Source organism: Haliotis asinina, chromosome 2, assembly GCF_037392515.1.
Source record: "Haliotis asinina isolate JCU_RB_2024 chromosome 2, JCU_Hal_asi_v2, whole genome shotgun sequence".
Lineage (NCBI taxonomy): Eukaryota > Metazoa > Mollusca > Gastropoda > Lepetellida > Haliotidae > Haliotis > Haliotis asinina.
In genome coordinates, this window is record NC_090281.1 from 15,746,460 (window position 1) to 15,886,668 (window position 140,209).

The window sequence follows — 140,209 nt, forward strand, 5'->3', positions numbered from 1 at the left end:
TTTTGGACACGTTTTGCATAAACGATGTAACCTGAATTTTCAGTTACGCAAGAAAGTGGTTGTCATGCTTCATAACTCTGAACGTTATGATTCTCACTTGATACTGGAAGTAGCACAACACTTTGGTGACGGAGACATTACGGTGATCCCTCACAACTCAGAACAGTTTCTATCGTTTACAGTAGATAACAATTTGGTCTTTTTGGATAGTTACACATTTCTGCAAAGTTCCTTAGATGCACTGACTCGAAACCAAATGAACAAAGGCGTGGATTCATTTGTCTATTTGAAAGAACACTTCCCCCATCATGGAAACATGGTAACAAGGAAACTTCCCTTTCCTTATGAATAATGTACGACAGGGGAAAACTGAATGAGACTTGTTTACCTTCTCAAGCATCCTTCTTCAGTTCTTTGTCTGATGAAAATATTAGTCAGGAAGACTATACATTTGTTCATGAATTATGGAAGGAGTTTGACTGTGAAACCATGAGCGACTTTGTCCGGTTGTATGTGAGTGTTGATGTGCTGCTGTTAACCGACATCATAGAGACCTTCAGAACAGGGTGTTTGAGAGACTATGGTCTTGACATTTGTCATAATTACTCCATGCCAGCTGCAGGTTTTTGTCTGGATGCTGCTATGAAAATCACAGATGCCAAACGTGATCTGTTCACTAATGTCGACACTTACAATTTCATTAAAAATTCCATTCGTGGCGGGGTGTCTATGATTAGCAAGAAATATGCAGTTGCTAACAGTTATCACCTATCGGGTGAAAGACACCTCCTTTCTTCTCTACTTTGATGTTAACTCTCTCTATGCAACAGTCATGCTACAACCGCTCCCCACTGGAAACTATCCCTTCATCAGTTCTGAAGAGTATGACAGCATTGACTGGACAACTTTCGATACAAAAGGAGATACAGGTTACATCCTTGACGTCGATTTGTTGTATCCCAAACAGTTACACAAAGCGCATGCTGCTTTCCCATGGCTCCTACTCATGATGACATTCCCTATGATGCGTTTCCCTACCTGCTCACCAGAAACTGTTAACTGATTTCAACCCTCTCAAAAAATCGTTGCGTAAAGGTTCAAAGAAATCATCCGGTAAAAAACGCTTCACTACTCTAAAAGATGGTTCCCACTACGTGGTTCACTTCAAAACATTACAGCTGTACCTGAGGCATGGGTTGATATGTACAAAAATACACAGAGTGTTAAAATTTAGACAGGAGCATGGTTGAAACCTTACATCGATCTTAATTTGAGTAACCGCAAAAATGCCAAGGATGACTGTGATAAAGATCGCTATAAACTCATGACCAACTGTGTGTTTGGACGGTTCTGCATGAATAAACGAAAGCATAAAACAGTTCAGTTGGTGACACAGTGATATAAACTTCGAAAATGTGCAGCTAAAAGTAACTTCAAGCAGGTCAAAATTGTTTCAGAAGACGTGACTGCAGTAGAGTTGGAGAAATTATCTGTACATTTAGATCAACCCATTGCTGTTGGCTTCACCATTTTGGATTTAGCCAAATATGAAATTTACACTTTCTATTATGTCATGCAAAGGCAGTATGGGCCAGAAAGACTTGACCTTATGATGACGGACAAGGACAGTTTGTTCATGCATGTACATGCCCCTTCACATGAACCCCTTTTGGATCCCTATGTGTTCATGAAATACAATCAATATTTGTTTGAGACTTCCAACTATGCATCCGATGATCCAAAAGGGTTATACTCGGATGGAAATCGCAAGGTAACTGGTAAAATGAAGGGTGAAGCAGGCGGGGGCATCATATTAGAGTTCCGCAGTGACTCATGGAGCAGGGTGTGATCCCTGCTAACACTGTATATCCTGTGGAAGTGTGTGAAATTAACACCACAAGGCGGTCTCTTGAGCGTGCACGTGACTTGAGACACCATCGCCAAATGTTCGAGTCTATTCTTGAAACGCTCTACCTGAATAAACTCCAGACAAAAATCACCAAATTGTGTGAAGACAATTGCTATGGATGTGAAATTGGCCATCCGTCTCAAATCCATCACCAGTGTGTGATGATGAATAGTGATGAAAAGGTGGAGCACTATTTTGAGGAAGCTCTGAGTGGAATATCTCATCAAAACATGCTAGAAAGTGCACGGCATCAATGTACAGAACTCAGACTGGACTTCCGTGATAGATACACTGTTATGAAAACATTGACAATTTGAACGCTGCTTTGCTTTCCAGCACAGGAAAAGAGAAACTGGTGATGCTGACAGCTGGTCATTTAGTAATCCATTTCTTATTTCTTGTACATAATATGTATAGAAGAATGGATGTACATTAAAATGGTTCGATTGTTTTCCTTATGTTTGCCACACCAGGCACACCATAAGACGCTTTGCGTTTTAGACATAAAGTTTTTACAGTCTTCTTCTTTTTGTCTTTCTTTTGTCTGCTTTTCATGAGATGTTTTAACGTGTAAATGTCTCAAACGTTTATAAAACTCTCTATATCCCACTGGTCGGTGACTCTTAGCACCTGCAATCATGATGAGAAAGCGGAGCAAGTCCACTGTATTTGAACCATGTAATACCTCGCCATTAGGTAACACAAGATCTTCTGTTAGTCCTATTTGACCATTCAGAATATTTTCTTTCACAAATATCCACAAGCTCATTAACTTCCCAATGGTCTTTGTAGATGAAATACCTCTAATGATCTGCTCGGGGACACGAAGCATAAAGTCCATGTTATGTTCCATGACAGATGCAACCGCTTCATCACTAGAACCCTTATTATGATTCATCATCTTCAGATCTGTCTCTTCAGAGGATTCTGATTCAGTATCTGAATCGCTGTCTGAGGAAGAATCTGTTCTTCTTGATTGTTCATCAACCTCTGGTAGGTCTCTCTTGTCAGAAGAACCATAGGCTTGCTCATTGTAAATCGATGAGAGGTATACTTGAAAGGATTTATGCAAATGGGTAGAACCGAATGATGTGTCAGAATCAGTTCACGTTTCTCGCAACTACTAACTGTCTTGCTGGCTAAAGATCGAATGCACTTCTTGTAGCATGAGAGACGTATTTTATCACTGTCTGGTAAGGGTATGATTCCTCTCAAAATGTTAAATATAAGAGTAATCACTGATGTAAGCTGTTCACGTGAGGCATGTATTAACAAAGCCTTTCTTTGTCTGACACTAGCTTGTTCCAACATCATAAGAAAAGCTGAATGTTTTTGGAGCAGACCACTCATGTTGATGCTGTAGGGTAGCTGTTCCACTTTCAAATGAAGACACACATCTTTGGTTATTGTTATTTATCTAGAAACACAAAATCGCATCTTCTTTGTTGTCATCTTCTTTTCACTGACTACAATCATGAGGAGGATCTCTTTGCCAACTTTCCAACAAATCTTCACCCTTAACAAACACAGTGGTACTGTGTTTTGAGTCTACATAATCTTGTATAGACATAGCCTTTCGAATAATATTGTTAGCAACCACTCGCTCGTTTTCACTATAGAAACATTCGTAGTCTACCCTTCCATCTATCCATATGTCTTCATCTAATATGTTTGGGACACAGTCTGTTATTCCACAAGAAGTCTTTAATGACTTCAGTCCATGAGTCATAGTGATGTTCTGTTTGTAAAGCAGCGTAATCGTCTCCCCACACTGACACTGTAAACAACATTCGAGAAGCTGTTACTTTCAATGTTGCATCATTCTTTCTGTGTTTTTCGATAATGTTGATCAGACAATTCCTTTCTTTCACTGCATACATTGAGGGAGAGCTGACTGTACAATGGCTGAAGTGACGTGAATTGGTTGTTATATAGAAGGTTGTCAGTTTGAAAAACTATGGTGATTCATATTTATTCAAGGTTGTTCACGTCTAACCTTTCTTGGTATCCATGGGTTCAGACACCATGTGCAGACAGTCTGAAGTGTTCAGTCATGGGATCATCATCGGGTATCCATTGATGTACACGAAGCCTACATTTGAAGCAGTAGACTTTATCATATTGTCCTGTGTAAATAAATCCTGCTTCAGCCATGGCTTTTGACGACTGTTTCATTTGAACAGGCCAGTTGTTGAACGACTTCAGTCTGTCACAAAACTTATGACCATACTCATCAGTGTAATGCTGTTTCAACACAGTCTGCGAGCATATCATTGAACCGTCCACACATCCATGGTTCTGTTCAACTTCAGTGATGAGTGTCAAATGATGAAAACACTCATAGAGAGACGAATATATCATTTTAGTCCTACTTCTGTGACTGCTGTAGGTAGACTGTACATACTTCATCATCAGGAAATATGTTTGTGCGTAAACGCCCATATTGTTCATCAGCATGGGGCGATTCATCCAAAACAAGATACCCATATTGTTTTCTCCCAACTGAATCTTGGAAGGATTCCATAAAGTAATTAATTTGACCTGGAAATATTTGCGATGCCAAAATTCTGTATTCATGTGCTGAACGCGGGTTAGACAAGAGAACAAAGTAATGGGTGTTTAGAGACATGGTTCTGTTACATTCGCCTTTAGGAAAGGCTGACTGTTGAATGTTAATGACAGTAATTGCCAGATAATGAGAGAGTGTGGTATAAAGATGAAAAAACAGAAGGTTCTTACAAATGTCTTGCATGAAGTCATCTACTACCAGTACACACCGTTTATCGGATTCCGAAGAAAATGATTTTAACTCCTCTTCTGTAGGTAGTGCATCTTTAAATCGAATGCTGGGAATCATCCTCTCAAGTTCACTGTAGACATCCTGCCACACAGCATAGCAATACACAATCAGGTTGGGTGGTGGATTGAACAAACAGCTAGCTTGTTTTAAGAGCTGTGCAACCCAAAAGGTTTTCCCACTTGAAGATCCTCCAACAACCAATATTGTAGTAGGAGTTTGAAATGGTAAAACACATTCTCCCATGATGTATTCAGACCGCTCTTTAGCACAGAACTGCACTGCTAGGCTTGATACCATGATATTTATACACAACACAAACCTAATCTCATCTACACTAATTTTATTGATTTTTTCATACATAGATATAACATCAATTACAATCTAGACAAGAAGCAGAGCAGTATTTAAAAAAATTACAAATATATTCATATACAAAGGCGTCATTCCACATGAAGTTGTGTACATCAAACTGATGAAGTATATGGTTTAGACTATGGCGTGCTTTAAATTTACATAAGACATAGTACAAACAATAGAACCCGCACACACACTTGAATTCACAGATTGTAACCGGTGATTACTGCGTAAGTAAGAACCAGCATAAGTCTTAAATAGCGATCAAATGTAACATCAACAGGATCTGCTAAACTATCAAAGAGATCTGCTGTATTGTTTTTAAAGTACATAGCAACCCGGTGACGACCACTGTTCTGACTGGTCTCAGTATTCACAACAAGTCCTACACCTTGTCTTTGCATGAAAGGTGCGATTATAGGAAGCGTATCTCTGGCATACACCCCCAAGACATGAGTCTGCAAGGTTGAATCACACTGAAGGGCGCTTCAACTGTGAAGCTTTCATCTCTGTGTTTACTTGATGAAGACATTTCGCGCTTGATCGATTTCGATGATGGAGTTTCTTTCACTGAGAATGATGCAGCTCAGGGTTTTGGTTAGTGCAGCTTTGAACTCGATTTCCAACCGCACAATTCCAGTCTTCACCAGATTGAGGGACTCGGATTCTCCACACACTTCTTCCAGTTCAAAGACAAACAGTGCATTTCCTAACATAAATTCTCCCCTGGATATGAAATTTCCTCGATTTTCTCTCCAAAACCCCATACCATCAAACATATTTACGTAGCTGTTCACATCATCAGCTCGAGTTGGACGTGCAGGTACACTAACACCATTCACATAGAGACTGACAGTTTTGAGCATGCTGGATTGAAAGTAAGTTGAAAGGATTCTTGTCATATGATCCATTCAAACTCTTGCTTTCCACAAAGCTGATGATGTAACGATTAGCAATGGGGTTGGACACACTATCAGTGGTATGCGTCAGTTGAGAAACAGGGATGCTGTTGACCTTGACCTCAGACTTGGTGAAAGGGTAGAGTGCATTGGAATTATTTTTGGAACAGGGTGTTGTGAGCTAGAATCAGCGCCGAGTTGACTTTGAGTTTGCATACTTGGAGATAAGCGTCGAGTAGCTCAATGGTATACTCTTGGTTGGCTTTATCGCTCATCAAACAGAAAGTGGGTGATGATCTGTACAATTTCAAAGTCAAATCTACTCCATTGATTAAATGTCTTTTCATGGTAAACACATCTTCATACAAAGGTCCAGACATGGTCAGTTCATTGCTCTTCTTGATGTAGGTACCACGTGCAATCAAACCGTAACTGGATCCAGTGACACAATCAGTTGTTTCAATGGCATCATTATCTTCACCCTCATCTTTGCAAAACAGCTGCGATGTTATTTGAGAGCTTTTCACATCAGCTCCATAGTTTAGCAAGGGCTTCATCATGCTCTTTTAAGCATATTGATTGTTGGTCGAAGACACCAACTGGTTCTGCATGCACACTGAAATTTGAGAAAACAGTGTCTGCAAAAGCAAATTGACAGGTGCCACGTGTTCGTCTGCATCCAATACCGATCCATCCGCATGGGTGACTTTGAGTTTTACGTGCAGTTTTGTTCACTTCAAATTAATGTAATCACTACCCGAATTGGATATGTGAAATTCCAATGGAGAAGAGTCATTAATCTGACTGAGCGGGCGTACATCTACAAAATAGTGTTGCTGGACACTGGTCTGATATGGAGGTAATGTAAATAGGTTGAGGGAATCCTGTACCAACTCCTCAAAATTTTTGCTATTCAATAAAGACATGATGCTGAACTGAAGATGTCGTTTTCTTTCACAGGAGTACACTTAAGTACTTTAGCTGTCTTGGAGGCGATGTTACTTGTCTTACGTATCTTCTTGGTTGTGGCAATCTGTTCACCTGCAGCTCTTTTTAAAGACCTATGACGCTTCTCTTTGGCATCCGCTCTCTCCACAACACTTTGTTGTTCTGAAGTCATCTGCAGTTCGATTTTGGGTTCTTCCGGTTGAGAAACAGATCGGTGAGATGGAATAACTTTAGGGAGAGCTTTTCCATTCACAACACGAGAAGAACCTGTCATGTGTTTCTTGAAGTAATTCTGCCATTTGCTATAATCTGGGATATACAGAGGGAGGGAATCCATGTTCAGTCAGCAAAGGGATAACGTCTCAAGTGAAGTATTGCATAGGTCTGCTCTTTCAAGAATGACAATGGTGTTCCACTGCTCGCTTTTATACAGATTTCAATGTCAGGTGACTCTTTGACCATCACATGGATATTGTATTCATTAGCAAAGGAAAAGTTGGGTCCATTCCTCAGATCAATGCGTCTTAACAGTGGTAACTGGGTATTACCCACCAGTGAACTATCGCACAGGTTACACAGTATATCTACATCAGGATCGTTCACATGAGTGAGGTCCATCTTTTCAAAGTTTAACTCGGATAAAGACACGACCCAAAATCCATCAAACACCAGTCTTTGATTGAGCTTAATGCGAAAATGATAAGGACTGTTATCCTTGAAATAAGAATTTTTTGTGTCAGAACTCTTGAGAAACACATATTTCTCCGTCATAGGTTTTTCAGTTGATTTCTTTCACATATGAATCAAAAGAACTAGGCCAACCTAACCAAAGAACCAAAACATACGTTTTTCCTCTCATGCGTTTCTTCTTTAAGATCTTTTCCACTTGCCACTCAATATCGTCTCCTTTGTTAGCCTTTTGCAGTTCGGCAGTGTAAAAACTCCCTTTAATAAGTTCACCGTGAAAGTCTCTAATTCTGTACAGAGGTATGTCTTGTTTTTTTAAACGTTCTGTTACTTTGAAAAGTTCTTCCGTCCACTTCAGATCAAGTTCTTTTGCTGAACGATTTCCTCAGGTATGGGATGCGAACAAGATCACCAACTTTATATCTGTATTTCTTTATCACTTGACCTTTGTTTTCCTTTGACTTCAACAAAGGTTTGACATACAAGTGTTTCATTTCATTGCTTTTGCTGACTTGAGCTGGTGATAGAGCAGGGGTAAAGACGAATGTGGGGTGTTATTGTAGTTGTACACCAAATCAGGTAGAACACTGAAATAATGCTTGGTGTTCTTACGAGTCATGTAACGTGTGATCAACGACTTCAGTGTTCTGTTGAAGCGTTCCACATAATTACTTTTAATGTTTTCGTTGCGTGCAATAGTAATGGTAATATTTTGTTTTTCCAAAAAGCATTTGAACACTCCCGTAAACTCACTACCACCATCTACGCGTACGTTTCTTGGTTTAGTTTCTTGAACTATTTTTAACGGCTTTCAACACTGACTCTGGCCTTTTATTTTCCAAAGGAAGGACAAAAGTAAAACTACTCAGTATGTCAATCACAACAAGCAAATACCGGATACCCTCATTTTCTTTGCTGCAGCGTGAAAGATCAGCAAAGTCCACATCCCACATCCCTGAGCTTGACATCAGGTTGAGATGTTGTCTTCAATACCAGTAGGAGTTTGGACGGACCATAGTAGGCTCCTTGATTGTGAGGGTCATAATAATACTTTTCTAATGCCTTTTCGTGCCTCTCTGACAATACCCTGTTCATCTTTTGTGAACTAACACATGCACTGAATGAAACCAGTTGTAACAGGCAATATATATATAACATGAAGGTACGAATAGGAAGGAACGTATGATTTAATTAAGAGAATTCATTCATTCATATATACATTCACAATTATTGAAAGCGATTCTCTAACAACGGCATCTTAACCACACGTTGCTTCAGATCCTGATGCCACTCTGATGTTTTAAAATGAGTGTCCCGATAGTCTTTGCAGCGGTATGAAACTATGTTCACGTAATTCAGAGATGAGTCATCAATAAACACTTCCAGCCATTTATCAATCACGTGTTCATTTATTTCACTCATGGCCGTGATGAAAAGACCATCAACGTGATCCTGTTCTACCATGTCCTTACACGTATGCACCGGTTCTCCCTCAGGTTCAAACATACATCCAAAACACAAATCACAGGATAACCGTCTAAGAATCTTAGTTCCAAAGTGTAACACAAAGTGAGAAGATTTTCTGCATGCTTTATGTGATTTACACTGTCAACTTCGTCGACACACAAGAACAGTTTTCTTGTCTTCTTGATGATGATTCTTTTCGTTGACCTAGGATCATCTTGAAATTTTCTCTTAGCATCCTTGACACATTCACTGCGATCTTGAAACTATTCGTTAGATTGCATGAAAACTGTTTCGTCCAAGCTGTGTGATGATTGTAGAACTTGCTTCCAGGAATAGAAAGCTGCTTTACCATTCAGTTGACTGTAAACAAGAATTTAACCCTTCTCACTCTCAACAACTTTGTCCATAAGCTCTTGCCTGGCCTCCATCAAAGCTTTTCCCTACCAGCTTTGTCCCTTCCAGTTGGATGGATTTAATAGCTTGGGATCATGAAGAGAGAGTCCAACACTCCACCGTCTATCACATGGACTGACTTCAGCTAATATTTTTGTGGAGGTGTTCATTAATGCATGTGGAAGACTGACTAAACTTAGCCAGGGTAACTTTCTGCACAACATGGTAGCTCACTACATCCCATTTGTGTTTTCCACACATCTTCCTAATCTCTTCTGCATAACAGCAGAAGAGGCTCTTAAAATGTGTTGAGCTATAACCACATCGCCAAACGTCATTGCCGTCATGTACATATAATACTGCTCAGCACAGTTGAAGATTTTACCATCAACTTCACTCCTAACAGGATAGTGCTGGCTAAATGGTGAAGATTGTTATAAAAGAATACGAACCGATCTGTAAATCTCGTTCCCATGATGTCTGTTCAGCAAAGGCACACCTTGTCTGTTGCTTGTACTCAGTTGGAATAACATTTCTGTAAGCAGTGATGGATGCGAGCATGCGCACACCTATTGGTGAATTCAAACTATGTGACTGGACAACACACAATAATCATCATCGCTCATTGGTAGATTTATAAACGTACTGGAACGTGTGTTTTTAAAAAAAAATGTGAAAGGGATGACTACTCATGACATGGCACTATTGAAAGGTTTAAGTTTCATCATCCAGTCATGCTACCCCTGGTTTGTTGGTTCTATATATAGAGTACACCGTGCACTTGGTATCAACCGGTCATGTCACCTCGGAGTGACTGTTCTGTATAAACAGCTCATTTGAACAGACAGCATTCCAATCGTTTTGTAACAAATAACTATCAACTATAGCGTGAAACATCCATTGATATTTTCTCATTAAAATCATTAACTTCTTTTCATCATGGTGATATTATGTATCACTAGGCTTAATGAAGCTGATATGATTAGACAATGACTGTTACGTGTGGCTATTTTTGGGATGAAATGTGGGTCAAATGAGGAATGAGGGATGAGGGATAAATGAGGGATGAGGGATTTACGGTCACTGGTTTCATTGTCTTTGCTAATTGGAGCACGAAATGAGGGATGATGGATGTGGGTCATGAGCTATTGTTTTAGTTAATTACTGCGTTGTTTTACCATTGTTTTAACATAGTTTCCATTGTCTGTGCTGTAGAATGAAATTTGTATCTACTGCGGGCAATGAAATTTTGCATAGAGTACATCTGTGTGAAATTTTTTAACACTGTATCAACTTAATGGGTTGTCAATTTAAGTGTGTTTAGTTTTACGCCGCTTTTAGCAATGTTCCATCAATATCACAGCGGCTAATACCAGAAACGGGCTTCACACTGTACATTTAAGACTACTTAAGAATACATGTCTTTTACATAACAGAAGTTTGTGGTTACTTCACTTAAATTTGCCTGGGAAACCAAAATGAATAGCACAAGAGTCCACTTTTAGTTCTTCATTGAGTTCAAGAATAATTCCACACTCAACCAGAATTCTTTGATATAATCACATTCTAGAAATAAACATGCAATAAGCTCTCAGTTTTACACATTGAAGTTTTCGATCCATTTGCTAATATGGGGTTATAATATGTTAACGATAACATGGAATCTAAGAGCCAGAGGGATGTATATATCGAGAAAAGCCAAAGGTTTGAACATGTGTTCTTTCGAAACAAGTCAAAGTTGTGGGCCGGGTAATCATAATTGTTCTCCAACAACACATGCTTGTCATGGAATGTGGGGGGTCAGGTTGTTGATCAATGGATTGTCTGATCCAAACTCGACTGTTTCCAGATTGCCGCCATATACAGTCCCCTTGAGACAAAATGATACCGATGAATTGCACTGTGACACAAAACCAAATATACATAAAAGAATCAAACCATCCCGAAGTGCAGTAAAAACAACAGACCAACTCTAGATACATATGTGCCAGATGCAAATGTGTTACCGCAACAGTGGATGAGGGGTTGTGTAAAAATCCTGATGTGAAATAAATAGACTGGAACAACTACAATACAATGTGGTTTTGAATTTATGAATGTGCGCCGTTGATACATCTTTGTGTTCGTTAAAATTAAACAGGACAGACGGCATTCTCTCAGAAATGTTTTATTAAATAAAGCTTCGCAAGAACTGATTATAAAAGACTAAAATGGCGACATGATATCGGACCAAATCCTCTCAGAGCGGGAGTCTGTCCATATTTCACTCAATACCACTGCTCTCTGAGTCCGCTTTTAGTATAACTAGTTTTAAGGTCTAGGCCACTTTGTGACCAGCAATGGTTCTCTACCTGACTCTCCACTTTCTTTACGCATTTTTACAGAGATTTTTATGGGCCCCTTGTAGGGGCAGCCTAGTGGTGAAAGCATTTGCTCGTCACGCCGAAGACTCGGGTTCGACTCCCCACATGAATACAATTTGTGTCCTCTGTCGTGATCTTGTTGGAACATTGCTAAAAGCGGCATAAATCCATACTTACTCACTAGAATGGGATGGTACGGTCTAGAGAAATACAGATTCAAAATGGCTGTACCATCCAAAACTGACTTACTAGTGGCAGTGTCTGGGGCGGAATGTGGTTTATCAAATCCCACCTCGATCACATGTCGAATTACCATTTACACTCAACTTTAATTGACATATGTATTCTCATTCATGCCGTGAAGGTTTCCTGTTTTGTTCAATATTTTTATACAGGCAGCAATAACTTTGACACAATAACAACATTAACCGCTGTTATCCATAAAGTTTCAGCGTCCGAGTCCTCAACACTGTGATAGGAAGCGTTGTCCATTGTCACTGAGAATTTTGTAGGTAGGGCCGGAACCAATCGGTTTTGTACCTATTCTAAGAATACCTCACCATTCATTTCCGTATGGCGGTCTATACTTACCTTAGATTTTGCTTAGAAAACTAGAGAACAACCAGGTAAGAGCCTGACACTTTTGCACCCTGTATGTAGTACAATGTGTCTCTCCCCATTACCTACGTTTTCTATCACACTTGTCAGTGTTGTCTAGATCGATCATCGAGGAAAACATCATGTCTTTTTTTCTGACTGTTCGCAAGTAGGTGTTCCTCATTCGGATCGTTCACAAACTAAAAAATTGTTAAGGTGTGTGTTATGAAAATATGACATATCGCCGATCTGTTCTGATCCGCCATTGAAATGTTACAAGCCGCTGTTTGGATGTTCCTATTAATACATCTTTCACATACACCTCTAATTCTTACGAAGGGAATATACTATCAGGTGAAATGTGTGTGTTTGCAAGTCATAGCGATAGTTTCATAATCTAAAAAAGAATGTTATGGTGTATTGAGGTGTGTGAAATATATGACATATCGCCGATCTGTTATGATGCGCCATTGAATGCTACACGCCGCTGTTAGAGTGTTTCTAATTATACGCCTCAGAAACATCTGTCACATACACCTTTCATTCTTATGAGGGGAATATACTATCAGGTGAAATGTGTTTGCAAGTAATAGTGATAGCTTCATAATCTATAAAAATGTTAGGGTGTATGGTATGAGTGTGAAAAATATGATCCGCCATTGATGTTTGTGATGCTTGAGGGTTATAGCTCCATAACTTCTTTCTTTCTTTTTGATCTTATTGTATGACAAAACTGGAAAGGTGTTTACAATGCTTTGTTTTACACTTTCTGCTTTTGAGGGATGCATGCCAGTGTCAGTTAGCATTTTGTTAATATCCATGCCATTCAACACATGCAATAAGATATCAGAATTAATTATTAATGTCAATAAAAATGTCTCAAAGATGTTTTGAGACAGCTGATGTTAACACATATGTTCTCGCGACACTTCTGCATTCTTTAACATGTTTTGGGACGGAAGGCCGCGGTGTATCATACATTCTTTCATTCATCCACATATGTACTTCTTTCTTTTATTCTTATTTTTTCATTCATTCACGTGTAATTCTTGCTCTTAATTCCTACTATAATTCATTCAGTCAGTGATTGTAAAATGCCGACTGATACAATAAACTGGCTGAAGTTCTGTTAAACACAGCTGAAGTTGCGTTGGGAACGAGCCAGGTCACCGTGTGCGTTGGAGCATGACGAGGCACGAGGCAATTAGTGCAAATGGTAAAGAAAGCGAATGACCTATCCCTGTTGTGGAGAATCCCTGGTGCAAAGACTTATTATCATTGTTGATAATGTTCAAAACATTGGATTGCTGAATTTCTGATCGGGTTTGGTGAGCCCCTAAGCAAGTAAGGACAGAAATAAACAACGGTGACTCGGCATTAACTGTTACAAAAACTGGCATTTGGTTGTTGTGATATTAGGTATCTTGCTGCTACATATTACATAGTGGGCGTTTATTGCGTCATTTCCGGTGAACAGCACTCTCCTACCCAGAGTTCCATGCGGCGAGCCAGCATGGTATCTCTGCCATAGGCCAGAAAGATGTGACGATTCCTCACATCCCACACAGTCCATTTAATATCATGTATAATAACTGCATGGTGTGGCTGTTTGTCCATGCAGTGGACTAATCTTGAGCAAAATAATCACCCCTTTTGGGACCGACAACCAAGTGTTACTCTCAATGAATTCTTTGACTTGGCTGATCGGTGGCTCGTTACTCTGTGTAACAGTATCATGGTGTCATGTCGACATTGCTTGTCTGAGATTCTGAATTTTTTCCATCTGAAAGTTTGGAAGTCGCCTATGGCATTCCCAGTTCAGTGCTTCCAGTTTAATGATCATCTTGAGATCTGACGAGTCCTCCAATCGCAAACCGACCGGCAACAGGAATGACCTAAAACAGGCCATTGCCCTGCTCACCCGCAGTCTAAACCTCAACAACAGCTCCATTTGTCATGCAATCAGCACCCTGAATACCAATAACAATTCAGATGCAAATAAAAATTCGGAAACTTACCAGCAGAGTTTTGTTGTTAATCTGTCTGATTATCAACTACCAACCGGAATTGAGCCTCTTATAGTCTGGTTCATAATTATTGAGAATTTTTCTTCTTACTTTGAGCTATCCTAACACCTCAACTGATTCACTGATACTTAAAACTAAGTAATGGTATAAGGGAGATAACTCATCTTGGCCTACTGAGTATAGTACAATTAGAGTTACCTCCCCTGAATTTGTAGCAGACGTCATTTTCCTCAACACTGTCAACAATGTCTGCTGAAGATAAAAGAAGGTTGATTTTTGAGTTGTGTAATCAAGGAATTGATGATGTAAATACATTGGCAGAGAGAACAGGAACTTCTCTTTCTACTGTGTATAGGATTAGGAAGAATTTTAAAGAGGGAAAGGAATTTGGGCACCAGAAAGGAGCAGGGAGACCCAGAAAATTGGACTTCTCAGATCGCGTCCGGCTGGGAATTTTAGCGTCTAAAAAGCAAAGGGCAAGCATCTCCAACATCAGGTATGAAATGATAGAAAGGGGATCAACAGTTGTATCAAAATCTACAGTTAGAAGAAATTTGATTGATTTTGGATGGGAGAAAAAGACTGGAATTCCTTCTCCTCTCATGAAACAAGAACATAAAGACAGGCGTGTTGAGTGGTGTTTGGCACATGAAAACTTTGACTGGGAAAATGTGATTTTTACTGATGAAAGCTCAATATGGGTATATCCCAATAATGTGAAAATATGGACAAAGTCTGCGTCAGCACCGTTGTATCGACGGCCTAAATACAGCCCAAAGTTTCATGTATGGGGAGGGATAGCCTTATTAGGAACGACCCCGCTGTGTGTGTTTGAGGGAAATCTGACAAGTCAACGCTACACTAACATATTAGATCATTTTCTCCTTCCAAGTGCACATGTGTTTTATGGAAATGACTTGATTTTGCAGCAAGATAATGATCCTAAACACACCGCAAAACATGCCAAGCAGTGGTTTCAGGAGAAAAATGTGACTGCATTACCATTTCCTGCATATAGTCCTGACTTAAATCCCATTGAGAACATTTAGGGGATGATGAAGGAATGTGTGAATCAAAAGGGGTTGACAAAAATTGAAGACATGAAGAGAGAAGTAGTCCGATACTGGGACAGCATAACTCACGAGACACTAACCTCTCTGATAGGAAGTATGCCTACCCGTCTTAGACTGTGCCGTGAAGCTCAACGAGACTTGATAAAATATTAAATTGTTACCTACACAACATGAAAAGGTCAGTTCACTTTCACAATACATTCAGGTTTATCTGATTTGTTCTCGTTTAATAATATGAAATGCTTTAGCTATTCTCAATAATTTTGAACCATACTGTATCTAAAGGCTTAACATTCAGCCCTACCCCCCACGTGCACCAATAAAATCAATCATTCACTGATCTAAAAGCATTTTTTTAGAAAGTTGAAACTCACTCGCTACTTCAGTGACGTAGGAGAGACCACTAACGTCTCACCCCTTGATAAAAAGTTTGGGCCAAAACGCAATTAGAACCCACCATATAGCAATGACCACAGCTTGGAATCATTCTTCAGATTAGTCACCAATGATTTCTTCAAACTGAAGGACACAAAATTCAAACATCACAGCCTTACTCATAATGAAATGGCCACACTCGCTGCTCTCAAATATAATAATGAAATCGTTATTAAAAAGGCAGACACTACATAAAGGAATCATTACGACAACTTTCGGACGATAAATTCTACTGCAAACTAGATGACGATCCCACAGAAAAGTTCTCAACCCAAATCACTAGAGATTTAACAAATCTCTATGACAAAGAGGAAATAGCACAAAAAAATGTTTCTAGACCTCGTACCCAATCACTGTAAAGCATTCAGATTTTACGCAATCCCTAAAATCCACAAATGCTTCACACCTGGCAAAATCCCGGGCCGCCCTTTTAAAAGCGGCAGCAATACTCCCACTGAAAGAGTCAGTAGCTTTGAGGACGAACACATAAAGGAGTTCGTCACGCAATACCCCAGCTACGTCTGGGACACCACTCGCTTTATACAAAGATTGGAATCACTGTCTATTCCAATTGACCAGGACGTCCTCCCAGTCACACTAGACGTCACATCACTCTACACCAACATCCCTAACCAAGAGGGTCTGTTAGCTGTCGCCAGAGCAATTCGTAGACACAAACCCGACTGTCAAATCAGTACCGCCGGTATTCTGGGCCTTCTCAAAACTGCACTTCCCCAAAACAATTTCGTTTTCAACGGCCAACACTACCCTCAGGTAGGAGGCACGGTTATGGGCACTAAACGTGCACCATCATATGCCAATATATTCATGGAGGAATTAGAAACTAAACTCCCCTCACTACATGCGTTTCACTGACGACATTTTCCTGATATGGACACTAGGCCTGTCATGCCTATAAGCCTTCATTAAATTCCTTAATGAAGCTCATTCCACTATAAAATTCATGCCTGAATTTCCACGGAATAAGATAGCTTTTCTAGACACATGGGTTAGTCTAGACAAAGAGAACAAGAAGTTGTGTTTTTCTCTATATTGCAAGCCCACCAACACACACTATTACATGTTGTACATGCCATGCCTCCCCAGACATATCAAAACTAAGGGCCCATACAGTCAGTTCCTTAGACTCAAATGTATCTGCTCCTCGACTGTGGAGTACGAAAAACACAGCCTCAACCTCATAAATTTCTACCTCAAACAAGGATACCCTAAGAGACAGATACAACAGAACAAACATAAGGCTGACGGCAAGGACAGGAAGACCCTCCTGACCACCACTAGAAGATCGTCTAAGACCAAACAAAAAGCCATGGTCTTTCTATGCGATTTCAACCCTATGACCATGGAGCTCAACGCCATCATCCGGAAGCAATGGCTATCCGGATCAGAAAAATGCCAAAAAGTGCTCAACTCACCCCACATTGCAGCCTAAAGGAGGAATAAAACCCTGAAGGACCATCTAGTACGAGCCTCATTAGAATCCCCCAAAACTTCGCCACAGATCAGTGGTAGTCACAGGCCAGGTAATCACATTCATCATCGAGTCGGGTGATAAACACAACTGCAACATCTGCATCGTAATAAACCGATCAGACACTTTCCACAGTACAGTGTCCGGTGTGAAATAAAGCAAACGACAATACAGATGCACCAACAAAAATTTGGTTTATCTGTTCATCTGCAAAAAATTCAAAAACCAATATGAATTGTAAACTAAAAGATGCTTCGAAACGAGGTGGAATGAACACTTCGCTGAGATCACCCACAACACAGTCAAATCTGTTGCAATTCACTTCAATTCAGAAAAGCATGGCAAATCAGATCTCACCTGTGAGATCATTGAACAACTTAGAGAGGACCCTGAACTTGTTAGCACCACCTAAAAGCGATCACTCGAACTTAGGTGAATATTCAGACCCCACACGTTCACACCGCAAGGCCTCAACGACAAAATAGTTGGCTAAGGTATCCCCCTAGTCTTCCCCATTCATTCTGTGGTTGATGTCTTGGTAATTTGACTGGAATAAATAGAGTGTCTTGCCACATATACTCATACCAATTTGGTTTTGTTATATCAAAAGTCATGATAGTGTAAGAAATGTTTGGGCAAAATTGCAAGCATGTGATAGACATGAGGTCAAAGTAAAAACAAGAGAACCAGATAGTAGAATGCTGAACAAACTTTATGGATAACAACGTCTTTATTTCATGAGTGCCATATTTCAACACAGACTCTTGGTCAAAAATCAGTTTTTAGGATTATGTGGTTAATTTGTTGCCTCTTTACATAGTGAACAAAACAGGAAACCTTTACAGCCTGAAGAAGAATACATATGGTTATTAAAGCTATGTGTCAGTGGTAATACATATGTTTACTAAAGTTATGTGTCAATGGTAATACGTATGGTTATTAAAGTTATGTGTGTCAGTGGTAATACATATGGTTATAAAGGTTATGTGTCAGAGGTAATACATATGGGTATTAAAGTTATGTGTGTCAGTGGCAATACATATGTTAATTAAAGTTATGTGTCAGAGGTAATACATATGGTTATTAAAGTTATGTGTCAGTGGTAATACATATGGTTATTAAAGTTATGTGTGTCAGTGGTAATACATATGGTTACTAAAGTTATGTGTCACTGGTAGTACATATGGTTATTAAGGTTGTGTGTGTCAGTGGTAACACATATGGTTATTAAAATTATGTGTCAGTGGTAATACATATGGTTATTAAAGTGTCAATGGTAAAACATTTGGCCAAGTTGGCATTTTGACACACCACTGACACCACAGGGGCTTGTATTGCTGAAAATACTACGTCCTGGGTCCAACAAGCCTACACTGATATCCATATACATATATAGAAGGAAGGGGATGTAACATGCACAAAGTTGTCAAACACCCGAACCTCGATTATGGGCAAATTCTGAGTGGGAAATTTTAGAATATACAGCCGCAATCCTTACGGAAATAAAGCCACATAAATTCCCTTTTGAATAAATCCAAAATTATCAAAATCAGTGCACTATGTACCGAGTAACTTCGCTTGGAACTTGAGAAAAGACAACTTTTTCATTTGTACGCCAAATACCTGCCTACGAATCTGTGTTTACTTACACTGTACAATCCCATTCTAGTGAGTGAGTATGGTTTTATGTCAATATCATGGCAGAAACACAGAAATTTGGCATGACAAGTAAATGCTTTGGCCACTAGGATACCCAACCCATCCTTACTACCTGGCAAATGGTTTGTGACTATTTATTACCCTTCAGATTTTTCAAGTGCCAAATACTAATAAATGTCACTATACAGTTATTCTTAAATTGAAAAGACAATCCATCTTGCACTTTGCTATGATTTATTCACAATGGCTGGACGTAAGCATGTCATGACTATGAAAGTTATACATAAATACAGACACACTTCAATGCTACATGCACCAGGAGACTATGACAAATAAAAATATGCAAAATTAATGCAATCCATAAAAATAAGTACATTTGACAAAGTTCATATGCACTCAGGGACCAGTAAAACTTGTAATATGGCTGTGTACTTCTGGAAAAGGCTAGTTCTTCTGACATCAAGGTTTTGGTGAGAAGAGCAATTCTTGAAGACTGAGAATATATTCCTCAGATGCCACACTTGGTTCCTGGTTCCCTAATCCAAAGTCTGGCCACATTAGGTCTTCCTGAAACTCATAAATATACCTGGCAACATTACGTCACGTTGAAACACAGATAAATACCCTTAAACAATAACCAGCACTACATTGTCCCTTCACATATGGAAAGTATTTGAATTACTGGCAATGGATAACACTGTCAATATGTTACACCCTTGGTAGGCTAGTCTGTCAACACACCATCTCATCAATAGGTTCCACATTCAATACGTTACACCCTTGATAGGCTAGTCTGTCAACACATCATCTCATCAATAGGTTACACATTCAACACAGTACAATATCAAAGTAGTAAGTACACATTCAAAATAAATGTTACACTGAAAATCGAGCATGATTTCATAATGTTACACTATCAATAGAGCACACATTCAAAATGTTACACTGTCCATACCTTGTACATTCAAAATGTTACACTGTCCATATCTTGTACATTCAAAATGTTACACTGTCCATATCTTGTACATTTAAAATGTTACACTGTCCATATGTTACACATTCAAATTGTTACACTTGTCAATAGAGTCTGGATTCAATGTTACCCTGTCAAGAGAGTATACACTTAACATATTAAACTGTCACAAAGTCACAAAAATGTGTTTGTACCAATAGGTATGTGTATTGGAACTAGTTCAGTACATGAATTCATACTGCTGTTCATGAGTTTTTCGTTTGTTGGTTAACACTGCACTCAGCTATATTCCAGTAGTACAATAGTAGTACATCCTTAAACAATTCGGAGCCAAATAATCCGGTTATTGATATTGTGAGAAACAAGAGTCATCAAAAGATGACATATCCCAACGGCCCCCACATATTTGAAAGGACAAATCATTTAACAGTTACTTGATGTTTTCTTAGATTAAGTTTGAATCGTTTCCATGGAAGTCATGAAAAATATAAATGCTACATATCTGTAAACAGCAAAAGGTACCACTTCAAGATCTGTCTCATATATCTGCCAAGATCTGTTGAAAGATATCAAATGGTTTTCAAGTTGTGCTCTGGAAACGAAGCCTATCCCTCCACTTTGATACTAAGTCAGAATTGTTTCCATGGAAACCAGAAAAAATAAAAATGCCAAAACATTGTTAATAGCAAAAGGCACCACTTTGTGGTCTGCTTCAAATATCTGCCAAGTTTTGCTGTAAGATATTGAATAGTTTTCAAGTTGTGCTCTGGAAACAAAGCCCAACCCTCCATTTTGAGGTGAAGTCCAAAACATGTCCATGGAAACTGAGAAAATAATAAATAACAAAAAGCTGTAAAGAGCAAAAGGCACCACTTTGGGATCTTCCACACATATCTAACAACTTTTGCTGACAGATGTTACAAAGTTCTTAAGATGTGTTCGAAACACACCTCTCACTTGTGAGACTATGAATGAAACATTTCCATCGAAACCGAGAAAATAATAAATCACAAAAACCTGTAAAGAGCAAAAGGCACCACTTCAGGTTCTGATTGATATATCTACCAAGTTTTGCATAAAAATATAGAACGTTTTTTTAATTCTGCTATGGAAACGGGACACACCTCTCACTTTTCCGACTATGTCCAAAACGTTTCCATGGAAACCAAGAAAATAATAAATCACAAAAACCTGTAAAGAGCAAAAGGCACCACTTCAGGTTCTGAAGGGTGAGTGAGTGAGTGTAGTTTCATGCCATCCTCAGCAAATATTCCAGCTATATGGTGGTCAACCTGTAAATAATTGAGTTTGGACCAGACAATCCAGTGATCAACGGCACGAGCATTGATATATGGCACTGGGATACGATGACATGCATATGTCAACTGAGTCAGCGAGTCTGACCACCTAATCTAATTAGTCACCTCTTACGACAAGTATGGAATTACTGAAGATCAATATTCTAAAACAGATCTTCACAGATGTACAATCTGAAGAAAAGGGACCAAATCTAAACTGGAATAAGTGAGTCATAGCGACATTACAGTGGGATCACCAGCAACAGGTTTCACACATTGTACCCATGATGGGAATTCATGGTATTGGACAAGGTGAACAAATGTTTTATACACTAGATTACCCCAATGCCCCCATGGAGTCACAACATCACACTTACCACATCACAGGAACTTGGTTTTTGTTCCAGCATAACTCCCAACAAGCGAGTCACATCCAAAACCTCTCCATAGACCTAAATAATAACACACCAACTATCACTAATTATCGGAAGCCTGAGAAAGAGATATCGGGTTTACATCACATTGGACAGATGCAGTGCAAAATTCTTTGAAGCGGCAATTAGAAGCTGGTAAGATAAGAGGAACACTTCTCCTGGACAGACAAGTTCTTTGTTGCAATCATGTGATGTTTCTTCTCTACTGCAATGACGTGATGTTTCTGTGTAGATCCTAACATCATCATCATTTGCTTGTTAGGATCTACACCAAACTGTGGCATCTATGGCAATAAAGACATTGGGTATCAAGAAAAAGTGATCCTCTTCAGGTGTAGAGCAGAATGCAAGTTTCACAATGAGTGAGTGAGAGAGTGAGTTTAGTTTTACTCTGCACTCAGCAATTTTCCAGCCATAAGGCGGCGGTCTGTAAGTAATTGAGTCTGGACCAGACAATCCAGTGATCAACAGCAAGAGCATCGATCTGCGCAGTTGAGAACCGATGACATGTGTCAACCAAGTCAGCGAGCCTGACCACCCGATCCCGTTAGTTGCCTCTTGTGACAAGCATAGTCACCTTTTATGGCAAGCATGGGTCGCCGAAGGCCTATTCTACCCCAGGACCGTCACAGGTCCAAGTTTCACAATGGAACATGGCCTAAAGCAATGAAGGTAAAATGTTTACCATTTCACTGGAAGCATGAACATTTGCCTTTGTCTTTTGACAACCAAGGAACATAATCGGGATAAAAAAACCACAGGAAATTCCATACCCAGTTCATATAACATGGGCAAAGTAAAGCTGTCTATATTTTTTCTTCATTTCGTACTCACACTTGCCCTGAATATTCCTTTTTTATCTAAATTTTCCCTGTTGGTAAATAAACTTTGTCCCAGAGCACACATTTATAAACCTCATCAACTGGACAATTCTAGGTACACCTGTATTAAAAATTCACAAAGCAAAGCAAAGCAAAATTATCTGTGTCAAGAATTAATTCAAAGAGTCTTATAAAACATGTCACATAGTAAGTGAAAAAAGAAGTTTTCATAAAATGTTGTGTCATTTATTTCTGAGAAACACGGATGGAATGATAATCGCCTGAATATGTAGATGAATCAATCATGGCTGTCTCCTATTGTAACATCAGCAGTCATGTTATGTTAGTGTATAAATAGACAACAAATATCGTAAACATACCATCTGTAGGTGTTGAAACTGTTTATAATCTGTTTGGCTGTTGCTATGGTAACACATTAGACGCCTTGCAACATAGTCATCAATGCAGGAAACATGAGCCAACTGAAATTGTAGAGGAAACAATCCTTAACCCAGCATGCATGCGCTTATATAATAGATTATCTGTTTGTATTGTTCAACAAGCCCCATCATGAGGCACTTGCTGGCAGTAGGGCCCACATCTGTATCTCCATCCTTCACTCTCTCACACCACCAGGTGTCTGTTGGGAATGTTTAACAAGCCCTACCTTGACGCACGTCCTGACACCAGGGGCCAACACCTGTGTCTCCACCCTACATTCTCATGGAGCATCAGGTGTTTTGACTGTTTAACAAGCCCTACCTTGATGCACTTCCTGACAGTTGGGACCCACATCTGTATCTCCACCCTACTCTCACACTCCACCAGGTGTCTTGACTGTTTAACAAGCCCTACCTTTGTGTACTTCCTGGCAATACAGGTCAATACCTGTATCTCCAGCCTACACTCTCACACACCACAAGGTGTCTGTCTGGACTGTTTAACAAGACCCACCTTGATGCACTTCCTGACACCAGGGGCCAACACCTGTATCTCTACCCTCCACTCTCACACACCACCAGGTGTCTGGACTGTTTAACAAGCCCTACCTTAATGTACTTCCTGACACCAGGGGCCCACATCTGTATCTCCACCCTAAGACTTTCACACAATAAGAGTTCCCTGCTTGGAATCACAACAAGCCTGAAAGTAAAAATAAAAAGTATATCAATATATTGCAATACCTGGGTATATTATCAGTATGTAACAGTCAAAACTTATAATCTGATCCAATACAACTGAGACTATGAGAAGTAGTCCCACGTAACAAGCATGGTCTAATTCATAGGTGCCTTTGGACAAAATGTACAGTTGTTTGACAAAAAGAAATTTCATATTCCAGAGAAGACATTGTGCAGAATTGCAAGACGGACACTGAGAAGTGTGAACATAGGTTTGAAGCTTCATACAATAGGGATATGATGCGTTACATCCCAATATCAAATTTTCAAGATTAACCTCATGGTGACGAATCACATTACTGACCAATGCCTGTTCGTCTCCCCTTGCCACCATCTTTGATGATATTTACGCCATTTCGGGATGCTATGGCTGCCGTTTTCGGATGCCGTGACTGCCATTTTGGTCGCTCAGCAAGCGTTCTTGGGAGCTGTTGTAGCTAATTAGCCAGTTTTGTTTCCATTTCAAATAATTAGTTTGTTTCAGTTTTAGAGGATACTTTTGCAGTTTTGGTGATTTTTGTTCTGTTTTGGTGAGCTCAGTTTTGATGATTTGTCCACCATTTGTATGCTAGGCCTGACTCACCTCATAGCCAGATCTAATTTGTGGTACAGCTTCCAGACTAGTGCTGTGATCTTGTTAAATTCTGTGACACAGGACACCCGGTCAGGACAAGCAGACAGAATTACAGTCTGGAAATATACAGAATACAGGTGGTGACATTTGTAAGCTACATGGCACCTAAACCCATATGGTTACTACTATATACATATTGATAAGCATTATACAGAGGGTGGACATTGCATTAAAGTGTAAATAAATAGGTCACTTAAGACAAATGGACCACACTCCATGCACAAAAAACTAGACTCCCTGATGTTCCCTACTCCCTGCGTTATTCATTACTCGTCATGCTGAGGTGGTGGGGTAGCCTAGTGGTTAAAGCGTTTACTCATAAGGCTGTAGGACTAGGTTCAATTTCCCCTATGGGTGCAATGTGTGAAGCCCATTTCTGGTGTCCCTTGTAAAACCATACTGACTCACTTCATGCTCCACACAATCCTCAATATACAGAATGCAATACATTCCTTTATATCAAAGGAACATTAGTGTTGAGTGGTATGGAGTGTCTTCTGTGGAACATGGAGCATTAGTGTTTAGTGGTGTGGAGCATCTTGTGTGGAGCATCTTGTGTGGTGGTGTGCACACCACTTAACACTAATGCTCCATGTTCCATGCACCACACAAGATGCTCCACACCATTCAACACTGATGCTCCATGCTCTCCTGACACAACACATCACACCAAAGATACAACTTGTTCCAACCACTCCGAAATAAATAGGTCACAGAATGATTTGTAAACCAGTTCAGAGACAAAGATGTACAAAGCACATGACATATAAGAACATAAAACATTGTCTTTGAGGAGACATATTCCAGCACCACAAATTATCAAAATAAACTTAAAAAGTAATGAAATGAAGGTAGTAGTTATAGATGAAGTTAAATGCGATTTCCCAAGATGAAGCTTGGTGATGAATAGGAAAATCCGGTGACCAGTTCTTGAGATATCATGTTGACAAGCTTAACATGCAGCTAACATGCTGAAACCTTCAACATGTCAGCATGTCTTTGAAAACTAAGTGAAAGTCACCAAAATCGACTGCATCCTGGGCCCTCCCAAGAATAGGCTTGGTGTGGAATATGAAGAAAATTCTGGGAATGGTTCTTGAGATATATCGCTGACAAGGGTAAAAGGTTATAGTCCCCTTGTGACCTTGAAATGAAGGTGAAGGTCACCAAACCTGACTGAGACCTGTCACTTACTATGATGAACCTAGGTACCACATTTGGAAAGAATCTAGTGAATGTTTCATGTGATATTAGAGTACACTTGTTTGAATACACATCATATCTATGGAATTCATCTAGAAATGTCTCTATGAGAATCATGAGATTATTTTAACATCATTACCTTCATTACCATATATATTACCTTCATTGACTGTGTGACGCCAAACAATCCCGGCAAATCAAGCTCACCCTCTGCAAAGTGATTTTAACATTGATTTCAATACTAATACAAGCATATAATGTGAAATAATACACCAACAAAGCATCATACACAGTAACTGAATGCTGTGTAGTTTTGCAAGGGCAATTTACAATAATTATTCACAAAAATAATTTAAAACAATAAACTCCACCCACACACAACCATGAAACTCTACAGTTCCTTAAAGCAACATAACTTCACAATGCTGGCCCCTGTGGGAAAAACAGTTAAGGGATCTCTCAACAAGGTGGCCAGTATACATCACGTGTTGACAGGTTATGTAACTTGCTCACTGAGTGTCACTGTACCCACAAACGTGCTGACATGATTGGTTGTTTGGTTGCTTGGTTGAGTTTAGTTTTACCCCACTTTTAGCAATATTTCAACAATACCATGTCAAGGGAAACCAGAAATGGGCTTTACACATTATACCCAGGGAATCGAACCTGGATCTTTGGCATGACAAGCCAATGCTTTAACCACTTGGCTACCACAGCACCCTCTGATAGCATTAATGCCAGCATTTAACAAGGATGGTCCTACCTGGTATGTACTGTCTTCCGACTGCAAACTGTCTGTACGGGAGACATGATGTCTGCACCACAGTTTTCGCCAGGTAACCTGAGAAAGCACACATTGTTTCACATGTAACAACATGTTTAATATTTTCTCATATTTTAAGAAGTATATATTTCATCAAAACATTTTAGGTTTTTTTTGTTTTTTTATGCCTCACTAAGCAATATGGCCGGAGGTCTGTAAATAATTTAGTGTGCATCAGACAATCCGATGATCAACAACAAAATCATCAGTCTAGACAATTGAGATATGATATGATGTCAACCAATGCAGGGCGTCTGACCTTCCGATCATGAAAGTGACCCCTTATGACAAGCATAACCAACTGTTAACCAAATCTTTAAGGGGCTTATCTAAACCTCTACTCCAGAGCATTTTACATAATCATATATGATTAAATTTTAAAAAGCCATTCCTATCCATCTGATATCTGAATACCGACTCCTGGATATAGGCTTTCCATAAGCTCAGATAAATTAGGGCTGGTGGAGTAGCTCAGTGTATATCACATTAATTCCATGAAGTTTTAACGCATTATCCCGGGTACTCTGTGCAGATCCAGCTGAGAATTTTGCTTCAGCAACTGAGAATGAGATGGTCACACCTGCTGATGCATGTCATCGTATTGCAGTTACATGAATCTATGCTCATTATGCCAGTCAGATGATTGACAGTTTACGATATGATCATTTGCAGACCATATTACACAGTGAATGAGTGAGAGAGTTTAGTTTTGCAGTCTGTAAATAATCAAATCTGGAACAGACAATCCAGTGATCACCAGCATGAGCATGAGCAAGTTAGCATTCACATCACTTTTAGGACTGTTCCAGCAATATCACGACAGGGACACCAGAAATGTGTTTCACTCATAGTGCCCAAGAGACGAATTGAACCATGAGCCTTCATCATGCTGAGTGAATGCTTTAACCACTCGGCTACTCCACCATCCATCAACAGCATGAGCATGTATCTACACTAATGGGATACAAAGACATCTGACAATCAATCAGCAAGGATGACCACCTGATCCCATTAGACACCTCTTACGACAAACATGGGTTGCCGAAGATCAGTTCTAACATGGATCTTTACGATGTCCATCACAGAATTGATATCACATCATGTCACACATAACTTTTATGACATCATAGAATTAACATAACAGGGCTATCAATCCATCGTGGAAATATTATGTAATCCTTACTTAAGTTTACACAGCATTACAAGAATATACCACATCCTGGCATTTTTGTTTTGTTAACTGGCTAAAAATAAAGAGAAAAAAGCACCCCAAAACATAATTTGTGGAAAGCAGACAAGTAGTCATGGGTTCAGGCGTGCTACCAACCAGCAAAAGACAAGAGTGATGTCCCCTGGATGTGCATGAAGTCATCCAGTCTCAGGCTGTCAGAGGTGTCATGGCCATACTTGTCAAGTAGACTGTAAATCTGTGGACAAAGACATCTTCAGGAATAGCATCACCCACAATGATAAAAACTCTTTGGCAGCTGTCAAAATTTTCTTGCTGAGACAATAAAGAGAAAACTGATTGCTTGAATTATTAACAAAACTAGATGTTTAATAGTAATACAGTAAAATAGTGTTGTGCCAATGGACGTCTGTAAATAGTTCTTAGAGGTATACAACTTTCATGTAGATCCTTAAACCATTAACAAACTGAGAGTGTCTTCCATGAAGACACATGCTTCTATAGTATCTCATTATTATTATTATTATTATTATTATTATTATTATTATTATTATTATTATTATTATTATTATTATTATACCAAGCTGTGAAAGAATCACAAAATGATGACTAAATGAAGGTCACACAAACAGCAAATGTTTATTTAGACCATAAGTCTACACATGGTGATACAACAGTGTTTGGGTACTGTTACATCCCAAGTAGGCTTGGTACTGTTGCATGACAACTGCAAACAAAACAAATAGCTGTTACATTAGCATTCCACCGATATGTTCTGATTTCAGTGAGTTTAGTTTCACTTCAGGAATCAAATCCTTGTCTACTGAATGATGAGCATATGCTTTAACCACTCGGCTACCCTCCAAGACTCTTTCAGTGTTTTCACAACCTCAGTGTACAGTATACAACCCTGTGCACTTACAACAACCAGCAAATCCATTGGTACATGACCAGATGGTGGCTCCATGAATACATGCAAACACCAAGTAAAAGTTACAACAATGTGCAGTAAACTTGGATGAAGTACACTGACTCTGGGTCCCTGTCCACCCAGCTGTGAATTGATACCTTGTAAGGATGGGAGAGCCACATTAACTTATTGCACCTAGTGGTTGCAAGACTTGTGTGACCCCAGGGAGTTGTGATTGATAATACTAAATGCCACAGAGCCTGACATCCAGAGATTGAGGGGAAAAAACAAAGCTGAGCCTGACATCCAGAGATTGAGGGGAAAAAACAAAGCTGAGCTGGATATCAAGGATATGCTAATGTTATTATAATAATATGTATAACAAGTGTAGAAGTGAGCACCGCTTACATACCCCCACTTCCCACTTTGGGACATGGAAATGACTGATGTTGAAATATACTGTGACAAGGATCGGAAGCTCACAAAACTTTCTCCTTGACTCTACTAAACTTTATATACATATTAGACAATAGTTTTGCCATGTACATCTTTATCTGCATATAGGAAATGAAGAAATCAACTATTTAGAATCAATCAGAACCATATTTGTAATTATGACATGAACAAAACAACCCATGTAGATACAGAAAATAAATCACATTTTGATAACATCAAGGAAATAACTAATCTAGATACAGAGAATACACCACATTTTGGTACATATGACACAAAGAAACACCATGACAAGTGAGAAGTTAACATCACACTTTCAACAATCACATTTTGCAAATAAATAGCACATGGCATATCTGTGGGCCATGATCAACTTGTTTATTAAGTTTGGTGGCTCTAGCATGTATAGTTTTGGTGACATGCTGTGGCCAGGTAACCATCAAACACATTTGGAACAAAGTCATGTTTGCATGGAAACAACAACAGAACAAATTCTTGAAAATAATTTAAAATAGCAAAAGGCACATCAATGGTTAATGATTAACATGTGTGTGAAGTTTCCTGAACCTAGTAAGTAAACTTTATGAGATATGCCCCAGTCAAAACCATCAAAAACATTTGGCTTAAGTCGTGTTTCCATGGAAACAGCAAAAAACAAAATTCTGAAAAACTACAGAATAGAAAGAGGCACATCTATGGGTACTAATTAACATGTGTGTGATGTTTGGTGAACCTAGCATGTAAACTTTAAGAGATATGCCGCGGACAAAGAGGAACAGTAGCATGGACTGAACGCTATATACACCTGTTACATTGTAGCGGCTTTATAATAATGTTATGCAGGTGTTCAGGACAATGTGCTGGGTTGTTTACTGGCTCAAAAGATGTCTTGCATCACCAGTCAGTCTTAATTCTGGGAACAAAAAGTAACACTCAAATCCCAGAGTAGAGAAGTTTTGGTTCTCTGAAATGTCCTCAAACAGTTAGCACAATTTTGTTAAATAAAACAACTGTCACACTAATGTTGGTGTTCTCAGATCAATACCAGAATTGGAATCGTCACTTCCAGAAAGTTAGGAAACCCAATCAGATACAAAGTGCAGAGATGCTTACTTACAAGCAGTGTATGAAACAGCGGCTGCCCGGCGGCCCACTGCTTGCTAGTTACATGGCGGGCTTACAACTATATTTTGTAGCCAGCCCTGGGCGCAAATACATTTTCCAAAGGTTTATAATTGACCATGTTATTGACTACGGAAATGTTTAAAAAATATGGTAACTAGATGATGTCTGTATAGTTCATGATCAAACTGTAACTTCCACAGATCAACCTACCCATTTATCTAACCAATGTGACTGGTCTAGAGAATTCCTTCAGCCAATGAACAATGTCGTTGTTTTCTGATGGCGGTGACACTAATGAATTAACAGTGACCACCAAGTCATTGTTTTATTAAATTTGCTTTTGCACATGTTTAAGTTTACCTCACTACAAGTATTTCATAAATTACTTTCTTTTAACAACATGTCTCAATTTCCTATATTTAATACAGGACCGGTTACATGTTAACAGGGTCGGCAACATTTTTCAGTTATCAGCCCTGTGTGCTTCCTGTCTTTTTGTAGGAGTTTCATACACTGGTATTGGGCATTGTATCCTGAATGCTCATGCTGTTGATCACTGGATTGCCTGGTCCAGACTCATACTCTGTTATAAGAGTGAACATGCCATATACCAAACTCTGGGGACAGATCACAGGACACATGTACCCTGATGATTTTAAGATTTTCCGAATTCCTGATGTGATTCATACTTTGCACACAGACTGCCAGGCTGCTAGTGATAAAAAAATGATAGCAATAACAAGTCCATTTATATGGCACCCACTCCACAAACTATGTGTATGCACATAGTGCTACAAATATACTACAAAAGAGGGGTGATTATGAAGACAGGGCAACTATGAATGGGGCATACGGGTTGCATAATTAATTTTAACTGGATTTTCAATTGGGAAATTTGCTAGAAGTTTTAGAGGGGAGTAGAAGAAAGAGGTTGTTAGATGGGTATTTTGGGTTGGTTTGTTTGATGGATTTTTTTAACGAAATCATATTGGTAGTAGTGGGTTATGTGGCTTATAGCCCTGCTAGAAGGCCGACATTGAGCGATTGAGTATGGTTGTACACTGCTTTTAGCAATCGTTAGAGCTCAAGATAAACTGCGTATTTGCATATAATATGCTACAGAACAGTTGAAATATGCAAGAATTGATGTTTTGCACCAAGAAGGATCTAGACTAAGGCACATTATTTCTTACAGCACAAATGGATAGGCTGTATCATCTATAGGATGGGGTCCTATCTTATTGTTGAGTAATAATACTGTATCTCCATGATTATTTGTAATTATTATTAATAATAATAATTAATAACATCATTTAATATTAAATATTAACAAACCCCAGACGAGCCAATGCTTTAACCACTAGGCTACCCAACTGTCCTTGTGGTTTGAAAGCATGACCACATAAAACGTTACTCACCTGTGTCTTGTCTTTATAGTCAACCCCACATCCTTCCTGTTGAAATCGAGAGACAAAATCAAACAAAAGCAATTTATCATAACAACAAGCAAGCAAGTTTAGTTTTACTGCGCAGTTGGGTACTGATGGTATGTGTCAACCATGTTAGCAAGTCTAGTCATGATACAACAAGCATAGTCTCCTTTTATGGCAAGCATGGGTTGCTGAAGGCCTATTCTATCCCAGACCTTCACAGGTCTGTCTGCATAAGATATACCAGTGTGTGATATAATGATCATTAAACCAAAGTTACAGATTATGCTGGCATGCAATCAACCATGTCACAGACCCAGAATACCCAATATATTCACAGATTAGGCTTGTTGGATAACTCATGGAGGACCAATACATACCCAAGCTGTGTGACTTTCTGTGAGCTTTCTTTATATATTACAATATTGGTGGTCATAATAAACGTTCAACTTACAGCAACTAGAGACCGGAATATTTCTGGACATGACAGTTGATGGAAATGGTTGTTGGTGAGCTGGTCGGCCATGGAGTACAACAGACACTGTTCCTGTGTAGCCAGCTGACCCAACAAGTAGTAAGCCTTGGGTCCTACATTGCTGCAAACAATGAGTATTAGCAGTAGGCTACACATATAGTCAGGCAGAAAACGTTCTGTGATGTTCTTTGATCACTTTCCTCTAAAACTACAAGTACAATCATTTTCTAATTTGGCATAGTACATTATAATTGTTCTACCAGTGTGAATTTCAATTTCATGAATTATCAATCCATAAATAAAAGGTTGTTTAATAAACTATCACAAAAATACTGCCACAGTTCACTATTTGTTACAAGGGAGGAGTGCAGAGAGAGGAACAGCCAGCTGCAGGTGTACAAGAAAGGCTCGGCACAGGTAAATGAATCAATAGCACCCTGGCTGTTCCTTTCTCTGCACTCCTCGTAACAAACAGTGAACAGTGTCCCCATGTTCACCAGTCCATTAATACACACAGTTATCTTGCCTAATGACATATGAAGAGTATACTATATATGCACTCACCTAAATCTTACTAAGTCGTTTTTCTTCACTATTTCCAGGTGACTCTTGGCCTTGGGTGTATCTGGAAGGATTGCTTGAAATCTTAAAGGACATGTCAGTTTTATAACTCCATTCCTTGTTCAGATAATGAATCTCCAGTATTTTCTATACTGTAAAAATGTTTTCTGAGTGTGAATCTTTCATCAGCTAAAAACATATCAATAAGAAAGAAAGACATCCACAAAAGTCTTAAATATCAAGCCTATGAATCCTAGATTCTCTCAACATTAAAAACTATTCTGTCTTATCATAAAGTTAATGTGGAGTTTCTTTGTTGTTGTTTAATGATGCAATCAGTAGTTAGAGCAATGGCAGCATGAACACTGTGTGATATGTTCAAAACCATGACTGAAACAGCAAGGAAAAGAAAACTCCACGAGGTATTACATCACTACAGGTAATTGTGATAGGTGACCCTGTAACAGTGATTTATTTAACCCTACAATCAGCAGGACAGGAATCTACCTCGTATTTCCCCATGGGATTCCAGAACTAAAATGTCCTCTTCTGGCTGAAAAACAAAAGGGCTTCGTGAATCGTCTGTTCTTACCTCATTAAAACCTGAACGCAATCTTCCCTACCACTAAAACCTAAAACAAAGTACTGAAATCACATAATTGATCAGGGCAAACGTTTAAGCAGAAATTCACAATATTGCTCACTTGACCAGGCATGTGTCAGTCTGAAATATTCTGTTCCTGCATGATTGAGTGGTTGGTTTGTTTTTTAATGCCGCACTCAGCAATATTCCAGCTATATGTCACCCGCATGTAATTAATTAATCCTGGACTAGACAATCCTGAGATCAACAGCATCTATTTACAATTGGGATACGATGACATGTGTCACCCAAGTCAGCGAGGCCAGCCTCCTGATCCTGTTGGTTGCCTCTTTTGACAAGCATGAGTTCTGAGGACCAATTCTAACTTCTATTCCTGGATATTCACGAGCCTGTTCCGACATGAACTGCCATGGGATACAATCATATACTGGTGTACAGCTACCAACCACAAAATGAGATTTCTTGTTGGAAGCCATTCAAAGAGTCGAGATGACAATCACAATTTATCCTTTAATACTGTAGGTGTCCATACAGATTAAAGAGGCTTGTGAGTATGGTTTTACTCCACTTTCAGCAATATTTCAGCAATATTATGGAGGGGAACATCAGACATGGGTGTCACTCATTGTGCCCATGTATGGAATTGAACGTGAGTCTTATGGGTGACAAGCAAATGCCTTAACCACTAGGCAACACAACCTACCCGATTTAAAGAGAATAATCCTTTTTCCTACAGGTACCAATACAGACAGATTTAAAGAGGTGAGTGAGTATGGTTTATGCCTAATTTACCAATATTCCAGCAATATCACAGTAGGGGACACCAGATATGGGCATCGAACATTGCACCCATGTAAGGAATCGAACACAGCTTGGCCACAATTTTAACCAATTTTAACGGCAGTTAGTGAATGCAATTCTGACAGGATGTATGTTCCCTGCAGCCTTGGCCCAGTAACATTTTGTATCGGTAAAGTTTCCTGGTAAGTGCTGCCTCTGAGGGAATCTGAATAGAACATGCTACTCACAGTCTGTGCTCTGATATCGTTGGGAAGTCCCAGAGCTGTCAGCATCACTCTCTCCTCCCACACCCACCAGCTTCTCTGTCAACATGAATAAATCATTGTATACACCAGCTGGAATGTAATATCTAATCTTGCATCTGTACTACATCTTCACATTAATATCTATTTTAGCGCGTGCGCGCCAGCAAGCACACACGCATTTTAACATCTAACCCTCATCTACACAACAGCTACATATTAATATCTGCCCCAGCATATATATACAACAGCTGGATCTTTATATCTAACCCATCATCTGCACAACAGTTTGATGGTACTATCCTTTACCTGCAGTTCTTTCAGGGCTTCTTTCAGCCTCTTCCCCTGGGATGTCAACAGTTCTCTGGTTGTCCGAACATCCTCCTGCTTGTCCTGGAGTGAACGATTTGGTATTCATCTTTTTTGATTTTCAATGCAATATCATGTGAGTATTAATCATGCAGTCAGTATAACTGACCACGTTATAGTTTTTTCTAAGACAATTTTTCAAACCTGCACAGTTCTATTCCTGCAGTAAAGCATACACAAACTCACAATGAAACACACCTGTACCTTGCATTTCTTCAGTTCAGCCATCTTCTTTGCAATCTCTTCTCGCTCCCTTTCCAGTCTGTGTTTCTCATTCTCAAGTCTCTTCATCAACCGGAAGTCTTCTACCTGTCAGGGTGAAGAGGAATGAAATGGAGTTGTTTATCATACTTGTTTTTTTAATTCCCACTCAAACAAATTTCAGTTTGACATACATCAATTACATGGCTGCATAAGAATAAATCATAGTTATACATGGTTATAAAAGAGATTTCATCTGAATATTACAACAGAAATATTCACAGGTAAGACAGTTCATTTTAATGCCAAACCGATCAGTGTTAGGTATATCATAGCACAAGGCAATTCATGGACATTTTCCTACCAGCATGACATTATCAGATAGGTTCATTATCAGTGCTAATCAGGCATCTAAACAGGCATTCTGAGTATTGGTGTTCCCATGATCTAAAATAATCACAAATCGATCGAAAGAAGGATAAAAAATAATTCTTAGTAAACTATATTTTTGATAAATCAGAATTTTGTTGTCTTAGTAAACACAAACTAACAATTAAATTTGATGAATATTCAGGAACAAACATGCACTCAACAGCATAAAGCTATGCACATAGTAAAATTTTTACCATTTTGATTGTTTAATTACAATTTCAGTGTCTTTCTTGCTTTCTGTCTACAGCTTTGTTTACCATACAAGAAGAATATAATCTAAATTCAAAATGTTAAATTTCAAAACATTCACATTGCTATTTACCGCTAACCGCTATCCTGGCTCTGTAGTAGCATAGTAGTTAAAATATCCTTTGTCACATCAAAGACCTGTGTTCAGTTTCCCAAATTGGTACAATATACAATATTCAGGAATCAACTACACTGATATTTCTGGAATATTGTGAAAAGCTGAATAAAACCGCTCTCACTAACTTGTACTTACAAAAGTGTCAACATCAATCTTCATTCCTCTGAGCTTGATATTCTTGACAAGCTGTTTTTTCTGAGCTACCCTCCGCTCAAGCCCCAGATCAGTCTCTACCAGTGATGTGTTTTGTGCAGAGGCATCACTGATAAACAGGGAGGAAGAGTGTTTCCCTGCTGCAGGCAGTCTGTGAAGCCCACACCTTGGCTGACAGAACTTTTTTAATGTTTTGTATAGTTGTATTACACTCTTTTCACATTCAACTGTGCTTCCTACACTATGTTCACTGTGTCCTTGTAGGCTTGTGAAGCATCTCTCAGAAGGTTTTTTGTTTCCAGCAGGTAAAATTTTAAGATTAGAAAAGAGTATCCCAGTCCTCTCTCCACAATTGGTGGCACTTGCTTTTGTAACGGATAGTAGTCTCTTCATATGTTGCAGTGTGCAGTAGGATGTCATGGTCAGCTAGGGTTAGTTCATCAGAAACCCTGCAAAGAAAACCCAAACACTCCATTTCATACTTATCATTACAAACTATTCTAATTAACAAGCCAAACATCCTGCTATCACTGGCTACATACTGAGATTAAAACTAAACCTGTAAAACACATTTCAAACAAGATAAGGGAATGTCATACTAACAAATATCTTGATTTTCTTCTTGCCAAATTGTAACTCAAAGATGACTACCAATACATCTGGTGCAATGTTTACATTTAGTTTATTTGTTGTTTCATGCAACACTCTGTCTTCAGAACTGTGTTTGTAAACGTAGAATATTCACAAGCATTTGTGTTTGTGAAATACAAACATACACGCAAATGCTACTTAATGGAAGTTTTCCCTGCATGAAACACTTGGAGTTGAACTTGCACAAGGTTTCATCAAATCATTCGATAGCAGTTTTGAACACAGGCCATTGTGTCATTGCAAGGATTAAAGATATTTTTTCAAAAAATGTGAAAATTTTGAGATGATCCCAACTTGAAACACTTCATTTTGCAATATATATATATGCTCAAAAGCGGACCAATGAATTGCATTGTAACTCATAAACTAATAAGCATACGATACTCAGTGACACACTGATCATAATCAAAACATCATACCAAATCTGTGAAGGTTCTGCAGAATTTTTGCAATAATAAATCATTTTTCCTAATAATAAAAAAGTTGTTCAACAAACTATCATAAAAAGATTGACACAGTTCAGTGTTTATTACAGGGGAGGAGTGCAGGGAAAGCCACAGCCAGGGCAGCGCACAAGACGCTTGGACAGTTGCACCTTCTTCGCAAATAAGAGAAGAGAGAGACCTGCTGATGCATGATAACAGTCTAGATGTGGTAGTTAACACCTATGGTTGAGACGTTGTGAACAAGATACAAACGTAATTTTTTTCGCACTTTCTTATCTAGATTTTAATATGTAAACTTGACAAAGATAATCAAGAGTACTTGATCAGCTTATACAGAACACAAATCTATACAATTATCGGGCGAGGGCATGCGTAGCCGAGAGCCGCGATGCGGTCCTATACAGTCAAGACCGCATCGCGGCTCCCGGCTACGCGGCTCTCGGATAGGGCATGCGGGGAGAGCATGGGTAGTGTCTGTTGTCTGAAGCAAAACACTCTAACTGAACTGTGGCTAACACACTTTTTCATATCTCGGCACATGCCTCATACATTTAGTTACTCCAAACCCAGTGAAAATGCATGACGAAAATTGATCATTCTCAGTTATTCAGTCACGATGCTGACATGCTCTCAGAATGACAACAAATGAGAGTGCTCTGCTCTTAGGTAAAATACAGAAAAACAAAATCTGAATCAGAAACGAAATGAGCGTCTGACCACTATTTGGTGATGTGGTTCATAAAAGTTGTCAAGGTAATTTGCACCAAGTTCGTTTCCAAATTATAAACAAAGTATACACGTAAAGCAAGAGTTAGTGTAAACCAGTTGCCCCACATTAAAATCTTTTTATAACAGAAAACATAAATTTTCGTTTGATATAAAAATAATGGTACATACATATGGTGCCGTAGTAATGACCGTGTGATTCTGGAAGGGAAAGAGGACCTGATTTTAATTAAATTTACTAATATATATCTGTATAATATATCTATATACGTGATGTAAATGATATATTGAAGTAAAGTTGACACAGCTTCAGTTCTGGGAGAGATTTGAAAATGTCTACAAACAAGGCAGAGGGCGTGGTGAGACTCTGTGGTCGTAGTCTCGACTGTTCTATGTACAGTAGTCCTCGTACATAATGTTAATCGATGTCGTTTGAGTAAGTTCGAATGTAGATGTAAAACATAAATTAAACAATTTTAAACCGTTTCCCCATGATGTGTACCTCGTGTTAACAAGTTTCGTTAAAGGACCAGTTCACAATTTTGCACCACACATTGTGCACATGGTTGATTGACATGAAAACAAACGACACTTTGGCTGCAATGCGCTCTTTCAGACCAAAACTGAATTATTAATTGAATGACAGCGCTTTGGGTTAATTTATTTTGTTACATTTACGATATAGATTAACAGGAAATGTCAGACAAAGTTAAACTAAAAGAAGAAACAAAGAAGCAAATTCGAGGTCTGATTCTTTCCTCTCCAGTCGGGCTGACATTGAGAGAACTGAGGACAGATTATGAAAGTTTCATCGGACCTCCAATACCCTTCAGACAGCTTGGCTACAACAGCTTGGAAGATTTTCTCCAAGATATACCGGACACGGTTTGTCCATCATGGGAGAAGGGTATTTTAATCCTGAGAGCCCCGACGGATCCCACAACTCGGCATATCGAGCGACTTGTGTCAAGACAGAAGATCCCAAACAAGAAGAAGTGGGCTGCGTTACGGAGACAACCACCAAAACGCCATACGTATCGGCCTGCTCCAGTAGTACCCAGTCATTTGAGAAATCAGATTCAGAACTTGTTCAAGTGCTACAGTGATGGCTTGCCAATCACACATTTTGAGACATGTTTTTCGAAGAGATTTGGGTATCAGCTTGATTACAAGAAACTCAGATTTGATACACTGAGTGATCTGTTGGGAAGTATACCCGAAGTAGTGAAGCTCCTGCCTTTTCAGAATGGAGAACTGAGGGTTGTACCAGCAGATTTTAGGTCTGGTGTCCCACCAAAAAGAAATGTTTCCCCCCAAACAGACAACCATGTTTCTTCAGCATCTGTCACAGCGAATACAGTTACAAATACTGTTGCATGTCAGAGCCTTCAGTCACAACATCCAGCAGCATATGCAATATCACATAAACAAAATCACATTGTCCCCCAAAGTAAGAATCTTTTATTAAGCCATCAAGCACAGAATACATCACACATTCCTTCCCTTCTGAGTCTCCCACTCCAAAACCTAATCCCAAAGCCAAGTAGTCAGAATATGGGTTACCCAAACCCTAACATGCAGTTGATTCAATCTGGGAACATGCTGTATCAAGTGCCTGTTATTCCCAACGTGCATGTACCAGCAAGCGTACAATACCTTCCTCACGCAACGCAGAACCCACCAATGAGAATGCACCTGCCACAAGCACCTATCAGTGTACAGGTTAAAACGACCAGTTACCACCCTGCTGCTCCAAGTCAACCCATGAATACCATGTCCACTAACATTAGCCAGACTTTACAGGAACCGCTTTCTGTGGCTGTAACAAGCAAGGAAATGACATCACCAGGTGATATTTGTTTTTAAGGAATGTGCCTTTTGTTAACCCAGCAGTGAATGGATACCAGTAAGGATGAGGATATATGAAACAGTTTTGACATTCTAGAACCTTGCAGGAGGGGTCATAAACTGACTAGAGTTTGAACAATGGTCCATTGACTCATGGAATAATTTTGTATCTTGAGCATGTTGTAGTCTATGTATTTTTTGTATTTTTTATTTGAAAGAAGGGGTTCTGATACAGCACTGTTTCTCAATACCAGCTTTTGTGTGAATACAGAAATCTATTTGTCTATCCAGTGATTGACATCACGAGCATCAGCCTGTGCAGTAGCTTGTAATAGATGGTTGTTTTGTTGATAGCTTTCACTGCACCCCAGCAGTGTAGGCAGTTGTTCATGATATCAACCCTGGTTTGCCTGGTCCACATTTGACTGATATTCAGACTGTTGTGTCTTCAATGGAATATATGTTCTTTAGACAGAATTAGTGAGGGATTGCGTCATATTAGTTAGTTGAGAGAGAGTGAAATGAAAAAGACAGAATTCTTATTTAAGTCTCCTGGCATTAGGCTTTATCTGTTACATGGTATCTTACTCTGAGTGTGTGATGACCGATGACCTTTACTTTGTGATGCCCAGATGACAACCGAGGGGCACAACAGTCCGGGAACAGCATCAAATCCTGCAACAGCTCCTTGGATTCCACCGAGTTGATGTTTGATGATGACTGTGGAATTTCTCCTGAGTTGCAAGAAGAAATTAAAAAGGTAATCAGTCAAGGCTAGGCATCTTTGTCATTCAAACTGATGACCCCTAGAGATCCAAGTTTGAACTGGTCCTTAGTATAACCTATGCTTCTTGTAAGAAGCAACTAACAGTTTCCTGGTGGTCAGGTTCTCTGTCTTGGTTGACACATGTAATCATATCCCAGTTGCTTAGATGGGTGCCCTTGTTGTTTAAGACTTGATTAATTACATATCACTGCCATATAGCTGAACTCACTCAAACACATTCAAACTGGGAGAAAGTGTTGTGTTGTTCAAGTTCTTAGTTTCATCACTTTTACTGTCAAGAGATGTTATTAAAGTGTATTTAGTTTTGCATCCAGTAGAGTAATATATAGTGAAAGGCTGTTTCTGTGTATCTGTCCTGTTTTTACTGCACTACAATTTACTTCCAGCAATCCATATAAACATGAATTGGGTCATATTTAATTTCAAATTTGGGAATTTTGACAGACATTTACTGCAGATTTAATATCCAGACTTATGTGCTATTTAAAAACTGTATTATTTTTCTACTTTATAAGCAAAAATTTTTTTTTTTTGATATCCTTTATATAATACACATCCCACTGAACGCACAGTTAGGCCAATGTGTGTTATTTTGACATATGCTGTTTGCAAATGTGTAATTTTTAGGGATACAGAGTAACAGCCTAAAAACAGTTGGTGTTTTTTCAGTTTCTGACAGTACTTTAACAACTTTCACTTGCTATGAGAATTATGCTATTTAAATGAATTTATTCCATTGAAGGTCCTGGATACAAGACCAAAGGGAATATGGGCAAGCAGGCTTCCTTTCGAATACAAGGTATGAGATAAGGAAGAACCTAGGGCTTCATGAACAGATGTTGTTAGGAAATCTTTACTTATGATTTGTTATTATTTCCTGTGAGGGATAGGTGTCTGTCATCTTCAGCATTATTATATCCCGGCTACGAAGTAACGGGGATATGTAGCATTCATTCCATCAGCCAGCTTATCGTTCTTTTATCTGTCTCAAAACTTTGTCCGGAGCATATCTCATGAAGTTTACATGGTAGGGTCACCAAACATCACACACATGTTAAGCATTACCCATAGATGTGCCTTTTGCTATTTTGAAGTTTTTGTCAGAATTTTATTTTTTGCTGTTTCCATGGAAACATGACAGCGCCAAATGTGTTTGATAGTTTTGTCAGGACCATATCTTTTAAAGTTTACATGCTGGGTTCACCATACGTCACACACATGTTAATTATTAGCCATTGATGTGCCTTTTGCTATTTTGACATTTCAGAGTTATGGGGGCTTTATTGTTTTTGGTTTTCCATGGAAACATGACTTGGTGCAAAATGTGTTTGATGGTTACCTGGCCATAGCATATCACTGAAACTATACATGCTAGGTTCACCAAACGTAATACATAAGTTAATCATGACCTACAGATATGCCGTGTGCTATTTAATTGCAAAATGTGATTATTCAAAGTGTGTTGTTAACTTTTCAATTTACGTGGTCTTTCTTCGTGTCATATGTACCAATGTGTGGTTTAAACTCTATATAGATAAGTTTCCTTGATGTTATCAAAATGTGATTTATTTTCTGTATCTACATGGGTTGTTTTGTATATATCAAATATAGTTCAAATATAGTTCTGATTGATTCTTGATATTTCATTTCTTCATTTCTTATGTGCAGATAAAGTTGTACATGGCAAAACTATTGTCTAATATGTCTATAAAGTTTAGCAGAGTCAAGAACAATTTGTGAGATGCTGATCCGTGTCACATTATCTGTCAATATCAGTCATTTCCATGTCCCAAAGTGGAAAGCAGGGGTATGTGAGCTTCACTCAATTCTACACTTATAAATTGCTCTGCAGAGTTGTGTCCCTTGGGCAGAAATCTACAATCAAGACTGGTGTTTGTTGTACTCGTGTATTACACCGAAAGTGACTGGGAATACCGTCCGCAACATCGCTCACTTGCTCACTCATAGTCTGTTTACATTGAAAATATACTGATGAATTTCACTTTAAACACAAAAGTAAACCAAATAAAGTGATGGGTGAGTGGGTGAGTTTAGTTTTACGTCGCACTTAGTAATATTCCAGCTATATGGCGACGGTCTGTAAATAATCGAGTCTGGACCAGACAATCCAGTGATCAACAACATGAGCATCGATCTGCGCAATGGGGAACCGATGACATGTGTCAACCAAGTCATAGTCTGACCACCCGATCCCGTTAGTCGCCTCTTGCGACAAGCATAGTCACCTTTTATGGCAAGCATGGGTTGCTGAAGGCCTATTCTACCCCGGGACCTTCACGGGTCCCAAATAAAGTGAAATGAAGATGGCAAACCCTCATAATTTTACATTGCCAACTGAAATTTGAAGTCTCAGAATTTTATTCAATTTGGATAAAAAGTTGCTTGACAAATGATCTAGAATTCAAATTGCTATTGTTGGTTTGTATTACAAGGGGGTAAGCACAGTAGTTGGAACAGTGAAACAAATGCATGTGCAGTAAATGAGTGTTCTCCAACCATACTTGTTACAGGTGTTTCAATTGAAGGTGCACACTCCCTTGTAATTCAGTCAAAACTCACTCACTCATCTGAGTGTACTAATGTAAAGAAGACAACAGAAAAGTGCCATGTAACCACTACATACTTTACAAAAAAATATTGTTCACTTGACAGTGCAGATATATATTTCAGAGATGTCCATTGTGTCCACCTATTGCAGATCTCCACCTTTCTAAGCACAGTTCAGGACAAGTACCTTTAAATTTTTATTAGACTGTTGAACATGTCATTGTTTATATTTAGCCACTGCTGGACATTTAGTAACATGGAATCTGTATTCCAGGAAATGTTCCACAAAGAGCTTCCATTTAGAGACTTGGGATTCCACAGCGTGGTGGAGTTTGTGTCGACACTTCCACAACAGCTTGTTGAGATCCAACGCCCCAACAAGAAGGGAGACTGGCTCTTGCTTGGTGCTCACTCCAAGACAGACGAACAAGGTAGATCAACCAACTAGTCACAACCTGGGCTGATAGGGTTTAGAGGTGATCCTCAACAACCCTGCTTCTGTCAAAAGAAGCAGAGGACTGTACAGTGAGGTTTAATCCATGTGACTGTGGCTTCACAAGGTTTGATCCAGTCTGACTAGAGCTGTTCAGTGATGTTTGATACAACATGACTAGGACTGTTCAAAGGTTTGATCCAATATGATTTGGGATGTACAATGAAATTTAATCCAATATGCCTCAGACTGAATAATGATATATGTTCCAGTTTGACCAGGGCTATGCAACATTGTTTTATACAGTATGTCAAGGGCTGTACAATGAGGTTTGATCCAATAAGACTAGGGCAATAGAGTGATGTTTGATCCAATAAGACTAGGGCAATAGAGTGATGTTTGATCCAATATGACTAGGGCAATAGAATGATGTTTGATCCAATATGACTAGGGCAATAGAGTGATGTTTGATCCAATATGACTAGGGCAATAGAGTGATGTTTGATCCAATAAGACTAGGGCAATAGAGTGATGTTTGATCCAATATGACTTGGTCTGTACAATGATGCTAGATCCAAAACGACTAGTGCTGTACAGTAATGTTATCTTGTAGATGATGTTGAGAGGATGACAAGCGGTGGTGTGGGATCTAAACAAGGTCTGCAGAACCCCAAGGAGAACCAGAGTTTCCGGGAAAGCGTCCGGCAGGTGCTACAAGCTCACCAGGAGGGAATTCTAATGCAGGAGTTCCCAGCCAAATACAAGGTACTCAGACAAGATCTATAGAAGTGAAAGTTTGTGATTTTGTGGAGGATTCCAGGGCATACAGTCATCCCTTGCCATAACGCGGGTCTTGGAGTCCATGGATGACCCCACGCGTTATTAGACATCCGTGTTATAGTACCTATTACTTATTGTGGAACAAAGGCCGAGTTAGATTTATATTCCAAGGACATAACAAAACTGCTGTTTCGTGAATTGGGTCCAGTAAAAATATATCGTATCATTGAAGGTGAAAATAAAAAAACTGAAAAATGAAATGAAAAATGAAAATAAATATATGTACAGGAAACTTTGCAATGAAAAATCACTACCTGTTATCAAAGACGTATATTCACGTGAATATACGTCTTTGTTGTTATTCAACTAAGCCAGAAATGGTGATCAGCTGTGCACAAATGTTTTCGTCCAATGTACCGGTGATTCAGGTAAAAATGATCCGATAATATTACATCAAAGAACTTCTATTCCGTTATCAGAATATTTTACATATTAAGCTGTTATTGTAACAGATTATTTTACATTGCTATCTGGCTAGTATATAGTGTGAGTTTTCTGCAAACATATGTAACATAACAATGAACACAGGCCGTTACCTGTCTTGATACAATTTACGGAGGAGACAGTTTGACAAGTCACCGCCGACTTCCTGCGATACTTGTAACTTTGATTGTAAAAAAAACAAAATTTTGCCCATTTAATTGTCGAAACTGACTTCAGTGAGTCAATAACGTGGGTCTCAGAGTCCATGGATTACGAGACTGTAATCTGTTGGTGACTGCTAAGAATAATGTGAAATCGAGGTAGGCGCAAAAAACGGATCCTCATGAATGAGGTAAGTGGAAGTTGTACACGTATGGAATGAGGTAATGCTCTCACGGTGTTTCCATTGTTTCTTTCAACAGTTTTAATAAATAAAATTGGGATTGAATTTAGTCAAATGAAATGTGGTTTCTGACACCATACATCCTGGGATGACTGTGTCTTACCGCGCTAAAGCGCGGTGTGTGTTGCATCACAGCAAACATTGTAAGTGCTCGTCGTAACTCGACTGATAGCATGTCTTGTCTTTCATAAGTTACTGCTATGATGTTGGTACGATTATTATTGAGAAAACCCTGCATGTTTTAAGCATGTGAAACACAATGGATATGTACGATAAACACTGTCAGTTGCCATCCGCACTGAATTTCACTAGTTTACGTAAGTTATAAGAGCACAGCAGCGGATTTGTTGATGGGCTATTTTCAATTTCGTGAAGGGGTGTGGGAGCCACGGATTAACGCGCAGTTTAAGTGAATCCGTGGTATCGCGAAACGCGTTATTGCAAGGGATGACTGTATTTGAGCCTTGCTATATCATATGCTGGTCACCATGATTCCTAGGTAGATTGGTTAGCAAGACTTCATGTTTGTAGCCATCCTCGTTATCGCCAGGGTATGCATTCCATTAAGTTTCCACTATACCCTGGATACATCCACAGGCTGACTTTTTAGCCAATTCAGATGTCTACATTAGGAAGTTGAGCAAAATAGCCACAACTGACTTTAACTTTTCAAATTATCTAACTGATTAAACTTGGCACTTGGTAGGAGTTCTTGCATATGTCTATTTAAGGTTTCAGTCCTATCAAGTTTTCTGTATGATTTACCCCAAATATGAGGCACACTGCAAACAAACCTTCGCAGCTGTGCCTGCTATCTTTGTTGACACTGGCGAGCTTGGTTGTAACAGCGGTTTAGCTGATTGGTTACTGTGAGAATGCAGAGCCAGCTAAGGGAGGTAATGAAGTTATTGGACCGACCCATAGATGTATATAGAGATATCGAGAATGGTTTGTAACCAGAAGAGACACCCACCTAACCCCCCAACACCCAACACCCAACACCCACACCCCTCCGCCCATCATTTTGGAACTGAAATATATCTCATACATACATGTTTGTATGCCTTTTTAGCAAAGTATTGCCTCTGGTTTGTTCCAGGAGATGACTGGCCGGACGTTGAAGGATGAGATTGCCTACTGTGGCTCCCTGGAGAAACTCTGTATCTCCCTGACAGACGATGTTCTGCAGATCAACTACAAGGGGGATGGTGAGTCTCCAGTAAAGCACAGTGCCCTTTAAGGTCTAGGCCACAATTAGTCTTCTCCAACCCATGCTTATCATTAGAAGCCGCTAATGGGATCAGGCAGTCAGGATTTTTTCTGACTTGGTCACCACATGCCAATGTGTAACAATTGCAAAGATCAGTGCTTATCCTGTTGTTCACTGTAGTTGTCTGGTCCAGATTCAAATATTTACAAACCGATGCAAAATAACTAGATTATTGCTAAGTGTGGCACACAACACACAAACAACATGCGAAAATTATGCACTATAGACTTGGTGGACCATAATTTTATGTGTCATGACATTTCATCAATGTGTGAAATTTCAAGTATTTAGTCTCACAGTCCAGTTAACTTAATTGTCATCAGTTAATCCAACAATGACCTGAATTGTTTTCTCAAGGCCTGCTGCTTCTCCGGTTTATGGACCCTGATGTCAGTGAGGTGATTTATTCCAAACACTGGTGTCATCCGACATGAACATATTCTCACTGTTCACTGTTTCAAATACAAGCATTCACTTATCACACCGATGGCCCTGGTTTGATTCCCAACATGGGTACAACGATTGAAGCCTAATACTGGTGTCCCCACCATGATATTGCTGGAATATTGTTAAAAGCAGTGTAAACCTGAACTCACTCACTCTAATGCAGGCTGCCTGATGCTGTACGCCATATACTCTGATCTGACACGGAAGTTCGACCAACTGTTGGACACATACCACCCTCTTGCTGTCTCAGAGGTATGTCTGTAGTCGACAGCAAGCAATTTTGGATCTTTATAACTGAAAACATGCAGTTAGTGCACAAGCTATTGAGCTATTGAATCTGAAATGTGATGTCATCTTTTGGTAAATGTGGATTGCAGTCTCTTTGTAGGGAAACATTTTTACAACAGGTTCTGTTTTTGTGTCATTACGAGGAGGTGGGGTAGCCAAATCATTAAAGTGTCCACTCGTCACACTGAAGATCTGGGTTTGATTCCACACACGTGTACAGTGTATGCAGCCCATTTCAGGTGTTCACTCCCATTATGTAGCTGGAATGTTGCTATAAAACTATACTCACCCACTTCTTTTCATTACTGCACTTTGTGATGTGCAAATACCAGAAATTAACCATACATGTACTGACGATCCAGGGTAGAATTGATCTCCAATAACATACATCTAATTATAACCCACTTCTGTGAGCTTTTAACTCTATAATGATATGTGATATTGCTGCAATAGTGCTAAAAGTGGCATGAACGTAACTCACTCACTCAGGACCTATTTAATTTAGGACTTTTTGAACAAACATTTGTCCAAATAGATGATTTGACTGCAACTTCAACATCCTCTCCTGCTTCCACATCCCCTGCTGCTTCCGCATCGTCAGCTACTTTCACATCCACTGCTGCTTCCACATCCTTAGCTACTTCCACATCCTGAGCTGCTTCCACATCCTTAGCTACTTCCACATCCTGAGCAGCTTCCACATCCTCAGCTACTTCCACATCTCTGCTACTTCCACATCCACTGCTGCTTCCACATCCTCGGCTACTTCCACATCCACTGCTGCTTCCATATCCTCAGCTACTTCCACATGCATTGCTACTTCCACATCCTTAGCTGCTTTCACATCCTCTCCTACATCCTCTGCTGCTTCCACATCCTCTCCTACATCCTCTGCTGCTTCCACATCCTCTCCTACATCCTCTGCTGCTTCCACATCCTCTCCTACATCCTCTGCTGCTTCCACATCCTCTCCTACATCCACTGCTGCTTCCACATCCTCTCCTACATCCACTGCTGCTTCCACATCCTCAGCTACTTCCACATCTCTGCTACTTCCACATCCACTCCTGCTTCCATATCCTTAGCTACATCCACATGCATTGCTACTTCCACATCCTTAGCTGCTTCCACATCCTCTCCTACATCCTCTGCTGCTTCCACATCCTCTCCTACATCCTCTGCTGCTTCCACATCCTCTCCTACATCCTCTGCTGCTTCTACATCCTCAGCTACTTCCACGTCCACTGCTGTTTCCACATCCCTAACTACTTCCACATCCTCAGCTACTTCCACATCCACTGCTGCTTCCACATCCTCTCCTACATCCTCTGCTGCTTCCGCTTACTCTCCTACATCCTCAGCTACTTCCACATCCTCTGCTGCTTCCGCTTACTCTCCTACATCCTCTGCTGCTTCCACATCCACTGCTGCTTTTCCCACATCCTCTCCTCCCATATCCCCTGCTGCTTCCACATCCTCTCCTGCTTCCACATCCTTAGCTGCTTCCACATCCTCTCCTCCCACATCCTGAGCTGCTTCCACATCCTCTCCTTCTCTCACATCCTCTACTGCTTCCACATCCTTAGCTACTTCCACATCCTGAGCTGCTTCCACATCCTCTCCTTCTCTCACATCCTCTACTGCTTCCATATCCTTAGCTACTTCCACATCCTTAGCTACTTCCATATCCTCTCATCCCATATCCCCTGCTGCTTCCACATCCTCAGTTACTTTAACTCCTGCTTCCACATCCACTGCTACTTCCACATCCTCTGCAACTTCCACATCCTCAGCTACTTCCACATCCTCTGCTGCTTCCACATCCTCTCCTCTCACATCCTGAGCTGCTTCCATATTCCCTCCTCTCACATCCTCTACTGCTTCCACATCCTTAGCTACTTCCACATCCTCTGCTACTTCCACATCCTCAGCTATTTCCATATCCACTGCTACTTCCACATCCTCAGCTACTTCCACATCCTCTGCTACTTCCACATCCTCAGCTACTTCCACATCCTTAGCTACTTCCACATCCTCTGCTACTTCCACATCCTCAGCTACTTCCACATCCTCTGCTACTTCCACATCCTCAGCTACTTCCACATCCTCTGCTACTTCCACATCCTCAGCTACTTCCACATCCACTGCTACTACCACATCCTCTGTTGCTTCCACATTCTTATCTGTTTCCACATCATCTGCTTTTCCCACATCCTCTGCTGCTTCCACATCCTCTCCTCCCACATCCTGAACTGCTTCCACATCCTCTGCTGCTTCCACATCCTCAGTATACTTCCACATGTATTGCTGCTTCCACATACTCCTCTACTTCCACGTCCTTAGCTACTTTCACATATTCTGCTACTTCCACATCCTCTGCTTCATCCTGAATCATCACCACTAGGTGTTACATTGCTAGAATATTGCTGAGCAGTGTAAAAGCATACTCATTCTCCCCATTAACTCCACAACCTTATGTCCAACCATGGTGGCAATAATGACGTATTGTATACAAACTGTGAATGACATCATGTATTTGTGAATGATTGCAGCTGCAATCCTATGTTTGACAGCAAGCTACCCCAGCCGTGCAGGATAGTATACCAGCTGATGCTGTTGGACCAGGGTCATACTACACACAACTCCCCCTGCCAGATTTCTCTGACTACGTGGAGATCTTTGTGTCCAACATCGTCTCTCCAGGATTGTTCTGGACACAGTTCCGACAGCGGAACAACACTATGGCTCTTGAACGACTCATGGATGATTTAGAGTGAGTTGACATAAAATAAACACAAACTTTGAAGCATGACAGTGACATTACTAATCAGCTGACATTTCGTTTTGGTCATCAAGTTCAGTCCATGATAATCCTTTATCCACAATGAAAATATTCTGATTTTTGCTACGGTCTGATGTATGGTGTCAGAAAGTCAGTGGTTAGATTCCTGGATGCATCTTACCTACGGTAAGTTTGGGTTCAAATGAAAACTGGTGGAACAGCACTAGCTGATTCCTGACTCATAGGGGCTGTCCTAAGTTGTACCTCAGTAGCAGGAATAGCAGTGTCTAAGAAAGTGAGGGAATACATTTTTACTGATTTCATCAGAGCAGTATTCCAGCAATTTCATAGCAGAAAAAACAAAAATGACTTTCACTCAATGCACCTATGTGGGGCATTGTAACATTGTTCTTTGATTGGCTGAAACAGCAGTTACAAAATGTGGACAACTCTGTTAGCCAAAATAAATGTAATAATATTCAAAGTTGCATTCAAAAGGCATTTCAAAACAAGCCAAATGGCCTCTATGTTTGGTTTTGTTAGGTTTTATCGGAGCAGCAGTGGCAACCAATACAAGGTTCCAGAGTCACTGGTGGCCGTGGGGCAGGTGGTGGCTGTGTTGTTTCCGGAGGACCAGAACTGGCACCGTGGCATCATCACCAGCATCAGAACCATGGACTTTGTTGATGTGAGTGCTGAGGATTTAAACTCAGGGTTCCGCAAGTGTTCAAATTCTGTTTCAAAAAAGAATGAGAGACTCATCCAGAAGTACATTTTACTGTTCTATTTCACATTTGTCAATAATGACCATACCCTAGCAGATGTTACACATTGCTAATCATGTTGAAAGCATTGCTGTTTTCTTACCTGGCATTACACAGAGCTACATAGTCTGAAGGTGTAAGGTGAAATGTCAACTGCATTAGAAAACTTTACATTTGTCCTGAATGCATGTAAGCTTGTATTCTGTGTGCAGGTATACTACGTTGACTACGGCAACACCTGCTCTGTGCAGAAGAAGACGCTTCGACTACTGCGGTGAGGGGACAGGATGCTGTAACTGTTCAGCTTAGATAATGCTATTGTGTATTATTGTTGAAAACCATGTGGTTCAGACACCAAAATCATGCTGTGCAAATTGGTGTCCACCCCTTTGACATTCAAGACGTTGCCTTGGCTTTTTATCCCAAATCTGAGTGCTCATGTTGTGTATGTCTGGACTCACTTCTCTTTAAAGATTCTCGTTAGAATTGGTCTTCAGCAACCCATGCTTGTCCTGAGAGGCAACTAACAGGATTGGGTGGTCATTACATCCCAGTTGTTTGACTCAATGCTCATGTTGTTGATCACTGGATCGTCTTGTCCAGACCCAGTTATTTACAGATCACCGCTATATAGCTAAAACATTGCTGAGTGCGGCGTTAAACAACAAACCAACCAATCAGGAATCACTAGTTTAGACAGTCATTGAATTAGAATATTGCTAACAAACAAATTATCCACAGATCAGATTTTGATGACTTTATACCTGGCCATGATGTGTAGGTGAGCTAGATGTTTTTTCCCTCAGATCACGCTACCTCAAGCTTCCTGCCCAGGCAGTTCAAGCAAGACTGGCCAACATACAACCTTCAGGGGAGGTAACTGCTGACTCTTACTGCACATGTTTGTCCAGTACATAGTGATGTGTATCATGATACAGAAAGATAAGACATACCTTGCGGATACAAAAGAGTGGAATAATGGCCACCGTATAAAATGCTTGTTGTGAAATGAACTGTTACTGGTTTGTTACACTAAGAGATAATGCTAGATTGCTTGACCCGGAGGATATGAGAACAGTCGTGATACAGCTGGAATGTTGCTGGGTGCTGTTAAACAGTATTTTCTCAGCTCTCCAGCTTGATATTGTTGGGCAACAGGTAAAATCATGTTCCTATTGAAAAATAGAACTACCCATGAACTGGCCAATGATGGAGTCAAGTGCTTAAGACATTAGCTTGTCAGCATCAGAGATGCCTAAACTGTCATATGTTCTCCTTTATTTTCCTTCAGTATGGTTTCTGCCCATGAAAATCTTGATTATTTTCCTGCAGAAATGGACTGAACAGGCAAAACTGGAGATGCTGAAGATTTGCATGAACAAGCCAATGATAGCACTGGTTACTTCCCAGAAGGTGAGAGAATCTTGGCAACATGATGTAAATGTCAGTAATGTCAGGTTCTGACGGATCAACTCAAGATATGTCATGAAGTATCTAATATTACTTGTTATATTGGCTCTTTCAATAAAGATTTGAAAGAGTCTTACCAAAATTGTAAACCTGATGAGAAAGTGTCATAATAACTATTTTCTAGAAGATTTGTTTCAAGTACCTATTTCATATATTTTACTTCAAAAGCATAACACACCAAAGACAGACCCATGTTTGATTCCTGACAAGTCCATTTCTGGTGTCCTGATGTGATACTGCTGGACTATTGCTAAAAGTAGCATAAAACTAAACTCATTCACTCTCTCAAGGTGGCCCAGGTGACCAGGTGGCCCAGTGTCTGTGGTTTGGATATTGTGCAGAGTTGTGTCCCTTTGGCGTATCAGGAAACTATTACATTGAGAGTGAATCCTTGTTCATTAAGAATGCATGTATGGTTTATCAACACCATGCTTTTGAGTAAATGTTTCACCAAAGAATGAGAAAGTCACAAGGGTTTAGTGCCGGTGATGTAGCACATTTTTTCGGTAATCAAAGAGCAGTGTAATTTAGCTGATAATGTTGGTGTCATTTGTAGCATTATGTTGTTCATACAGGATATGAAACATGGCTATGGTGGTTGATTAGTGCAGTTACTAATCACCTTGTTGTTGTTGTTGTTGTTGTTGTTGTTGTTGTTGTTGTTATCATTCCTCTTACATCTACAGAGTCGTGTACTGTCCATGTGTCTAACAGACACCACCTCAGATGTCGACCTCCATGTTAACGACCACTTAGTTCATGAGGGGTACGCATTGTTCAGTCCTGATGAGCTGCAGACAGACCCTCTGTACCCAGAAAACCTGAGAGAGGTAAGTTTTACAATCCTAGTTACAGCCCTCAAGATGAATCGTCTGCATATCCACCACAGCCCATGGACATCCATATTAATAAGACTGGATAATAATATTCACGTCATTGCAAGGTTGGGTACAAAAAGATTTGGGCTCGAACAGATCATCAGTAACCCATGCTTATTGTAAGAGGCCACTAATGGGATCACTTGGGCATGCTCACTTACTTGGATGACACAGGTCATGGTATCCCAGTAATGTAGATCAGTACTTTTTCTGTTGATCACTAGATTGTCTGGTCCAAAATCGACTATTTGCAGACTGCTCCCATATAGCTGGAATATTGCTGAGTTTGGCTTAGAACTGAACTCAGTGATGGCAGGTATGGCGGGCATAGCAGCTAGTCCCTGGGTGGCATGGATTGGTCAAGACAGTTGCTTTCCAGTCACTTTTATATAGAGTTATCATTGATGAGAGCTGTTTCCACTTGCTTGCAAATTATGTTAACTTTACATAAACAGCGAAAGCTTGATTGACTGGACCCTGGAGTTGTGGCTTTCACACTGTTGGAATGCCTGATCTAAAATGATAATGCAACGAAACTAATGATTTGTTGGTCAAGAGGGTTGGTTGACACGTCATCAAATCCTAACTGCGTAAATCTTTGCTCAGCTTCAAGCAACAAACAAACAAAAAACAACTTTCACCTGGTTTGATCAGTCAGTAGATACACAGACATAGTGACCACTTTCACATGGTTTGATCAAACTGTTGATAAAGAAAGATAGTAAGAGACAGTGAATACTTTCGAGGGACACTGATAACAAGCTCAATTCAGTAATGACAAACGCTTTTGACTGATATGGAGAATGTTTTATCTCTGCCACATGGTATCAAAATTGATATATACCATTCAGTAATGACAAACGCTTTTGACTGATATGGAGAATGTTTTATCTCTGCCACATGGTATCAAAATTGATATATATCCTTTAGTCAGTGATGGATAATAAGTGATATTTAAAGATTAGAACAATTCACAGATATTCCTTAACTTTTAAGCTCTACATTCTGTAATCTTTTCACATGAGTTACGTAATAACTTTGCAAGGCACCATTTACATTTGCCATATAGAAGTGAATAAATATATATATATGATTTTATTCATAGTGTTTTGTTTGACTCCTTTACTAGACCTAGATGGTCAATAATATAGAATATAACAATATATTGTCTACATAATTTGGCACAAAACAACAACAAACAATAACATATTGGTGTCAAGAATATCACAGACAGTGCAACATGAAACTACAAGAATTAACTGACTGAATCCACACAGACTAGTTGCATGGCATTGTTCAGTCCTGTATGTGGTAGGTCATTCGACCCTATTCACCTTATTCACCTTATTCACCCTATTCACCTTATTCACCAGCTTTGCAATATACCTTAATATCAAAGTTATCTCACATTGGATCTTTCTACTGAAACTCCTGTTATCTACCTGCGACAGTGTTCGAAATTAACTTTTTTATGAAGCAGCAAGTACTGCTACCTGGACAGTGTTCAGAATTAACTGTGTTATGAAGTAGCAAGGACTGCTACCTGGACAGTGTTCAGAATTAACTGTGTTATGAAGTAGCAAGGACTGCTACCTGGACAGTGTTCAGAATTAACTGTGTTATGAAGCAGCAAGTACTGCTACCTGGACAGTGTTCAGAATTAACTGTGTTATGAAGTAGCAAGGACTGCTACCTGGACAGTGTTCAGAATTAACTGTGTTATGAAGTAGCAAGGACTGCTACCTGGACAGTGTTCAGAATTAACTGTGTTATGAAGTAGCAAGGACTGCTACCTGGACAGTGTTCAGAATTAACTGTGTTATGAAGCAGCAACTACTGCTACCTGGACAGTGTTCAGAATTAACTGTGTTATGAAGTAGCAAGTACTGCTACCTGACAGTGTTCAGAATTAACTGTGTTATGAAGCAGCAAGTACTGCTACCTGGTTTTAAAATAAGTAGCAAAGTCCCTTACCTGGTTGCAGCATTTTTTCTTAAGGCGTAAAATACATCATATAATCAGTTTACAACACATGATATGATAGCTTGTTAAGTACCTCTGCATACTGGTATTTATCAAGTTATGCAAATGTAATACCTTTACTTGTATTAGCAGACGACATCTTACTGCCCTTACACGTCAGGAAATGGTGATTGTCCATTATCAAACCTATGAAGCAGTAGTGTTATACTTCTGCACATGTGCACTGAGCTGACTGGTTCTCTGTCACAATTATGCGAGTACTGCAATATGTAAGTGGCCAAGAAGAGCAACTATGAGCCTTTTGTAGGAAATATAGATACCAGTGTTGGTATGTTTACGATAAAATGTGCATAAGTGGAGAACGTTCCCATGAAAATGACGGCTATTTCATGAACGTAAGCGGTTTCACCAAAATATACCAGGTAGAAAGTTGTCACTACTACGTGTGTTTTTTCAGCTAGCAAAATAGGATTTTGAGTAACATATTTGCTACCACTAAGCATTAATTTCAAACCCTGACCTGGGAGATAAATCATCAAGACATATCAAGAGTCTGTACTCCTTTTTGAATATCGCTGTTAGTTATATAACCTTGTTCTATTGAGTATGTGGGAGTAGGAAATGGCCTTCTGAGCTCAGTACATTACATTAAAAATTGTAGCAACCAAAGTTTTCCCAAATGAAGTATCATACGCAGTGCATTTTTATTCAACACTTAAGTTACTGTCAAATGATACGTTATTTCAAATTTATGGGGGCCGGAGGGATTTGTCATGATGACTCTTGTTTAATTGTTAAATTCAGAAAGGTGTATATAATTGTGGTAATATTTTCTTTGAGCTGGGACACTTAAATCAGATCTCAACTTTGAGCGAGCTTTCTGCGATCATACTCCCTTCTTCCATCTTACATAACAGGATGTATAAAATAATTGTATTGCTCTAATTATGTACATTCAGGACTGGCTGTTTATCTCCGTTTTCAAGACACAGTGCTGTAATCAGATGTGCTGGTCTGATGAATTTGAGAATCCTCTCTAATTATTGACTGGATATAAAGTTCATACGAAGACCTGTGGTTTTGCTAATACTGAAACTATACATGATGATTTGTGGATAGGTGGATGAAGTTCATAGGACGACCTTGTGTGAAAGATTATCAGATCTTCGTGCAGATAAGTTATATAACAGAGTAAAAGATAGACTTATGTAAGGTTGCCAAATCAAAATATTATCTGGCAGTTAGCTTATGCATAACAAATATATTCTTTGTTTACTGGTATGTTAACACAGTGTTTATCACATGTTATGAGATCATAGAGAATGCAGGGATACTAAAGAAAGCTGTCCACCCTGAGCAGGACGACGCAGAATAGTCCACTGTAATCATGGAAATAGCAACATAAACATAATACCTCACTACTAAAACAGTAGAAACGATAACTTTAAATCACTACACCTGGAGAAGAAATGAAAAGCCTGCAACTTCGAGAAATTCTTGATCACATGTTGATATTTTCAAGCTTGGACAAAAGTTACATCCCCTTTTTAACATATTTCTGTTGGGCTGTTTGGCATTTATCATCATCATATATGTGTGCACACTTTTATAGCTTAATTTCCATTTGTATGAAATGATTGACAGCAATTATTTCATCATATCCACTGCTTTTTCGACACGAGGGGATCCATGGTTGCTTGGAAATATGTAAGGTGGGTGAATCATAATGTGCATGCTCAGTACAGGTGAAAGTTTGCTGATGTGAAGTTTGTTGCAGTTTCATAGTCTTTTTTTGCTGCTTTTACTGTTTCAGTAGCGAGGTATTATGTTTATGTTGCTATTTCCACGATTAATGTGGGATTTACTGCGTTTTTCTGCACAACAGGAAAGTTTTCTTTGGTAGGTCTTGAATGGAAATTTGAGATCACAAAGGTAGAAGTATGTGCCATATATGTGATAAATAAAGGCAATACACTATACATATTTGCAGTATGTGGAAATGATTTAATGAAAATGTACAAACAAATAACACTTAAAGTAGAAATACTTTGAGACAAATATCATCTGGGTGGTTATAATATAAATATATGTAGCAGAAGTTTACTTATGGCCAGTTTACATGTACACACAGACTGTCAAAACAGTAACAATAGAGACCAGTTCAAAAGTACAATGTAAGATAAAAAAAGAGTCTTCGCTTGTTTTTGTTACTGCAGTGTAACATCAAGAAAGGAGTTAAGATTTTATCACACTTTGAATTTTTGAACTGGTCCCATGGATACTCCTGTGTGTAATATATTGTAAGCACTCTAACATCTAGTGCCTTTGTGATGCAAATTTGGGTAAAATCACTTCATTAGTTCTTAGATTCAAAGTTATTTGATCATAAACTCAATAGTGTAAAACTAAAACTAAACTTAAAATCCGGTGCTCTTTTTAATGTATATTAGGCATGTTTAAGTAGTTTTAGCCTTTATTTAGTTATTACATAGTTTATCACTCATATTGACTCAAACTTTTTATTTCAATTTTATGCTGACACACTTTTGCAGATTTAAAACTGAACATTGTTTATGGTCTAAATACTGCCATTTATCGCATCAAGGTAATCAATAGCCAGTTGATCATTGTGACAGATTATCTGTGTTATGGGCTAAATTTTATGTATATTTGATAAATCTTTGCTTGCTTGTGCAAGAGATTGAGGGTTGATGTCCTTTAATATATCAGTGATGATCTTTAACAAGTCCTGTAACACACTTGCTCTGTCACCAAATTTCATTTTAATAAATGGCATGTGTGATGCATCTCAAAGCAAGTGATTGCAGGCAATTTGCTTCATGGTTCTGTTCTTGTTTTTATATATTAGATATGTTCTCTTGCTTTTGAAGGGCCTTAGATGTTATGTCCAAATATTAAGTGCTATTAAATCACCATAATCAAGATCACTATGAATATGCATTTAGATGTCCACTTTACAATCAGACTGTTGATATTAGATATGAGGCACCAGTTTCAAATAGACTAGAAAATTATATTCATATGTCAAGTGTGTTAGGTTGAAAGAACAAATGTCTCTGAGTAGGACGGAAACAATTTACAGGAACAGAAATCAAAGATATTCATAGAACTTGATAGTGCCCTCCGTTGTGCCAATAACAAGCTTGTTATCAGAGCTGACAGACACAAACTTGACAACGTCCTCTAGGAAGAGGCACTTCTGTAACTGGCCATCATAGGTAAGGAGGTCAATTCGACCTTCACGCTTGTCTGTAACAAGAACATTCTTATTTCTGTCCACACACACCAGGTCAGGACCCTGGTAAATTTCCTCATCACTGTCTGTGTTGCCGTACTCAAATAATAAAACGCCATCCTTATTGAAACCAGACACAATATGAGTGGACGGATCACACACAAAAAAGTTTTCCTCACTGTCAGCAGCAATATGTTGTGGCTTTTCAAAAAGATACAGCCCTTCATCAACAAAGTCCTCATTTGTGATGTGTAGCGTGATTTGGCCATCCTTATTGTACACTGCAACATTTCCACCCGACTTAGCAGACTTGCCATAGTTTCGGTTAAGTTGGGCGTACCTGCTTGAAGAAATTATCACTTGACCATGTGAGTATGGAGCAACATAATTCAACCCAAAACTTTCAAGATGAAGATTTGCAAGGACTGAGCCACAGCCATCATTCGACAAAACCTTGACTTTGTAACGATTGTCCCCCCTTGTGACCGCGACTGCCACCTTTCCATCTGGAGCAACAGAGTGAATATTCCAGCCTTTTTCAACTGGTATTTGACCACGAATGATGCCGCGTTTTTCCACATAGTAAACACATTGACTTCCTGCAGATGCCGCACCAATGATGATATCTCCACTCTGGTTGACCCCCATTCCTTTGATGCAGTCTCGCTGAATGATGGAGGGGAGAGCAAGCTCTTTGGCTGGAGTATCCAGAGTAAGAGAGGGGACCTCATCTTGTGTTGAGGACTGGAAGGAGGAGTTGGACTGTTCCTGTTCCTGTTCTTCTGGTTCTTCCTGTATTGCCCTGAATGTCTCACTGGTGTTACTGGCACTAAGCATGTCATGGTCACGTTCCTCGTAGTCTTCCAGTTCCGTAATTTCTGTGTCATTTTCATGGCTTTCTATTGAGTCACTGATGCTTGGATGACCTGATTCTTGGGTTGTGGAAGTGTGAGATCGACTTGATCTACGGGAACAACTTGCCATGCCGGTTTTCAATTCTCCAAACAAGTCACAGATCTTCTCAACGTTGACGTCAGGTTCGCACAGGTTGAGGCTGACCAGGTTCACTGCCTGTGTTGGGAGTTCGGTCTCACAAAGTTCTCTGACCCTCCGACCTATTTTCTTCCGAAGCGACACTTTTTCTTCCTCTGAACCAAATGACACAAGTTTCTCTGTGAGGTCAGTAACAGCTTGAATAGAGGCAAGATGTAGCTCGATGTCATTGCGCTTTTGTTGGATGCACTGACGATTGTGAGACTGGTGCTTGTCTACCTCACTGAGGAGAACATTCTCATACTCCATGATGAGGTCACAGAGGACCTTGGTCCTATTCTTGACATCTGCCTGAAGGCGAATCTGCTGCTTCTCAACAACCTTCTCAGCTATCTCTAAATCTTTTAAAGTTTTCTTCAAGGACTTTGCATCATTGGTGAGTTGTTCAAGGGGAGGTTTGATCTTTATCTCAAAGTTATGAGACACTGCCGTCAGCTCGGCACACCTGTGTTCCTGATGTCTCTTGATGTGGCACTCAGCGCACAGGGCCATGTCACAGTCCACGCAGAACATGGCGCCAATGTCATAGGCATCATAGTAATCGCAGCACTGGGACAACACCGATGGGGTGTCCGGAGAGGCTGGCCGTGACTGGGGCTTCTTCTGATCTTCGTAGTCCTGAATGGTTTGAGTGCTGTGACTGGCTGTTTCCTCTTGCTGCTGATGGGACTCGGAGCACATCTGACATAGGAAGTCATCACAGTTTATGCAGTGGAACGATATTTCTGTCTTCAGCCCACAGTCGCGACAGTTTCGGGATTTGTCCCTCTTTGGTGGCTTTTGCAAAGAAATGGCAGGATTTGACAGCCTTCTGGCAAAAAGATTGTCAGGCAGTTTCTCCACTTTTTGCTGTCTGAGGGTTGTCTCGGTGCCGCAAATTGGACAACCAAAGTATCCATCTTCATCAGCATACTTTTTGACGTGTGCCTGCAGACAGTCCTTGCAGAAGGAGTGCAGGCAGGGGAGGAATTTGGGCTGACGGAACTCCTCCTCACACAGACGGCAGCAGAGGAAGCCACGTGGCACCACCCCACAGTGCTCCTCCATCTTGCCTAAAAGAGAAAACAAGATGTATCAGTTTACATTATCTATATGAACTAGAAATGTCAGAAATACCCTATAGGGTCATCTGCCCTGAAATTGTCAGAATGGTGATATCAGCTATTATGTTACCTATATGAACTAGGTAATGTCAGAACCACCCTATAGAGCTCTTCCATCTTCCCGGAACCTGTCATGATATCACCTAAAATTATGTGCATATACGCTTGGAAAAATGTCAGAACCACTCTAAAGAGCTTGCCCATTTTGCTGAAACGGAGAACAAAATTTATCAGCTCTGGTCATCTGTACATACACTTGGAAAAACTTCAGAACAACCTCACTGTATTGTCTTAAATATTAGTGAGTGAGTGAGTTTGGTTTTACACCGCTTTTAGCAATATTCCAGCAATATCACGGCGGGGGACACCAGAAAATGGGCCTCACACATTGTACCCATGTGGGGAATCGAACCCGGGTCTTCGGCGTGATGAGCGAACGCTTTAACCACTAGGCTACCCCACCCTCCCATCTTAAATATTAAGAACCTAATATATTGATGAAAAGTATCGGCATATGCTCTAGGAAAAATGTCACCATCACCCCACAGTGCTATAACATGTATATTATCCATGTACACAAGAGGACCATTTAAGCACCACTAGGCTGTTCTCCTTTTGCTTGAAATGTAGATATAACAGGATATAACAGCTATGTGATTTACCTACCTATGTATATGTGGATGTGCCTTTTGTGATGTAGGTGTGATAACGATTTCATAGCACTTGTGATTGAGACACAGATCAATTGTTGACAGAGTGCAAGCAGCTTTCTTGAGATAGTGTGTTCTACTGATGTCACAGGGATGACATAGTTGGTGTCATATTGACCTTTGATTGGAAATACAGTTCGCTCTGCCACCATGTATTATGTAACAAGTTGACTTGCTTTGAAGTATTATGAAGTCTGAGAGTTGTTCTTGGCTTTGACTGTGTTTAAAATCTTGAATAACGAACACATTACATTTGTGTGTCACAATAGCCCAGGGGCAGGGGGCAGTATGGTAGCCTTAAAAATAATGTGTTCGCTCATCACGTTGAATACCTGGGTACATGTTGAATACCCATGTGCGAAAATCACTTCTGCTGTCCTCTGCCATGATGTTTCTGAAATATTGCTGAATACGGCGTAAAACCTCTCACTCACTCACTCAGATTAATTTTACCACATTTGGACACTCATGAAAAATTACATGACACACATATAAAAGTAATAATATATTTCAAAACACAGACACTTTGTACTGGAACATATATATCTCGGGTTAACCAGAAGACCTAGGAAGATTTAGCCTCTTGTTTGAGTAGGAGTTGTGACAATTGCAGCTGCTTGACAACGGTTCATGAATCTGTGTTGAAATGTTGCACTCACAAAATATAGTAGTTATCCATAGAGTTTGTATTGTACAGTAAAAAGTTCAAAATCTATTAGTACAAAAGCTTATTTGGAAGAAAACAAATTGCTTCTCAAAATTTATCAAAACAGCAACTAGTTTGAAACAGATTTCTCCTTCAGCTTCAGTTAAACATTCTAAAATGAAGAAGATTTATACTTGAGCCTCAGGGCTCAAAATTTATGAGTACCGCAGCTAGTAATCAAATTAATCGTGCCTGTTTCCATCATGATGATCAACAAGCCCTGCAACATGGTAAACAATGCTAGGAGCTTTATTCTGTGAAAGGTTCACTCTGTTGATATCAATAACTGTGTACTCATAACATGCTGAAGTATATGAAACTCTAATGGTCGTCAGGCAGGACTCAATACTGTGAAAAGAAGACTATTTCAGGAGTCTATGCTGACAATAAAGTGTTCTGTCCAAAGTGAATGTCGACAAGTCATGTTCGTGATGACTTCCATGCTTCAGTGAGATGTTGATCTCAAAATGTGGTTTACAGAGATATTGATCGACTTCTTTTTTCATACGACCTGCTACATTGTCTTCTGACACTAAAAACATTTGTTTTTCATTTAGCTGTACTTTGTATTTATCAGAAACAGAAAAACAGCTCATGGTGATAATTGCATTGCTTTCCTTGGGGTTGTTCTGTGTCTAGTTGCCTAGTAACATAAATATTTATGACAGTGCTAATACATATAACAGGCCTATACATTTAGATTGTTAAAGAGTTGGTTTCCTGTAAATATTTAGTTGCTTGTGAGATAAAAAAAAAGCCATTATGTAGGGAGAAGACACAATCAAATGTTTAATTAATTCTGCTTCAAGTGATTCAGATATCTGATCCCAATCTCCCAGAAAACTGCAGTGAAGAGCGTGATGGACTATGTTGATGGAGATATTAATTACAAATGGTCTTAAGTTATGATGGTAATTTTGTTCAAATTAAAACAGAGCTAGTATTTGAATTAAAATGTATGTTGATGGCAAAATATTATATGTTATAAATGGAAATTTGTTATTTACTTGTTGCATAGTCTCTATTAAAATCATAGTTGACATTGACTGACATATTTCATCGAAGATGAATTCCGAAACGTACACACTCGAACAACAAAGGCCTATTGTCTCTGTTATAATACAGGCTGTGGGGTAATCAAATGGTTAAAGTGTCTGCTTATCATATTGAAGACCCTGGTTCAATTCTGCTAATGGCGTACAATGTGTGAAGCCCATTTCTGGTGTCCCCCTTCATGATATTGCTGAAAAATTGCTAAAAGTAATGTTAAACCATAAGCTCTCTCACTCGTCTCCGTGTGAAAATCTGACTTTGAATTGATTTTTAGTAATGCTTATAAATAAGAGGCATATTTTCTGATCCAGACTCGATTATTTACAGACCGCCACCATATACAGACTCGTGCCAGTTATATTCGGACACTTGACGTAATTTCCATAGACTAACACGTTATTCAGTATAGCGTAAACTATTTACATGGAGTGTGTTTACGATGGATTTTTGTAAAATTTGACAAGGTAATGTGAAATCATCTCTGTTTATTAGCACATAATTACACATTAATTTCTGATCTTTACTTAACCAATGACGTCACATCTATCACCTTGCATATGGATTGAAAATGCACAACCCCTTAGGCCGCCATGTTAAATGAGTTCATGGCACTGTGATATTTTAATTAAATAAGCAACAGAAAGTTAAACAGAAATTATATGATGGTAGGTAAGATCACTCCTCACAAATGAGCAAAGTTTGACTTGGATCTTATGAAAATTGAATTAATGAAATTTGTTTGTGCTACACTGATTTAACATGGACGCCTATGGAAATAACATCAAGTCTCTGAGTATAACTGGCAGGAGTCTGTAGCTGAAAGATTGCTGAGTGTGGCATAATTCTAAACTCATTCACTCACACTGTCCTAATAGCACAGATGTACATTCAGGCTTTGTTATTGTTAACTGAATGTTTTCTGTTACATCTTATCTTTGAGTTATTTATTTGTTTTACAACACCGTCTTTCAACTAATTTACAGACATAGGGCTGAACCACCTGTCTTAACCACAAAAAGTGGCTGATAGATTTTGATGAATTTTTTACCTCTATGTTTTGAACATAGGTTTTTATTTTCATGTGAAACATGACATTTTTTCAACCTATTATTGAGGATATGTTTATGATCATTTCTTGGAGAAGCATATATTATGTGAATATACATAATACAGTATACAAGATGCTGTATAACATAAATCCCCCCCTTCCATAAATAAAATGTCCCTTAGGAGTCATCCTCCATTTTGAATTTGTGTGCTGGAAGTGGGGGGGGGGTGCACTTGTGAAGGGAGACAGCTCTTCAAAATTTCCTTTATTGATTCCAATACAACCATTTTGAATTCTTTCCATTTACGTACTTGAATAAAAGAATTGTTAGATATTACCACCACTAATTCAGTGACATTAAGCACATCCCAATGCAAGTTACAAGTAACGAACTGTCATCTGTGAGATGACCTGCTACACTGATAAGGTAAGAACGTCATCTGTGGGATGATTCCACACCCTGCTACACTGACAAGGTAAGGATGTCATATGTGAGATGACTTCACAACCTGCTACACTGACAAGTTTAGGATGTCTTATGTGGGATGACTCCACACCCTGCTACACTGACAAGGTAAGGATGTCATCTGTGAGATGACTCCACACCCTGCTACACCTCACTTAGTAACACAAAGCAAAACTATCTTATTTGGGGTAATTCCACATCTTGCCACACTGACAAAGTAAGACAATGTAACAGTCATCGACATCCATATGCTGCCATATTTACACAATACAAAGATTACATACTTCAGCTTAAATGTTCCAATTCGTGACCAATCAATCATTAACACAGTAGGAGCATAATCTGTGAAGTGATGCCCCATCATTGATCGCTCAACCAATGATAAGCTTGAAATGATAACCAAATTGCATACAATAATTTGTGTTCATTTGCCCTGAAGACAGAAAGAAATCACACATGTCATAATACCGCTCTATCCCAGAATGAATGTATCATTCAACATTGACCAAACTCAGCGCAATCATGGGTGTCACTGACAAAATATTTAATGTATTGCTTTATCATGAGATTTATTGCTGCTGGCAACGTTTATCCCATCATTATCTATTTTTTCCAGTCTGAAAAATCAATTGCTGGATCCTGCATAGGTATTTCTTTGAAACAGATAATAATAACTGTCTGTCCTAGCAGCCCATTAACAAGACTGGTTCCATCTCATCTCGATTGAAGCCCTTTCTTGAGGGTTCATTATAATTTCTCTTTCCTTTGTTTATTTTCGTTTAACTCTGCAGGTATGTAGTTGCCTAGAGACAGTTTGTGTGACCTGTCGTTCAGTACATCTGGTGTTTCAGTGGGTTGTTTTCCCCAGAAGTACGGTATTTCTTGAATGAAACTATAGAATGGAGCCACAATAAAGGGTTAGTCAGCAAACTAATGAATAATTAATCAGCATTTCCCAAACCACCCAGATAGATTATTGGTGTTTGTTGAGGTGGATCACGCTGTAAGCACAGTCAAGGGACCTGAGAGTGATAATATATATTTGACAAATTCATCTCCAAATTGTATTTGCAAAATATTCTATTTGAAAGGGAATTGCACTACAAATGTCAAAGGAATTACACCTTGCAGATGAGGGAAACTTGATACATTTACCATTTCCCATGAGGTTCATCTTGTCCATTGTAGGTAGAAAATAAATATGAATATTGAAACCAACTGTATAAAGATATGAACATGATATGACGGAGTGGAATAAATAGAGTTGTTATAGATATAGTCGACGCCTCGTCTCTCTCTTCATCCGTCTGTCCAGAGCAAAACTCAAAAGCCTTTCAATATTTTTCTGCCAGATTTTGTAGATATGTCAATCAGAATCTGAAGTGGTGCCTTTTGCTATTTACAGGTTTTTGTGATTTATTATTTTCTCTATTTCCATGGAAACATTTCGAACTTAGTCTCAAAAGTAAAGAGGTGTGTTTCGTTTTCAGAGCATAACTCGAAAACTTGTCAATATCTGTCAGCAAGACAGCAGACACCAGAAGTGGTGTCTTTTGCTATTTACTGATTTGGGTTATTTACCATTTTCTTTCTTTCTTAGAAACGATTCAGACCTAGTCACAAAAGGGAGGGATGGACTTCATTTCTGGAGCACAACTTGAAAATGTTTTCATATCTTTCTGCAAAACTTGGCAAATATGTGAGGCAGACTTCAAAGTGGTTCCTTTTGCTATTTACATATTTTTATGATTTATCATTTTCCCAGTTTCCATGATTCAGATTTAGTCTCAAAAGTTAGAGATGAGCATCGTTTCTGGAGCACAAATCGAAAACCATTTGATATCTTTCAACAGATCTTGGCAGATATATGAGGCAGATCTTGAAGTGGTGCCTTTTGCTGTTTACAGATACATGGCATTTATGTTTTTCATGATTTCCACAGATACAATACAAACTTAGTCTGAAAAAACATCAAGTAACTGTCAGATGATTTGTCCTTTCAAATATGTGGGGGCCTTGGGGATATGTCAGCTTCTGATGACTCTTGTTTATATACTGTTCGGATTCCCCTACACAATCACTGATCCACATAGAATCTCTTGACGAGTAATGGTTGTTTGCAGGCATGCAGTATCAGCTATACTGTCCTATAACTCTTATAAAACAAGTTGTCAAGTGCATAGGGCCTCTTACCACTCGATGCAAATATTGTACATGATGTTGTTATCCAGCCTGATGTTATTAATGATAACTGACAAAAGTGTTTGTATGTTTGTTTGTTTGGATTAGGTATATAGGATCTAGATTTGATTAAGAAGTATTGGTGAAACATTAAGAGAAAACTATTTGATAAACTTTGTGCTTACTGTCACAAAGGCAGGCAGGGAACTGATGGGGACTCTATCCAATTTTTTGAGTAAGTAACTTGGATTGAGTATTCAGATGTATCATGTCTTGTCAGCTTTACGTAAAAGATACATTAGCAGTACAGGTTTCAGATCCAGCATTGTTACAACAGATACTTGAGTTCAGTGGTTGTCACAAATAAAAATTATTACTTTGAGAATATTTTGAGATTGATGGTTGTCAAAATTAAAAGGACTGCAGAATAAACTGTTCAAATTTTGTCTGATTAAAGAGGATTCCAGCACCATTTACACTATTCTGTTGTGCAGTTAAAAATATTGTTGACAGCTGAATCCCGACTGTCGCTGATCATGGCCACCCATCTTGCTCCTCTACTGGTGTTTAATGAATTTGCATTAGCTTATTGAAGTCTGTTGTTGCCTGTAGTCATTGTTGGAGGTCATGTGCCTTATTGAATTCACATGAATTACCATTGCTAGCAGATATTGAGAATCAGATTTCATTTCTTTATTTTCTTCATTTCTTAAAGGCCATGCAATGGTATTAGTATTTGATTCATCCCCTGAAATCATCCAGATTCATCACATTCACTTGGAAATTTGTATAACCTAAACCCTAGTCAGTGTATTTGTTATACCTGACTCCTTGCAGAAATGAGAAATATTGTAACAGTATATATCAAGATATCAATAAAATATAAATATACAGTATGCCCTCAGTTTAGATGTTCATACTGGTTATACAAGACCAAATCCATACTGGGTTTAGTAAGATAATCATGGATATATAATAAATAATCACAGCAGAGGTAATACAAGACACTTCTCACCCATTTATTCCAGTAAGGTAACATGGCACCACAATTATCACATACTACTTACCACACAACTTGCATGAACAGCAATTTTCAAACACCAATTTGCTCTGCTACCCAAGCAATAATATAGCCATGTTACTAACAACAGGAGGCCATGACCTACCAGTTTTAAATGGAAGTTAACGAGACTCCCTCTACTGATTCAGACACTATCTGGAAGCATGCCAATACAAACAAAGGGTTTTCCTTCTTCACGCAAAGCTATTCAGCTGTGATATGGAATAAACTTATGGGTGTTATATGTGAAATAACAGTTTTGTAATATTTCCTGTTGATAAAATATGTAGGAATGATTGCTCTTTCTAAAATTTTAGTGCTCATATTAGCTAAAATATGTAAATGAAAAACAACATAGGTTTGGGTTGTTTTTTTTTATATGTATAGGGAATTGGGTGGATGTGTTTGTGTGAATTTCCTGGGTAGGGGGCTACACTGTAAAGTGCACACTTGCACAAGAATGTAGAGCTCGGTTACCTCGTCAGAATCACTTTCAGACTATATATGTGGGTATTCCTGGAGAGTAAGAGAGCATGTAATGCGGGGGGGATTTAGTTGACACCTCGTCTGCCTGTCTGTTCGTCCCCTGTCGTTCATAATCATTTTGTTTCCGGAGCATAACTCAGAAACCGTTCAATATTTTTAGACCAAACTTGATAGATATAGTGATCTCAGCCTATGGTTGTGCCTTTTGCTATTTACAGATTTTTAGCATTTATATTTATTTTGTTTTTCCGTGTTAGTCTTATTTTGGGGTGGGCTTCGTTTCCGGAGCAGAACTCAAAAGTTGTTCAATATTTTTCTGTAAAACTTGGTAGATATATCAGTCAGAAGCTGAAGTGGTGCCTTTTGCTATGTACAGGTTTTTGTGATGTATTATTTTCTCGGTTTCCATGGAAACGTTTCGGACTTAGTCTTAAAATGGAGGGATGGGCTTCGTTTCCGGAGCAGAACTCAAAAACCATTCAATGTTTTTCTGCAAAACTTGGTAGATATATCAATCAGAACCTATAGTGGTGCCTTTTGCTATGTACAAGATCTTGTGAGTTATTATTTTCTCGGTTTCCATGGAAATGTTTTGGACCTAGTCTGAAAAGTGAGAGGTGTGTTTCATTTCCAGAGCACAGCTCAAAAACTTCTTAATATCTGTCAGTAAAAATTTCTAGATATGTGTTGCAGACCCCAAAGTGGTTCCTTTCGGTTTTTAAAGGTTTTTGTGATGTATTATTTTCTTGGTTTCCATGGAAACGTTTTGGACTTAGTCTCAAATTGGAGGGGTGGGCTTCATCGTGTGCCCCCAAACACTGGGCTGAGCCTTGATTATTTACAGCCATTTTGAGAGCACTGGAATATTAACGACTGGCTTGAGATGTAAACAAACACTTAATCACTTATTATCTCTCAATTTTGCAAACTCACTTGTATCTGTTATAGCTGCCCTTGAGGACTTTAAACTGTATGACTTGTTTAGTCTCAGTATTTATTACCAGGTCTTTGTGAGAATGGCTAATCACGTACATGCCCTAGCAGAATTGTTTTGACATACGAATCTGTATCAGATGATCTATATTCCTTTAGGACTCGTTCATTATGTTAACTGGTAGTTTAAATCATCTTTTCACTTCAGTCTGGTAAAAAAATCATCTATACATTGATTACATAAGGAAATGCAGAATAGGTCACTAAGTCAATTTTGAATCTGGAAGTACATGCACATCAATGTTTTGAACACATGGCGATAGTTATTCATTGATTGTGTTGTGTGAGTTTAAACCTGTTCCTTTTAAATGCTAAATACAATGTTTATTCCTGATACAGGGTATTTACTGTCCTTAGACAGTCTTACAGTAACAGGAAAAAGAAGCAAAATGTATATGATAGGGTACAAGTATACAGCTGATAGGATTAATTAAAGATGATGGTGAGAATGTTATTCTATTAAGTCAGCAGATGGGATGAGTTATCCATGATGTTTGTTGATTGAAAGTTGTTGTCAGCAGATTGCGGTTAACCCATGCAAGTTTTTATTTGCTGTTGTCATGAAGTTTGTTTAAGAGGAATTGCTGTGATGCTGTGTTAAGGGCAGTTGATGATATCATCTGAAGTGGTTTTTTTTATACTATTGTAGATGTCTGGTGTTATAATATAACATGTATATGGCAAGACATTTGACCGGCACAGGCATTGCCCCACTTACAACTTATTTCGAACCACTCTTTCAGGTTCTTGTTCTTTTTAAGTGGTAGCCATGAAGATCCGGGTTAGAACTGATTTTCAGCAAATGAAGCATATCGTAAGGGGCAGCTAACATCATCATGTGGTAAGACTTGGTTGGCTTATGTCATCGTATCCCAATGCTCATGCTGAAGGAAAATAAGTTGAATGGATAGTCAGCTTCTTTGTGGCAGTGAGTGCAACCTTTCAACAATCACACAAATGATCATTTGATGATCAAGCAAGTGATGACGCTTGTTTGATAACGGCATTAGTACCTATGCCAAAATGTCACACTTATTGCCGTAAAGAAGTTGACTATCCATACAACTTGTTTTCCTTCATCTTTTCAACATCTAAAATGCTTCTCAAAGAGATGCTCATGCTGTTGATCACTTGATTGTCTGATCTAGACATGAATATTTACAGATTGTCGTTGGAATATTACCGAGAGCAGCATTAAGCTTAACTCATTCAGTCGGGTTTTTTTTTTAAAGTGTTATAAGCCAATGGCTTTCAATAGTGTTTTTAATGAAGGTGATGAAGCCTAGTGGTTCTTACTCACTATTCATGTTAAAGCTGGCAGGGTATCTCAGTGGGCTATTAATAAAACATTAAAGTTCATTTATCCTCCCTTGAGCCTCTTCATCACAGCTACCTGCCACACCTCCCTCACTAACCCAGTCCCCACAGACACGTGCAAACACGTCAGGATTTGTTGAAATTGAGTTATCAAATTGAGGTTACTCCTAGTTTGAAATTGTGAGGAATTGCAATCTTAGTTTCACTGTATTTGGTGTACGTTTTTGTTTAAAATGAAATTTATCAGTACATTTGTACTGCAACCAGACTGTCATGGTTAAAGTATTCGCTTGTCACACCGAAGGCGTGGGCTCGATTCCACACATAAGGTATAATGTGTGAAGCCCATGTTAGGTGTCCCCCACCATATTTCTGAAATGTTGCTGAAAGTGGGGTATAACCCAACTCATTCACGCTTATATTATCAACCTTGTATGGCTATATGCTTTCACTCACATTACTTCTTTCATTTTGAGATGGTATTATTACCATAGAAAAATGTTTGAGTATTATTCAAAAGTTATGATCATGAAACTTCTCAACTATGTTCTCAAAAGTGAAGTTCATAATACCTTCAAAGCTACCCTTACCTGCTTGCACATGCTGTTTGACTCTCATTCAAAAGTTTCTTTATGATATTTTCTGTAATATTTCATCAAATTTGTTCATGACATGAAATAGGTGAGCGTATAGAGAGCTCAGTCTCTTAGATATGGCTTTGATCCAGTTTCTCAAATGTTCTGATTTTACTTTCTAATTTTATTTAATGTCAACATAGAGTGCTGTTGAAGTTGAGTAATATATCTTTGTATAATTCCCCATATTTCAACTCGACACAAAGAGAAAGTGATGTACTAGTGTTGATTAGATTTTATTCTGGGCTCTCCCTGGGGTGACTATTGAGGTGGCAATAGTCTATTGCAACATGCTATTGCTGTAGCGATAGTCTATTGCAACCAAGTATTGCAATACTATTGCAACAGTTTTTTCCTCCTTAAATTTTCTCACTTGAAGTCATTTCCCGCTGCCTCTATGCAATATTTAATGTGCTAAACTTTTTCACCTGATTTAAAGGTTTAAAGGTTAACATCAACAAGATAAGTCTCATATGGATAGGATCAAAAAAGAGATCGAAAATGAAACTATGCTCAGACTTTAATCTAAACTGGGACCAAGGTGACTTCAGCCTTCTTGGAATTACTATTTCTCTAGATTTAGATGATATGGTAGATATAAATTATAAGGAAACATTAAGAAGTTATTAAAACTTTAATCTCCATATGGTCCACACGTAATCTTACTCCCTTTGGATGAAATACCGTTTTGAAATCACTGATTATTCCCAAGTTAAATCATTTATTTGGTGTCCTTCCTGACCCAGATTCAGAAGTTATAAATAAATTTATAATTATTAATATAGTTAAAGATGGAGGTTTTAATATGCCAGATTTGAAAACATTAATGCAAGCAGAAGAATTATCTATCAGTAGAAGATTTCTCAGACGTGAGTCAAATTTGTGTCATCTCTTCATGTATAATCTCCCAAAGCTTAGCGCATGCAGTGGTTTTCATTATAATTGTCAACATTTGAAAGAGGACTGCCTCCCACTGATCCACAATAGATATTATAGAGAAGTTTTAACTACATGGTGGCATTTTATATCTCAAAACCATTCTAACCATGACATAAATGATATACTTTCAGAAAGTCTATGGTGTACACAACAAAAACATTTTTGTTGGAGGTAAACCAGTGTTTTATAACAATGGTTTGACAAAGGGGTGCAATGTATTAACAACCTACTTGATTCTAACAACAAAATACACCCTTTCGAAAACTCTTTAAATCTTTTTAACCTGAAAACTGTCTTTGTTACATATATGGGTCTTATCATGCTTATTAGATCAATAAAGTTCTATTTGAAATCACTTAATATACCATTGTCCAAGATACCATATCCAGTTCTACCAGCAAATATGAAACACCTCCTTTAAGATATAAAGGGGACACAACACTTTTACAAAATATTATTGACAGACACTACTACAAAAAATGTACACTGCCAAAAATGAGAGCAAAATATTTTAAGTAATGAAGGGCTATCCCATGACTGGAAAAACTATAATGAGATACCTTTCACATGTACCAGTGACGCTAAGTTACAGTGTTCCAATATAGAATAATACATCACATCTTGCTGACAAATGCACTGCTATCTAAATTTGGATATGTAGACAATTCAAAATTTGACAACTCGAAAGTGAGTCACTTGATCACGTTTTCTGGTCTCATAACAACATCACACATATCTGGCAAAAACTTGAAATTTGGCTGAAATGTAAAGCACACATCAATATTGAAATAACGAAAAGACATGTACTTCTTGGTTTTCCCGATAAAATAACAATCCTCTAAACATTATTATCATTATCTTCAAAAACATTTTTGGGAGCAGATTTAAAAAGAAAGTGCCACAGTTTCAAGTTTTCCAGAATGAACTAAGGCACTACTATATGATAACTAAATGTTCTTCCCTACTGGAGTGTAATATCAACACCTTCTATAAGTTTTGGTTGTCATGTCACGGACTGTTTATTTGATGTGCACAACTTCTTTTTATGAATTTTGTTTGATGCATTGTTACAGCACAACTCAAGACTGTACAACCCAGCTACCTGTGACATTAGAAGTTGAACAGTCACATTACCTTCTTACTGCATTACATTCTTATGGAACCCATTCAGTGAGTTGCAGTGATGTAGCCTAATCATTAAAATGTCTGCTCGTCACACTAAAGTCTTGGGTTCAATTCCTCACATGGATACAATTTGTCAAGCCCATACCCGTGGTCCCCAGCCATGATATTGCTTGAATAGTGCTGAAAGTTGCATGAAACCATACACACTTACTCGCTTATATGGCATGAACAGAGGCTCATTAAAACAAAGAAACTTACCCAATGACACACCAATATGCTACAGCAGCATCATGGAGACAGTGACAGATCCTTAGAAATTCACAGGTGTTAAGTAAATGCAACTACTCTCTTACACCAGTATAAGGCTAAACTTCACCTAATTTCATCTGTTACCAGTTCACTGTACCAGTAAGCTTCTTATTTAAACTGCAGTTCTACAGTCAGGCCAGCAACTTGAGGCAAATGGTCGAAGACCACGTCATTTATATTTTGCCTAAAGTATTCAGATCGGGCAGACGTGAACCATGATCATGTGATTAACGAAATAGATACATTAATGTAGGCTTCATGTCTGGTAGTTGCAGAAAAGAATTAGTGATAAATTAGTTGGCTCTTTGTTGTCTTGATTTGTTATGGAGAATATTGATTGCTCTGCCTCAGAGGAGTTGTTCATTAATCGAGTAGATAATTAGATGTTATATTTAGCTCATCCACACTGTTTGTTAGATATTGGTACAAAGCATGGAAGAAAATCTGATGAGAGGGTTTAGGCTGTTTCAGTGGTAAACAAAAACAATTTCAAATTTCAGGCTGAAATATTGTCTTTTTTTAGCTGTAATTATGCAATGCCCTCTTAGTGTTATTTAGATGGTGGCATATAGTCCTATCATACTTGAGGTAGTGCGGTAGCCAAGTGGTTAAAGCGTTCACCTGTCACACCATGTTCCAGGTTGGATTCACCTTATTTTTGGTATCACCTGCCATGATATTGATGGAATATAGCTAAAGTGGCGAAAAAGTGAACTCAATCACCCAGGTGTTTGGCACGAAAAGCCCACAATTTAACCACTAGGCTACTCCAATGCCTCTTTAGTTATGAGTCTCATTTTGGACTGCACAGAGGTTATCTACCCACATCAGACATCTTCCACCATGTCATTTTGTTTCACAGATGAATGCCTACCAATTGCTGACCTCTGTTACTTCACTGACATAATCTGGTTTGGGGGCTGTAATGTCCCTAATAAGTTTTGGTCAGGGCGATACAAAACTAACACCTAATCTTTTTAAATAAATTAAACACAATAAATAGGAGCACAGAGACTTCCTTCATTTTTCAGAAACTGTGGTAATCTAGACAAGCTACACTTTCTATACTTGCATGGTCTGCACTGGTTATATTTGTTTCCGCATCTGTATAGCAGGCTTAGATTCAGCCTATAAATCAAACTGTACTAGGTCTATGAAGATCCAGATGAGAATTGTTTTTTAGGCAAGCCATGCTTTTCATACAAGGCAACCAGCGAGTGCAGGTCTTACCTCATGTATTGTCATGTCCGAGCTGTAGATATCAGTCACTGGATTGACTTGTCATGACTGGAATATTTACAGACTGCAAAAAATTGCCGTGAGTAGCATCAGGCAAAAAAACAATTGATTTTCTCTATATTGGTTGTCATTTCTTCATGTTTTGTTGTTTAATACGACACCAGCAATATCCCAGCAGTATGCAAATGATGGCATCTAGATCTGTGCAGTAGTTTAGTGAAGTGCCTACATAATCATCATCCTTGATTTTCTTCTATCCAGAATCAGTTGTATGGATAAAAGTCTCAGTAAACAAGCAGGCAATATTTTTAAATTTACTAAATGATATGTTTTTGTGAACATGTGTCAAAATATAGTATTTGTATTTTATGACATTTGTAGGTCAGTGGCCCTTTATATTTGAAGTAGTGTACTCTGAGTACTGACCCTGAGTGACTACCTCATTAATCATGTTTAACTACTCTACAACTAGATAATCAAAACATTGTCTGATGACAAGAAATGTGTTATTTTCTAAGAATATTTGCCTACATCTATTCCAAATTAAAGGCGGCTTTTGTATTTAACTGCCCGTTAATGTTGTCTGTCTGAATATAACTTTGTGGGTCATGAGCAGTTATCTCCTCCTTATTACCAGAAGGTAAACCTTTTCGGTTGCCTCAAATTATTTTTAAAAACAATAAAGCCTGATTTCATGCTTATTTTCATGTTACTTGTTTTCAAAAAGCAATATTGAATTAAATTTAAGGATGAATAAAGTATATCAGAGTTTAACTGCCGTAGGATTTCTATGGCTGAATTGAAATATTGAGATTCCATTGGGTAGCTGTGTGGTAAGAGGGGTTTTATAATGGATCTGTTTGTAAGGTTAGTGAAAACTGGGTATGTCTTCCTCATATCTTTCCACACTACATGTATCATAATGAAACACTCATTTTGAAACAAACACACTCATTCCAGCATCAGTTGGAAGTCTTCAGTATTGCATTGGATGTGACTTAAGTTGCTGTTAGCCTATGATCCGAATTAATGATTTAGGAGCTTAATAGAATATCAATCTGTGCATTTTGATTTTAGCATTTAATCACATAGTTCATGCTCTTTAATGTATTTTCAGAATTGAAGCTTTAAAGGTTTGTCAGTGCAAGAACTAGAACAGAAAGCCATGGAGGGACAGTGAGGAGTGATGGATATGGTGATAGAAGTCTCAGTTACACATAAGAGGAATTAAGTCACTAGAGAGATAGTTGGTCAGGGATGTCACAATTTATTACTTTGTTCTGTTGTTTGTTGTTTGACACCCAACTAGGCCATGGTATTGATGGGATATTGCAAGCTCACATCTATTGTTATTCTCGAAACGCAGGATGTTAAGCATTAGGCTCTGTCCGTCCATACCTATGTATGTATGAATTGGAATATCTTAAGAACCATTGATTATATTCTGTCTTGGTACGTAGGGTCATGACAAGATGTGAAAGTCAAGTTTGATGACCTTGACCTTCATTTCATGCACACAGGGGGACTTAAATGTTTTACCCTTGTCAGCGAGATTTCACAAGACTCATTCACTGGTTTTTTTCTTCATATGGAACACAAACCTTCATATAGGTGAAGGCACAGTACACTCTTGAGATTGGTGGTCATCACATAATTATCAAAGTCACAGCGACACTTTCAAGATTTCAACACATTAACCTGCATTTTATGCTTGTCAGGAAGATATCACTGGATTTTCTTCATAGACTTTGAAGACTTCTCTTGATTCTTTTGTGATAAGCAGTTTGTTTATGACTAATTTAACATTCATGTCAAGGTCAAAGTTAGTCTTGAAAATATTTGTGTTTGAACAGCTACTGAGCAAGATATCAAGAGAGGTTGACTGGTCATGTTTTGGGTTTTTTGACAGTTAATCTTAAACTACAGCCTTCACTTTCATGATTTTTTAAGTCTAGCTTGATATTTTTCAGTTAGAGAATATGTCACCTTAGAATAAGGCTTAGTCTCTGGGCCACTGCCTTTATATCAGTAGTAAACTTCCATATTTCCACATGTAGTATATTCCATGATCTGTATTCAACTTGTATGTAAAAATTTAAAAAGTGACAATGAAGGTGAAATGTATTGATATGTTTTGTTTGATCAAAAAGTGAATATATCTGAAAAAATATGACAAACACTATTATCTATTTGCTTGGATGTTAAAACAAGCTATTCCACTCAAGAGCAGTAATACTCAAATATACTGTAAGCTAACTAAGATATTCACCATTTAACAGGATTTCCCATAAGGACTCAGGAAAGAAATGGCACCATTTTCAGATTTCAGATTAGGATGTGCTTGTATGTTTCAACACCAACAGAATTGATTTCTTTTATCCTGGGCTGATGTTTTCACAAGCTCCTCAAGTTCAGATGGTAATATGTTTTGAAAGTGCCGCTGGATTCTAAGGAGTGACATCTTGGTAGAAGCTGACATTGCATAATGCTAGAAGGTGCATAATGGAAGATTGATTGAAATGACATTCCTTGGATAGGATTGATTGACTGTCCTTTCAGTTCCACACACCAAGCTAAAGAAATGTTCTTTCATAGTTTCACTGTTGTATTATTCATAGTTAACAAAACACTTCTCTGTTTTTTCTTCAAAACAATAAGTGTAGCAACCATTTGAGTATATAATGTATGTGATCGATTTTAATAGGAAGAAAAGATGCAGCCAAGCAAGAACAATTGCTGAGTCAAGGGTATTTTTGTCAAAATATGCCAATATCTGAAGTTCCAAGACTAGAGTCCTTGGGGGGATATTCATGCCTTTATCTTTGAAAAGAAATCAAAAATTGAATTACCAGTGGCCTAGTTCAGGTTGTTATACATCTGATGAAAGCTTATGCTTTGCAAAGTTGATCCACTTACAAAAATATTGAGCAATTAGAAAACATCAATGTATTGGTTAAAAGGCTTTTAGCTCATATATAGGATGGAGTGCAATATGATAGTGCCTGAATATGTGAAAGAAATGACTTAATGGAAAAGAGAAAAGAATAAAATGTTTGATAATGCTTTTTCCATACTTCCTAGCCATATAGACTAAGTGTGAAATCTAATTATGTCCTTTTCTTAGATATAAAAGTTTCAGTGAAGAATCTATTGGAGCTCTTCATCAAGCACATTGAATAAGTGTTGCCACAAGAGAAGGTATATCCCTACTATCAAGGTTCACAGTTACTTCTTCAACTGGGGGTGGTGGGGTAGCCGAGCGGTGAAAGTGTTCACTCATCACACAGAGGACATGTTCATTTCCCCACATGGGTACAGTGTGTGAAGCCCATTTCTGATGTTCCCCTACCATTATATTGCTGACATAAAACTGAAGTCACCCAGTAACTTTTTATCATACTAGCATTTGTACTTGTGAATCAACAGTCATTATTTAAGTCAAGACTGTATACTGATATAGGTGTCTATATAAGGTTTGTGAGGAAACCATGTGTATTTTGAATAACTGGGCGTGATATCCTGTAAATATTGAAGCTAAGTCCTCACCAGATTAATGAGACTGTCTCATCCATTCAAAACTCCTTCCCCAAGATTAAAATGCGTCACGAAATAAATTATTAAAGATCACATGCAGCCAAAAAGAAAACCTAGTTAAAACACAGTTGTCACTTATTCATGAAATATAAAATATATTGCTGGTTAAGAAAAAACAAATACAATTATAAACATATAGTTGCAAATCAAAATCCTATATTTTGTACTTGGTTTTACCACCCTTGAAACGAAGCAGCCGTGATACTGAACCCAGTCAGAGCTGGTGGGTGTGCACTCAGGTGTAACAAAGCCTTTTCATTGGTCACTGGTAAGTGTGTTCCGATACGTTTAGCTGGGTCTTTGTTTATGGATCGTAAGCCAGATGGGTGTTGATTTCAAATTGCATGTGGTCAATCATTGAGATTGTGAATTTCATATTGTCATCAGCAGATATTCAGACAAACATATAGGTATCAGTGAACCAGACATTGAGTTTTTTCTGTGACAGGTTATCACAATCAACATCTCTCTATGTAATGAATACATTATTTACTTGTTTGTGCATACAGCCAAGGTTAGACTTCTGCTCATGTCCTCATACACCGGGTAGGCATACTGTTTCAAGCTGCACAAACTATTCACTGTGCATGCATTACAAAGGCAGTGCAGCATAGTTGTTGAAACCACTTGGGTAAGTTTAGTGAATCATTTGAACTCTGATTCCGTAGGCATTTTTTTCATCACATTTTTTTTTTCAACTTTATAGGCTGAATTGGCATCAATCAATTAGCAGGTATCAAAATCTGCAAAGTTGTATTTTACGTTGCATGTGACCTTTAATTGATTCACCCCACCTATAATCTAACCAGCAAATGAGAATGCCAAGATTGTTGACTTAATTCAATGATTGAGTCACTTGAATTTTTTGTTTGCTCTCCGTCAGTGTTGGCAGCTATTTGTGCTGCTAAGGTGTGTTTACTAAATCCAGCACACTAGGCATGCAATGTGATTTTGAACATGCTAAATTACATTAGATTTCATTATTTGTTGTGGGCTTTATTATCTATTTAAAATGTCTGTCCAGTGTGCAAAATTAATAGGCGAAACAGAGTCATGTTGCTCAAGTTAGCCAGGGATACTTGTATTTTCTTGCATTAAATTTTTAATTTATGGTAATTGAGAGGCTTATCTTAACCACAAGGATTGTTAATATTTGTATGGCAAAAGTCAGATTTTGAATTTCTGTAATATTCATAATAATCATATCATTATATGTGAAATAATCATATATAGAGGATACTAAACAACCTTCTGTGTAATACCATTTAATGATTTGGTATCAAACGAGCGAAAGTGAGTTTGATACTATATCTTTAACGAGTTTAATAAAAATGATATTTCACGGAAGTGAGTTTAGTATTCTGTTTATTACTTGCCAACATAAATTGACAGAAACTGCCGTGAAATTCCCTCCAGTGTGAGGACTCTCAGCTTTCCGAGAGTCAAGCAAGGTGGAGTAAAATTGCAACATTGGCATTAGTATTGTGACGTCACAACTTTAAACCATTTTGACATCATACGTCAAGCGGTATTACACTAGTGTAATATTGCTGTAAAAATATTACACTGCAGTATCTTCAACGGGCGAGTAATAACATTATATATGCTTATCAGCTCTGTTGTATATGTACCTGTGTTTACACTATATGAAATTACTTTGCACCAAATACGCAATCAGTCCTGAAGTTTTGAAAATATGCTATGTCTCATTATCAAAGAAACTCAAAGTAAATATTTATCGATCAACTAATAGAATATATGCAAATATGTGTGGATTGATTGCTAGATAAGATGATCAAGGGGTCTTTCAGGCTGAGAAATGGAAGCTGACGTGGATAGGATCTATGGTGGGACTAGTCAGTAATAACTTCAGTATCTAATGCAAGAGGTTTAGGTGTATGAAACTTGAACAGGATGTTCCCTGAACTTAAGAGGAAAATATCCATCATATTGATGCATCCCTTAGTTACAGGTTCTGTGTTGCGGCACCAAGATTCAAAATATATGAAATGGGTCTGTCAAGACAAAAATATATTGATTTCATCAAGGTGATAATCGTCTAAGAGCTGAGATACTCTTCTGTGTCCTCAAGATTAAGGTTACTCATTTTGCTGGATCTGAAATACTGTTCATTGTAGCATTAACCCCAACAGACAAAGTTTTTACCTTCTCTGAGGAGAGCCAGTTCAAGGTTCATGTCACACCATGTTGGTGAAGGTGGAACAGCATCGTCCTGTGCTGCTCCGTCCATGCTGGCAGTCTCCGCTCACCTCCACACAGGAACCAACTGATGCCGATCAGCGCTTACCCTTCACGTGCAGGCACTGGACCGGGAATCAATATTAGTGCTTTTGTCTCCCCCAGTTCCGCTGCAACCACGGGATGTATTGAGCACTTAGCACCCAGCTGACTTGTTGGTTGCCTCTGATCACCTGGATGTTGTTGTTGCTGTTGATACAGTAGAGGTTGTCAGAGGGAACCTGATAGATGGTTTTATTGATGTTTGGCCATGACCTTCAGGAAAGTTTTCTCAGAAATCACTCCATCCCAGGAAAAAGCATGATGCAATAGTTGAAGAATGTCATCAATTTCTGGCCTGTATATACTTGTGTTATGTTAGTTTTGTAAGTTTATCTTGTCAGGCTTCCATCCTAGACATATTGTGATGTCTCTTGTCTTGTCAGTCATTTCTCTTCATGTTCTTCATCCCCTGAGCTTCAAGTGTTGATAACCAGGTAACCAGACAGTGATGATGTGATTTGTCTATGCATCAGATTGAAGGTTCTCTTGGATGTGTCTCTACCTCGAAAACCTCAGTTTTGACTGTCAGTTGGTTTTAGTCTAGAAATTCTGAGACTGCTAGCATGCATCCTCTGACACAGACTTTGAATGATCAGACTTTCAGACCTTCAGTGGCTTAATCTTCTTGGGATCATGTCCGTCCCAAGAGTATTTGCACTTTTCAACACACATGATGAAGGTACCCAGACTTGACCCTATATGCCAACAACACACGCAGCAGTCTATGTCCAACAATGGAGCAGCTGATCATGGCCACTCCACACCTGCATAATTACACCTCATGAAAGCCTTGCCATGCTGTGGCCTCACGCTGGGGATCACATTAATCTGCCATGGCCTACTTCTTGTATCCTGTTCTACATTAACTAGCCAGCAGATCTCTTAATGAATTTATTACAGTGTGCGATCAAACAGCAATTGTAAGCTTCACATCCTTTCTCATATTACAGTAGATTTTTTGTTTAAGTTATTACAGTCTGTGATCAAACAGAAGCTGAAGGCTTCAGATCTCTAAAGGCTTCAGGACACACCTGTTGTGGTATTGTGAGTTGGTGCTGGCTCAGTTAAGTCAACTTGCACTGATCAGAGGGAAAAGAAACCTTCTTGAACAGGTTTTTACTCAAATCATCTTGCACTGGTTACAGCAAAACCTTCTTGCACTAGGTTATCACCCAAATCAACTTGCACTGGTTTACAGCAAAACCTTCTTGCACCAGGTTATGGCCCAAATCAACTTGCACTGATTTACAGCAAAATCTTCTTGCACCAGGTTTTGGTCCAAATCAACTTGCTCTGGTCACAGCAAAGTGTTCATGCACACTGGAACTGTATGATTACATCCTTTTCCTCAATTAGCCAGTAGCACCACACAAGTCCTGCTGACTGATGCTTTGGATCAACCTACCTTAATTGTGATCTCTTGTTATCAAAGCTGTGCAAAGCTGTGCATCCTGTAACTAGTCAAGTTTGTAATGGCTCAAAAGCTTGAAGCATCATACAGACTCATTGATGTCTATATAGACAATGATATCCAATCCAGTCATTTGATCTGAAGTCAGTGAGTAGTTCAGCCTGAGTGAGACAAGGTGTTTAATCCTTTACAACACCGTCAGTGACGCTTCATAGCGGTTGAAATATGCATCGTTCTTTTGCCTAAACGCATCTGCAGTTTCAGACACTAATTTTAGTGTTACACATACATAAGTATATCCGAATGAGTAGAGTCAGTCGATCACAATGAGAAATACTGGATTATTCACAACAGCCAAAACATTAATACTTACATGATTACTTTATGAAAGAGCATCATTTAACTAATGTGTTCCATAAAGAAACATAGCCAGCCCAGCTCATGATAAACGCTGATGATCCTACACACAAACACTGGGTTTATTTACACAACGGCTAACATGACATTTCTTTCAGTCATGGCTGAATAAAGCTGTGCTCGCTGATCAATTCACATTTATACCACTGTACATTGCCTGTCCCTGATTTTCTACCAAGTTTACCAAGCCCTTGTCTACCTACATGGCCGGGTGATATGGCTTTGTATACACCAACCAAGCTTCTATGCGGATCAATATGGGATTGCTTGGTGTTGTCACTTTACCTGCACTCATATTGACCAGGTAAAAGTCTGGCCAGTGGAGTCGGTGATTGTGTTAATAATTCAGGGCAATCTCTTCTTGATGAGATGAGATGTTCATGGCAGTCTCATGGCAGTCATCAGCTGAATTAATCTCAACATTCCCCTTGTTAGTATTCAAGTCCACTGAATTGATAGTTTAGATGATTCAACAGTCTGCTTATGTTTTTATTTTGATGGTTTGAGAAGTTGCAGCACATAAATATCAGATTGTTTTAGGATTTTTTTATAACTCTTTTTGCTACCTGAAATTTTTTGTATTTTTTTCTACTTATCACATTGACTTAACGGTGATAAAGAAATATTTTTCCACTCAGAAGCTTTAGTTTTGAAAAATATTAATTTTATAGAAAGTAGAAATAGCATTGAGTTGCTCATTGATTGTTAGGTAGTTAATAATCATTTTTGTATCATACTGGAACTTGTGCCTATGTAATGGTTCAATTATGAGATAGAAGTGTCTCATATGAGGTTAGTTCACAGGCATCGTAATAAATGATGCATTGATATCAATACCTATGGCATAGAAAACAAGCAATTGATTAGATAGGATTGAAGCTTGATGTTGAAGTGTGTGTCATGCTTTGTTCGTAGCAGAAGTCCCTGGGAAACAGACAGGGGAGGATTACATGTTGTTATTTGCCAATAATTAATGAGGGACTACTGGTACCGTGGTGACCAAACCTGGATACCAGGTGTGTGTTTCATCAAATAAATAATTACAAAATATTGCGATTCAGGTACTCATATTGCAATATATTGGGAACTTGGGTGTTTGACAGCAGATGGCACTAACTGTACTGATGATGTCAATCCAGTCTTCTACATTGTAACTCCCTAAACATGCTGGTTCTAATAACAGCTATCTCAAACATAGGTTGCACATTCAGAGATTGTATTTTCTTAAGTATGAATTAATTTGATTATACAGTCCCATTCAGAAAGTGGTCAAATGTAGCATATGTTAAATTTGGCTTACTTTCTTTGCAACGTACAAATTCTTGTGCTTGTTTAGTTGAGTCCCATCCGGGAAGTTGTGGTAGCTGAGCGGGTTAGGCAGCTGACTTTGTGTGCTGGCAATTAGGTGCCTGATGCTGAGGGTGTGGGTTCAAATCCCAGATGAGTTTCAACTCTAAAAAGTACTTGACTTGAACTTTCCTTAGAAAGTGTAATCCCAAATATAACATATAATTCATGTATTTATAGTTTTACAGCATGCCCTTTTGCTATTGAATAACAGCATAAAGCATCTGTTGTGCCTGAAAGTAGTAGACTGAGTAGACTTTATTTTAAACCATAAGGCCAGACCAAATCTATTTCTTGTTTTTCGGATCCGCCTGTCATATTTTTTCAAGGCTTAAAGTTCATTTTCCCTGTTCAAAAATTAAAATCCTATTGTTTTTAATGGGCAAAAATGTAAACTAAAACGAAATTTTTTTTAGATTGTTTTTTTATCCCATATAGACTTTACCACATGTAAAATACTCTGACTACTTAAATGGAATATTACTTTGAATGGTAATTTATTTTTATTTTTTCCCCTCCTCCCTTCGGGTTTTCTGTGAACAAAAATCTGTAAAACAAGAAATAAAATAGGTCTGGCCTAAAGATAATCACAAAAACTTCATACATGTTCTTTACCCAATGTATCTGTACTCGGTAATACTGGATACTGTATAAGTCTCATATTTCCAAAATGATCGATCTGTGAACATATCCATCGCATTATAATCATGAAATCTATCATTCCTGGGTGATTTTTTTATGACAATTTAATCTCAGATCACAATTCTCCTGAGGGCAATGCTATGTGATTTTCTCAATTCCTAGAATACACCAATCAAAGAGGAATGGTATATGATTTTCTCAATTCCTAGAAAACACCAGTCAAAGGGGAATGGTATGTGATTTTCTCAATTCCTAGGAAACACCTGTCAAAGAGGCACGGTATATGATTTTCTCCATTCCTAGAAGACGCCGCTCAAAGGAGAATGGTGTATGATTTTCCCAATTCCTAGAAAACACCAATCAATGATTTCCATCAACTGTGTATTCAGTGTTGATCATTGCGATCTTGTCTTCTTTGCAGTTATCACTGAGTGCTTGTAGGATGTAAGAATTTGTATCCAACAGTTGACCAAGAATCAGGATATAAACTATTACAATGACAGTTTATATTAACCAATATTCAGGGGTTTGAAAGCAAGATGAGAGAGAGGAATCTATCCCAAATTTCTTTTCAATCTTAACATGAATTGCTAACAGTTTTGGAGCCAATGATTTCATATTTCTTGAGGAGACGGGGAGAAGGAATTTTTTAAAAATACATATCTTGTCTAAACAAATGCTTGACAAGTATTTTTATGCTTTGGGCTTTTGGAAGAAAAATATATTGTCTGTCTCTAAAAATACAAGGTTATAAGATGTTTTCACAAGTTTCTTTTTAGAGAATTACTTTTTGTACCAATAAAATCAAAATACCTTGTCTGTGTACAAAATACCCACCCTGCCCTCAGAATATCAAATGTTCAGTGTCTAAAAGCAGTAAGGCTTGTCTAGGAATTTTATTTTTCTGTAAACATGTATGGATATAGTAGATGTGAAAAGACAGTCATTGCTTCAGGATTGAACCCTAAAACTATATCAAGATATTACTGAAATGATTTATTTATGGAAACCCAATCTATAGAAGATGATATATTATATTTCAGAGAGCCTGGTTTTGGTTATGAATGCTTCTATGACAGATGAGACTGAAAACCCACTTTGCGATAAAATACACAAATCTTTAACATTTGCAAACCCACCAAAATAGAATGTTGAAATAATCTTTCAGGATCTTGTCCACCATGATTTTTATTTATTTTTCCATATTTCTAATGCCTACTGACCACATGTTTACACATTAAGGTGAAGTATAATTGAAAGCTCTTGTGAAAGGTGTAAAACCAGCTTAAGAAAAAAGTTGCTGTGGTTATTCAAAGTACAATCAGCGTTACTGGTAGACAAATTCCCCCTGAGCTCCTGATGACCATAGGTGGCTGATTACCTGAGCGGAGCTGTCCTATATCACAGTAACTAGGGCAGTGTGACATAATTTGTCTTAACTCTTGATTTTTACACATTCTTATCCTTAGCATCTTGGTATTGTTGTTTTAGGCTTGTATTGACTTATTGTCATTCATCTGAAACAAGCAAATCTGTGTATTTTGGGGTTTTATGCATGCATAATGTTCCAGAATACCGTCTCATCGGTCTAGAACATGTCATTATTATCATGGATTGTAATTATTGACCAACGTGTTGTGGAAATCTCAACTTGATCTTATCTGATCAGTTAAAGAATCATGAAGAAACGTCTATAGCATGCCCTTCAATTGATCAATGTTTGTTCTTTTTTATTTGAGGACATGTTGTATTGGTTTAGTTAATAATTCAGTCATCATTCATCCTGGGTTATTTTCTTCAGTATGACTTTCCATGTTAAACACATTCATTTTCGCCGATACAATGTTGTTTTCTTACCACCAGAAAGAGGTTTGTGTAGTGTAGTCTGTAGATAAGCTGAACACCTTCTACAGATTGCTTTTTTTTCTTTTTCTGTACTAAACATTTGGCTTAGCTACAGTAATATACAGTAATAGCTAGGACGACCTTTGTTGTGTAGCACCACAGTCCAGTGTACAGAGTTCTCTCCCTTTTCCCTCCCAGTATCAGCTGTTCATTGGCTCATATCCACAATGTGTGCTAATTGTGACCGTTGTGTAGTAGTAGAACGAACAACCTATCAGTTTTCCCAAACACAGAATTTGCCATGGATCTGTGGATTTCTAAGACTTTGGTTTCATTTTGAACGTTTTTGACAAAGATTTAAATCCATAAAAGAACCACAAGATAGCTGACAAAGTTTTTCGGGTCTTTTTGTTTCATATCTGGTATCACTTTGCATCTATATTCTATATTTATCTAGACCTGTTAGAGGCCGATATTTGTTCCTAAGTCTGCATCAAATGTCCTTAGAAATTTAAAGAATGAAATTGATGTATATCTGTTGTGCGTGACAAATGGCTTATTTCATGGCTTTGAGGAGCAGTGGGGTAACCTTGTGGTAAAAGCATTGACTTTTCACGCCGAAGACCCGGGTTTGTTTCCCAACAAGGGCACATATGTGACGCCTTTTTCTTTGATTCCTTGCCGTGATATTGTTGGAATATCAGTAGGCAGCATAAACTAAAACTTGCTGGCTTTCTCTCCATGTATACACACATGTAAAGTCTGAAAGTGATTCTGATTTCAGGACTGCCACAGGTGTACTGCATTTGTTGTCAGTATTTTCATACCAATATTTTGAAGATTTGACAACATACTTGAATTCTACTTTCTTGTACAAATGTGTATTTTACAGTGTATTTCTTGATATTAAATAATGTAAAGGTTGCAGTGCTCAATAATATTCCACTGCATTGTTTGCACTACCTCAATTAAAAAAATTGAAATTCATATTATTTCAAGCTAGTAATCATTTTCACAATGTGCCTGCAATGACACTTAACATTAGATCCTGTTTAGGTCCCTGATGTTATCCGCCTAGATTAATCTGCCATTACTGAAATGATTGATGTTTGAACAGAATTTATGCCTGAGTTAGAGGTCAATTAATGCATTTGCCTCGTCTTTTACAGTTATGAAAGGTTTGAGCCAATTGTTTTCGTTTATTGACCATAAACTTCTTAGTACTTGTTGAAAAATATGAAAAAAAAGTTAAGCCAACATTTTTTTAAAGCTAAATTGCAGAGGAAAGTATTGGGTTTTGTGTCGGTTAGGCATTTTCTTGTACTCTACATAAAATTTGTTAATGACGCACACTGATTGATTTAAATCATTTATCAGAAGTGATCGTTAATATTGAATCATAAATAATGATTTGTTGGGGTTTTTTATGGATGTTTTCTTATAGAGTACATAAAATTGGTAAATGACGCACACCGATTGATTTAAGCCATTGATCAGACCTGATCATCCAGTCATAAATTATAATTTCACAGTGAATCAGCATAGTGTCTGAAGGGCTTTGATAACCTAAATTACCACTATATCAGTGTTAAAGCCGTCTGACTATGCTCCCTCACTTGCAGAAGTGACATATTCTGGCTGTCACATTAAAAGGCATGCACAGTCAATGTGAGCAATGAAATCATTAACGTTAAGTCGAGTATGGACGTCGGTAACAGTGGCTTTGTCTGGAGGAATGCCTACATACATTATGATGGACCATGGGCTGTACAAACACTGGCTTTTAGCACTATGCAGGTAAAGGATCGTGGACATTGCATGGTGTTGAGAGCTGATGAAAGGGTCTTTGTGTTTAGACATCTGAGTGGCACGTAATGGATTGCTTGTCAATGCCTGTGTGTAGCATAGCAGAAGAGACTTGTTAGCAGGTGATAGGTATGTTTGTGTTCCTAATGGAACTGTCAGCTCTACAGTACATATGGCAGTCTCTTTATTTGAAGAAAATAATTATTGTATTAAGTACATAACATTGTTCTTGTGAAAGTGGCCGAGCCTATGTGAGGAATTGAACCCGTGCCTTCAATATCACTAGTAAAAAGTCTGCTTTAACCATCTGGCTACCCACTGTGGGGTAGCTTAGTGGTTAAAGCATTGGCTCTTCATGTTGAAGGCCCGTGTTTGATTCTCCACATAGGTACAATGTGTGAAGCCTATTTCTGGTGTCACCCACTGTGATATTGCTGGAATTTTGTTAAAGGGGGCATAAAACCCAGCTCACTGAATCACTTGCCAAGCAGAATGATAACAAGCTCATGGTGTCACAGCTGATAAGAAGGTGGACTGTGTTTTTGTAACATGTGATAGCAGGTCATGATGGCCTAGTGGGTTAGATAGCCATTCATGCTATCAAGTGGTAGGGTGGTGGCTAGCCTCGTAGTTAAAGCGTTCACTTGTCACTTTGAAGACCCATGTTCAATTTCCCCACATTCCCCATCCCTCGCTGTGATGTTGATGGAACATTGCTAACAGCAGTGCAAAACGAAACTCACTCAGTTGAATGTTTAAGACACTGACCACTGATTAAAATACTGATGATTCCTTTATACTGTAATGAAACACTTGATCACCTGCAAACTCGCTCACTTTAGGGCTTCAAGCTCATTAGTGTGTTCTGCTTGTTCTGTGATTGCTGAGTGTACCATAATTCTGACCTCCTCATGGGAGAAGTGATGGCTAATACTAGCACAAGGAGAAATGTATTGATAAAGGTGTGTTGTTAGTAGTTGTTTTATTTTATTTTGTTTTTTTTGGTGTGTGTGTGTGTGTGTTTGGGTGTGTGTGGGTGTGTGTGGGTGTGTGTGTGTTAGTGTGTGTGTGTCTGTGTGTGTATTGGTGGGGAGGGAGTGTCATTATTTTAGTTTACCATCATGCTTTTGGCAACATTCCACCAATACCACGACTTAGTATGGTAATGACATGGCTGAAATATTGCTAATGTGACATTAATTATTAACCCACTCACAGAAGAAGACACCAGCAATGGGCTTCACTCATCATACATGTGGGGAATCAAACCCAGCTGCATTCGGTGTAACAAGTGTTTTATGAGATACAAAGCAATTTAAGGGGAGTGAAGGAGGGAGTGATAGAGGAAGACTGAGTTTAATGTCCCTTTGGACATTATTACAGTAGTGTCACGGAGTGGGGGTGGGGGTGGGGCAGGGTTGTGGGAAATCCAGAAGTGGGTGAATCTTTCATACTGAACATAATTTCAAATGCTGGTTCACTCCAAACATGTTTCTGGTTTCTCAGCGCCATATATAAGGTTATTGATTTGTCCCAAAATGGCTGAAAACTGCATCAGTTCAAGCTATCCACCAACATTAAGTTGACACACTGTGATATGACTGAAGACAATGGCAGTAAACTAAACTGAAATCAGTCAATCGATCAGTCAGTCACTCACTCACTCACTCACTCAAATTACATTGTAGTCGTGTATGTTTGGAGCATTGAGCAGTCTACAATCCTCTACAATAAAATTGATCTTAAAGCCTTCACTTGTCACACAGACACAGACCAGGGATTGATTCCCCGCATGGGGATGATGTGATAAACCCCTTTTGGGTGTTCCTTGACATGATATTGCAGGAATTTTGCTGAAAGAAACATAAGACCATACCCAATCACAGGAGCATCTAGTCTACTGAGAAAGGCTGTCACAGCCCATTAGCCTATACATGGCTACTGTGAAAAAAGCTCATAGGCTTTTTCAGTATTGACATTACAGCATGGCATGTTGAGAGTTAAATATGTCAGTCAGTTTGTCTTGAGTACCTATCGTCTCCTAAGCATACCACCTTCATAGTCAAGTCGATAGACCTGGGAGAACAGAAGGTTGGCGGCTTGACCCCAGCCATGGAATACCCGAAGACATGAGCGAGTGAGGGAAGGAGGGATTGAGGTGGGTTTTTCACGGCTTTCAGCATTATTCCAGCGGTATCACAGTATCAGAAATGGGAATGGAAACCTGGTCTTTGAGGAAAATAAGCAAAAGCTTTATCCACCCAGCAACCCAAATAAGATATGTCAGACATTTTGGAAAAATTAGCAAGCGAGTGAGTTGGGTTTTACAATGCTTTCAGCAATATTCGAGCAATATCACAGCATGGGACATCAGAAATGGGCTTCACACATGGTACCCATGTGGGGAACCAAACCAGGTCCTTTGGTGTGACAACCAAACACTAACCTCTAGGCTACCCCCAAAAGACATTAAACCATGGTACCTGTTGTCACCCTGTCTGGCATTTAACATTAAGGGTATGAGACAAGGACTTGTCAGGTGTACCATGTCAGTGTGTATCCATACAGGGCTATCAATAAAACAACCATGGACTGGTGCATCCTAATATTGACATACGCAACCTAATATCTATACCTGCATGCACCTAGTATGTGACAAAGACTTTTTTTAATTCTGTCCTACTAACCCTTACTTGATCTCTGCATCAACCCCTGAACATATTCGTTACCTTGTGTTTTCAAATTGTCATGCTTTTGTCATACTGATCTAATTAAACTGGGGCACTTTAGTACTCATGGACATGTTCCCAACAATGCCCAGTAATCAGTGCTTGTTTTGACCAGATGATATTATGCCTGATATTTATGGTATGGCTCACTGGATCTGGTGGTGGACAGCTGTTGACAGTAAAGACCCATGAAAATCTGGGGAAGAATAGATATTCAGCAACCCAGACTTGCCACAAATGAAGACTATTCTTGTCATAAGTCGACTTACAGGATCAGGCTCGCTGACTTGATTGACACATACCATCAATTCCCAATTATGCAGATTGATGCTCATGTTGTTGATCAGTGGATTGTCTGGTCCAGATTTGATTATATACAGACCATCGCCATATAGCTCGATTATTGCTGAGTGTGGCATAGAGCAAAACTCACTCTCTCTATGTTTTGTGAAACAATGATGCAGATCAGTACAAATGAAAATACTCATCAATAATGGTTTCAAATGCAACAAAAGAACGTATGAAAGAAGAGGTCTTTGCACAAAAAGAACATGACTTGTTTATTCTACCGTTTTGTCTTAAATATGAATAATAAAAACAGTATGTGACAATCCATGGATGTCAATATGCATCGCTTGTCCCATGGTGTTCTGAGGTCAGCTAGTGCCGATTTTTATTAGCCATCCTTACACAGCAGTTATGGACCTTTGTTAACTACATTAACTGACTTACATCATGGCTATGCTTTAGCATTATACAAATGTAATATTAAAACATAATAGAGAAGAGATTTATCTTTTATTGCTCAATTATTGATGATTTGATTCAACTGTTATGAAACCCAGAGCTGGTCTAGAAGCTTAACTAAATGAAAGTATGGTATTTCACAGGTGAGTGCTTACCCAGTAGACTTATACCATATGGTTAGCTCAGTTAATAATGCATTATGCTTAATCTTGACAACACTTAATCTTATAATAATGGTGTTTATATGAACAGTGGTGTTCTAGTTATAGGCTTGAAAATATTTGACAAACTTGTCCTGTCTCAGTATTGACATTGATATGATCATGGAAACGAATAAAGGAACAGCTGAAAGTGTAAGTATTCCTTCATTCTTTTCCAGAATGTCACAGTGCAATGCCACACGTGTGAATGAACCTGGAAAAGATTGAGGAAATACTTGTACTCTCAGGTGTTCCCTGATTTGTTTCGATAAGTAATTTATTGATTTATTAGGTAGAATAATGAACATATAACTTTGAAACATTGAGGAGTATGTCACTGACGATAGTAATAGACGCTCAACAGTGTTTGTCACAACCATGTTCCATGTTCATATTGATTTTGTTTCTGATTACAGCAATCATTTCCTTTGAAATAAGTAGCATGTCAATTTTCACAGTAAACCAACACGACCTCGGGGACTTGCTGTGGAATAAGACAGTTATAAAAATCACATTCAGGGCTCATCTAATAATGGGTTCTATATATGAACCTTTTCTTCGTTCATCCTGCTGTTATATTTTATCACTCACCATTCCTTTATTCCTGCTGTTACTCAACATTCCTTTATTCCTGCTGTTACTCAACATTCCTTTATTACTGCTGTTACTCCCTCCTCCAGGTATTCCTTTTCTCATTCACTCATCTAGTGTAATCATTCTTCCACTTGTTTGTTCCTTTGTAACATTCACGTACCAACTCACCCACTCCCTCTCGATGTGACTCACATTCACCTACCAACTCACCCACTCCCTCTTGATGTGATTCACATTCATGTACCAACTCACCCACTCCCTCTCTATGTGACTCACATTCACGTACCAACTCACCCACTCCCTCTCTACGTGACTCACATTCACCTACCAACTCACCCACTCCCTCTCGATGTGACTCTCATTCACTCACCAACTCATTCTTGATATGACTTACATTCACTCACCAACTCGCCCATTCACTTGATGTGACTCACATTCAATCATAAACTCACCCACTCACTCTCGATGTGACTCACCAACTCACTCGATGTGACTCACATTCACTCAACAACTCATCCACTTTCTCTTGATGTGACTCACATTCACTCAACAACTCACTCTTGATGTGACTCACATTCACCTACCAACTCACCCACTCCCTCTCGATGTGACTCTCATTCACTCACCAACTCATTCTTGATATGACTTACGTTCACTCACCAACTCGCCCACTCACTTGATGTGACTCACATTCAATCATAAACTCACCCACTCACTCTCGATGTGACTCACCAACTCACTCAATGTGACTCACATTCACTCAACAACTCATCCACTTTCTCTTGATGTGACTCACATTCACTCAACAACTCACTCTTGATGTGACTCACATTCACTCACCAACTCACCAACTCACTCTTGATGTGGCTCACATTCACCCAACTCACCCAACTCACCCACTCAGTCTCAGTGTGACTCACATTCGCTCAACAATTAAGATGCTTTAATCAGTCTACTGCTTCTCTAACTTTCGCCAGCATGTGCCTGTACGTCTTAAGGCACAGTTAATCACCTTCACTATACTGTTAATCAGGATCTCTAATTATGCTGAACTACATGTGTGTAGTGTACAATGTGTCAACCAGACCATTACTGATTTAGAGAATTCTTCTTGATCTACAGACCTAAAAATACCATTCTCCTTTCTTGCTGCAGACACTAAAGCATGGTATAAACACTTGGATTGGATTGAGTTGCATTATTTATCGCTGTTAGTGTAAACAGGTTTTTTTATGTCATGATCCAACATTCATTCGAATAAGTCATGGGTAATATCCCCCACTGTACACGTAGTACAGAAGTAACTCTGGGGAAATATATGTTGTATGCCATACCACATGCCCTGAATTAATATATTTACTGTATACCAAGAGTAAAAAGTGACAAGACATATTTCCTGAGTAAACACAGGTGCTATACCCTGAGTAAACATATGCATGTCGTATACCCCATGTAATATTTTTGTATATCCCAGTAAACATATACATATCATATTCCCAGAGTAAACACCAAAATGCAGGTGGTATACCCGGAATCAACATGTGCTTGTTGTATACCACACATAATTATTTCATATACCCCAGTAAACATATGCATATCATATACCCAGGGGAAACAATAATGTTTTGTGTGTGTTGAGTAAACCTGTTTGTTATGATAGTAATTAACTGTCATTCAAATAAGCCACCAGTCATTGGCTATGAATTGTATAAACATGTTTGACAACTTTGGAGGTGAGTCGATATTAACAACACACAGAGTGAACAAATTTAAACGGGACTTACCTTGATGAGAGAATTGGCTGTGGTATATTTAATGTCCTATAATTGTCTCCAATGGTGGCCAGACAAAGCCTACACTGCAGTAGGTTTGTCTACAGGTATGGAGGGAGATAGGGTGACCCGGTAGCAGATCAATGTGGTGTATTGACAAGTATTGATTTCCTTGGACGGTTGGTGACAGGTCCTGGCTTGTCCTTCTTGGGACAGTGGAGACTGTGTGGGTGGGTTGCATGTAAATAGTCTGTGGGTTTCTTTGAGTTGCAATGTTCAGTTGAAGATGTTTTGTCTGACGGGGTTGTAGGTGTTTTATCAATGTCAGCATTTGTCAGCTTGTACTGTCTAATACTGGAGTGTACTCTTTGTTTAGCTGTCTATTGTGTTGGGTTTTTTTTAAATAGGTGCTGAGAGACAGTTGTAAATGTTTCATCTGTCTGGTAGTGTTGGATAAAAATGTCAATAGTTATGAACTTGCATGGTTTAAAGTGAGGTGCACACTTAGATCAACTACATTAGAAAGTGCTGAAATTTTATTCATGTTTATCGGACATTTAGTGCTGTTGCGACAGCTGTAAATGTCAAAATTTATAAATCAACTCATAGTGATAATTTGATAAATCTTGAAAAATATTAAGTGAATTCTGTTTTCTTAAGTTACAGATGTCAAAACAAATTTTCGAAATCACTGAATGTTAATTCTCTGTGTATAATAAGTATGAAACATCATTTCTCTTTTACATATCTCCTAAAAACAATTGGGTTTTTTAACATTTATCAATAACTTTGTGAGATCAAATTAAAATAAGTTCCTGACCATCCTCACAGAGTATTTGCGAAACTAGAATGAATTTGTACAACAAAATGTGTTTTAGTTTTTTATACTTTCTCACTCACAGACTCACTCACTCGCTCACTCACTCACTCACTCAGAACATGCAGACATGATACATATTGATAAATGATTACCATATTTGGGGAAAAAGAAGGTAAAAAACATGATGATGGACTGGAAACATAACTGATGTTTGTAAGTGACTGGTTGCTGATGGGATCTCCAGGTTTCCTAATTATGTGTTCCACCCCAGCAATCATCAAGGTAATTGTTCGGCTACTTGCAACAGCTTCGATTATCAGTAATTATGGATGAGTAAATAGTTATCAGTTAATGATGGAATCAATATCTTGTTGGCAATAGATGTCACAGTGAGAATTGGTTGTTCATGTATTTGTACTGTGGACGTTACCACCCATTGAGCTAAGGTCACAATCAGTTAAGCAACACTGGGCACAGACAGTCTTGGATGGGGACAGTGTCTGAGTGCTTACCTCATGAAAATTTCCCTTCACTCATGTACCACAACAAAACACATGTGGTCTCACAATATGAGAATGAGTTTATTAAAAATTGCCTCTGTTCACCCATCAGAAACTGGATACCCAGTGAAACAAGGCTATTAACCTTCCAGCTGTAACAGGATGGGTTAGCATGGGTTATCTGGGGTAATGATAATCAGATTAACAAGTATGTAGTGCTTAGAGAATGCACTAGTGCACAGAATCCAGCACTCTACAAATACACTGTGTTGTTAATGTTATTACCAAAGAAAGATGTTTGGTGTGTTGCAGATTATCAGCATTCCAGTTGTTGTTTCTACCGTGGGTGTTACCAAAGAAAAATGCTGGATGGATTGCAGATAATCAGTATTCCAATCGTGTTCAATATATATGACCTTTAAACCAGACAAACATTTTGTTTGCAGTAGCAGCTGGGTGATAGGGTAGCCTAAATGGTCAAGAGTTCGCTTGTCATGCTAAAAGGTTCAATTCCCCACATGAGTACAATGTGTGAAGCCCATTTCTGGTGTCCCTGGCATTACATTGCTGGAATATGCTACAATCGGGATTTAAAACCATGCTTACTCACTCTTTCACTCACTCTACATTGTCATGAAACTAAACTAACTTCAGTCGCAACTATCATTTACCCATGGAACTGTTTTACCTGTCAGTGTTTGACATTAAACAATAAGCAAACACAACCGAGACTTATCTCAAGGTCTTGCTTTTTAGTTGTGAAAAAATATGCTGGCTCACAAAAATGACATTTCAAAACAAATTACGAGGATTAAAATAGATGTAGGGCAGTGGGGATAGCCTGATGGTTAAGCATTGGCTCATCATGTCAAAGACTCAGATTTGAATCCCCACATGGGTACAGAGTCTGAAGCCGTTTTTCTCAGGTGTCCCCCCCACCATGTTGATGAAATACTATTAAAAGTGACATAAAACCAAACTCAGTCTGTCAGTGAGTAAGATATATGCATCCACTATCTGAGAACCAATATTCATTTCAAGTTATCAGTAGTGGTCAATCCTTAGTGGTAATCTCTGAAGATTTGAATGTGGTTTGGTGCAGTCAGCCTCTTAGTTTTTATGTGATTTAACCAACAATAATGTGGAGTTCATAGAAAAAAAATGATAAACTGTATTAAAACATAAGACTTTAGTAACCAGATATTATAATAAACATATTTACTCAGTACAGGGTTGTTGACTTGCAGTTTGGGGAATTTTATGCCAGAGGTGAATAATGAAGACTGTTTTTATGGATGTATAACTTCATCTGTATAGGCGACGTTTCAGCATATATTCTAATGTCATCAAGAAAGTAAGAATGCCAATCAAAGAGATGTGCCAAAAGTATTGTATTTTCTAAAATAAAAAATAAAAATATACTCATTGTGTATATATAAGAGTCAAGTATTGGCTGGGAGGCAGGTGATGATAAAAAGTATATGAAATGGATTTGGAATTGTTCTTACCAGTGTTGGTAAAATGGCAGCATCCTGGAATGGGTGATCAAATTGGGGTCAGTGACTTTTTTGATTTGTGTTATCATTCTACATGAATCGGGGCAGTGGAGCAGCCTGATGGTTAGATGGTTAATGCCTTTATTGTTATGCTGAAGACCCAGGTTTGATTCCCTACATTGATACGATGTGTACAGCTGATTTCTGGTATCCCAAGACATGCTGTTGCCATATATTGCTAAAAGTGGCATAAAACTGAACTCACTCACTCACTCTGCTTGTATCACTTTATTGTTTGGGCGATACCTGATTATTTATAGGCTGCTCTAAAATAGCTGGAAAAATGATGTTTGTTGTAAAACCACAAACTAGCAAAAGCTCTTGGTAGTGGATTGCTCGCTCCAGGTTCAACCTCAGTTCCATTGTTGATTGAGGATACATGGAAGGGTGCTTTGATATCTCATAATCCAACTTCAAAAGTCAGACTTCATGCAGTGAGTGACTGTGAAGGTCCAGGGTAGAATAGGCCTTCAGCAACCCATGCTTGCCATAAAAGGCGACTATGCTTGTCACTAGAGACGACTAATAGGATCATGGTTGACACATGTCATCAGTTCCCAATTGGGAGATCGATGCTTATGCTGTTGATCACTGAATTGCCTGGCCCAGACTCAATTATTTACAGACCGCGGCCATATAGCTGGAATATTGCTGAGTGTGGCATAAAACAAAACTAACTCACTCACTCTTACTGTACAGAGTTGATTCCCTTAGCCATGTAGAGGTTTGAACTCTGGATTCACCATAGTGTTTCTTTATCTGTTAACCCTATACATCAATGACCATTAACTCAAAAAGGGAGCCCAACCCAGCCATGTCACCACCTCATTCATCCACTTACATACTTACCGCCATAAAAGGCGACTATGCTTGTCGTAAGAGGTGACTAATGGGATCGGGAGGTTAGGCTCTCTGACTTGACTGACACATGTCATCGGTTCCCAATTGTACAGATCAATGTTCATGTTGTTGGTCATTGGATTGTCTGGTCCAGACTCAATTATTTACAGACCGCCTCCATATAGCTAGAATATTGCTGAGTGCGGCATAAAACTAAAATCAATCACTCACTCACTCACAAACCTTTTCACACAGTCTGTGACTGACTCCCTTTGTTTGTATGGCTCTGGTTAATTTTTCATGGCTTGTGGGCTTGCAATACAGCTTAAAGTTGAGGGTGATCTCTCACTTGTTTCGAGCGCCATGTTTTCACCCACCAATAGATGCTGTATTTTGTTTGTAAGCTGTATAACACTCGAGCTGGCCATAGTCCAGGAATATTCACCATGTTAATATATCATCTAGACAGGACAAACATGTGGTGGGTATCATGAGCAAACATTTCTGCCTTCGGAGTGTGATGACATGCTGTCAACCGACTCATACCACCTTATCCAGTTATTCATTTCCGATGTCGGACATGGGTTCCTGTGTCAGACTGTTGCCTGTTACAATGTTCATATGTTCAGTTTTTGTCTGTTTATTTCTACAGGTTCCTGACGATGCTCTCTTATATGGCATGATATCTGGGGGCTCACCAGGTGGCACTGCTACAAACACTGTTGACACAGCAACTGGAGGCCAAGCTGAAAGTGCTGGATCAGGATCAGAAGGAGGAAGTCCAAGATTTGTTCGTCCGTGCGTAATTCTAAACAATATATATGCAGCCTTATTTACAATTCACAGTAAAGTGTATTTCAGTTCCATATCATGTCACATTAGCTGAGAAATGTATTGTTTTCATGCCCATATTCATATAAACATTGATGAATTGAACCTCTTTGTCATTGCTTTTGTAGGTTTTAAACATTTGAATAAAATTGTCTTAAGAAATATCAGAAACATGAATGGTATTACCTCTCACAGGTACCATGTTGTTTTCAAACAAAGTCCACATTGGTGTAGTGAAGGACAGCTCTGATCATGAGTCAGTATGCGATATATGTTTGAGTTATGCTTAAAGTGTTCACTTGTCACGCCTAAAACCCATGTTTGATTCTCCACATCAGTACACTGTGTGAAGTCCATTCCTGGTGTCCCCTGCCATGATATTGCGGATACATGCATATTGCTCACTCCTTTGCTTAGTCCTTTGAAAATGTTTCGGTAGCAGGATATTCAATTTGATGACCTTTCAGAATGGAGTTGACCCCTTCTGTCTGTGTTCACGTGATCAACTGGGAGGCAGAACCATGGATCATCTCAGCAGAAATATCGGCTCTATTCTGGGAAGAGGATATTCTCCGATCAATGGTAAAAACACACACGTCAGTGTTTTATGACATTAATGTTTTAGAATGAAGTGGTCCTATACTCAGAGCTCATGTCTCAATCAGTGGAAATTAATGTTTGGTGCGGAAAGTCCTTGGATGGGTGACTGTGTTCGGCAGCCTGACTCATGAGATTTCTAGGACTTCAGCCGCTAATGAAGTACACATGATGCTTGTGATCTTGTTGTTAGGTAAGTGAGTTAGTTAAAAAATGGCTCCAAGGTTACCTTGTATGATACATTGGCAGACTGAGTTTGAACCTGGAGTGCCTGATGGGCAGCCACTTTATTTTCCACAGGGAGCGTTCTGACTGATTGACCAGGGGTATTATATCAGTGCTGTGTGCATGCAACGTGCATGAATAAATGAGTAATATATATAAACTATTATTATTATCAAGTAGTACTCTTCTAATAATTTGATGGGATGTTGTTTCTATAACTTTAACGCAACGTTGGCCAGTTTTATATGTTTTCCTTTTTTTCTTTTTTTTTTAAATTTATCTTCAGTAACCCATGTTTGGAGGCAACTAACAGGATCGGGTGGTCAGGTTCGCTGACTTGTTTGACACCTGTCATTGTATCCCAGTTGCATAGACCAATTGTCATGTTGTTTATCACTCAGTCTGGTTTGTCTGGTCTAGACCCGATTATTTACAGACTGCTGCCATATAGCCCTAATATTGATGTGGTGTAAGAATCTACCCGCTCACTCACAGATGAGCGTGCAATGTCATCTACACCCAGTCCCCACAAGCTGAGGACCCTTCACAACTTTTTATTTCATCTGTCACTTGTGTGCATAGGTTAATGTGTTTAGTGTGATTTACCAAGAAAAGGGGGCGGTTTGGTAGCCTACTGGTTAGAGCGTTTGCTTTTCATGATGACAACCCGGATTCATTTCCCCGTGCGGAAACATTAAGAGAAGCCCATTTCTGGTGTCCCTTGCCATGATATTGTTAGAATATTGCAAATTTGGGTGTAAAACCATACTCACTTACTCCCTACTGAGAATAGACCAAATGGCTTCATTAAATTTTTGCTTAACCTAATCAGAGAATACAAGGTAATTATGTGTGCCTGTCAAGGACTTCAGGATGTTTTTTTGGTTTTTTTTAATGTATACAGAAGCACAGTGTGAATCAGTAATTCTTGTCAGTGTTGTCTTGTGTCGATTCCAACTGCAAAGAGGTGTACTTCTAAAACACAAAACAAGTTTAGTCTGAGACCCTCACCATAATTCAGCTTGTATGACGTTAAGTAGTCTAGAAATCATGTAGCTCTCTCTCTCTCACTCACTCCTCTCTAAGTCTCATTTCTTCCTTCATTCCAGCTGCAGACGAAACATTTGCTTGTGAAGAAACAAGTCCTCAGCCAGTCCGACTACCCACATCTATTCCAGGACCTGGTGTTGTAAGTTCACAGATTACATCGCCATTTGATTGTCAGACTTGATGAATTTCTGGATCTGCTTTCCTTGTATGATGATTATTGCTCATATTATCAATCATTGGTTTACTTGACATACCAGGTCAGAATAGACAGTCAGAGGCAACCAAATAGATTAGATTGTAAGGATGGGCTATCTATGAGGTAGCCTTGTGGTTAAAGCATTCGCTTGTCATGCTGAATGCCTGGGTTCCATTTCCCACATGGGTACAGTGTGTGCAGTCCATTTCTGGTGCCCCTTGCACTGATATTGCTGGAATATTGCTAAAAGCGTTGTAAAACTAAACACACAGACTCACTCATTACTTGTCTGGTTATGTGCCATGATATTTCAATGACAGAGATTGTTGGGTACATTATCAACAGCTCAGTTTGATGAGACTGAATTATTTTCAAAGGATTAATATCCTTTTGTGTGTGGTGTTTACAAAAATAGAAAAACTTTTGCAGCTATGGAGTGAAATCAATGAGTGAGCACAAGACCTACATCACCATCTATGCACTGAGAGGGTAAGATATGTCTGCAAGAGTTACTGCCCTTTGTAAGAGATGGTCACTTGTATTTCATTGCCTCTAGATGTGTGATTGGATTAAGAATCACACTGGAAATATTTCAGCTGTATTATGATGGAAACAAGTCATTCTAATAAAGGTATATTATTAAGTCTGTCAGTAAAGACCCGTGAAGGTCCGGGGTAGAATAGGCCTTCAGCAACTTATGCTTGCCATAAAAGGCGACTATGTTTGTCGTAAGAGGCGAATAACAGGATTGGGTGTTCTGACTCGCTGACTTGGTTGACACATGTCATTGGTTCCCAGATTGCGCAGATCAATGATCGTGTTGTTGATCATTGGATTGTCTGGTCCAGACTCAATTACTTACAGACCGTTGCCATGTAGCTTGAATATTGCTGAGTGTGGCGTAGAACTAAATTTACTCACCCATTGTCTGTATAGGACAGTAAAGTAACATAACGTTTAGTGTGTAAGACTTAGTCTTTAGTAATCCAAGCTTGTCATAACAGACGACTAACGGGATCAGGTGGTCATACTCACAGACTTGGTTGACACATATCCCAGTTGTGTGGATCAATGCTGATGCTGTTGATCACTTAATTGTCTGGTCCAGACTTGATTATTTACAGACATTTAGATGGAATATTGCTGAGTGTGGCATTAAACAACAGACAGATGTACATACCACCAGTTGTCCCACGAATAGACACGAATCATCCTTGGACATACATCGAATCAAACAGTGAAGAATGACTTTTGTAACTTACAATACATTGGCAGTAGTTTGGTGTAAATTTCAATTTGAAATATTTTAAGTCTTGAGATAAAATGTCATATCCTGTGCTCTCAACGTTACAAATGGATGCAACATCGATTGTTTGTTATCAGTCTCAATCTCACCTGGAGTAACACCTATTGTTTGACAAGTATCAGTCTCACCTGTAATAATGTCTGTTATTTGGTAAGTATCAGTTTCACCTGTAATAACATCTATTGTTTCATGTGCAGATTGCCAGACATCTTGGATGCCTTCTCTCATCCAAATACAAGAATCAAAACACGAGTGGAAGAGATCATCCGAGATTTTGACCCCAATGATCTTTACTGGCAGGTTAGTGTTGGGAACACAAGCAGAAGGTTGGTGGAGGGGACAAGGTTACACATTCTCACCAGTTTAGTTCATTTCATTTCAGTGGCTTGTAACCATGACCCATTAACCACCACATTGACCTTACCAACTCTCACCACTGCTTGTCTAGCTTAACACTGCTTCTTCTGTCACATACAAATTGGCATCTATATCCAGTCATTAATGAATCTTTAGACAGATTTCTGTGGTGAACTACATTCACAATTCTAGCTTTTTGTACTTAGGGTTTAAGACTTTTGATGTTTTAAGGAAGGCTTCCTCTTTTAGAAGATATTGTCAAACATCCCAAGCCAGTGTTTGTAGCCTTGGTTTGCCATGTGTCCACTTCATAAATTCAAATCAATTCTATCCACCACTTAAATGTTGTTCAACCTAACATGATTAAATCATTTGGTTTTGATTGAGACCCTACTGAATAAGAGTGACCTGTTGTCTTCAGGGGGATGATGCAGACATGGAGGCTGACATCCAGCGTGAGTTGGAGGAGACGCAGCTTGGGGTGGATGAGCTGAAGCTGACTTTGCAGGCTCTTCAGTTCAAGAGGTGAGTCTTGGATACACTTATGTGGATGGTGGGCTGGCTTTGTGGTGAAAGCTGCCGTCAAGGGCCCAGGTTCATAGTGGATGAACTGAAGCTGACTCAGCCTTTAATGTCCCGGACGTGAGTCTTGGATACACTGATGTGTGTAGAGGTGTAATCCAGTGGTTATAGCATTAACAGAATGCCCAGGTCGGATTCCCCTCAGTAATCAAGTGTGTTAAGCCCATTTCTGGTGTACCTTTCTGTGATATTGTGGGAACATAGCTGAATGTTTCATAAACCTTTCTCCCTTGCACAGACAATGCTCATTATGAATATTTTACTTTTCTGCAGGAAACGAATCCTTCAGAGCCTGCTGTCCGTGACAGGGAGCGAATCGGAGTATGTGAACCAGCTGCATGAAGTGGAGATGCAGATCAGTAAAACCAAAGAGTTGATGGAGGAGGTGGAGGCCACACTAGGGCTGGATGTACATGCCATAGGTAGGGGTGCTCACAGACTGGATGTACATGCCGTAGGTGGGTGTGGTCAGGTTGTTGATGTACATGCAGTCGGTAGGTGTGTTCAGGGTATGGATATACATGCAGTAAGTGGGTATGGTCAGCAGCACGAGGTTGAAATGCAGATCAGTAAGACCAAGGAGCTGATGGAGGAGGTGGAGACCAGAATGGGGATGGATGTACATGCAGAGGTGGGTGTGGTCAGAGTGTGGATGTACATGCAGAGGTGAGTGTGGTCAGGGACTGGATGTACATGTGGAGGTAGGTGTGGTCAGGCACTGGATGTACACCCAGTAGGTGGGTGTGGTCAGGGACTGGATGTACGTGCAGCAGATGGGTGTAGATGTACACGCAATAGGTGGATGTGGATGTAGATGGCCGAGGATGTACATGCTTCAGGTGGCTGTGAATATTCATGTAGTAGATTGGTGTGGATGTACATGCAGTAGATGGGTGTGGATGTACATGCCGTAGATGGGTGTGGATGTACATGCCGTAGATGGGTATGGATGTACATGCCATAGATGGGTGTGGATGTACAGACAACTGGTGGATACACTCAAAATGTTATTTGCATGAACCTAAAGCTTGTTATGGATCTATTTCTTCAATGTTATTACAGAAACATTTGACAAGGGATGCAGATCTGAATCACACATGGCCATGTCTCCTGTAAGTAGTGCAGCAGATTCTAAGCAATCCCTTCCTGAAGATGTGATCTCTCTGTTTATTACCAGGTCAACATAATTTCTATCACCAACATTTTTGTGTTTCCTCGGTAGATTTTATCATGTCGGTGCAGAGTTGCTTCCCTTTGGGCAAACTAGAAGTCTTTGATGGTGTGCTGAGTCCTGGCCCATATGTTTCTAGGTTCATCAGAACCCAGTAGTTTCATCAGAGTTGGAAACATTAGTGATCTGCATGACAGATTATTTTCCCCTTTGAAGCCAGCTTGCTCTTACAGAATTGGAATATTGTTTTGGGCAGTGTTACAAGTCACGCACTTGTAATGTTTTAAAAGTATCTATGTTGATTTTTTGGATCGCTGGAAAGATAAAGATTTAAAGGTTTAATACCAATGTATCTGTATGAGCTTTCCTATATTTCCTCACTTCTTTTCACTTTCTATTCCTCAGGAAAAGAATATCAAAACAAACCGTGTTGCTCCACTTATTGTCAACCCAGTCTCACCTCCAAAGACTATCAGCACCACACCATCAACAGATACAAGCCTATCAAATCAAGCAGCCGCCAATCAAAATACTGGTAACATGATGCATCAACAGCAGCTCCTCCAATCAGTAATGGCAACACAAGCCAGCACACAGGCCCTGGACCCCACCCTGATGAGTATGATGTTTCCCATGATGTCAAATAACTTGATGCAGATGCCATCTCTCGGACGAGGACAGAACACATCCCTCCTTCCAGGTTTACAAAACCTGATGAATGGTGGTCTGCCAAATGTTGGTGTTATGAATACAGGAAGACAAAATGTGAATTCTTGCCTCTCCAGCATGAACGTTGGATCTCCCAATATGAACCCTGGTGTATCACCCATGGGAATGCCTGGCCTCCAGAATCTTACGTCCATGCCCAATGTTCAAGCTCTCATGACTGCAGGACAGCAGGTGCAAGGTGACCCTCGACTCTCTGTTCCCCAAGCCACCATGGGGGATCTTTCGGGAATGCCAAACATGTCTAACATGAGCAATCTGCAGAATCTGCTGGGAATGTCCAGTATACCTTCTGGGCAGAGTAATCCTCAGAGCATGACTCTCCTTCCAGAGCTTTTACCTCTACTGGACAATCTTAATATAAGGGGCAACACTGGCACTGGAAACCAGTGACATATTGATTTGGATTTATGAGAGACTTGTCTTTTTGACAGTCTTACTGTAGGTGGATTATGTGAACCATCAACAACAGAGAAAAGCCACAGAGCCAGGTCCAGCAGCTGGGATATCCTGAGAGACTCTTAGATCTTTTTGGACAATTTTACTACCTCTAACAACACTGGCACCTGGAACCAGAGACAAGAAAGTAGTTGCTCAAGTGCTAGAATGTCCATCATGGCTGCCCGACAGACTCTTCTGTCTCGTTTGGACGATTTTAACATGGGGAACAAGAAAGTAGTGCTGAAGTGTTGGAATGTCGAATTTTCCTTCTTGACAGACTTGACTCTTTTCACACTCTTCAGGTCACACATGCAATACATATATTTACCATGTAAACATCAACACTTTGCATTGTGCAAGGTTTGAGGCATTAAGATTAGTATTGTCTGGTCAGATGTGATAGTCAGTAGTTTTACTGTGCAGGTTCAAGGTGGGGTTCACCAGTTGGAGGCTTGGTGAAGATAACACTGCAGTTCTTGATTTGTAATAATATCACATGTTCTGCAGCATTTTTAAACCCACTTTTATCGAGGTTTCTTAATTGAATTCTGTACCTGTATCCACCTTGATTCAGTATTCAGGGTGTCCAAGCTAATCAAACAACATCTAGAGCATATAATATAAGATTACTTGAAACTGATGTTAGTTTCCATCGACGTTATTAGTCAAAGTAAAATCTGTTCAAAACATGTTGAATTTGAAAACATACCACTTAGGGAATATGACCTTTATATGGTTGACCGTTATATGGGTTCCTTTTCATACACCTTTCTGATTGTCAGTGGTGTTAACCAGTGAGATTGAATATGTGTAATGCACTGCTGGAGTTGAGAACATTGTATACACCATTGTCAAGCATTACATCAGTTGTCTTTTTATTCCTTAGGGACAGGTATACTCCTTCTTTGATCCTTACTTGAAACACATTTTACAGAAAACGGACAGGTGAAAACTATGGGTTAGAAACTTTGACTAGAACATCTGTGATTAATGGATGATCGTGCCTAGTCACAATGCCACATCATGTTGGTTTCATAGTTTTCTGATGTATTTTTTTTATCAGATTTATAATAGTTATCTATAAAGTTCCTTGTCATTATTTCTTTTCATAAATGTTGTTTTGAATTAGTACCTGACCCCTTCCCTCTGTTTAAATTAGTTCACCATATTTGGTTGATGATTTGTCAGCCTCTCAATATTACTGTATGACACCTTGAGGATGAGGTTGATAAGTATTAACATTTCTTTTGTTTCTGTGTTGTTATAGATAAGCAGCGATTACAACCTGTCTAGTATGTTCAATTTTATGTTTGTTGTGAAATTTTGTTTATCGTGTTTCAAAAAGAGTGGAGGTTTACCACGTATGTATATCGGCAATAAACCATTTTTTACACTATCTGATACAAGTGTTTTTCACACTTTCTTTTGCATGTCTTCATATTGCAATGAGTGCATTATTCACAAAACAAATTATGTACCACAAACATCAAGAGGTAAACACACTGTAGCAGATATCCAAAGCGCCCTCCTGACTTGGTTGACATGTCATAATATCCCACTTGCATTTTTTATCATTGGATTACCTAGTCCAGGCTCAAATTATTTATAGACCATATAGCGGGAATACTGCAGAGTATTGTACAAGCAATAACCCATGGTAAATCAGACTTTGAACAGATTACAACAACCAGTGTTGTGATGGGCTGTCATTTTGTGAAAACATGCAGAAGGGTATGACTTGGTAACTTTAAAGATTGGTTGTTATTAATCATGATATTGGCCCCCAACGGTGGTATCTGTCCATCCGTCCTTCTTCACATACGTACCTTGATTATACCTTGAACTTATTTTCAAGGTCATTAAGACAACGCGATATCTCATGAACTGTTGTACCCAATGTCTTCAAACTTGGTGACAGCCTACATTGGGGAATTATGCAGACACCACTGATTTGGGTGACCCTGACTTTATTTTCAAGGTCACCATGACTTTTCAATCATCTTTCAAACCCTTGTTAATGTGATATCTCATGAAATGTTGTAGCCAATGTTTTCAAATTTGATGATAGCCTACATTGGAAGATTACACAGACACCAACTGATTTTGGTAAACTTGACCTTATTTTCAAGGACTCTGTGACAGACCACCTTTCAAACTCTTTTTAACACAGTATCTCATGAACTGTTGTACCCAATGTCTTCAAGTTTGATGACAGCCTACATAGGGGGATTACATAGACACCAGTTGATTTTGGTGGCCTTGACCTTATCTCCAAGCTCACCTGGACTCTTTGACCACTTTTCAAGCTCTTGTTACTCCGATATCTCATGCACTTTGTTACCCAGTGTCCTCAAATACGGCGACAGCCTACATGCGGGGATTACAAAGACATCACTTACTTTTTGTGATGTTCTTATTTTCAATGTGACCACGACACTTTGTTCATATGTTAAAGCGATCTCACATAAAACATTGCAACCAATATCTTCAGTTTCGTTGTCAAACCTACGTTCGGTGATCATGCAGATACCGGTCATATCATGCATCTTGTGTGTGACCAAAAAGTAACAAGTAGTGAATATATTATAGATATTACAATCTTTAGCGCTAGGGGACATTGCCACATTAGTGCCAAACACTTGTTCACTTTTTTCATTTTTGTATTGTTGCAGATTTGATTGATTATGTTGTACTGCTAGCCTAACATTGCCACAGTGTTAGACGTCACTATCAACATGGGTACAATGTCAGAAGCCCATGCCATGATGTTGCTGGAATGTTGCTGGAATGTTGCTAAAAGTGGAGTACCACCCCAAATCACTTGCTCAATCAATTTCACAAAACATGCATCACCTCTTAGCTTATCGGAACATGGATGGCCAAGTCTTCCAAGGAGCTGATGTTGGCTGCTTCTTCCACTATTCATTTTGTTGGGATCCAACAATCACCAGCCCATGAATGTGTGGATAAAGATTGGTCTTCAGCAATCCATGCTTCTTGTAAGAGATGTCTAACAGGGTCAGGTGGTCAGGCTCACTGACTTGCTCGACACGTCATTGTATCCCAATTATGTAGATTGATGCTCATGTTGATCATTGGATTGTGTGGACCAAACTGAATTATTCACTGACCATCCCCATTTAGGTGAAATATTGTGTTTAAAAAACAAACCAGTCAACCAACCAACCAACGGTGACCACAAAAAGGGTTCTTGGTTTGTCAGCACATCCATATTAGTTTCACCCGTGGTAAAAGTGGGTGTTACAATTGATACGAGAGTGTATTTTCCGTGTGTTTAGTTGTTATTAATTATGATTGCTGAAGGGTCACGATAAGGTTTTAGTGTTAGTAATTATGGGTCACATTTCCTACAGAGAATTATTTAAGCGGCACGCCTCTAAGGTAGTACTGTAGAGTTACCTGCCTTTGAAAAACATATAAACACATATACAGCTCTGGAGCTACGGTGTTGGCGATGGCCGTAAGTGCTCGAAAGTTCAAGAAGCTATGACGGAATATAGATACATAATTTTTATATGAAGCTATGACGGAATATAGATATAAAATTTTTATATGAAGCTATGACGGAATATATATATATATATATATATTCCGCCATAGCTTCATATAAAAATTATATATATATCATATATATATATATATTCCGTCATAGCTTCATATAAAAATTATATATCTATATTCCGGAAGCTATGACGGAATATAGATATATAATTTTTATATGAAGCTATGACGGAATATAGATATAAAATTTTTATATGAAGCTATGGCGGAATATATATATATATATTCCGCCATAGCTTCATGCAAAAATTATATATATATCATATATATATATTCCGTCATAGCTTCATATAAAGATTATATATCTATATTCCGTCATAGCTTCATGAACTTTCGAGCACTTACGGCCATCGCCAACACCGTAGCTCCAGAACTTTGTCTCATAAATAAAGGCTAGTTGCCGTGTTGGGACACGGACACACATTCACTTGAGTATATATCATTGTCAACAAATCCGTCAACGCTTGATCTTCATAGCCGCCGTCAGACCGCTCACTGTGTTACATTCTGCATAACTGTTTCTCTCTCGCACTAAGACTTTGGTGAGTTTGCTATATATTTTGTGATCCATTGCCTTAGATATTGTCTCATTTGTATTGTGTTTGAAATTGGTATTGTGAAATTGACTTGTGACTTTGTATAACTTGCTCTCCTTGCTTAATAATACAATATGTGAATGTTTTAGACTTGTCTTTGTTCTGATTTGCTGGTTCACAGTGGACGTCTTACACCTTTTGTCAAGGCAAAATTCTTAACCGTAACACAATAGTGGGATATCTGCATGACTTGTGCTGATAGTGCAAGGAAACTTTCTGAAGACTTGAGATGCTCCTGGTGCTCTTCTTCATCTTCTGCTCCTTCATCTTCGGAAAATTTGCATATGCAAGATGAAGACTTTAAACCAAAGCTTGCTACCTTGTCCTAGCCCTGTTCTGTTGAAGCTGTTCCTCTGTAGAGAGCGGAGGGTTCCACGTGGCTTTGATTTCCATGCATTCGTCCAAGACTTTGCATCTCCTTCAGGATGAGAGGCTATTTAAACAGTAGCCAGACGACAGAGTCATGTTCTGCTACAGGTTCAACAGTTTCACAGATCAGGTGGAGGAGTTACTGGAAGAGGAGAAACCTTCTTTGCAAACCCGTGAGAGTTCTCCTTACCATGTTATTTAAAAGAGGAAGGGTGTGTCGGACAACACAAATCAGCATACTTCCACACATTCAAAATCAGCACAGGCCTTAAAGATATTTTGACAGTTTTACAGAACTGACGAAAGTGTTTGTCAAGTTCTGGTACTGGAATTCCTTGAGCGTGGTTGAAACAGTAAGATTTGCGTGTTCTTAAACGTTTACAGTAAGTCCCGTGCCCACTAAAATGCCTGACACATATTCTTGGCGTTGTGGTCATGAGGTTTTCTGAGCAGTCTCCCAAACTAGTGATGAGAACATGATGAGACGGAGGTGTTACCTAATCCTACAGGGAATACACTGTTTTTCTCCTCTTCATGTTCCATTTCGATTCTTCTCAGAACACATATGCATTTTAAGAAGATCTGCTTTCTCCAATATATTAACATATTTCAATACAGTAAGGAACCGAAAACCCTCCCAATGATGTATGTTCTGAGTGTAATTACCTACATTTGACCCTGAGCGCTTTTTCAAAGTGGAGATCACCTTCATGTTTACCCACATCCCTTGTGACTTTTATTTATAGCTTCTACAATTATGGTTCATCGGCTGGTATATCCAGAATCATGTTTGTTATAAGTAGGGTCCTGTCTAAGACTGCTGCCCGTCAAGGTCTATTTTGCTGGACGGTGATATTGCTGGAATATTGCTAAAAGTGCGTAAACTTAAACTCACTCCCTCTATTATGTTTAATTAATTTGAGTACAAAAAACACATTACATGGCACGTTTTGACTCTATCTCTTTGTCAAACTATCCAATGGCTTCAATTTCGATAAGATAATGAAACAGATTTTGGCCTTCATGTTTCCTTGGAATGAAGTCACCCCTCGCAACTGTCCACTCATTGACTGAACATCGTTCTTGAGTGGAGCCTGACTGAATGGTGCTCGACAGTTGGGTGGGTGTGATGGTCCTTAAATGAGATGTAGTCCCGACACACAAAACTTTCGTAGAGCTACGACATTCGTAGGCCTGTGATAATCTATAGTTATGACAGGCCGTAACGTTACGAACTCTTTAAGGATCGGAAGCCCTGGTGTAGTGAGTTAGAGCTTCAGTTGTGAGGTATGACTGGTTACAAGCGCGACAAGCGAAACATTTACTAGATGTATATGTAGATTAAAATAATAATAATAATAAATGTGAACTTAAAATGCGTCATTTCTTTGCACGAGGCCGATGCCCAAAGCACAAATGAAAAGGTAAATGAAGTGTTCACCTTGATAAGCGAGTTGTAACACGCCTTCAGTATCTTTGCACAGGAAAAGGTAAATGAACTGTTCACCCTGATGAGCGAGTTGTAACATGCCTTCACAGGCACATGAAAACCCTTTTAAGTCATCTCTAATCATTTACCCTTCAAGCTGATCTTTCTAGCTATTGGCAGAGCGTAATGGCTGAAGCACCACTTAGCTCCTGAGTAGGTCGCGGTCAAGGGTGCACGCACGCGCGAACGCACGCACACACTCACACACATACTCTGACAAACTAGATTTTGTAATTTGCGCCATGACATTTTACATACTACACTGGGCGATGGGGTAGCCTTGTGGCAAAGGTCTCTCGTCACACCGGAAGCCCATTTCTAATTTTTAACATGGCGTAAAGCCATACTCACTCCCAACAAACTACACGACTACAGTGAATATATTTCACTTGCAATATACTACACGACCATTTAAATTTGAAAAGAGAAAATGAATCGAGCGAGTTACGGGACGGTATTGATGCCGCCAGTGAATACGTCACGTACAGGTGGCAGGGTACTACTCCCTTTCATAAGTAATCATCTGAGATTAGACCTAGATTAGTCTATAGAACTATCCAGGGTCAGGTTTGTATGCCAGCCTAGCGTACATTGGAAGCCATTCAGTTCCACATTCCTCATATCCAAATTATGTCGTCTGACATGAATGGATGAATGCTGTTTTCGCAATGTTCCAGCTATTCGCGACGCCTTCACAAAGAATCCCACATAGATGTTCATTACCTGCGCATTATTCTCACGTTAATGAAGGGTGGGGGGATGAATTGCATTGGTGCAATTGAACAATGGATCGGTACTTGACCATTATGACTTGTGACGTCATACATTTGCATACGAGCGCACACTTTCTACCTGTCGCAGGTGTTTCCATATCTATCTGGTATTCGGTTATGAAATGACTCATGTCTCCAGCTCTTTAAAATTACCCATAAGGCTCACTTGCAGGTGTTTATAAGACGGGTTGTAATTGTTCATACATGTATTAGTATCGTGTCTCTGCGGAATACAGTAAGTAGAATTCCTCTAGCACTGTTACCTATCCCTGGTGACACATTTCGTTGAAGACAGGTCGTTGTGGATTATTGCCTTGCATGTTAGCAATGTAACACATTAGAGGCTGTTGAAGTGATGTGGGTGCTATGCGGGTAGACAGAGTGTGTCCTAAGTGTCAGCTGTGTCGTATGTAGTGGGATTTGACCACACATTTACATCCACCTGTGTTATATATGTGTCAGCGTACACGTCAGCTTACATGGCAGCTGTGTAAAATGTTTGTTTTGGATTTGATTGTTGTTTTACGCCGCAATATTCCAGCTATATGGCGGCGGTCTGTAAATAATCGTGTCTGGACCAGACAATCCAGTGACCAACAACATGAACATTGATCTACGCTATAGGGATATGGTGACATGTGTCAACCAAGTCAGCAAGCCTGACTACCGCTCCCGTTAGTCGCCTCATAGGATGCTGAAGACAAATAATAATTGGGGGCACTTGTTGAACATAGTGTTACATATTTGCTTTGTCATTTGGAAAATGTTGATGACAGTCGACACTGTCACATGTGTGGCTGATCAAAACGTTTCATATGTATCGATAATTCAGCCGAATGGTTCGGAAAACCAAGGCGCCCATAGACATATGTTGATCCATGTTGTAGCTAGAGCATCGGTCTCTGTATTGTTTGCTGAGCTTTCGCTTTGGCAACATATCCCTGTATTCTTTAATACGTTTTTCCTATGGCAACAACTCTCCATATTGTTTGTTGTGTTATCCCTACGGCAACTACTCTCCGTATCGTTTGTCGTGTTATCGTCGTGGCAAGCACTCTCCATATTGTTTGTTGTGTCATTACTATGGCAGCCTCTCTCCTTATGGTTTGTTGTGTTATCCCTATGACAACTACTCTCCATATTGTTTGTTGTGTTATCCCTATGGCAACTATTCTCCCTGTTGTTTGTAATGTTATCGCTATGGCAACTACTCTCCGTAACGTTTGATACGTTTCGCTATGGCACGCACTCATTGTATGTTTCCTATGTTATCACTATGGCCACGGCTCTCTGTATTGCTAGCTATGTCATCGCTAAAACTACGACTGTCTGCTATTGTTTGTATCGTTGGCTATGTTAACGCTATGTCCATGCCACTTTGTATTCTTTGGCATGTTAACGTTATGGCAACTACCCTCTGTATTGTGAGCTATGTTATTAGCACAACGCTGTGGATTGTTTGGTATGTTATCGCTACAGCCTTGTATTGTCTGTATTGTTTGGTATGTTATTGCTATGTCCACGGTTTTCTGTACTGTTTGGTTGGCTATCGCTACCACCTTGGCTTTCGGTTTTGTTTGCCGTGTTATCGCAATGTCCACAGCTCTTTGTATTCTTTGCTATGTTATCGATATGGTCAGAACTCTTTATTGTTTCCTATATTATCGCCATTGTCACGACTCTCTCTATTATTTGCTCTGTTATCGCCATTGTCACGACTCTCTCTAACGTTTGCTCTGTTATCGCCATTGTCACGACTCTCTCTAACGTTTGCTCTGTTATCGCCATTGTCACGACTCTCTCTATTATTTGCTCTGTTATCGCCATTGTCACGACTCTCTCTATTATTTGCTCTGTTATCGCCATGGTCACGGCTCTCTCTATTATTTGCTATGTTATCGCCATTGCCACGACTCTCTCTATTATTTGCTCTGTTATCGCCATTGCCACGACTCTCTCTATTATTTGCTCTGTTATCGCCATTGTCACGACTCTCTCTATTATTTGCTATGTTATCGCCATGGTCACGGCTCTCTCTATTATTTGCTCTGTTATCGCCATTGCCACGACTCTCTCTATTATTTGCTCTGTTGTCGCCATTGCCACGACTCTCTCTATTATTTGCTATGTTATCGCCATGGTCACGACTCTCTCTACTGTTTCCTATCTTGTCACTATGGTCACGGCTTTGTGTACTGTTTCCTGTGTTATCGTATGTCCACAGGTCTTGCTATTGTTTTTTATGCTATCAGTACGACTACAGTCTTTTCTATTGTTCCTATGTTTTTACTATGGCCACATGTCTCTGTGTTGTACCGTAGGTTATCGCTATGGCAACCACTGTCTGTATTGTTTATAATTCATGGCTATGACCAAGCTCCAAATTGTGCAGGTGGGTGTGTGAAATGTAAATTCTTGATGTTAAACAACTCGCTCATCAAGGTGAACAGTTCGATTACCTTTTCATACCTTCCTTGAACAGGATAAAACATGTCTATAAATATGCTTGAAATGTTAGTTCGGATGAGGATTTTAAAGTCACAAACATATAAGCTTAAGTGTTCTGCCCAACAAAAATACTTTTCTTTGAAAGAAAAGACAGTTATGTTTTGCAAAAATGTTCTTTTCGAATAGCTCTGCCATGTAACATAACACGCATTCTAGTTACCACCGCGTATATCTCAGGTTTCACAGAAGTTCGAAAGTAACCAAAGTCTGACACATGTTTCAGACAATGGACAAAGCGTTGAGCGAACCTTTATACGTATCTGCAGCAGTTGGGAGAAAGGTCAAAGCTGGCGTACAGTACGTTAATGATCTCATGACTATAATAGAGTCTGGATCCAAGGACGTTAAGGATGAAGCAAGAAATGCCTATAAGGCATTTTCCCACGCTGAACGAAAGCTAACTAAGCACATCGATACTTTGACTGAAAAGTGCCTTGGCAAGGAAGCAAGGCTTTCGAAGAAGAAAGACCATCACCGGCAACTTCTGGTGTCTTTAAAATCCTTGAATGCCTCACTTGATGAAAAGAGAAGACACTTGCAGGAACAGGATCGAAGGGTTTCCAGTGCTAAAAGGGACGTTCAAAGAGCAGTGCAAAGCTTTCAAAGAGCAAGGGAAGAGTTCGAAAAAGCTGAAAAGCATCGCAATGACGTGCGAACAGCAGGTTGGGCGACCATATGGATCCCAATAGTTGGAGCAACAATGCTGGCAGTCGCTGAGACGTGTCTTACAAATGATGTGGAGAATGCCGAACATCGCCTAAATTCAGTTCGATTGACACTGTCTAACGCAAGGGACACTTTGTCAGAGATGTCAAATAACTGTCAACAAACTGAGAATGAATTACAAAATAAAATAGATGAAAAAGAGAGTGTTGCTGCTGATATTGCTAATACAGAGTTGTACATTCAAGCTACTAGGAAATACATTACAGCACAAAACTCCAGCCTGGTCAACATGCGGAAGGTTATTCACAAGCTCAGTCTAGTTTCCGGACGAGCCGAGATCTTAAGGGATGAAACTAAATTAATGTATGACATAGCACAGATTGGAGAACCCTTGAAGAATCTGGTTGAGAGTTTGGAGGGAGTAGGGGTCGCAAGGTCCGAGTTGTGGATTAAGGTTCTCTCACGCCCTGCTTTCAAGGCTGTCGGGGCTGCAGAAGTAGACGAGTGGTGAAGTGTGGGCCTTATGATGTACATTGTAGTTAACTGCAAAATGCAGTGAATTGGCTGCCCAAAGAAATTCATTGTGTTGTTGTTAGACTGTTCATATATTTTATGAGAAAGATCGCTTTTGGTGAGGTCTATTCACTTTATCACCTTACACTGAGAAACTGGTTTCTACGCTGATTGCATAATATTGTCATCTTGTGTTTCTTTCTTTTAATAAAAGTATTGTAATTTTAAAATTGTGCAAGAGTTTTATCCACTGGGCACGTATGAATGTATGTATGCGTGCGTGCGTGCGTGCGTGCGTGTGTATGTAATGTTAGGTCACTGTTGTATTATTTTTTGTGGCTGCTATATTCCACTTATATGATAGCATATCTATGTATGCTTGTATGTGTACTGGTGCGGTTGAGTAGCCTGGGGTGAAAAACGTTGGCTTGTCGCGTGGAAGACCCAGGTTCGAATCCCCACATGAGTACAATGTGTGAAGCCACTTTCTTGTGTTCCCCGCCGTGATGTTGCTGCAATATTGCTAAAAGTGGTGTAAAACCAAACCCAGGCGGTCTGTGTCTGTATACTCATATCTACAATTTTATATAATGCTTGTTAAGTAACCGTTCTGTGATTTCTTCAAGGTTGCACTGTTCCAGTATATGCGGTCTGAAGACTTGTCCTGGGCCAGACAATCAAATGACAAATGCATGTTCCCGAACATTCGTATTACTAGATATAAAGAGAATTCAACATGGCAGATGTCAGAAGGCAGGACATTGCAACGGCGGAGAAAAGAGTAATGAGCCCAACCGATGCGAAGGTAGAGATTTGCTTTTTCTTGAGAGAGAGAGAGAAAGAGAGAGAGAGACTCCATGTTACAACGTATGTGGTAAAAACATTCCTAGCTTTAAACACACCAAAAACCTATGTATTTGGTTATTAGTATTCTTATGTACTATTCCTTTCATAGTGCATCTTTAATCAAAATTGCAGGAAGACATGATACTGGTCCTTGAGCCTCATATGAACTGGCAGGAGATGCTGTGCCCAGCCCCTCTGTCCGTTTGTCTTCTGGGTCAGCTGGTGCTCGTCACTCTGGACAAGGACGTCTCTTTGGTGTCAGAACTCATGGACAGATCAGCCTTTAAATATACCAAGTACCCTGATTCACTGAGGACAAGCATAGTTCAGGTGGCCAACCAGGGATGGACTTCCTTCAACTGTGCCAACAAGAACATGGACCAGATCCGTCTCCTTACCCTGCAGATACCTCTCCATGTCAAGAATGCTGTGAAGGTACTTATAGAAGGATTCATTCACAAACACCATGCAAACCGAATGTACAATCATGCCTTTTGACATACTAGCCTGCTTGTCCAAAGGGACTGGACTTTAGTATATACTATTTCATCTGATATGTTTATGTTACTCTTTTTATAAAATTGTGACCGAAGGTGACTTATAACTGTCACGCACCGCCATTAAAACATTTTCAACAGGAAAGAGACAAACTTTCCTTACTATTGTCTCTGCATCTTTTCCGGGTTTTTTAAATACACTTGTTTTGGATCCTTTAGTTACAAAGAATTCTTATCAGATGAATGATACCACGATAGCAAAAGTGTTTCTTATCCTTCCTGCAATCACTTATGTTGTCTCTAAAGCATCCCTGAGACAATCACTCTTCAAATAGCATTGTGATTGTACCTTGTGATCATATCATTTGCAGTTTATCATTGGTGGATCTGATGAGGAAATACAAGAATTGGTTCCAGATATTTTGGCAAACATCAAAAGGATTACTGACACGTGTACGTCGAGAGCTGTGGAAGTTGAAAAAATTTTTACTGACGTCATGAATTTGATAGGCGAACTGCAAGAGGCATTCATCTTTTCAAAAGGGGAATATGGCAACATGATTAGGAAAGCCGAAAAGGATATTGAAGTGAAATCAACTCGCAAGGAGGCATTGGAAAAAAGAAAACAACAAGCTGAAAAGGAGTATAGCGAAATGAGAGAACAGTTCCAAAAAGCTCAAGAGTCATATGAAAAAGCCCTGGACTCCATGCCCTCTGGATGGGATATGCTTGGAATGGATGTTGTGGAAGAACTCGCCAAATGTACTGTCACAACAGTGAAGAATGTGACAAGCATGTACATGATGAAATCTCTTGGTGGTATGCCATTGGTAAATAACTTGGTTTACGAAGCGTCTGTAAAGTCACAAAGGTCTACAGATGCACTCATGTTGGAGCTTCCTAGAATATCGCTGTGCATCCAGAACATCCTGGACAATTTCAGTTTGCTTTCTCAAGGGAAGGAGCCTGGAGACCTGACAATGGTTGAGTCAACATTCAATGACATCGTTACTTCTCTCTCATCCTACTCAGGAGCGTGTAGAGACAAATTCGATGGAATTAAGGGGGACGCGTCTCAACTGATCAAGACTTTCAAGGATGCCAGCAAGCAACTGTCAGGTGGGAAACAGCAAATAGAGAGTGCGAAGGGGGTGGCGGCCAGGCTAAATGCAAAGATGCAAGGTTTAAAGGTCTTTTGTGAAACTGCTTTTGGAGCAAAACCGTTAGAAATGCCGACCCCAAAGATGTCAACATATGAGCAAGGACAGTCTGCCTCTGCCTCTTCAAGGCACAGTGCACAGGCCAGATTTAAGGTTGAACAAGCTTCATCTACCCTTGAGGCCGCTAGAAGTGACTTCCGTGAAAGAAGCGAGAAACTGGATAAGGTCAGCGAAGACATCACAGCCATTATCACCGAACTTGCACGGATCAAGCTGGATAAGGTAGACTTTGACCAGATCAAAGCGTTATTGCAGAGAGGTATCAAGGCTATTGGTGAAGTCAGAACCCAATGGGGAAAACTGGTAAGATTTTTCCAAACAATATCTAACATTATCAAGTATAGCATGAATGAGAATGTCAAGACCTTTCTCCAAAGTGCTGAGAAAGGGAAGAAGTTTCGCCTGAAGTACACCATGTCGGACATGCTGAGAGACATGATCTATGTACAAGCCACCGACGCCAACACCATGGCCTACATGGTTAATAACCTGGCCGAGATGTATGTTGAAGTCTCACAGAAGCACCTGATGGATCAAGTTGCAAGTCTGGGTGAGTTGCTTGCACTGGATCCGGAAAAGGACAAGACTGCAATTTCTAGAAGACAGACAGAACTGGAAGCACAAGCAAAAGACGCCACTGCATCAATTGCTCGATTAGTCCGCCAGAAGAAGAGCGAATTTGATACAAAGGTGAAGAGGAGAATACAGAGAATTGAAACCGAGATGAAAGCAGTTCTCCCTCCACCTGAGCCGATAGACAAAGAAGTTGAGAAAGAGAAGAGGAAGGCTATCCAAGAGGCCAAGGAACTGAAGGCAAAGCTGAAGGCCGAGGATGTCGATGACTGGGTGTGAATATCATCAGTCATTACGACGTAATGGCGGCTAGTTTAACGTGGCAGCCTACAGCGTCTGGAAACTGAAATACACTACTGGCGTGGAGTCATTACTAACGAATGGCTGTGACCGCCATACATAGACCACACGTTTGTAGACGCTTCTAAGTATTCTGCCATGATGAAACTGTATATTGAAGATTAACTAAGTGGGAGAGAGAATGTTTCGCATTAAATGTCATTAAATGAGTTTAGTACTTTGTATGGTACTAAAGATTAGAAATTGGACTCACTGTAAAATAAGGTTCACTGGACATTTTAGCATGTACATTTTATCATGTTTCCCAATATGGAATATGCGGATTAAGGGTCGAAGGTGTTGGGTGTCAACTTACATAAGTGTGTTGTCAAATACAGGGAATTAGTCACAGACTTTGATATTTAGAATGTTTCAGGATTTTTATGTCTATGCTGTCTGAATAAACTTATTTCGTTATGCCATTGGTGACTACATCTCCAAATATCATCGCATGTTTGATACACCTACACGTACGTATTGCCAGGAAGATGTGCGAGTCGTAAAGGATAGCGCGTCGGCCTGGGGAGTGGTAGGACGCTTATCTGACCCTTTTGCTGACCATACCTATGGGGTGTGGTTGGTTAGCCTATTGGCTAAAGCGTTCGCTCCTCACGCCGGAGTCCTTGGTTCGATTCTCCAAGTGAGTACAAACCCGTGACGATGCGGGTTAGAACATTGGCTTTCAGTACCCCATGCTTATCGTAAGTGGCGACTAACTGGATCGGGTGGTCAGGCTCGCTTTGTTGACACATGCCATCGGTTCTCATTTGCTCAAACTGATTCTCATGCTGTTGATCACTGGGTTGTCTGGTCCAGACTCGATTATTTACAGACCGCCGCCATAGACCTTGAATATTGCTGAGTGTGGCATAAAACTAAACTCACTCACTCACTATCGGTACAGGACAGCAAAGTAGCATAACGTTTAGTGTGTAAGACTTGGTCTTGCGGCATTAAGACAAGTATTTGTTTACTCGGTGTCAGGATACTGTGCCGGGTGTGGGGTGTGTATGTCAGAACACTAGTATCTGGTCGACTAGCACTATAAAATGGTCATTAACAGGCACATGTATGTTACTATGGAAGAGTATCTTACCATATTCAACTCTCCGACGGTTCCAAGTTTTCGAAGCCATACCATGCTCGTAAAGTAGCATCATGTTTTACTTTTCTTCCATATCAAGCAAACACAGGTAAATAGCAGAAATACTATTCAAAGGGGCTTTAAAACTGTATCTTTCATGCAGTCCATGACAATCCCTACAAGCAATCTGATAAGAAAATTGATCCCTGTGACAGGTACTGTAACTATAGATCAGATAACTGTTATCGTAACTTGGAAGCTAGCCACATACGAAATGGATATGGAATAGAGTTACATATTTTAACCAATCAGAAACAAACGTTCTTCAGTGTGTTGTTAGAAGACTAAAGGGCAAACTGAAGTTTGACAGCACATGTTAACATTTCAAAAGACACATCAAAGACACGTTGTCAAACTTACGTGTTCTTTGAGCGATGCTATTTTGTAGGTTGAGTTGATCAGAGGACAAAAGCACGTGTCACATTACAATATCTTTGACTGCGATTGGTTGTTTCTGAACAAACACGAATTTAACAAGACTTCACACGTCACACTCGAGTTTGACAACAGCAAAAGTTGTTGGAATGTTCAGCACTCAAACTTAGTTTGCCGTGTAAAGGCTGCTCTAGGTTTGTCAGTCACCTTCATAAAGAACAGGGGGTTGTTGTACAAAATAATCTTAGCGCCATGACAATCTTAGGTCTGTGAATACGCATGGGTATTACAGTCACCTTAGCGCTAAGATTGCGCTGTACAACGGCGCCCTGACGCATTTGCATGAGGTGGCAGGGTAGCCTACGAGCAGGGAGACATAAAGTGTTGTAGATTATCCCTGCAAGTAGTTAAAGTGTCTTCTCGTCTTGCCGAAGATCCATCACTGGTGTCTCCGCCGTGATATCGCTGGAGTATTGTTCAAGGCAGCGTAGAGATAAACTCACTCACTCATTCATCCAAAGGCTGGTAAGACAATTTTTGACAAAAGTCTAGCTAAATTCATATAACATGTTCACATGATTTGTTAGACAAGTTATATAACAGTCCATTCACTGTGTGAATTTCCATGGAAATTTACGTTACCAAATTACATCACAACAACAGGTTGAAACGACATTGACAGATTGGCGGGATATAAACAACAGTATACAAAACAACGCTTGTCTCGCTAAGTTCACGTCACTCGCCATCAAGTGGAAGTGTGTTTTGAAAGGCAGCGTACATGTCTAAGAGAGTTAGAGTTGCGCCCCTTGGGTGGTAGTTCAGGACGGCATTCGTCACCACTCACTCCATTCAGTAACCTCCAAGAAGACTAGCCAAGCAATTCATTGAGAGTGAAATAAATCACGTGTGATGTAGGCATATGCCCCAATTCAGTCGTATGTCTGAGTGAGTGCGAGATTAGGTGTTGACCGTTTTCATCAATATCCCAGCAATATCACTGCAAGGGACACCAGAAATGGGCCTCGCACATTCTATCCCATCCTCGATATCTCCAGGGCATACCTTCCGATAAGTCTCCACTATACCCTGGACGCATCTACGGCTCTGCCCGATAAATTTATTTCCTCCCTTTGCTGGCTCCGCCGTTATAAACGAGCTTGGCAGTGTCAACAAAGGTAGCGGTCACAACCGCGAAGGTTTGCTCGCAGTGCGTTCCAGCAGAGACCATATAATCTATTATATGGTCTCTGGTTCCAGATTTTAGGGAAATCATACAAACAAATTGACAGGTCCGAAACTTTAAAACAACATATGTAAGAACGCCTTCTACCTCTTCCAGATAACCTCTGCATGGTTTCTGTTGCCAAGTATAATCTGTTAGATAATTCAAAAAACGAAAGTGAGTTGTGATTGGTTCGCTCAACTTCCCAGCGTAGACACCTGTGTGGATCAAAAGACAGTCAAGGGAGGTAATGATTTTTTATCTGGCACAGCCGTAAATGCTTCCAGGGTATAGTGGAGACTTATCGGAACGTATACCCTGGAGATATCAAGGATGATTCTATCTATGTCATGTGGAAGTAAATTTGTTGTGACGAGACAGGGATATTTCCTGATTGTAAATATGTTTCGTCAAAACTACATGAACAATCAGACAGGGGCAAAATACTTCATGTGCTACCTTTATGTCGTTATCGATAATTATGTCATTACCTGGAAAGAAATACCACACTTACTGACACAAAGGCATAAAGACAGAAGTTCATACAGCGAGTATTTGTTGAACATCTTGTGCTGTTGAGCCACCAACATCCCTGATGCCCAATAACACGTAGGTACTAATGAACAACATGATAATACGACCACTGCCTAGATTTTCGAGCCTCTCTAACTAGGATAGTCGTAAGTTAATGTTAATGCATGGCATTTACGTCTAACATAGAAGTAAGAGAGCCACCTTGTTTATGGATCGGGACGACAATACCTACACTGGGTAATATCCAGTTTCTAATCTCACCTTAAATATTAAAAGAATGCTAGATTATGACTGATGAAAGTTAAGTATCTATTTTCATTTCATATCGATACCTGGCTCCGTTCAAAATAAGGATGAGTGATTGAGTGAATTTTGTTTTAAGCCACTTTAAGGAATATTCCAGCAATATCACGGCATGGACGGCAGAACTTCACACGTTGCACCCATGTAATGAATCGAACCCTGTTCTTCGGCATGACGAGCGAACGCTTTGACCACAAGGCTACCCCACCGCCCCACCAAATTAAGACAACAGTTATCTAATCTATAGTTACATTACCTCAAAGTTTATGATATAAAAAGGGTATTTCTTATCATAGTGCCTGAAAGGATGTCTTTGGACTGCATGGTGGCTAGGCACTTGCAAAGTAACTTACCTGTACCTACGTAGGTATTGGCCTGTGCTTGTGACAGCGGATTTCATAGTGGCAGCCCACCGCAATACTCGATGTCGTTAATGAAGGCTCAAGCTGTTGGTAACGCTATTTCTGAAGAGTTGTAAAATCTTCGTTTTTGTTTGAAATATACACAACTGAATGTCTTACAAACTTCATTAACAATACGGAAAACACTTCAGGCAGTTGAAATGTCATTATTACGTTCTTTAACGCCCGATACATTCCCCCGATACAAGGTAAAGATATCCAGGAGCACCGTTCGTCGATGTTTAAGGTGACCTGGGCCTAGGTTTTCGAAGCTCTGTTAGCGCTAAGATAGTCGTAAGTTAAGTTTGATGTATATCACTTACGACAATACAAGCGCTACGAGAGCTTCGAAAACCTAGGCCTTGCAGTTCGTCCACCACAAACACCATCTCACAGGCAGGAGCATTTGAGATGGAGTAGACATCATGGCCGCTGGAATCAAAGATAATGGTATCATGTACCCTTCACAGATCAAAGCAGATTCAGTATGTCCTTCCACAATGATTCATGGCTGTCATTTTTATTTTTGAGGGGTTGGTGTATACAACTGATGTTTGCTGGTGTTGTTTGAACTTTTTGTTTTTATATCAAGATGTTTCATGTTTGTCAACACATTAAACATTACGATGACACTTTTAGTTCCAGTATCTCTTAGAAACCTTTCTTTAAAAGTGGTATATATAATTTGAACCTCTGTATGTTTTATATTTACCTTGGATGCCCCATATCCAACACAGTATCCTGACGACGAGCCCAACCCATACTAGTTTTAATGATGCGAACCAGAAATAGCATCTTTCAGCTTCTTTTGGTAAAGGGTGAGCGGGTTGGATATGGCTTACCGTTGCTTTTAGCAATATTCCAGCAATATTATGGCGGGTACACCGGAAGTAGACTTCACACATTTTCCCTATATGGAGAATCGAACCCGGGTCTTCGGCGTGACGGGCGAATACTTTCATCACTACGTCACTGCTGAATGGTCAGCAAAAGGATCAAAGAAGCTGCCTTTCATTCCCCAGACCGACGGTCTATCCATTACGAGGGGTGTTCATTAAAGATTTCCACTGACCCACTTCTAGTTTTCTTACTGAGGATTGGAGAATGCCCCTTCGTATGACGTAGTTAAACAGTGGCATCGCCAGTTTAGATGTGTTCGGAAATCTGAGGAAACTGTCCCCATTCCTGGTCGACCTCATTCGGCCATTGATGAATACACTGTTCTGAAAGTGAAGACAGACACTTTTGAAGATCCCCGTATATTGTTTGCCAGTTAGCGCATGATGGTATTACATGAAACGATAGGAGAGGCTTGCAACTCTTGGTAGTTGCTGTGTAGGGAAGGACAAGTAAGTGTGCCAAGTGTTTCGTTCCACTAACTCCACTGCAAGTGGATCAGGGGAAATCTTTGATGAACGCCCCTCGTAGGGATGGACTTCGTGAGACAAGCAATGAGGGTAAACTGCGTTTTACCTGGACATTCTATGGCTAGTTCCAGGCTGACATACCCGTGAATGTCCTGGGTAAACTAGGCCTTCAACAACCCATGCTTGCCATAAAAGGCGACTACGCTTGTCGTAAGAGGCGACTAACGGCATCGTGTGGTCAGACTCGCTGATTTGGTTGAAACATGTCACCTGATCCCAACTGCGCAGATCAAGGCTCATGTTCTTGATCACTGGACTGTGTGGTCCAGAATCGATTCTTTACAGACCACCGTCATATAGCTGGAATATTGCTGCATGCGGCGTACAAATGGGGACAGCACGTAGGGTTTATATTTGCTTGTATGTTTGTACAATAACAGCGGTACAAAGAAGTGAGTTTATTTAGAAAGCATAGCATACATCTAAGGCTACTTTATAAAGTGCCATATTTTTGTGGTTTGAGTTATTGTGACTCTTATATGTTATTATAACATGGCCATGTGTTCGTAAACAAACCTGTTGTGAAACAATACATATATCTCAAAACGGCAAAATATATAACAAAATCCCCTGTTAGGAGAGAATATTTATCTATCTATCTGAGTTGACACCCAGCGATGGTTCTATGGAAACACATAATCTATTCCGCATCTTAGACCTTTAGTCCACAACATTGGAAAACGTAATAAAATGTACATGCTCAAATGTCGAATAAACCTTATTTTACCACAAGTTCAAATTCGTATCTATCATATACAGTATTTTACTAACTCACTTAATGATATAGCCATACAAAGGATGCAGTTCATGATACATTGGTTTTATTCTCTCCCCACTTATTTGATCGTCAACAAAAGCAAGGTCGGCAACAGTCATCTGCAAGCCTGAAGTCATAATTCCTATATTTGACAGCACACTTATCTAAGTTGACAGCCAACACCTTTGACCCTTAATCCGCATATTCCATATTTGAAAAAATGAAAAAATGCACATGCTAAAATGTCCAGTGAACCTTATTTTACAGCGAGTCCAGTTTCTAATCTTTAGTACCATACAAAGTAGTAACTCATTTAATGACATTTAATGCGAAAGATTTTCTCTCCCACTTAGTTAATCTTCAATATACAGTTTCATCATGGCAGATTACATAGAACCGTCTACAAACGTGTGGTCTATGTATGACGGCCACAGCCATTCGTAAGTAATCACTCCAAAACATTGTTATTATTTCCCGTTGATAAGGATGGCTAGGTAAATAGGTGTTCACACACAGTAAACATTACACATGAAAATCTGAAGTATATTATATAGTTGATGTGTATTGGAAGTGCTATAAAATCCATAGTCCACGACAGTAGTGTATTTCAGTTTCCAGACGCTGTAGGCAACCACGTTAAACTAGCCGCCATTACGTCGTAATGACTGATGATATTCACACCCAGTCATCGACATCCTCGGTCTTCAGCTTTGCCTTCAGTTCCTTGGCCTCTTGGATAGCCTTTTTCTTCTCTTTCTCAACTTCTTTGTCTATCGGCTCAGGTGGAGGGAGAACTGCTTTCATTTCGGTTTCAATTCTCTGTATTCTGCTCTTCACCTTTGTATCAAATTCGCTCTTCTTCTGACGAACTAATCGAGCAATTGAAGCAGTGGCGTCTTTTGCTTGTGCTTCCAGTTCTGTCTGTCTTCTAGAAATTGCAGTCTTGTCCTTTTCCGGATCCAGTGCAAGCAACTCACCCAGACTTGCAACTTGATCCATCAGGTGCTTCTGTGAGACTTCAACATACATCTCGGCCAGGTTATTAACCATGTAGGCCATGGTGTTGGCGTCGGTGGCTTGTACATAGATCATGTCTCTCAGCATGTCCGACATGGTGTACTTCAGGCGAAACTTCTTCCCTTTCTCAGCACTTTGGAGAAATGTCTTGACATTCTCATTCATGCTGCACTTAATAATGTTAGATATTGTTTGGAAAAATCTTACCAGTTTTCCCCATTGGGTTCTGACTTCACCAATAGCCTTGATACCTCTTTGCAATAGCGCTTTGATCTGGTCAAAATCTACCTTATCCAGTTTGATCCGTGCAAGATCGGTGATAATGGCTGTGATGTCTTCGCTGACCTTATCTAGTTTCTCGCTTCTTTCACGAAAGTCACTTCTAGCGGCCTCAAGGGTAGATGAAGCTTGTTCAACCTTAAATCTGGCCTGTGCACTGTGCCTTGAAGAGGCAGAGGCAGACTGTCCTTGCTCATATGTTGACATCTTTGGGGTCGGCATTTCTAACGGTTTTGCTCCAAAAGCAGTTTCACAAAAGACCTTTAAACCTTGCATCTTTGCATTTAGCCTGGCCGCCACCCCCTTCGCACTCTCTATTTGCTGTTTCCCGCCTGACAGTTGCTTGCTAGCATCCTTCAAAGTCTTGATCAGTTGAGACGCGTCCTCCTTAATTCCATCGAATTTGTCTCTACACACTCCTGAGTAGGACGAGAGAGAAGTAACGATGTCACTGAATGTTGACTCAACCATTGTCAGGTCTCCAGGCTCCTTCCCTTGAGAAAGCAAGTTGAAATTGTCGAGGATGTTCTGGATGCAGAGCGATATTCTAGGAAGCTCCAACATGAGTGCATCTGCAGACCTTCCTGTTTCTAAATTCACAGATGCCTTGTCCCTTCTCACATTTCCCTGGGTCTTACCACCAACGGCTTTCATCGCAAACATGCTTGTAACACCCTGTACTACTGAAACAGCACATTTGGCTACCCCCTCAACGAAATCCATTCCAAGCATATCCCATCCAGAGGGCATGGAGTCCAGGGCCTTTTCATATGACTTTTGAGCTTTTTGGAACTGTTCTGTCATTTCGCTATACTCCTTTTCAGCTTGTTGTTTTCTTTTTTCCAATGCCTCCTTGCGAGTTGATTTCACTTCAATATCCTTTTCGGCTTTCCTAATCTTGTCGTCATATTCCCCTTTTGAAAAAGTGCATGCCTCTTGCAGTTCGCCTATCAAATCCATGACGTCAGTAAACTTCGTTTCAACTTCCTCAGCTTTTAACATACACGTGTCAGTAATCCTTTCGATGTTTGCCAAAATATCTGGAACCAATTCTTGTATTTCCTCATCAGATCCACCAATGATGAACTGCAAAGATTATATAATCACATTGCATGACGATATCAGATGTTCTGGTCCATAAGGGACCATGTGATATCTTTTAACAAGTGGGTCAGGTTTCATTATCAACTCACTGTGTCAGACAGGACAATGCTATTGGATAGCTGAATATACACTATATCTCACAAATCCTCTCGAATCATCAACATAATAAATACGATTACATTGGCGTTTCCTTCCCCATGAGTACGCCACAACAAATAGTGTATATACAATTTCAGTACCCTTGTACAAACAGATTAGTATTTGCAAAGACATTGATTTTACATTTTTCGTTTTTTTATGCAGTTCGTGTGGCCAACGTCTCGGTGCGCGACAGTTACATGTCACATTCGGACACAGTTTCATAAAAAGCGTAACATAAACATGTCAGATGAAATAGTATATACTAGCAGGCTAGTATGTCAAAAGGCATGATTGTACATTCGGTTTGCATGGTGTTTGTGAATGAATCGTTCTATAAATACCTTCACAGCATTCTTGACATGGAGAGGTATCTGCAGGGTAAGGAGACGGATCTGGTCCATGTTCTTGTTGGCACAGTTGAAGGAGGTCCATCCCTGGTTGGCCACCTGAACTATGCTTGTCCTCAGTGAATCAGGGTACTTGGTATATTTAAAGGCTGATCTTTCCATGTGTTCTGACACCAAAGAGACGTCCTTGTCCAGAGTGACGAGCACCAGCTGACCCAAAAGACACACCGACAGAGGAGCTGGGCACAACATCTCCTGCCAGTTCATATGAGGCCCAAGGACCAGCATCATGTCTCCCTGCAATTTCAATTAAATATGTACTATAAAAGGAATACCACAAGGTAGCAGTTTCATTTTCAGGTATCACGTTACCAATTACATAAAATGTTTTAACATTTATATCCAAGGACTGTTTTTATCACAGAATTCATTAAAGGTGGTTTGTCTAATCATCATGGTATATCCCTCTCGTTATGTCAGTTTATACCATAGACTCCATTTGGATTCTTTGGCAACCTAAGTCTCAAATGTTCGTGACTGACATGGTATGAAACGCAGTGTGGTGGAGGATATCTGCTGCTCAAACAGTGGTTTGTTGTTGAACCTTTGGTTATGTGATCTTAAGCTCCGTCAGAATATATGACAATAGCAAAACTCTACCTTTGCATCCGTTGGGGTCATCACGCTTTTCTCCGCCTTTGCAATGTCCTGTGTGCTGACAGTCGCCATTGTAGTTTCTTTATATCTGGTAATATGAATGTTCTGGAACATGTGTTAGAGATACTATTTAGATTCTCACATAGAATCTTGTCCTTTGAATAAATTATAACCTGTGGTTTACCCATGGACAGATAAAGGCCACTAGGGCACTCCTTTGATTGCCCTGCCCAGTACAAAACAAACAAACATACACACATACATACACACGCACGCACGCACGCAAACACACACGCACGCACGCACGCACGCACATACATACATGCATGCATGCATACATACATACGTTCAATGACAAAGATATACACAGTATATGTTCATTCACTATTTTCCCTGTAATCCAGGATCTAAAATTCATCCCTCTTTTTCAACAACCTGAATAAAATGGTTTTCTTCCCGGAGAATAACACTTTTAGCTGTTATTTAAAACTGAATTTTGGTTGAAAAGTATCTATAGTTTCGTTCCACCATTACATACAGCATCACCACAAACTGACATTTCCTAACGGAGGACCTTGATGGACGATTGCCTTGAACACACTGCACATGCCCCATATGTAAATCTATGTAAAACTAGTATACATTAAAAAAGTCAAAAGCGTTTTATTGAAATGAAGGCAACAAAAAATAACAACTTTATAAATGCGTTTTTACAAATTGCTTAGTTTACAAGAAGACAGATCGTGGAAACAGAACGTGACTTAGAGCGTCTTTTCTCTCACAAAATATATGAACAGTCCAACAATAGGAAGATCTTTGGCAGTCAGTTCATTGTATTTTGCAGTTGACTATGTCAGAAGGCCCACACGTCACCACTCGTCTCCATCCGCAGCCCCGATAGCCTTGAAAGCAGGGCGTGAGAGAACCTTATTCCACAACTCGGACCTTGTGACCCCTGCTTTTTGCAAACTGTCAACCAGGCTCTTCAAGGGTTCTCCAATCTGTGCTATGTCATACATTAATTTAGTTTCATCCCTTAAGATCTCGGCTCGTCCGGAAACTAGGCTGAGCTTGTGAATAACCTTCCGCATGTTGACCAGGCTGGAGTTTTGTGCTGTAATGTAATTCCTGGTGACTTGAATGTACTTCTCTGTGTTAGCAACATCAGCAGCAACACTCTCTTTTTCATCTGTTTTTCTTTGTAGTTCACGTTCAGTTTGTTGACAGTTACTTGACATCTCTGACAACGTGTCCCTTGCGTTAGAGAGTGTCGATCGAACTGAATTCAGGCGGTGTTCGGCATTCTCCACATCACCTTTAAGAGCCGTCTCAGAAACTGCCAGCATTGTTGCTCCAACTATTGGGATCCATATTGTCGCCCAACCTGCTGTTCGTACGTCATTGCGATGCTTTTCAGCTTTTTCGAACTCTTCCCTTGCTCTTTGAACATCATGCTCTGCATTTTGAACGTCCTGTTCGGCACTGGAAACTCTGCGAGTCTGTTCCTGCAAGTGCCTTCTCTTTTCATCAAGTGAGGCATTGAGGGAGGTCAAAGACACCAGAAGTTGTTGGTGATAAGCTTGCTTCTGTGAAAGCTCCGCTTCCTTGCCGAGGCACTTTTCACTCAAGGTATTGGTGTGCTCAGTTAGCTTTCGTTCAGCGTGGGAAAATGCCTCATAGGCATTATTGGTCGCACCCTTAACGTCCTTGGATCCAGACTCTATTATAGTCATGATATCGTCAATGTATTGTACGCCAGCCTCGAACTGTGTCACAACAGCTGGGGGTACGGGTTCGTGTATTGGTTTGCACAACTCTTGGCCCATGTCTGAAAAATGTGTTAGTGTTTGATTTACTGTCGGTATATTATCAAGCTTGGCATCTTTGCAGGAATATACAGTTTGCAACATGAAGGTATATAGTGTATATAAGGTAACTACAATGCATGTTGTGTGACATGGCTGTTACAAAATAACGATTTGCTAAAATATAACTGTCATGTCTTCCAAAGAACAGTTGTGTTCTGAGGGGTGGGATAAAACGCTTAACTCTAGGTGTTTATGACATTAAAATTCTCACAAGACCTAGATTTTTAAATGTATAAAAGTGTTTATGGATTTTTTTCCAACATTTTCCATGAACGTTTAAAACATGAACATTAACGTTCATACATGAGGTAAGTAAAAACATTTCGACTTCATTTTAGTGTGTAAAATCGATTCTGTGTTAATTCTTTTTCACCCGGTACTGTATGTGTCACATTATGGATAGTGAATAGTTGGGAATGGTATGACGGCTATAATAAATACTGACTTAATCACACGGGTCCCTGTACTGCCTGATCTGGCTAAACCTATACCAGCGTGAGTGAGAGAATATTGCTATTGACTGCTGCACTTGCCAAGCTAGACAAAAGCAATGGGTAAAGCATCGAGTGCGAGCCAAGCACACCAATGACCGAAGACATACGCATCGATGCAATAGCATATATATCATTAGTTGGACCTAGAAACACTTCTGAAGTATGAATTAATCTGTGTCAGCCATTAGTGGGAGAACTATAAAAAGATTTGACATTCTTAAAATGAAATTGTGAATAACTGATGTATATACTGTTCAACATCTGCAAAGGATCACAGAGCGTTTGAAGAAGAAATTATGCCATAAGTAATATGACGTCAAATGAGTGTCACATATGAAGGCTAGATAAACCTTTATTCACCCTTTGTGAGAAAGTGTCTTGTCGTAACACAAATCTTGATTATTAATTAAGATTAGGGTCATGTCATACTTTTCCACGGCCTTTGTCCGATATGGACGATCGTTGTCAGTAATCGGGATGACGTTATCTTCGATGGCTCCCGCGGAGGCTCTGACGAGGACATCCAGAATCTCATCTCTGTCGCACATCACCGGTCAAGGTGTCAGGAACATGCAGGTCAGTTTCACCATCCAAGCTGATTCCATCCCTTACCCTACTTCAGCAATCTAAGTAAACTCAGGCAGAGTGTCACTCGTTACACTGCTATACTGAGTCTAACAAACCCTAATAGCAGGTCGGGTCCGCCAACCTTTTCAGTTGACCAATCCGAACACAGCTTATCAAATCGCGAAAGTTGACATTCGCATATACCTTAGTACTTTTACCTCGAAAAAGTTAGTTTCAAAAAGCCCTTAGCATATATACTGCAGGTCAAATATCTGTGTTTTATACGAACTTTCGTTTGTTGAGAGATCATTGTCAGTTAATGGGGCTTTTGTATGTCACGCCGAACCCTGAAGAGTAGTTGTTGTCCTTCATTGGACGCTCATAGGTCGCTCACACACGTGATCATCTACTAGAAGTTGTTATGCTCAGTAATATTAGTGTAACAAATAATACCGAGCCTACTACTTAGACTCTATAATCGAGCAACTTGTAGAGCCATGTTCAACAATGTTTACATATGCCTCATCTTGATAAATTAAAATAACTGGTCTTCATTGTGGTACAGTTCAATTCGAGTGGTTAGCAGCCCACTGTTGGGCAGGGGTTAAAGGGATCCGAAGATCGTCTTCTACGTACACCATGCAGTCGTATTGAACGTACACCATGCAGCCGTCTTGCACGTACACCATGCAGTCGTCATGCACGTACGCCATGCAGTCGTCTTGCACGTACACAATGCACTCGTCTTGCACGTACACCATGCAGTCGTCTTGCACGTACACAATGCAGTCGTCTTGGACGTACACAATGCAGTCGTCTTGCACCTAAATCATGCAGTCGTCTTGTACGTACACCATGCAGTCCTCATGCACGTACACCATGCAGTCGTTTTGCACGTACACCATGCAGTCGTCTTGCACGTACACCATGCAGTCGTCTTGCACGTACACCATGCAGTCGTCTTGCCCGTACGCCATGCAGTCGTCTTGCACGTACAGCATGCAGTCGTCTTGCACGTACAGCATGCAGTCGTCTTGCACCTAAACCATGCAGTCCTCATGCACGTACACAATGCAGTCGTCTTGCACGTACAGCATGCAGTCGTCTTGCACGTACACCATGCAGTCGTCTTGCACGTACGCCATGCAGTCGTCTTGCACGTACAGCATGCAATCGTCTTGCACGTACACCATGCAGTCGTCTTGCCCGTACACAATGCAGTCGTCTTGCCCGTACACAATGCAGTCCCGTACACAATGCAGTCGTCTTGCACGTACAGCATGCAGTCGTCTTGCACGTACACCATGCAGTCGTCTTGCCCGTACACAATGCAGTCGTCTTGCCCGTACACAATGCAGTCGTCTTGCACGTACACCATGCAGTCGTCTTGCACCTAAACCATGCAGTCGTCTTGCACGTACACCATGCAGTCGTCATGCGCGCACGCCATGCAGTCGTCTTGCACGTACACCATGCAGTCGTCTTGCACGTACACCATGCAGACGTCTTGCATGCCACTACAGAAACCATGCTGTGATTGCCACAAATACATTAGGCCTTTTTCCTTTATTTTTCAATCATTGGTCGTCTAACATTCCTTATTCGTGTGGGGTGGTGGGGTGGCCTAGCGCTGGCTCGTCACGCCGAAGACCCCCACACAGGTACAATGTGTGAAGCCCATTTCTGGTTTTCCCCGCAGTGATATTGCAGGAATACTGCTAAAAGCGGCGTAAAAACAAAAACTCACTCACTCACTCATTATTCGTGACTTGGCTTCATCATCTAGTTCTCAATAGTTTTACTTGTTATATTCCATCCCTAAGCAAATGTTGAACAGTATATAGCCGTATAATCACAGATCTACAGCATTACTCCAACTGGTTAAAAGTGTCAGTTTATCTAAGGGAAAAGAAATCTCATTACAACCTTAGAGGCATCCTAAGCTGTGTGTCTCTATTTTCAAAATGGCGGATGTTGTCATACTGTTTTCGGTGTTTTAAAAGGCAACTGAATCACGATCATGGTTTGTCCTTCATAGCGACTATACATTATGTGTCGTGACTGCAAATGTGTCCTCGCAGTATGTTGTTAGCATAATTAACATAAAAAGTCGTTTCGGCCTTCAAGACAGAAGTCAATTGTATCAAAAATAGCATTAAATAATGCGCGGAAGAACACTGAAAACTGGGAGTGCATAGAGTCTGTTGGATGATATAATTTAAAGAAAAACTATATAATTCGCCAAACAGCACTGAACAGTGATGCAACCGGCGGGTGGGTGTGTGGGTGAGGGTGTGGGGGTTGGGTGGCCGGGATATACTGTTATTTGGTCACGAGTGCTGTAAACATAGAATGACGTGGACACGAATATAATATTCTATTTGTTGCCGAAATGAGAAACTCAAATCTGCCCTCAACCAGAGGCTGGCTATCTACCGTCACTGCATGTAGAACGCAACGTTATAGAAGAAACGTAACGTCACAATGACAGGTGATATTTTGCCCCCGGGCATCGTATGAAAAATACGACCCTCGATATTTTCGTAGGTAATACATCTTTATATGACATAGGCAATACATAAGACTACCATTAATATCTATACGATATGTCTAAATAACTAAAAAAAAATGGGCATCCAGTGAGATGCGTCAGAAGATATCCAGAGAAGCAAGTTTATTCGTAGCATCGGGCGAAAAAACAAAAACACAACGAACTGCTGAAAACAACAGATCAGACTATAGATGGCAATTAGGTCTCTTAGCCAGGTATGACGGCTGACACCTGGCATGAACCGTGATATTGTTATCCATAAGGACAATTGTAGCTGATATCTCTGTCACCCAACCCAACGCCAACAACTGTCTGATTCACCCGTCTTGGATTTGCTTTTGAGACGACCCCACCTACCTGTTTCTTTTTAAACTGGTAGTGAGGCTCCTGGTAGCCACAACTCTAATAGTTTCAGCATGAAAGTTATTACTTTCAACATCAGCTATCGTTTATAATGAAGTTAAGACTAATTTCAAAATGGCATTTAAAGTGCCCTTGGTAAAATAATATCATCGCACACTAATTTGCATAAAACATGATCTGTTCCAAATAAGTCACCTTGGCCTTAGAAAAGGTCCGCATTGCTCAAGTCTGTACTAATCTCTCCTCAGTAAAGTCGTTTTTGCACGTTTCCTATCTCCCTACTGGTGGAACTGTAGTTAGGCCGAACTTAGTTTAATAGATATTTCACACTTTCGCACATCAACTAGATAAACGTGAAAAAACAGTTTGTTTGTTTTTATTGCCGACGGTACTTTCATAGTAGCATTTACTTCCATAAAATATGTCTGTAAGGCTCTCGTCAACATATACCTCTTTAGTACACAGGTTTATGCAGCACAGTTATCTTTATACCGAATGGCTGGGTAGCATGTCTTTAATTGAGTAGCATATCGTAACATTGATATTTTTGTGAAACTATGGTCAACATGTATCTCCATATGATATGCCAGATGTGATAAACTATCGCTGACATTTACTTCCCTTTGATAGGGCCGATATGCAAGACTATCGTTAAAATGTATTTCTAAACTATGACTGATATAATATATAACAACAAAAACCTTCGTGTCACACAGCTTACAAATGTATAACAGAGGTGAATGTAAACATATGGTCAAATCCCACCGACATATGACATAGCTGACAGGTAAGACTAGCGGCACCGTCTACCTGCTTATTGTCAAACACGTCTACTGCAAAATGAATTCTACTTACTGTTTTCCGCAAAGGACGATGTAGAAATAAGTGCAGGAATGAACACAGTCCGTTTATATACATGTGCAGGGAAACTTTTCTGAGAAATCTGAAAGACCTGGAAACGTTAATCATCTCGAAACTGAAACCGGATAGAGAGAAACCGGTTAGGGATTGCGGTAGGCCCCGTGGAAGCTGTAGTACTGGCGGTTGAGGAGGTTGGAGGGTGGACTTTGGTTTTGAGTGGCTGCGAGGGCGAGCAGAGTGTGACTGTGTATGTCTCCCGTTAAGTGTGATACTAATTTCGTGTACGTTGCAGATGCAATGCTTTTTACTTCGTTGTGCATTCGTCACGCTCTTTGGATCCCATGTCAGAATTTTTTACCCCTTCTTTGAACACACACACAAACCACCCCAAGCGTGTGCATGACCATGCTCATGTTCTTAGCCAGGCTTCAAGTCTGCGATGGTCGATCACATGGACGTGTAGTAATTCTGTCCGTGTAATCAGTGAGTGAATTTAGTTATACGCCGCACCCTGCTATATTCCAGCTAGATGGCAGCGGTCTGTATATAATCGAGTCTGAACCAGACAACCAAGTGATCAACAACATGAGCATCGATTTGCACAGCTGGGAACAGATGACATGTGTCAACCAGGTAAGATTATTTACAGACCGCTGCCATCTAGCTGGAATATTGCTTAGTGCGGCGTAAAACTACACTCACTCACTCACTCACTCACTCACTCACTCAAGTGAATACTAATACACTGCGTGACCGTGTCACATCTGGTCTATTATTGTGAAGGGGTGCACCGTTGTCAGGCGATTGTTAAACATGTCCGAACAGCCGAGACAAGGTCAGTGTTTGACATCTTAGTGTCGAGGAATCCCAAATGTGCTAACTTTCTTTAAACAATTAGCTTCAGATGGTTTAATGTTTCCTATTCTTGCTTTTTGGCAGCGAGCTCCCCTCTTTAATGAGTTAACCTGACCAGCCATTTTCTGCCGTTTGACCTCCGGGGTCATGCATATGTAGAGTAGCTCAGGTCAAGCTGAACTCTCGATGGTCGTGTTAGCGGTTGCATACATGTCACCTTGACTATCCAACACCTGCTTAAACCGTCCGCTCGTCAAAGGGAAGACCTTACTTCACTTCACTTCACTTCACTTCACTTCACTTCACCACACAGGCGAACACTGGGGTCCCAACCCTTGATATTGATGGAATATTGCTAAAGGCGGCGTCAAGCAAAACTCGCTCACTCACATCCGTGACAGTATTTGGTATGTGTGTACCTCCCACTTAAGACTTGGCCACATGTTCTGTATACGTTCAGATGGACACTTGACCTGGTTCTGCCTGTGTTTGGGATGTTCATATGGACACTTGACCTGGTTCAGCTTTTTGAAAATAACTTTTTCGAGGTAAAAGTACTAATGTATATTAAAGATTTCCACTGACCCACTTCTAGTTTTCACATGTGACTGAGGATTGGAGGATGCCCCTTCGTATGACGTAGTTAAACAATGGCATCGCCAGTTTAGATGTGTTCGACCTCATTCGACCATTGATGAATACACTGTTCTTAAAGTGAAGACAGCCACTTTTGAAGATCGCCGTATACTGTTTGCCAGTTAGCCCATGATGGTATTACATGAAACGATAAGAGAGGCTTGCAACTCTTGGTAATTTCGTTCCACTAACTCTACTGCAAGTGGATCAGGGGAAATCTTTGATGAACGCCCCTCGTAGGGATGGACTTCGTGAGACAAGCAATGAGGGTAAACTGCGTTTTACCTGGACATTCTATGGCTAGTTCCAGGCTGACATACCCGTGAATGTCCTGGGTAAACTAGGCCTTCAACAACCCATGCTTGCCATAAAAGGCGACTACGCTTGTCGTAAGAGGCGACTAACGGCATCGGGTGGTCAGACTCGCTGATTTGGTTGAAACATGTCACCTGTTCCCAACTGCGCAGATCAATCCTCATGTTCTTGATCACTGGATTGTGTGGTCCAGAATCGATTCTTTACAGACCACCGTCATATAGCTGGAATATTGCTGCGTGCAGCGTACAAATGGGGACAGTACGTTGTAGTTTGTTGATGCTCCTCATATCTATCACTAGTTTGGATAATCCGCACAATAGTTATTAACAAATCGATCTCATTCAGATGGTGTATCGGCGTTACAATCAATGTTTAGGGACCTCCAGGTCGTTTGAAAACCCCCGTGGTACTTGATAGTCCCTGCCTGGCGCTCGGCATTAACGGGTACATCAAGGACTTGTCGGCTCGGAGACTGTACAATGTTTCTTAGTGGGGTGTTCATGCTTTACTGTGGCATGGTATTTCCAGCTTAACTCAGGGCTTGTACAAGTAGTCTTACATACACACGCATGCTAGTCGTGATATGTGCGAAATAATTTCATGTGCAACGTGTAACCCCATGTTACATACCGCCAACCAACACCCCCAGTCCCACCCTCACCAAGTGTCTAGCATTGTCTCGTAAACAGTTGAGTCATGCCCCCAGCACGTAACAGGAAACAAACTGTTGACATAGTTCTCATAAACACGAGCGGCAGGATAACAATACCAATATATCTCGTCGGGTGCAATTATGGACAGATCCCTCGCGACCAGAATCAAAGAGCATCAGACCACAAACCCAAACTTGACCCAAATCAGCCGTATGTTACTCAGGTTATCTTCTGCGTAGCATCAACTCATAAGAGATGTTCATCAGTCATACTCGTTTTACTCATAATACAGGCTTGACACACATAGTCCCATTAGTATTATCCGTAAATAAACTGACGAGCAAAAGATACTATACCAATACAAATTTTTTTCTGTGGGAAAATATAAGAAGAAGTAATGTTAAAAGTTATGTCATTCATTGTTCGACCACTCATTTGTTAATGGATATTCATAAAATTTACGGCATTTGGGATGGACATTAGAAATGTACTGAAGTTTAACTGAAGAAGGTATGATTTGCAATTTGCAGTTTGTTAAGAGACTTTTTGGAACTTGTTGAAATGATCAGATCAGATAAGAGGAGTCAATATCACATAAAATTGTATGTCAGTAAGGGGTAAGTCCTCCATATGCATCGATGCATGCTTGAACACGACGTCTAACACAGTTAATCAATCGTCGAATAACGTTTCCAATGGCCTGCCACTCGACCATCAATGCATTTACCAAGTCTTGACGATTTGCAGGTGGTGGGTGACGTGAATGAATGTGTCTGTCTAGGGTATTCAATCGGCGAGAGGTCTGGGGATCGAACTGGCCATGGCAGAACATTCACGGTATGCTGGAGAAAGTCCTGTGCAATCCTGGCACTATGGGGCCTGGCGTTATCTTGCTGAAACATGACACACCTAGGTTGCTGTAAGAATGGCAGCACAACAGGACCCAAAACTTGATCAGTGTAAAGCTGGGGTGTTCAGTTTGCATCGAAAACTACCAGCAATGTCGTCAAATCTCGTCGTAGATGCTACCCCAGACCATAACACTCTCTCTACCAAAACGAATCGTCTCTTGAATACTACGCGGTGCTGGTCTCCCACCTCTACGACGGTAGACTCGAGCCCGACCATCTGCACGGAATAGCTGAAACGGCTTTCATCAGTAAACAGAAGTCGTTGCCAGTTCAGGTTCTGCCAGGGCTGCACAGTGCGGGCCCACCTCATCCTGTCACGTCGATGACGAGGGGTCAAGGTCATCCCACGGAATGGTCGAGAAGTATGAATACCATAATGTCTCAGTCGTCTGGTAACTGTTCTTCGACTGACCTCATGATTGAACGATGTTCCTGCTGATGACGTCACAGTGATGAAGCGAGTACGAAGATGCAATAAACCTGTTACCTGATGATACCTGTTTGCCTCAGTCTTGTCTGCAGCCTTGTTATTGTTGTTCGAGTGCAACCAAAGATTCTTGCCACATGAGCATGCCAGGCCCCACAGTCGGAGCATACCAATCGCCCTCTCGCGCTGTTCTGCAGTTAATGTCGGCATGTTAGTTGACTTTATCTTCATGTTTATGGTCTTGGAATACTGACTGCAGGGTTTTTATACCCATAACCATTTCCATCTTGTGATGCTAGTGCATTATATTTTTCATAATTACAACTGATTTTCTCAGGAACCAATCTAAGTAAACTTACGCTCCACCACTGAGTCTAACAAAACCTAGTAGAAGGTAACGCGTCAGGTAACCTTTGGAATTGACCAATCAGAACACAGCTTACCAAATCGCGGAAGTGGTCATTCGCACATACCATCTGATTTTTTTTTTATCTCGGAAAGGTTCGTACCCGAACGATTCCGAATGCTATTTAGCGTACGCTTCCGGGTGATGCACATGGGGCACGCCATGACAGTGAGTAAACAGTCACAGAAAATTGCACTTTGTCAATTATTCAAGGATGTCAGCTTGGTCGGAGATATTACCATCATCTCGATATACACGCTCGCCTCGAATAGCTGCAATATGGCTGATGCGACATTAAGCAGTATTCACTTTAGATTAAGTTAAGTTATTTGGATGGTAATATTTTAATTTCCTTGCTTATACAACGTGTATCTCAGGATATTTACAATGATGCTGCAAACAAGTAGATTTGCAAGACTATATGTTGTAATAAAAGTACTTATAATTGTATTTGTATTCTCATTTTTATTGCAGTACACACTGGTTATGATGCCACCATTTGTCAATATGGAAGTACAGCATTTTATCCAGGATGGCTTTAAAACC

At 39.6% G+C, this 140,209-nt stretch overlaps 6 protein-coding genes across 17 annotated transcripts; 3 read left to right on the top strand and 3 right to left on the bottom strand.

Moving 5' to 3' along the window:
* Window positions 1–18,140: 18,140 nt before the first annotated feature.
* On the bottom strand, window positions 18,141–37,562 carry LOC137273306 (serine--tRNA synthetase-like protein Slimp). Of its 12 annotated transcripts, none has more exons than XM_067805863.1 (17): window positions 37,429–37,562; window positions 35,765–36,231; window positions 34,828–34,938; window positions 34,570–34,653; window positions 34,246–34,320; window positions 33,121–33,166; window positions 32,617–32,677; window positions 32,032–32,173; window positions 31,566–31,601; window positions 27,798–27,897; window positions 26,411–26,488; window positions 25,808–25,857; window positions 24,394–24,500; window positions 23,679–23,772; window positions 23,010–23,111; window positions 21,752–21,826; window positions 18,141–19,676 (listed from the first exon to the last, which is right to left on the bottom strand). In XM_067805863.1, exons 2-17 carry the CDS (start codon window positions 36,200–36,202, stop codon window positions 19,563–19,565), a joined length of 1,713 nt encoding a protein of 570 aa, XP_067661964.1. In that variant the 5' UTR covers window positions 36,203–36,231; window positions 37,429–37,562; the 3' UTR covers window positions 18,141–19,562. The 12 variants fall into 12 exon arrangements, with proteins under 12 accessions (XP_067661964.1, XP_067661972.1, XP_067661970.1 ...); XM_067805871.1 differs by having other exon boundaries at window positions 34,834–34,938; window positions 37,504–37,537; XM_067805869.1 differs by having other exon boundaries at window positions 34,834–34,938; window positions 37,429–37,537.
* A 587-nt stretch (window positions 37,563–38,149) lies between these two features.
* LOC137273308 (tudor domain-containing protein 5-like) lies at window positions 38,150–106,472 on the top strand. Its single transcript, XM_067805876.1, has 22 exons — window positions 38,150–39,454; window positions 40,086–40,213; window positions 40,983–41,039; window positions 43,083–43,239; window positions 43,855–44,006; window positions 46,007–46,115; window positions 46,788–46,876; window positions 49,486–49,685; window positions 50,238–50,382; window positions 50,671–50,732; window positions 51,265–51,334; window positions 51,791–51,871; window positions 52,615–52,758; window positions 98,242–98,387; window positions 98,888–99,002; window positions 100,352–100,431; window positions 100,918–100,977; window positions 101,992–102,094; window positions 102,573–102,676; window positions 103,007–103,155; window positions 103,796–103,845; window positions 104,310–106,472. The coding sequence occupies exons 1-22, from the start codon at window positions 38,302–38,304 to the stop codon at window positions 105,021–105,023; spliced, it is 4,068 nt and encodes a 1,355-aa protein (XP_067661977.1). The 5' UTR covers window positions 38,150–38,301; the 3' UTR covers window positions 105,024–106,472.
* On the bottom strand, window positions 57,902–80,313 carry LOC137272294 (tripartite motif-containing protein 2-like). The gene is made up of 2 exons (XM_067804657.1): window positions 80,229–80,313; window positions 57,902–60,150 (listed from the first exon to the last, which is right to left on the bottom strand). Exons 1-2 carry the CDS (start codon window positions 80,311–80,313, stop codon window positions 57,902–57,904), a joined length of 2,334 nt encoding a protein of 777 aa, XP_067660758.1.
* Window positions 106,473–114,701: 8,229 nt separating the features above from the next.
* LOC137271601 (tropomyosin-like) lies at window positions 114,702–115,565 on the top strand. Its single transcript, XM_067804043.1, has one exon. The coding sequence runs from the start codon at window positions 114,702–114,704 to the stop codon at window positions 115,563–115,565; it is 864 nt and encodes a 287-aa protein (XP_067660144.1).
* Window positions 115,566–116,303: 738 nt separating this feature from the next.
* On the top strand, window positions 116,304–119,002 carry LOC137272295 (myosin-11-like). Its single transcript, XM_067804658.1, has 3 exons — window positions 116,304–116,372; window positions 116,546–116,848; window positions 117,282–119,002. Exons 1-3 carry the CDS (start codon window positions 116,304–116,306, stop codon window positions 118,980–118,982), a joined length of 2,073 nt encoding a protein of 690 aa, XP_067660759.1. The 3' UTR covers window positions 118,983–119,002.
* A 6,259-nt stretch (window positions 119,003–125,261) lies between these two features.
* Window positions 125,262–135,526, bottom strand: LOC137273310 (M protein, serotype 24-like). Its single transcript, XM_067805879.1, has 4 exons — window positions 135,452–135,526; window positions 128,757–128,858; window positions 128,091–128,393; window positions 125,262–127,590 (listed from the first exon to the last, which is right to left on the bottom strand). The coding sequence occupies exons 1-4, from the start codon at window positions 135,512–135,514 to the stop codon at window positions 125,884–125,886; spliced, it is 2,175 nt and encodes a 724-aa protein (XP_067661980.1). The 5' UTR covers window positions 135,515–135,526; the 3' UTR covers window positions 125,262–125,883.
* Window positions 135,527–140,209: the final 4,683 nt, after the last annotated feature.

Coding starts and splice junctions, on each gene's coding strand:
- LOC137271601 (XM_067804043.1), top strand. CDS start 114,702: ATGACTATAATAGAGTCTGGATCCAAGGACGTTAAGGATGAAGCAAGA.
- LOC137273306 (XM_067805863.1), bottom strand. CDS start 36,202: ATGACATCCTACTGCACACTGCAACATATGAAGAGACTACTATCCGTT. Junction 34,654..34,827: donor TGAAGAAATGCAAGGTACAG/GTGTGTTTCATT, acceptor CGTTCACTCCAG/GACAAGCAGGAGGATGTTCG. Junction 21,827..23,009: donor AGTTTCAACACCTACAGATG/GTATGTTTACGA, acceptor GTTATTATTTAG/GTCTATGGAGAGGTTTTGGA.
- LOC137272294 (XM_067804657.1), bottom strand. CDS start 80,313: ATGGACGGAGCAGCACAGGACGATGCTGTTCCACCTTCACCAACATGG. Junction 60,151..80,228: donor ACTGGCTCTCCTCAGAGAAG/GTAAAAACTTTG, acceptor TTTCTCTTTTAG/GCAAGATGGAGGAGCACTGT.
- LOC137273308 (XM_067805876.1), top strand. CDS start 38,302: ATGTCAGACAAAGTTAAACTAAAAGAAGAAACAAAGAAGCAAATTCGA. Junction 44,007..46,006: donor AGTTCCCAGCCAAATACAAG/GTACTCAGACAA, acceptor GGTTTGTTCCAG/GAGATGACTGGCCGGACGTT. Junction 46,877..49,485: donor ACCCTCTTGCTGTCTCAGAG/GTATGTCTGTAG, acceptor TATGTTTGACAG/CAAGCTACCCCAGCCGTGCA.
- LOC137272295 (XM_067804658.1), top strand. CDS start 116,304: ATGGCAGATGTCAGAAGGCAGGACATTGCAACGGCGGAGAAAAGAGTA. Junction 116,373..116,545: donor TGAGCCCAACCGATGCGAAG/GTAGAGATTTGC, acceptor TCAAAATTGCAG/GAAGACATGATACTGGTCCT. Junction 116,849..117,281: donor ATGTCAAGAATGCTGTGAAG/GTACTTATAGAA, acceptor TATCATTTGCAG/TTTATCATTGGTGGATCTGA.
- LOC137273310 (XM_067805879.1), bottom strand. CDS start 135,514: ATGTATATAAACGGACTGTGTTCATTCCTGCACTTATTTCTACATCGT. Junction 128,859..135,451: donor ATCGTCCTTTGCGGAAAACA/GTAAGTAGAATT, acceptor CACATGTTCCAG/AACATTCATATTACCAGATA. Junction 127,591..128,090: donor ATGTCAAGAATGCTGTGAAG/GTATTTATAGAA, acceptor TAATCTTTGCAG/TTCATCATTGGTGGATCTGA.